The sequence below is a fragment of the Candoia aspera genome, chromosome 1 (genome assembly GCF_035149785.1).
Source record: "Candoia aspera isolate rCanAsp1 chromosome 1, rCanAsp1.hap2, whole genome shotgun sequence".
Taxonomy (NCBI): domain Eukaryota; kingdom Metazoa; phylum Chordata; class Lepidosauria; order Squamata; family Boidae; genus Candoia; species Candoia aspera.
Genome location: NC_086153.1, coordinates 268,410,216 through 268,554,394, shown reverse-complemented (window position 1 = coordinate 268,554,394; position 144,179 = coordinate 268,410,216). Strand labels below are relative to the sequence as shown.

The 144,179-nt window shown below is 38.9% G+C and overlaps 2 protein-coding genes across 2 annotated transcripts; both read right to left on the bottom strand.

Moving 5' to 3' along the window:
- Positions 1–12,074: 12,074 nt before the first annotated feature.
- Positions 12,075–34,380, bottom strand: ALKBH3 (alkB homolog 3, alpha-ketoglutarate dependent dioxygenase). Its single transcript, XM_063289634.1, has 9 exons — positions 34,223–34,380; positions 32,638–32,753; positions 32,084–32,118; positions 31,856–31,903; positions 29,149–29,252; positions 28,241–28,329; positions 24,768–24,977; positions 15,725–15,823; positions 12,075–15,235 (listed from the first exon to the last, which is right to left on the bottom strand). Exons 1-9 carry the CDS (start codon positions 34,299–34,301, stop codon positions 15,143–15,145), a joined length of 873 nt encoding a protein of 290 aa, XP_063145704.1. The 5' UTR covers positions 34,302–34,380; the 3' UTR covers positions 12,075–15,142.
- Positions 34,381–40,154: 5,774 nt separating this feature from the next.
- Positions 40,155–123,474, bottom strand: HSD17B12 (hydroxysteroid 17-beta dehydrogenase 12). Its single transcript, XM_063289633.1, has 11 exons — positions 123,246–123,474; positions 99,845–99,891; positions 88,815–88,890; positions 78,916–79,026; positions 73,059–73,123; positions 70,843–70,887; positions 60,504–60,538; positions 52,400–52,481; positions 46,819–46,884; positions 41,546–41,695; positions 40,155–41,418 (listed from the first exon to the last, which is right to left on the bottom strand). Exons 1-11 carry the CDS (start codon positions 123,415–123,417, stop codon positions 41,314–41,316), a joined length of 954 nt encoding a protein of 317 aa, XP_063145703.1. The 5' UTR covers positions 123,418–123,474; the 3' UTR covers positions 40,155–41,313.
- Positions 123,475–144,179: the final 20,705 nt, after the last annotated feature.

The window sequence follows — 144,179 nt, the reverse complement described above, 5'->3', positions numbered from 1 at the left end:
ACATATATGGGGTCCCCTTACCAACCTTTGCCCAGACTGAAGAAGCTGCTTGGATAAGCAGCGAAATGTTTCAACCAAAAAGAAAAATCCAGTTGCCATGACTCAACCTGCAGATAACTCCATCTGGATGACTAAGAATCTTCAGTGACATAGGTCATTTTTCATTTCTTGGGTTGACTGTTGGGTTTTACTTTTGGAATATACTTTGAATTTGTATTGTATTTTTTTGTACTCTTTCCAGAAAACAGTTGTTATTAGGCAACAGTAATATGTCTTTCTCATGTATTAAATAAATGATCCTATATGTCAAGGACTCATTATTCTGGGAAGGAATTACTTCCCTGAATGTCTCCTTTCCTTATAGATTGTCCCCAATTCTACACCTGGCTTACTCCCAGGCAGGCATGCAGAAGATTGTAGCCTTAAAGATTTACAGTTAAGCAAGAAAAGCTTTGAATCAAACAGTGAGGATCACCCATTTCCAATATTTTTCTAAGGATTATTTTATTAGCCACAGATACAAATTAAATCAATTACTTTGCTGAAGCTGTTTAGTCCTGAAATGAGATGTATAGTCAGATTAACACTTAATTAATTATTTTTGTTGGACAATGCCATTACATTTATGAGAGAACAACTCTCTATTATTTCCAAAATAAAATAATTCTATTTCCCTGAAAGCCAGTTCCATTGGATGTGAAATGAATTGGCAGTGTGGAGTAATGGAACCATGTGCCATTCCTGCAGCTGCTCCAATAACAGAACTGCGATTCCATGGCACAGTTGTGGGAAATTGGCAGTGCATTTCCCATTGTTTTTAGATGGAAAACACTGAGTCACTGCAATAAAAAGTGTGATATAAATGCAATAAATATGCAGATATCCGAATAAATAAATATATGGCAAAATTGTTGTGTTAGGCCTAGAATAGATTCAACACGTTAAAAGACAAAGAATATTCCTCAGAAAACCTACACATCTCACCTGTCTGAACTGGTCTCATCTTTGCCTTTCCAATTCTATATCATCAGCAGGTTCACTACATCCCTTTTATCTCCCCATCCACCAGAAGTGCTGATTTCTGGATTTAGAATAAATAATGTGCAAGTGGATCAGAAATTTATTCTATCAACTAAGGATAAAGACCACAAAAAAGACAAGAAGATGGCAGCTCTTATTTAAATTATGCATACATGCCTATGTCAGGATATAACTTTTTTTCTGTAAAATAACTATTTCATAATAGCCCTTATTACAGTTTTTTTAAAAAAAAGATATTTGTCCTTTTAAGAATTTGAGATACAAGTATTGATGGAAATAATTATTTTTGTCAACTTAGGGGCTTAGCAGATAGATAGATAGATAGATAGATAGATGATAGATGATAGATGATAGATAGATGATAGATAGATAGATGATAGATAGATAGATAGATAGATAGATAGATAGATAGATAGATAGATAGATAGATAGATAGATAGATCCCCTTTGAACTGTAGACCAGAGCATGTTACTGCTTTCAGTTTCAAAATATACTCTCTGTACAACAAGAAAAATTGCTATTCAAGAGATACAGCACATCATCCAAAGTCACTGAGAACACAGAAATAATCCCATGATGCAATTAACTATGTTTTCCAAACAAATTCATAAACAGAATATTCTTGTGAGCAGTACTGTATCCATTCTATATTTCTTCTTTCACCAGCCTACAGCCATTCAGGTGTGCTGGAGAAAATTGCTCACATCTGGCACTCAGACATCACTTCAAAAAAAGAATGTAGCTTCTTTGCAATCAAAGATAGTAGCTACCTTCTCAAATAACTTTGACATGATTAGATTAAAAAGCCAGAAGATCCTTATTGCACTGGTGAAATCAGCCATAATGAGCAAATCATATTTCATATATGTTATATATTTTCTTTGAAGGCAATATACAGTATTTGTATACTTTTCTGACTTTATTCTTTCCCATTTTTTTTCATTTTATTTTGCTATTTAATTCTGCTTAGAATTTCCACCACATTTGAAATAGGCTGCTGACATAGAGAAAAACCTTTTACATAAACAGATGTTTGACCTGCCTTAGCAACAACCTATCAGGAAAGAATCAAAGGCTCAGAACAAAGTATATTTGATCACTAACCTATAATTAAATACTAATCATGCTCATTCTTTTCCATCCTCTCCTCTCCCTTATGTTATGAACAGAATTCTGCATCAGAACCACTATTTTCCCTGCATCTGGAAAGAGTGTTTATACCATACCATTGTGATCATAAATGGCTTTGGATAATTTTCTGCTGAATCAATGTACCATTTAGCAGAGGATCTGTCTGCCAAGCATTGGGGCTACATAGCCCCTTTTTTTGTCAACATGACCCATGTTGGAATTCTTTCTTAGCCATACTGAAAAAAGACTATAAGATGCATAACAGGTGGGGAGAGTAGTTTTTGCCCAAGCAAGACTAAAATTTTAGGCGGCAATATTCACTGATGTAATTTTCTAACTTGGGCTTGGGCTTGCAAACTGCCTTAATGTCTATATTTGTTTCAGTGGCTTAAGTCATTGCTTTAATCTGGAATCCTCCTGGTATCTGAAATGTGACACTGACATATAGATGACTGATATTTCATGCCATGTGGTTGCTCTAAGTAAGCATATTCCTTGCGTACAGCAAATTCAATATAGCATATACATAAGGCATTCACCTTCTGACTATATCTGGTAACATTTGAACCTTTACAATACATGTTATTTAAACCAACACAAGATAACACAAGATTAAACCAACACAAGATAAAGGAAAGGCAATAAAACCACTGTGACTGACCATCACTCTGAATTATGCATTGTTTTAATTACGTGCCATCAAGTGACCAGATGGCTAGACCTTCTCCAGGATGAGAATTACACATTCTGCTGCAATTTTGGAATGGTTCCATTTGGTTGCAAAGCTAGAAGTCCAAAGGCTGCAAGCCCCATTTAGCTCAGGGACATAATTTTGAGTAGAATTGTATACGATTAACCTCTAAGCCTTTTTGTCTTGTCTTATTCATTTAATTTTTTTAGTAAGGTTAGTGGAACAGTTGTCAGAGATCTAAGAAAACAGCACTAAACACGGGTGAGTAAAGCTGTTTACGTCGAATGGAGAAAAGTTATTTGAAGCTATTTGTTAAGCTGGTATCTACTGCTAGGAGACAGGACTGTGCCAGACGTTTTGTTTTGTCTTGTTTTCAGTTGGAACTTTCTGTGTTCAAAATTGCTTCTGATAGAGTAAATATTCATCTTTTTCTCAGTCCTGTTCTGAGCCATTATTTCACAGTTTGGTACAATTTCAGCATCATTTCTTCCCTACAACTGCAGCATTTAAGGACCATCCTGAGGTCCTTGGACATCATCTGACGAGTCAGAGGATATATCTGATTCCTCTTGGATGTAAGAAATGGACTCTGAGCTTGGAAAAGGGAATCTGATATGTAGTGCTTTGTCCACTGGTCTCTAAGTCAGTCTCTTTCCAGGACAGGGAAATTACAAGCTTTGAAAGCCTTTGAAGAGGGTCTATCAGAGTGGGTGTTCAGAACCATGGACTTCTAAAATAAGCATTTCTTCATCCAAGCACATCATGTCTAAAGTTCTTTATAGATTGAATGATTCCAGATTTGGGGAATATAATTTAACAACATTTGACATTTTTAATCTTTAACAACTTAAAAAATCTCTGGTATTTCCAAGGCCACAAGGGCATCAGAGCTGAACAATGTAACACTTAAGTTAAAGTGTTTTAACTATATGTATTACCATTCAACCTTTCTAGGTAAATTATATTCCTTTTGTAGAATTTGGAAAGTTTTAAAAGTATTAGTACTTAATAGTTGATTGAAGGTAATAATTCCATTATGACTCAATATTTTCCAGAAAAATATGTTACCAGCCATTTTCAAATAAAAATTACTCCAGAGTATCAGTTTCTCATATGAAAAATCAAATTTAAATTTTCTATCCAATAAGGCTCAACTGTCTGTCTAAACATTTTCAATGCTGGAAAAGTAATCACATTCCTACTAAAATCAGTGCCCAGCACATGTCAAGACTGCAAAGCTACTAAAGAACAACTTTCAAGCTGAGCCCACAATGGTACACATTCAATATAATTGCCATTCCAGTACATGATTGAAGTTAACAAATAAGCTTTTAAATATTATTTAAAATCAGGAAAATTATACCACTATCATCATAAAAGAGATGCAACTTCATTAAAAACAGCAGCAGCAACAACAACATCCTGGGTATTTGTTCCTTCCATAAAAATTTAACTATTAATTTATCTATTTCAAATATTTAAGTGGAACCAACATAGGCATTGCTCTCAAAATACATACCAGTCTTGAAGCTAGATTCATTTTTACAGCATAATCCTTTCCCAATGACTTAAAGACATTCTCATCCACTTCCTCTTTCTCTGGGTAATATGTATTGAAATGTTTTTATCAACTAAACTGGATACAGTATTTACCTGGGGATAATACTCCCCAGATAACTTACAGCTTTAGGACAATAAACAAAATCTATCTTTTCCTATTTGGCATAATATTTGACTTTCTCAAATTAATTGTGGACTCAGAATATTTACCATACAACTTTACAACTTCCACAAATTTAGGTAAAGATTGTTGATAATCATAAAAAAAACAAAAATATGATTTGCATGTAACAGCAACTAGTCTTCAAATTCAGCTAAATGCATTCCTTTAATTTTCCAAGTTTGTCTTATTAGGCACTCCAAGGTTTCCAACATCAAAGTGAAAATTAAAGGTGATAAAGGACAACCTTGACAAGTTCCATGCTGCATTTTAATAACTGGTGAAATAATTTCATACTAACTACACAAGTAGAAAGGTTAAAATAATAAATTGTAATCCAAGAAATAAATTCTGTAGGAATCTAAATTTCATTATACTGTAATTGGTGTAAAATAAAGGTTTTATTTTACTTTGTTGCAAAATGTTTCAGTTGAGAAGCCAACAGTTTCACAGTTTTTTTTCCCCTTATTCTCAGTATATTTGTTTCATTTGTTTTAAGAAATATTCTTTGTCTGAAGCATACAATTGGCCTAACTTCATTTTAATAGCTCTAAAAGCATGATAAGCTTCCTGAGTCTGTTTTGTGCCATATTCTTTTAATGTATGCTTTACTTTTAATTCAAGTTTCCTTCTTGTGATTCATATATCTTTTTCTGCCATGAAATACAGGTATTATCTCATAATTTTCATTTTTCCATTAAAAATAATCAGTCTTGAAATCCAGCTTTGACAGATAGGATGACATTAGCCAGAAAAGTTAGCTCAGAAAGGTTTACTTGCAATTAGATACCATGTTACAGCAAAACCATTCAGAAATGTTTTGTTAGATGGAAATCCTTTGATATTTTAAGGTTATAAAAGACTTCTAATAAAATGCTTTCTCTCCCCCCACACCTCCAAAAAGAACCTTTTTTCCTGGTGTCTCTGTGAAAGACTGTTTCATGCAAGAAGCCTTTTATGGTGATAATGGCAGATTTTCAGCATCAAACCTGCCATAGATCCTTTATCAAATTTAACTAGGAAAAGTAAATGAATCTGGATGTGGTAAGATGAGAAGCACCTAATTCAAAGTTCTAGTCCTCATGATTACCTTATTTCTGTGGACATTATCAGTTTACCTAAATAGTTTTGCTTTAAGCCTCAGGCTTATCTTTGAATTTGGACATTGTCATGAGTAAGGATGGCGAGCCGGGGGCTCTCACCCAGACTGTCAAGCGCATGCGTAGCACTGAGGAACTGTTCAGCCATTCAAAGAGACACAGATCGGGACCGCCTTAACCTTTGGGGTTTATATGGCTGGGTTTTCCCACGCTTTCTCAGTTTGTTAGGATTCTTGTTAAGTACTACTAATAAATATTAGAGACCAAGTCCTCGCCTCAGTGTGTTTCCTGGTAATCAGGACAGACATGGTCCAGAACTACTAGTCAAAACTATTAGGGCTGTGTCATTTTTAAAACATGTCTCCATGCAATTTCATGTACTATGCATATGACTGTAGAATGCACATGAGGAAAATATTTTTGCTTCTCAAGACTTAGTACAGGCGCTATCTCATTCCCTCTTTAATTTTAGCATAATTCAGATCTCAACTGAATTTGAGCATCATCCAGAGTTATAGATTGAGATTTATTTGAGGCTTGGTAATAAGCTAAAGATGCATTGAAGTGTGTTTAAGCCAGAGCAATGGCTTCCTTCCAGCCATATGGTTCTATTACTAATACATTCTCCTGCCTCTGGATGGTGTTAATGGGCTACATCCATTGTTACAGCCTGGTGTGCAATGAGACTTCCTCTTCCTGCCCTCTCCCTCTCTATCCCCAAATCTATTCCACAGAATTTCCCAGCTTCCATGGAGGGAGGGGCAGGTAGAGAACGAAAGAAAACTTCGTTTTACTGGCAAAAAGTATCACCAGGTACAATTCTCTGCTTAATCAAAAAATTTAAGTGTCTAAGGTCTTTAAAAAACACCACCAAAGTAAAAGGGAAGGAAATACACAAGTATGCAAAGGATATAGCCACTTCGGTTCAGTACAGCTCAATGTAGAGACAAAGCAGAGATGGCTGATTCCAAACAATGGAAGTGAGATGCTCCAATATGGATTCTGCTACTGCAAGTGACTGATGTAGTTCAGTTGATTTTGCTGACAGATGCCAGGCTGAATAACAGCTTGTCGACTAAACCATCAGTGCCGAGGTACATTCTCATTAATTCAGTGAGTAGAGTACAAATGGTTTTCTGCCAAAGGTATACAACTGGAATGTTTGTAAGAATGGTATTTGTATGCATATAGCTTAAAACATGAAGTTAAAACTGAATGGCTACATGAAAGAGTTGTTGACAAGCCTTAATACACTTGTTTCCATCTTCTGTGCAGCCATGGACAAAAGCAGCACTTTGTATTTTTATCAGGGTTATTTTTAATAGTTGCTCCATTCACATGACGCTTCACAAACGGTTCTATCGCCACAATTTCCAGAGTCAACCTTTGTCAGAATCAAACCAATCCCCCAGAAACGTTGTATTAGTCCAAGCAGTTTTATACTTTGGAACCTATTTCAAGACTATTGGATAGCCACACATTTCTTATGCAAACAATGAAAGGTGAAAAGGAGGTCCAGGCGAATTGAGGAATTCTGACCGTTAGTTATCAAAATCCCTTAATCAACAGTGTGAAAACAGGTATGAAGGTAAAACACGTGTTGTATTTTAGCTTTAATCATCACAGATCTTACAATCCATGTTTGAGAGTTCCAGAAAAAAAAAAAACTTTCCTAACTGACCCAGTGTTAATTATGACAAATTACAGCTTTTGCACAGGAATGGGCTATGCATCAAACCAACAGTGGGGACCTGTGGCCATCCAAAGTTGTACTCTGAGATCCCATGAGCTTCATCCAGCATATCCAATAGTCACAGATGAAATGTCTTTCACATATGCTAAACCAAAATAACTTGCTTGGCTTATGGCTTGACAAATGTGATCAATGGTAGTTTATTCAATAAACGGGGGTTAAATCATAGCTTAGTGTTATATTTGAATCTAATTGTTGCTGTAGTTACAATCCAACATTTGCTTTTTCCCTAGTTCCCATTGAAACTCTTGCGTAGATTGGCCTATTGAGGCAGTCTGAACGGATGACAATATATGAAGTAGAAATTGTCCTTTGATCACTTTGCAGGCCATGATATTGTCACGCGGCAGGCTTCTATTGGCCTTTCTGCAAAGCTTGTCCAATAGAAAATGTTAAAGAAGTTGGGCTTGATGAAACCTAATCCCCTTGCTTTCCTTACTGTGCCTCTTTCATTGGAATCTATAGGAAAATCAGAACAGTGGTGCTAGATCATCCCAGACATGAGACTACCAATTATTACCTTTTAATAATATTTTAAATTTTAATAATGATTGTTCATATTTCTGTAATGATCATTTTTATAATGACTGTTTTATATCATTGTTTTATGTGATTGTTGTGCGCTGCCCAGGGTCACTTCTGGTGAGATGGATGGCTATATAAATTTGATAGATAGATAGATAGATAGATAGATAGATAGATAGATAGATAGATAGATAGATAGATAAAATGATGGCTACTGTAGTTATGGCAGCTAATCTATGGCATAACATCTCAAGAAAACGTCCCTAGCTTTCTGTGCTTTTCATCTTTTTAAATATAAATGAAATTAACTGTTTTCCAGTCCTGTCTTTCAAGGATGGTAGTATAATTTCAGCCCTGTTATAATCAACTTTAGCTTTTATAAATATTTAGAAAATTATGAAACAAGGAAGAAAGCCAGAGGTACTATGATAAAGCAAAGTTTAGAGGAGGAGTCCTCTGAAGAATCTCCTTCTTCCAAAGGTTGAATTTGACCCCCTGAAATATTACCTTTCAAAAGCACCAAGTAGTTCAGCCAAGCTCAGCACTTCCCTCTAGAACACTTTAAGGCAAGGCTAATGCCAGAAGCAGGAGAGACAAAAGCGAGCATAAATGCCACATTGAAAAAACCCCTTGCTCTCCCAGTGATCCTTGTAGCCAGACCAAAGGGCTATTGATTCCCACCTGATAGGCAGGACTCTGAGCACAGGCTGGCACTGGCAGTAGATATAAGAACACTGGGGCTCTTTTTAAGCAGTGCAAATGAGTGAGAAGAAAAACATATTAATCAAGATGTCATTGAGGGTCAGGATGCTTAGCCTGCACTTGTAAAACATAAACTATCCTGGCAGAGGGACAGCTTGCCCCTGCATTGAAACATTTTTCGACTGCCCTGCTGGCCTGTCAACTTGTTTGAGGAAAGAAGCAAGGATCCAAATAGAGGAGGTGGGTCTTGTTGATTTGGGGGTAAACACAGTCCCTCCTTAAATCAGGCATGCATACATCTGTCCGGTGCCTCTGTATTCACATGGGCTGCCTCCTCCTCCTCCCACTCCATCAGTGGGCAGGCACAGTTCACTCTGGTTGTACAGTGCTGGCAATCTAGATGGGCACAGTGCTTGTCCTTACCCCTCCCAATACACCACCAAATATGTTCTGCAAAAGATGCCAATCCAAACTGTACCTAAGCCATGGTTTGGGCTCTTATTAATACATGCCAAAACAGTGACGTAAAAATAAAGTTGTAACCATCCCTTATCACTGACAATGCTAATGTAGTTGAAGTACAAAACACCAAGGGCCCCAGATTGTCTAATCTTGAAAGGATCATGCACATTATTATTTAACTTCTCGGTGTTTCTCTCATGGCAAGAATAACATAGAGAACAACTTCTTATGAGAATGAAAAGAGTAACTTCACAAGAAATAATGGGTTACATTTAGAGGTGCTACTAAAGCAGAAGGTATGTGACACATATATTTTCTCACTGGGAGGCAAACTGCAACTTGAAGTAGACATACCATATCTGGACTGCCCAAATCCAGATGACTGCTAAATGGCAGCAATCTCTGCTACCAGCTTGTGCTCATTTGGATTTTTCCAGCCTATATAGGATACACTTACTTGAAGAAGACTTTTTTCCAAAGTATTCAAAAGTTGAACGCCCCCTTTCTAAGTGTTATTGCTCTAATTCAAATTGGGGATTCCTGTAGTGTAAAAAGATCTGGGAAAAAAACAGCCATTTTGTTTCATACTTCCCAGATGAAAGAGGTCAAATCTGAGTGGCAAAGTCTTTGCTGAAGCAGCAACATACCCAACAAAGCTTTCCCAGCTCTGATAAAGAAACCTGGAACACATTGACATTTATAGGAAAGATTTGGTCTTGGAAGGATATGCCACTGATCCCTAATTCAAGCAAATGAAAAAGGGTTGCTGTAGAAACAAGGTATTTAAAAGTTGAATACACATCATACACACATCTACAAAATCATTAATAAGCCATCTTCTACTTCCAAGTGGAAACATTATCTGCCCAGAAAAGGCAAACTAGGTAGATTGTGTTTAGTTAAGAAAATGTTGCCAGTACTTGATGCTGAGATATTTTGGGCTTCACAGACCTCCATCAAGACTTGCTTATATTGCCACTTGATGAAAAATGTCCCAGGCCACCCAAGATTCATTTCTCTTGGTTCCATGGCTACTTAAGCTCTTCCCTGTCATCAAATATCTGCAGCACTGAAAACTCAGACTAGGTATCAGGTGACTTGGCCACTGATCACTCAAGCAATCCTAACATAATGGATAGAATGGGGCCAACTTGTCAGTTTGATAAAAATGCAGGCATGATTTCAAAGGAAGACAGATTACAAAAGAAGTGCTTAAGCAAAAGAAAGAGAAGGTGAAGAATCCTTTTTTGTCTTTTAAAAAGCTTCCTACTTCCTGGTGGCCTTTGCTTTCATTTTTGCTACACAGAAACTACTGAATAATGAGGAAGAGATATGAAACAGGTCTCTTTACAGACAAAAATCCTGTTGACCAGCACCTACTTTTGTTTTAAGGCCTAAGGCAAATAGTAATTAGAAGATCCCAGCAGGTGGAACACTATAGATATGCAAAGTTTCTTCATTTGCTGGCTGGGGAATCCTGGGAGTTGGTCCACACATCTTCAAGTTGCCAAGGTTGGGAAACGCTGGGTTAGGCTGATGTAGGATTTAAATTGGGTTGAGTAGCAGTTGAAATGGGGTGGGGGTGGGGGAGGGAAAGATAGGTTGGCTATGCAGATACAGGGTATGTGTACAACAGATTACAATAAATCAACAATTATAATCAACAATTTTAAAGTGTTAAACACCCATTGCATTTGTTCAAACCTTCTGAGATTGGCTGAAACCTGTTGTAAGTTCAACAATTTCTTGCTCGATGGTGCTGTTAAAGTCCCACTTTTCTAAATGGTCACTTTGAGGTCTGCTATGGAGCATCCTGGGAGATTTAAATGCTTTCATATTATGTTGTCCTTGTTATGAGTTATAATGTCAAACTTGTCCATTAATTCTTTGGCATAAAGTTTGTCCTATGTAGAATCCAGAGGGGCATAGTTGGCATATATCATTTGGAGGAACAACATATGAAGATGCCTCTAATTTTGTCTGTGTATTTGTTGGGCCCTGTGATGGTGCTGTTGGTGTAAACATGGGAGCAAATTTTTGCCATTATAGACTAACATGGGTCTCCTCTTACAATGTCAGAAGCTGCTCAGGAAAGGGAGACCCATGCTAGAGATCAGAGGCAACACATCCACCTTACCCTGTCTTGATGTTATTTTGTCTGAAACCCAGAACACCCAAAGCATTCCCAAATTTCAGCTCTACTGAATTGTAACTGATCCGAAACGGTTTGGCAGAATCTCTGGAACATGAAATTTCGTTTTCATTTCATAAAAATCCTACAGAGAACCACTGTCTTACAATAAAGTTGTTTATTGCTCCACATTATCATCAAGTTCATGCATAGTGTTAAGCTGTAATATGACCTGTTTTGTTTTGATTTAGCATATCAAAAGCTATTATGCTTTGTATTTTAGCTCTGTGAAGCCAATACTTCATTGCTTATTCAAAATAGCAAGATATGCAAAATTAACTGTTGTAATTTATAGTTTATGGCTTAACCTGCCATGTGAACTAATCATGGCTTATTCAGTAATCATGATTAAACAATAGTTTAGCAAGTTTGATAAACTTTGAAAGGTTTGCATATAGGTTTGTTTGACAGATTTGAGAGATGTTGTTTGCCTGCTGCCTCTTCTATTACAGCAGTCAGAATCCTTGAAAGACACATTCCCTAAAAATAATTCTGCAGAAAGAAGCAACCTTCAGTTGCATAATTTTCACTTTCAGTGAAAGCTTGCCATGGACACAGCTGTAAACTGCATTTGAAACAAATTGCTACCATTTGTCCTGTGTTATACAGGTTAGATTTTCAATTATGACCAAATAGAACCACCAACTGATTGTACAGCTTCATGCCCAGCCATCACAGGCCAAAGGCATTACTGAACAGCGATCTTTTTTGATCCAGTTAAAGATACTAACATAGAAAAAAGGAGGGGGAATCATGCTTGTTGTCCAGCTACTCAATTTTTTTAATGTACAGAAAAGGTTGAATCACACATTCAGAATCAGAGCAGATAATGAACAAACTCTAAGTAAGGGGGAAGGAGGAAGAGAACCATTTACAGGAGAGCAGCAGACCACCCCAAGCATTGCCACTTATGTCTACCTAATCCAAGTATGAAATATTAACCCAGCGGTTAACAATTGGGGGTGGGGGGGTTCCCATCATTTCAGCTTAATTTTGACTTTTCTGGGGACATGGGGGCCATTTCCAGACGAAACACTCAGGTGCAACTCCTCACCATGTTTACTTTCTAAGAAAAACTGTAAGGCCTATGGAAGCCCAGAGACTCTCACATATAAAGGTTATATTGAAGGCAAATATTATAGGTATTGGCAAGCTAGCTTCTCCCTCATTTTTTCAGTTACAAAATCTAAATAAAAATCGTTGAGTACAGATCCTGGTGGGCATCCCCCTTCAGGCTTTTGCAGTTGTTCAGTTCAGTCATTCACAAAGCACCAGATCATCAGTTACTTTAGGCAGTTTTACTGCAAGCTTTTGGTAGAAATTCAAACTTCTAAGATATTTGGTATTGTTAAGGAAAACTTTTCTCCATGTGTTGAACTTTTCCCTTTCCATTTTTAAATACATGTGCAAAACTGTAGCGATGCATGCTGCTTGATCTCCTACCTTATGTTTATACACAAACCATTTCAAGATCATTACACACTAGCTGATTAGTTTGGACCCATGAATGGTAGAATCTAGTATTTATTTATTTAATTTATCCCCGCCCATCTCCTCCCGTCGGAGGCCTCTGGGCGGTTCAAAATCCATTTGAGAAAATTGCAAGATTCTTTACATAAGATTCAAGGCATTACTTTATTACCTTTACAACTTGGAAAGTAAATTCTACCCAGTTTACTTCAATAATTTGAGCACTCACACTTTACAGTTACTGCTAAAAGCAGAAATGTACAGCGATTTTTACAAGTCTCCTCTTCCAGCCCAAGTCACAGGAACAATGATAAAATTGTCACGTTCCAAAAGACTGGTAAATCCCTGTCCCAAAACAACCCAGCTAACAAGTTGGGAGGCAGGCGGCCAGTTGAGAGCTTCACTCCATCTCTCTCCTCTAACCAACTGACCTGTTGGCTGGACTATTTTGGGACACAGGTTTACAAACCTTCCAGAAGACAGATAAACTTGCATTCAGAAATATCCCCAGTGGAAGTTTACTCGTGTGGTGCACTTCCTCACCAGCAACCTGCCATTCCAGCAACTTGAGAGGTGTCTAAAGCCCCCATCCCAAACACCCAACCACACTTAACCAAGCCTACCCCACCCCACTGTAAAGAGAGTGACTGATGGATAGTTTCTCACCAGCAACTGACACTGGATGGACAGGGAAACAAAACAAAGGAATCCACCAATTACTGTTCTTAAAGTGGCCTACAGTAAATGTGTATGGACAGGATCACTCAAAGCCCCCTGAGATAGATTAGTTAGCAGGAGCACAAATTAGGTCATCATATATTTCTGCCAACTCCACAGCTACAGGAATACAGGTAGCCCTCATTTAGTTACCACAACTGGGACCAGCAACTCAGTCATTAAGTGAAGTGGTCACAAAGTGAAACCGTGTATGTGCTTATCATCTTACTTCAGCTTTCCTTTACTTTGCAGATCTGCGCAGGTCTTAAATGTGAGGACTGGTTGCAAAGTTACTTTATTGTCACAATCATAACTGCAAACAGTCACTAAATGAGGCAGTCTCTAAACAAGGACTACCTGTAAAGGTGGCCATGAGGAAGAGCTTTGAACATTTATAACCCTGGAAAAATTACAAGTGTATTATTTTCAAATAAGCTATGACTTTTTCTTTCTCTAAACATTGGATACCCCCTGCCAACTAAACTTGAAAAACAGCCAACGTAGTACTGTAACAGTCAGCTAACTGAACTTCAAAGTTTGATATTTAATGTATCTTTGTCAGGACTTTTTTGTCTGTACAGTAGTTCCAAATCATATACAATTACTGATAATATTTATCAGTAAGGGTATATATTATTCGCTTGTGTTGCCCATGTAGGAAGTAACTGGCTTTAACAATTGTTCCATAAGGTAAAACGCTAAAGAAATATTCACTGCCTGCTTTGACAGTAAAATGGGCAGATTTATTTATTACACTTGTTTGCATACCACCTACTCCATAGAGTCAAGGTGGTTTATCAAAATTTCACTTGATACACTTGATAATTATTTGTTCGTTTTGAAAAATTTGCTGATACCCAGAGATCACAGACATAGCACTGAGTCATTATTGTGCTACCTATATTCCAGTGCAGTGCTTCTCAACTGAAGATCCTGACCAATCATAATGAGGAATGTGGTCATTCCTTCCCATCTATTTACATGACTAACTAACTTGAGAAGGAATATGCTCCTGACCCTTGAAAAATGAGGCCAAGGCTCCTAGATTCATATTTTCGAACGTTACTGAAGTTCATCTAACACTACGGAATGCTAGAACTGTGTCATGAGCTATTTACAACTGCTTTGTTCTATGTTCAGTAATAATGCCTTTATTAGAAAAGGTCGAAGATCCTACTGAAATTATCCAAGCCACAGGATTACAGCTAATTATGCCAGACATTTCCTCCCCTCCAAAAAATTGCCCCAGTATTGCAGGAAATGGTCATGAATGTGGCAACTACAGTTACACGTTCTGAAAATGGAGATGTTTCTGAAGTCTACTATTAGTCTTTCTCCTCAAGAAAAATCCTTTCAGTTCTCTATTGAAGATGACATTTGCACTCTGAATGCATTTACCATTTTAACAAGTTTTAAACAATAACAAATAATTTTATCATCAGGCATTACCTATTAGCAAGCAGCCCAAGAAAGCGATACATTGCTCAATGGAAATATGCAAAAGTTCTCTTTGCAGCAATCTCTTTCTTTTCCCCTGAGATGATGGCAGTAAAATGCGAACCTGGCTGGGTCATTATATCCAAGCCAGCATTAACCTCTGGGCTCAGCAGCAAAAATACAGTTCTGCATTTCTTTCAGTCAAGTATGCATTGCCTCTGGTTCTGGATACATTGTCCTGAATGTCAAATTTATACGTGGTTCCCTGGAGTGATACTCCTTGGGAACACGATGCTGAAAAAGAACCAAAGCAGCCGATCAGTTATATAACACACACTGATTAGGGAAATACAAATATTTTGGGGTTTTGGCATGAACAATATTATCAAATTATACTTAAGATGAGTTTCTTTATAACGGTTACACTTGATTTTCTTCCAGAAATAAAGAAGCCAAATCTCATCTTCCTTTTGTTCTGTTTTTTTTTTAAAGTTTCATCATATTTTTTTTGTTAACAATAGAATATTATTTGCTTACTGCACCATGCAGCACTATTTCACAGGTGATAATCTCACTTCTTCTGGTTGTTCAGGAAAAAAAAAATCCTGTAAGGTTTTTGTGATCTATGAAAGACAAGCAGCTCAACCTCATAGGAAAGGACTTTTCAGTTCTCCCCACTTAAATGTGTTTCAGTGATGCATTAGCCTTAGGTTCCCAGCTCTATATATGTAGATATGTAGAGAAGGAAATAGCATTTGTACAATTTTTCTTTAGGCTTCTCACCTGCCAGTCTTCTTGAGTAGCTCCTTCCATCATTAGCAAAGTACCATGATCCAGTGGTATCTGAACTCTCTGCACATAAGTATAATCACTGTTATCTTCCTAAAAAAGATGTATTAAGTATAGTTAATTTATAGTCATAAGATTACAGAATTGCAATAGGTTACTTAGGCTATCTAATTCAACCATCTGCCTTACTGGGCAGATGTCTTAGCTTCTGCTTGAATACAATGAATGTAGTGGAATAAAATGTCCTTAAGTGTTCTCATCATGACATGACTTCTTAAAAGAATTAATTCGTGCAATCCCTCAAATTAATAAAACTAATAATTTCATTAGGTTTGGGGTGGGCAAAAAAAAAAAACCACTTTTATTAAAGTTTAATCAGATAAAATAATGATACATTTTGCAATTTTATAAATATAAAATCACTCAGAAACTGCAGCTGGTTCAGAACGTGGTGATGATATGCATCTTTGTGAGAAGGGACTCTCAATCCAGGAAGGAGAGCAACTGATATACCAAATGAATTCGGGTAAAAGCCCTGCTGGCCACAGCTGCCACACAGTCTTTGAGCAGAAGCTGCAAGTCCAGGAGGACCAAATTGTGCACTAGGTCTGCCTGGGGAAGTGCGACCTCATTCAGGATTGAAAATCTATGGTACTGTAAGAATCAGGAATATACAAGCATTCAGATTTGTTAGGGTAGTGCTTAAGCACACACCCCCACCCCTAGACTCTAACGGGCACTGAGACAAGACCTTGACAGCATCACTTGGTCAGCCTGGGGTCGAGATACAGTTGAGTATCATCCACGTAATGGTAGCAAACTCAGATGACTTCAACCACTGGCTTAATATAGATGTTAAACAGGAGAGGCAAAAAGATCAAACTGGCCATGGAGGAAAGAGGAAAACCACCAAAACACTGTCCCTCCCATGCTTAATCCATGCAATGGATTCAGATAGGTACCATATTCAATAACAAGCACAATCAATGTACTATGTCCTGGCCTGAAACCCATCTGAAATGGGTCTAGATAACCTACTTTCTCCAGGCTCCTCTGAATCTCCAACTCAAGCACCTTCTCAACAATCTTCTGCAAGAAGGGAAGGTTGGAGACTGGACAAAATGTGCTCAGAGTTGTTGGATCCACTGATGGCTTCTTGAAAAGGCACACTACCACCTCCTTCAAGGCAGGCAGAACCACCTCCTCATCCACAGATGCATTCACCACTACATATTATCTCTCAAAAAGAGAGATATTAGGGGTATGGATTTAAAAGGCAGGTAGTGGAGTTAATGGTCACACAAATCCTGTCCTCTTTCTCATGAGTTACAGAGTCAAATACTTCCCAGATAACAGGACAAGACAGTGCCTGTGTCAACTTGCACACACTTGCCCAGTCAGAGCCTAACTCCTAACAAATGACTTTATTCAGCAGGTGCCTAGAATAATGCAAATAGGCCTGTGACCCACCCCACCCCAGCAGAGAACATGACTGAACAGGGCTGCTGGCCAGCAACCTGCAAACAAACAAACATATTTTACCACTCTTACTGCTACAACTCAATCCCTAATTCAAGCTCTTACACGTGTTGGTTGAATTCATTCTTCATCTTCCTCCAATGGCATTCTAAGTGTCTCTTCTGTCATTTCAACTCCAGGAGCTCCTCAGAAGACCAGGAAGCTTTTCAGGATCAATGAACAGGGAGACATTGCAATCTGATCCAAGGCCCTTGACACATGCCCACTCCCAGGGGCAACCAAGGCCTTAGTTGAATTGCCCACATCCCTAAGCTCTCTGTGAAACCTATCAGGGTCTATTAGTTGCCTGAGTCAGGTTGATCTGATAGGTCCAAGCTCCCAGCAGGAGTGAGGGAAATGCCAGCAAGCCAAAACCAACCAGAGAATGATCTGATCATAATGAAGGACTGCTAATAATATCCTCCACCTTCAGATCACAATTGCCCCAAGACAAAATCCACGTCTAACATGTGATCACCAATATGAATCAGCCCCTCAAAAATCTGGGGTAGATTCATGACTGCCATGAGCTCCTTAATCAATCCATGCTCAATACTACATTGCTGGCTTGAACAAGCAGAATAACAGCAAGTTTTGTTGGTTTGTACATAAGGGATGCGGTGGCGCTGCGGGTTAAACCGCTGAGCTGCTGAGCTTGCCGATCAGAAGGTCGGTGGTTCGAATCCGCGTGACGGGGTGAGCTCCCGTTGCTAGTCCCAGCTCCTGCCAGCCTAGCAGTTCGAAAACATGCAAACATGAGTAGATTAATAGGTACCGCTTCGGCGGGCAGGTAATGGCGTTCCGTGACTGTCATGCTGGCCACATGACCACGGAAGTGTCTACGGACAAACGCCGGCTCTTCGGCTTTGAAATGGAGATGAGCACCGCCCCCTAGAGTCGGACACGACTGGACTTAATGTCAAGGGAAAGCTTTACCTTACAGGCAGAGTGCGTGTGAGTTCTGGCAGCTGCTGGCTTCCAAGCAAAGTGAAGAGAAAACCCAAACTGCATCTCCTCTCAATGATAAATATACCTTGTATCTGTACAGTTCCTGTTGAATTTCCCATTCACTGGTCATCTTAGCTGCCCTTCTCTGATATTTATACCCCATCTTTCCTCTAAGGAGCTCAAATGTTATAAATAGTTCTTCCGTTTCCAATCTTATTCTAATAATAATCCTGTAAGGATTAGGTCATGTCATAGCAATTGGCCCAAGCTGAGCCACCAAGCTTACTAAATAAGAGAATAATCTTGTGTCCGAGATCTCATTGTTCAGATCTCTAGCAACTCTTGGAATACCTCCAGATGAGGTTTATATTGTATTATCAGAGGTCAAGATATTGCCATCTTCTGTCCCGTATTTTTCCATTATAGGTGCAGTCCTTTCAGAGGAAAAGATGGAACACGTGCACAATGTATTGCAATTGGAAGAACCAGAAACCAGTAGAAGGAAGGATATGTTTCTGCAAGCAGTATTTCTGCTATCGAGAGAGAGTCCGGCAATGCTCTTTTCCTGAAAGAATGTATCTTTCTACAACTAGAATCATCTGCAGCTACTATGTGGAATGTAGATACATGTAACTGCCCTTGGCTAAATAGTATTAAGCCCTCAAACAACGAGCATCCAAATTCTTCCCACTTCCATGTTGAATTTCGACTCTTCCAGAAGTGTTGCTTTCAGAGTTAAAAAATCAACGACTCTAGCAATTAAGAAAAGCATCTATCCCAACCTCCTCATCTCAAAGCAAGGGGAGTTTGGTGAACTTTGTGTTCAGAAATTCCACTCCAGTGTATTAATTTTTTAAAATTATCCTTAGTATAAAATTATACTGTTATTGAATAAGCATCTCCAACAATTAAGGAGATAATTTTTTCAAGTCTGAAATGTTGACAGGATATTGGACAAGTGGATTAAAAAAAAAAATCCTTGATTGAGGAAGTTTCTGTGTACTATAGGACCCAGCCACAAGGTTCGACTTCAGAGACAAAATGCTAGCAGTTTTATTACAACAGCTATTGATATTCAAGATACCACAGTAAACGTGGCCTACAATTCTATTGTTGCTAGTTGCAGAATAATAACAGAGTGGCAGCTATCAATGGTGGGAGATTGAGTGGGAGAGAAAATAATGCCGCATGAAGAAGCATGGAAGTGTGCCTATTTTGTTGCTCTAGTCATACAGCCATTCCAGTCATATTCCAAGATTTTTAAAAAAATTTCAGGTCAACAGACTCTGCTGTTTGGGCTTCTGATTAACACAGAAGCCAACTATGATGCACAATGTGGCCCTGGAGGTGGCTGTTGAACTTGTGTGTAGGACTGACTTGGCTGGATTGAACAACTAAACGCCCAGATAGTTATGGCTGAATATTTTGTAAGGCATCAGTCACAGAGTGGGAGGGAGGTGAAGTAATGGTAACTTGAGATAGCACTTTTGCCAACACAGGAACCGAAACTGATCCAATAGGAATGTATTCCCATTAAAGATCTGGGATTTCACCAAGCTCTTCAAATCTACACTATAATTAATGCAGTGTTCTGACTTTTATTAATAGTTTTAGCATGACTACTTTGACATTTTATATACCATTCTGAAATCCTTGGCAGAAAAGCAGAACACATCACTGTCAAGAACTATCACTGTTACTATTATTTGGCTATGAATCTTTGCACCTATACAGTCCTTTCTTTCAAGCAGACGGCTATTATTTCTATACCAACACCCAAAGTACCCCTCTTCTCTGCTAGTTATCACAATTATTATTGTAGCTCCTTTTTCTTCCTCAAGGACCCTCTAATTCATGAATTCATGTCTCCTGCATCCTTACAAAAAAACACTGGTATTCTATTTATTTCAATGTTTTGCTTTTAAAATCAGTTTCCTATATTGGCTTCTTACGGAGAAATAGTTTCGTTTAGACATCAGGGCCAAGTAGAATCCTCCCATCATTATATGATCTCCTGCTAGAAATGTAGACATTCTACATCTCATTTACAACAGAGGGTGGGGGAACCTGTAGCCCTCCAGATATTGTACAACTTCCATCAGCCTCACCTGGAGTGGCAGAATGGAAATTCATAGGTTTGTCACTCCCAATTTACAGGGAATCTATTTTGTCATGATTTAAGCTATGCACACTTAATATTCACTCAACAGACACAGGAGAACTTGCTTCTGAACAACAACTCATATGCATAAACCATTATTACCTCCTTCCTTATCAATAAAACAAAAGGCCTTCTCTGCAGCTCTTGTTTTCTGATTTTCTTTCTTTTGTAAATAATTAAGGCACTTAATTCCATTCTTCAGTGGAGGGGATCAGACTTTGTTTAGTATCTCACTGGAAAAACAAAATTACCCAGAGGCTAATCAAGGATATCCATTATTATCTAATATATACACCCCAACTCCTCCCCCTGCTCCCAGGTACCTGTTTCCTTGGTTACAATCTTAGTAGCAGAGCTGCCGCCTGCCTACTATTAGAGTTTGGCTTCATAGCTTTACATTTACTTTGCAGTATAAGCTAGGAAGTTAACTGCAGTGAACTAATTCTTCAAGCAAATTCAGGGCTCTGCAGCAAAAAAGACAGCATATGGAAATTTTGCAGATCTGAACAGTCACCATTTATCTAAGATCTAAAGCATGCTGTAGTCTTTCTGAAACAAACAGGCAAATTGCATACTGAAAAATTAGAAACATTACATGTCATTTGTTTCAAACCCAATGCATATTACATTTAGGTATATCTGTGTATACTATATATACACATATCCTTCTTGCAAGAAATCAGAATTTGTTCAAGGTTCCAGAAAAATAGATGTACTGAATATATTGAGCAAAAAGGGACCTTCTATTAAAGATATCTCATGTATCTTTGTCAACAGTCTAAAAGTGTTTCAGCAAAGCACAAATCTTATAAGCATTTTTTCCACCTCTTCATCTGTCACTAATAAACATACTGAAGATCAGCATGCCCAGAACTGAACCCAGTGCCATCCCATTCAATACTTCCCTCCAACCTGATGAGGAACTGTTACTGAACACTCTTTGAGTACTATTTTCAAATCACCAATGTATCTTTTGTACTTGTCATAACATCCAGCCAACACTTAATTGGTGTGATAATTAGGATTATCATAGAGTATTTTCCAAATGCTTTCCTGAAATCAAGACATAATATGCTTACAGCATTTCCGTATCAAGGAAATTAGCTGCTCAAAACACGCAACAATATTAGTTGGCAAGACTTGTCCTTGACAAATCCATGCTGACTTTTTATTATTACATTATTTTTAAGGTGCTTACAAGTACCCACTTCTTTGTGATCTGCACTAGAATCATCCCAGGTACTGATACCAAACTGACTGGTCTGGTCCTCCTTTTTTCCCTTTCTGATGACAGGACTGGCACTTGCTCCTGTCATCTGGCACTTTCACTAGTTCTTCTAGAGGCAGTAGGCAGAGTGCATTGTCAGCTCAAATGGGTCCTAGTCCATGTTTCTTTATTCCAATTTAAAGTGCTGATTTTAAATTAAAAAAAAATTAAAGCTTGGGACTAGGTTAAATAAATAAATACGTTTATTTTAGACATCAAGTTTTTATTACCGCCCATCTCCCCTCCAAAGGAGGGACTCTCGGCGGTTTACAAAAACAGAATTAAAATTCAGTATCAATATAAATATAACAACTATATAATAAGAGTAAAATATAATAAAATATAGTAAAATCCGGATGGCTAAAAATTGTGTTTCAGTCCATGACTATAGAAGATCGTCCTAGGGTGCTAGCCATCCCCATGAATGGCTGTTCCCCATCCTGCTCCAGGCATGATGACAAAACCAAGTTTTTAGCTTTTTGCAGAAGTCCAGGAGTGAGGGGGCTTGTCTCACCTCTGGGGGAAGGATGTTCCATAGGGCAGGAGCTACTGCAGAGAAGGCCCATTTCCTGAACCCCGTCAGATGGAATTCCTTTATGGATGGGATCTGTAGCATGCCCTCTCTGCATGACCGGGTGGGACGGGTCAATGGCCCTTCCCACTAAAGGAATAACCTTCCTTTATACCCATTCAGGTTTTAGGATTTTCTTCAGAGATCCTACTCTATTCATGCCAAGATTGGCTACTAGGGAGACTTTCTCAGAGGTGACATCCTGGCCTCCCCAGATAATCTCATCATTTTGCCATCAGGGTTGAATACTGCCTTTGAAAGCAACTTTTGAAGGTAAATCATCATTGGGCCAGTAAATTTTTTTATTTTTCTTCTACTAGAAAGGAACATTTAAGGTATATCTTGTAGTTCCATGCTTAATAATTATGAGTCAAATTAAAATAAGTTTGAATAAATAAATATTGCAGTTTATCACTGTATTTTATTCTTTTTTTTGTTAATTACTCAGAAAATGTATGTTGACAGGAGATTAAATATACCAGAAATTGGAAGATATTTCAAGAGGAGATGGAGGAAAAGGGGAAATCTTTTTGTGTAAGTGGAAGTCTGCTCATAAATTCTGTATCTCATGTTATTTCAAATTATTCATCAACTAATATGTAAAAAGGTTTGTGATGGGCTGCTTTAATTCAGTGGGGGGGAAAACTCTTCATCTTGTAATCATTATTTTTACTACTAAGCTATCCTATTCCTCAGAAAAGGAAAATGAACCTTGGGGTTGGCAAAGAAAGAACATTAGCTACCTGGGGAGTAGAGAATGGCAATAGATAAAAGTTTTGTACATAAAGTTTTGGTTCTGAAGGAAAAACAAACAAATTAAAAGATGGTCTTAACACCAGTGGAAAAAGTTGTTTCAGATCATTATTCCATTTGTCTACAATTTGCATTTGCCATTTGTTGTAGTTCTCTACCTGCTTATCTGAATAGATTTAAAACAAAAGATTAGCCAACCACAGAAAACTTACAGCTGTTTCTTCCATTTTAGAATGGGAACATACAGTTTCTGGATTTACCAATCAGATACAGTATATGATTGGGCAAATGAGAATTGGAACTGAAATTCTTTGATGTGAAATGGACCAAGTTAACTTGAAAGTCTGCTGATAAATCAGTTTGAATTCTTTTTTTCTGATAATCAATTCCTTTGCCCTAAATACAATGAAACAGTGGCCAAGTCCAGGCGGCTTAGTCTCCTTGAAGGAGAGAATATATCTTGCATTAAATCAAACCCCACAGAGTTCCAATTTTGCAAAAGCATTTTTTTAAAATTAAAGTATTATTTAAAAATTATTTTTATCAGGACAATGAAAGAATCAAAAAATCAGTTCATATTTTTCTCTAATGTGTATAAAAGGTAAGAAGTTTCCTTGGAAAAGATAGGTGAATATTTGGAAAAACAAAAATTACCAAAACTTTCACAGTCACAGAAATTATTAATGAATAAGCCTATAATTAATAGGAAATAGTGGAAGCTATAAAAAGGACAAAATTGGGGAAAGCACCAAGTTCAGATGGTTAGCCAATTTTATACCAAAGATGTTTTGAAGATCAACTTCTCCAACCTTTTCAAAGATTGATGAATTTTATCTTGCAGGGCTCTGCAATGCCAGATTCTTGGAAAGAAGCTAATATTGCACTTTTACCAAAAGAGGGTCAAGATTCTACTTAAAATAAGAACTAAAGACTGATTTCATGGATGAATAATGACTATAAAATATTTGCCTCAGTATTGGCTGATAGAATGAAGAAGATTTTACAGGATTTTATACATGATGATCAATGTGAATTTTTACCCAAAGGACAACTAAGAGACAGTGTGAGAATAGTTTTGGACATTATAGAACATCTACAACACCACAATGAAAAAGCATGCAGCTCTCATTTTTTTAGATGCAGAGAAAGCCTTTGATAATTTGAACTGGTCCTTTAAGTTTAAAGTTTTGGAAAATATGGACTTTGTTGTTGAGCATCTGATGAAGAAACTGAAGGACTTTGGGTCGCTAGCTGGTCTTAAAGTAAATAAACAAACCACACCTAAGACAGAACTAGCACTCAGTCTCCTGGTTTCTAGCCTAGTGTTTTAACCACTACAAAAATAAATGACTGATAAATAAAATAAATAAATGACTGCGCCTCAATGAATTTTAGTTTGATAGCTAAATATTAACACAAGCTGTTTGTTGCTTCATACACCTCTCCAGTCAGCTGCTCCTGCCTCATCTGCTATTCCATATCCCTATCTTCCTCCTAATAGGAAATACCGCCTATCAGAATCACTACAATTAAAGCAGGTATCTTCCAGCCTCCTCCAGAAATGGAAGCAAAAAACCCTGCATTCAGACTATGCAACCTATCACTGAGCTATTGCCAATGCGTCCCACCCTATCCCAACACAGCTCATCAATGCTATTAGGACAATGAACTAGTTAGTAATGGCTTGGGAACTGGGTTTATGTGCTGCCCACCTGTGTTTTTAGGTATGTGGGACAGAAAGAGCTATATTGTATTATGCATTTAAAGTCTTTAAAACATGTTGTCTCATCTGGATTACATTCCAGCTTTATAAACTCACAGGCAGAGGCTTCTTCCTCATCTCAAACATCCGGGTGGCGCCAAAGCTGAGCGATGCAATTATGGGGTTTTTCCCCAGCGTAGGTTCATCATCACTATGCCAGTCAACACTGTCCTTTTCATTTCGGTAGAGGTTACAGAGTAGGGAGTTGAAGGTGTTCTTGGTGAAATCTTCTACAAGATCCTTCAACATGGCCAGGAGTGGGTGCCACTGAAATCGGAGGAAAAAAGAGGAGGTAAACATCACAAGTAGTACCAAACTCAATGCCCAGTAAATCAGATAGCTATATTATTAAGAAGTCTGTTTCCAACTCTGTTAGCACTAATTTGAAATGTAAGGAAAAAGATTTACTGTACCTGGAACCTAAACTTGTGTTCACGATTTAAGCACAGTGAAATAAGAATCTCTCATCTTATATATGTAGGAACAAGCAGTAGTTAAGAGGTTGCAAACCCTTAAGAAAGTGGGCAGTTTATCAATACTTCTCTAAGCTAGACTAGGAAGTAAAAAAAAAAATCTCAGAAGATATTTGAGTATCTGTATTACTGCCAAAAAAACCTATATGGACATATGCATGTAACTGGCAGGAATGATTCTGGGTGCAATTCAAGGTGCTGATGATCACATTTAAAATCCTACATGGACTAGAGCCAGGCCATCTTTGGGACCATTTAGAATTTGCCTCACCAAGATGTCCCTGTAGAAAGAAATCCCCACCACCTGCAAGATGGATGAGAGGGGACTCTGAGGCAAGCATCCTCTGTGGGAGCTCCCTCCTGTGGATTGCCCTCTCACCAGATATAAGAACTGCACCTTCACTTCTAACATTTAGGAAGCTCTTAATAACATCCCTTTGTCAATGTACATTTGGGGACTGTGGTGAGAAAGGGAAATGTCCCTGATGAATCCAGGTGTTGATGGTGTAAGATGTCATGGGATATTATGTCTCTATTAGATTTTAAGTGGACTGTATTTATTGATAATTTTAATAATGTGATTATCATTGTAACATGTCCTGTATTGCTGTAAGATAGTTAGAGTCAAATAACTGAAGTGGCATTTCTAATAAATAAGCCTTTACTTTTACACAGATGTATCTTCACAAACATACAGTATAAACACACATCTTCCATTTGATGTGCTAGACCCTTAGATTCCCAGACTCTAGAAAGGTACTGATAATGTATGAAATCCAGAAAGTTCATTAACATCTAATTACATAATGTAAGAGAGCCAGTTTGGTGTAGTGGTTAAGGCATCAGGCTAGATACTGGAAGGCTGTGAGTTCTAGTCCCACCTTAGGCACAAAGCCAGCTGAGTGACCTTGGGCCAGTTAGTTTCTCTCAGCCCTAGGAAAGAAGCAATGGCAAACCACTTCTGAAAAACCTTGCCAAGAAAACTGCAGGGACTTGTCCAGGCAGTCCCCGAGAATCAGACACAACTGAGTGGATTAAAAAAAAAATTTAAGAGCTACATGGCTAGCAATGTCCTTTCCTAGAGGGACACCGAAGCTTGTATGTTTTGCAATATCATAAAATGATTAATTGGTGCTTGCCTATAGCATTTTCTACTTTATGTACCATCTATATAAGGACTACAGGTAGTCCTCACTTAGCAACCACAATTGGGACTGGCAACTTGGTCGTTAAGCAAAATGATAACTAAGTGAAACTGTGACTGTGCTTCTGGCCTTACTTCAGCTTTCCTTTGCTTTACAGATCTGCGAAGGTTGTTAATGCGAGGATTGGTCACAAACTTAATTTTTCATCTTTGTTGTAATTGTGAACAATCGCTGTATGAGGCAGTTGCTAAGTGAGGACTACCTATAATTTGTTAAATGTTCACCTTGTTGCAGGTACATATTTGAATCACAAAAATTAAATCAGTTACAAATCTGCTTAACTGGCATGCTGCCTAATTAACTGTCCATGGGAGTTATAGTTATGTAAGTTCAACACTGCTAACAAAATTTCTAGAACTACCTCAATGGTTTAATATCCAGGGTTGTTGGGGGGTTTTCCCTTAGCAAACCATGGCATAAATCTGAACTGAAGTCACGATTAGCACTGCTATTGATAGGTAAACCAGTGTTAATTTCTTCCTTCAATTCTAATTGAACTATGGAAAAAATATTGTATAATTTGATTATGAGGCATTAAGAGTAACAGTGACTTTTACTCTGCTCTTTTCCAATACTGCCCTCCAGCGTTTGCTAAATGTGAGATTTTGTTTTTTTCTCTCACAGCAGAATTCTCCATCACTGAATAGAGATTCACACGAGGCAACAGGCATTTTTCTACATCCTTGAAGTAAGGGTAAGCCAGCTTGTTTTAGAAAAAGGTATAAGATCACCACATTTTGAAGTCCATATTAATTAGGTTTAACTCTTACAGAAAACTTGTAGGCTATGCCTGTGGAATCAAGGGTTGAGAAGCAATACCTAATTAAGGAAAGGAACAAGAGGAGGAAAGGCTGAAAACTGAAAATGAGGCTCAAGCAAATCACAGGAGATACTATGTGAGTGTAATCCACTGCCCAAACTATAGAGGCAGTTTTAGATGATGTTAATAAAATATTCATTTTCCATGCTCAATTCTCTAATCTGACCAAGAAGAATATTAGTTCAAAAGATTTTAGCTATGAAAGCAGCATAGCAGATGGAACAAACTATTAACTATTCTGTAATGCCCTTGACTTGAAAGCTCAATAAATGCATTCTCTAACCTCCTCCACAAGGCACAGTAAGAAGATATAATAATATTATTGCTGCCAAAACATCAGCTGCTTACTTGTTAACATACCCCCATCCTGTGGGGAGAAGAGAGAATGGCCTTGAGGGACAGGAGGAAGAGCTGCTACCAAGACAATGGTCAGATAAAAGAGGGCTAAGTCCCAGGCAGAAATGTACAAGACCCTCCCTAGTTGTCACAAAGAGGGAGGGAGGGAGGGGGGAGGGACATTCAGATTTGCAAGGTTCTGTTACTATAGATTTACAATAAAGGTAGTACCTACCTGAAACTGGATTCCTAGTCTGATCTACCTTGAAAGGATGACACATCTCCAGCCTCTTATGAGATCATGAAGTTTTTAATGGGCTGGGGAGCTGAACTGATGATCTACAGCACACCTTCTGTTTCAAAGGTAATACTGTGAAGACAGTTGAGCTGTGGTGCAGGGATTTTCCACTGAAAATCCTGCCTCAGGGGATTTACCTCATTCACAATTCTCCACAGTTGCACTAAGAGGTGGCTTTGCTGCTCTCCCTCACTCCCACCCCCCAGTATTCCGTGAGCTTTTAATTTTTCCCCTTGCCTGAAAAGAAATCACAATCAAGTGGGGGGGGGGGGCAGGGCACTGGCAAGCTATTTTTTGTACCCTTTCATTGGTGGAAGTGCACCACCACTATTGTTATTAGGCCTTTTTAATTTGATTTTATTTTTTCAACTTTAGAAAGGCTCAAGAGCCATACATACATCAGGGTTTGCCTGCATTTCAAGCCTGGAATAGGTGTAGGGTAGTTTTCCATACCATGCTGTGAGTCTGGGTTCATCGTAAGATCGATCTACAGAAAGAAAATTGGATGCAATAATTATGGCTTCTATGGGAACAATATTATATGGTTATAACGTTTCTTGGCATTTGAAGAATTAAATGGCTTGCTGATGACTCTTAACATTTTTTTTTGCCTTCTCTAAATAAAAAAGCTCAGCAAATGAAACTTTAAACTGGCAATTCATAAGTAATACAGCCAAGAGAAAATTATTCTAGGTTATTTAGACATCAACTACATCATCTTGCTTGAAATAGAAATTTATAGAAGTAAATGTGAGAAGTAACACAAATGCCATCAAGTAAGCCAAGCTCAGACAGCATATTCTGCCTACAATATTGGTCATTCATAGCTGTTTGTGCATTACAATATTTAAATACTTTGCTAAGGAAACCTATCAGATTTCACAAAGCTCAATATCATGGTACTTATATCCAAATCCAATAGTTAAAGAAAAAAACAAAACAAACAAAACAGTTTGTTCGGTGACCAACCAAAGATATGTCATTGGTAGAACCTGCTCTACCACATAATCATTCAGCAAAAATAATCACTCAGCAAAGAAAAATCACCAGCAGGTGCACAGACCCTTTCTGAACCTTCTTTAGAGCAGGAAAGAGCAAGTAATGGTTTGTTTTAGCTATCTCCTTACACTCAACAAGCACAAGTTAGCCCTAAATCCATGTGTTAAGTGGAGACTAGAGATGGTGGCAGAGGGCCAGGTATTTTGTTGGCTGCAATGGATTCTACTAGAGTGAGTATGCCAGGAGTTACTGCTGGACCTGGTGGAAACAGGAGTCAACAGTTAATGGAGATTGATAGCATAGCTACCGTGTCTAACATGTGTTCTTTGCCTCCATGGAATTTCATGGAAAAGCTGGTCAAACATCCAGTCTGCTTCACTCAAGGAAACGAAGCCAGGAATCAAATGAATCCTAGAATAAAGAAAAATCACACTACACATTGATATTTTCTGATCCAATTCAAAGTAAGACATTCCAGGCAGGTTCTGTGTCATTTCTTTCCCCCTAGCAAAGAAAACAAGTGGGCTACTAAGAAAGAGTAGCCCCCACTTCTTTGTACCCAGTACAAAAATATAGTGCATTGCTTTAGGACTTACCAAACTCTTTCACCCCCATTTGCTTATTTTTATAGTAATGTTGGTCAACCTTTTTTAGCCTACAGGCTTTGTTTTCTTCTTGTACCACTTGCGTGGAGGACAAAGGGGATGGTCTCATGTCATCAGAGCTGACTGAACTAAATTTTTTAGAATAATTTTACCCTGAGGTTAAAAGCATCTATTTTGCTCTTAACCATCATCCCTACCCCACTGCTGTTCTTCACCCATAGAGATGGAGGTTTGGGGGCTGCAAACAACATATGAAGGTTTGGGGCTGCCCATTCTTTAAGAATGTAAACAACTACAACATTAGATTTACAATGTAGCCAGTCTGAAATTCTACTCCCTTTCATCTCACCCATCTCAGTAACGTAAGGCCAACACCAGATAGTGACACACCTTTAAATACAGCCCTTATCCTCTGATATGTATCATCAAAGAAAAATGCAGAGGAAGACTAGAAGTGCCAAGGTGCACAAAACCACAGCTTGGCAAAGCATTTTACCATATGATCAGACTAAGATGCTGTGGGACAACAGCAGGCAGTGATTGTGGAAGATGTTTGTACACTAAAGAAGCAGTGGGCCCATTCATGAGAGAAACAAGCCCAGGAGGATTATATTCCCAAGTGCCTGCCATAGAGGCTAACTACAGAAGATTGCTCCCTCAGATAGGCATGAAGGTGGAATTATTCTCTTGCCAGAGACTAGTATCTTGAAATGATAGAGAAGAGGCAGTAAGGAGCAGATTGAGGTGAGACCAAGAGTTGAGAACTGAGTGAGACAATGTACTGAAAAGTCTGTTGTTCTTCAGGCTACCTCATAGGAGTGGAGATAGGAGTAGAGGCATGCCAAGTTTACAAATTTATAATGTTTTGAGTTTTAAATGGTCTGTTCTGACCTTACCAAAGTGTTCTAACACTATTCTGATCATTCTGAAAATCTTGTGAACTAACAAGGGCTTTGATTTAAAAACAGGTATGTTTTGGGTAAGTTCCACTTTGCTTCTGGTCTGTTGTTTGGCCGATTCAGTGGATGACTTATGCTGGAAAAATGATCGGGAAAATATTGTTAATTCTCCTAGACTTCTCAATTACCTTCAATATCATTGCCCATAGTATCACTGTGACTCAGTGATAGTGTCCAAAGCAGGATTGAAGGCATAATGTTACAGGGTTCTGGGTCATTCAGGAGAGACATATGCAAATGGTGGATTCTCTGAAGCAGACCAGAGATCAAGGATATATGAGTCTAAACGTGCTCACAGACTTACGTAGTTTGGATCTAGTAGTAGCACTAATTCATTTATCGTGAACTTTATCTATTTCTTAAATGCAGAACTGGAATCTCATGTAACATATTTTGAATCATTTTGGTTCTCACAGATAGCATGACCAAAAGCAATAAACTGAATACAGAGATTACTTTTTCTGAACACAAGTCCTCTTCTGTAAGTGGAAGGGGTTCCCTCTTCATTTAACACAAGTTTTTCTTCATTAGAAAGGAAAAACAAGTTCAATCCTGTCCTTTTATTAGCACAGAGTTTCTTGTACATCAAGGAGAAGGTGTGGTTTGGGGAAGGGATGAAGCTCAAGGCTCTCCAAACGGTCTGTGGCTAAGTCCCCAACCCCTGCAAGCAGAGATATTTCTTCCTCTGATAGCATTCTTTGGATCCACCAGAAAAAGATTAAATACGCAAGATACAAGATTTCGTAAGCAAGGCAGAAGAAATACTCAGGATAACTGTCAGTCTAAGAGAGCTACAGCTATTTCCCACATTAGAAAGAGCTGGCATGGTAGATAAGATGTTGGACTAGGACTGGGGAGACTCAGTTTCAAGTCTACCCTTTGCTATGGAAACTCACTGGATGACTTTGAGGCAATCTCTCTCTCTCTTAGCCTACATTACCTCCCAGGATTCCTGTTGTGGGTGTACAATAAAGGGAGATCCCCATGTAAGTTGCCTTCTGCTCTTGGAAGAAAGTTGGGATATAAATTTAACAAATACATTAAATTGTTGGAAGGTAATTGATAGGAATGGTCTTGATCCAATGATCCTTTTCAGCTGGAGGAAGATTTAGTAAAGACAGCTTTAAAAAAATAGTTAAGTTTCAACTATATAGTAGACTTACAAGGTATCTGTCAGAAAAGAAAGCTAATATGGATAATGTCATTAGAACAAGTGCCTGTGATTAAAGATAAAACAATGTTCATAGCTTGGGTGAAAGTTAAGATTATACATTTCTGTACAATACCATGGTCCTCTATGTCTGTTTGTCCTTTATAATAACATCTTTGCTATAGTTACTTAGTATCTTTGCTATAGTTACTTAATGATCAGATTGATTCAGATATTGGAATATAATCCTACTGCACTATCCTGCAAGAACACACACACAAAATGTGTTAAGATACTTACTTTGAAACTCCTGAGGGCAATGTGCTGATCTCATATAGACCCTGTTTCCTGCAGCAGAGGAGGAAAAATCCACAATGGTTGGGTAGACATAAAAGGTTCAAACTACTAATCAGGGTTAGGGAAAGAAAATTAACCAAATATATGGGATATGGGAATAAAAGCACATTAAGAGCAACAAAGCCTAATGGATCAAAAATATTAAAATGAACAAAGACTGGAAATACTTACTCTATCAATCTAGGTTCTGGGACTTTGCATACAACCTAAGGATTAAAAAAAACCTCACGTTTTTATAAAGTATGTATATTCAGGTTATTACAGCTAAAACGGGACAAAGAACTATTAATATTCTGAGCATGTTTAAGCTTCCCAGTGTTGCTTTGTATTACTAAATCATGTTTAAAATTGTATTTTTAATTATTTTTATATAACTACCCTGAGATGGGAAACACTATAGATCAGGATGCAAATTATCTAAAGGATAAACAAGTAGATTATCAGGTTTTGGCAACTAAACATAAAGTGTACTAATTTCTGGAGGTGGGGAGGGATGTTTAAAAATAAGTAAAAATCATTTAATTTGCAACCAAAGTGACAAATATTGCTGAAGATTCTAATGATAGTTTAGTTATGCTGTTCTATGATGCTGATAATGCATCTGAGTTGGAAGATAGTTTTAAAACAACACACACAAGAAACCATTAAAATAGGCTTGTTATGTTTTCAGACAGTTTTATATACATATATACAAAGCAACAACAATATAATACAATATTTTTTACCTCTTCAGGTGCTTTAAAAACAAATTGTCTTTTGGATGAAAGCTCTGCCTCTCTTTGGAACCTGGATGGTGCTGAATTGGCAAATGCTTGATTTCTAGCACTGGAATCTCTAAAAGCTAACATAAAAAAGAACTGTATCAACCAAACTAGAAAACAAGAAATTTTGTATTTTCAACGTTACTTAGTAATTTTATTTTCACTACTAAGAGTACATTCACACACACTAGTAACATTTTATCACTAGATGTCTCTACTTCAGGAACTGTGATTTTCATGAGAGGGCTCAGCAGTTTGGGAACACTTATTCTTTCATGCAGAGTAGTTTGAGAATCCAACATTAAAATTAATATAATCTAAAATCAAGTTTATTATTTTTTCATGCTATTCTTCCTAGAAAGCACATTAATGTATGCATGGAGGCTTTCAGACAGGCTCAAATAAGTACTGTATGTGAATCATTTCTAGTGGTTTCATTTCCTTTATGCTATTAATGAAGAATCTATACTTTTGAGTTGAAACTTAATTTTTTTATAGTTCTTCCAGTAAAACCTATCATAGGAAGCTCTATTTTTTTAATAGCACTTAAAAAGCTTAGACTACAATCCTATATTTTAACTAGCAGTAAACGTCAATGATAACTAGGATTTATTTATGAGTGAACATGCGTACAATTAGGCTGAAGTTGCCTTTACTGAGCTATTCAATTATTTGGGCCACTGGGGAAAATATAACATTAATGTGTCATATTTAGTAAACAAACATTTGAAAAATCCTAGATTAAATCTACTTAGAACTGTCAAAATTCTTCAGTTCAAAGGTTTCTAAGAACCCAGATCAATGACTGCTGAAGCTAAAAAGCTGTTTCTAGAGCCACCATTCTAAAGATTTTAGGGAGGCATGTACAGGCCTTGTTCTGCCAGCACCCCTTCAACTGAGGAGAGTTAATTGTTTAAGTATTATTTTATTTACAGAAATGGAAAGCTAGCATGTTTCAGACTAACCACCAGCCTCAGCCAAAACCTGCATTTCTAACTACCTCTGTGCCTTACAGACTCCAAAGGTATTCTTAGGAAATAAAATGGTAGGGGGGAATCAGGAAGTATACCCCTTTATACAGAAACAAAATAAAGTAAGGTGGTAAAGGCCATGCTGAGAAGTCGCGGGGGGAAGGGGGACACACACACCAGTCTACCTTGGATCCTTTGTGATAAAAGGCCATTTTCTGAGACTGACAGTGAACATTCCAATGTATCCATTAGTCTCTAAATTTGAGGTTATTTCTGCTCTAAGAATGTTTTTCACTAAATTATGTCAGATGCAATGTCAATGGAACATAATACAAGGTTTAGTTTAAATGCCAATCATTGTGAGGATTGAACTGAGGCCAAGAGTCTTGTACTCACACAAATCTTAAGGATCAAAAAGTAATATGCCTTGTGCCATTAGGACACATGTTCAAATAAAATTAAGATAATGCAATTCTTTAGGTAGGGGGGAGATCTCTGTGAATTGGCAGTAGTGTTTCTGCAAGGCAGCAAGTTTTCATTTAGTTGGTTTATATATATTAGAACAAAAGAGCACTTACCTGTACATGGGGTCATTCTGCTACTACCCTGGCTAGCCCAGCCACCCTGGACTCTGGCTCTCTGCCTTTTATCTTCCATTACTCTTCTTTACCGGCCTTTGCTGTAAAGGGTTTAACATTCCTAAATTAAAATATATATTAGCACACTGCTAAACAAGTTAGATAGTGCCTGATGCTTTTGGAGGAGTGTGTAACAGAGTATAATGTATGAACAGAAAACACAGAAGAAAGCCTTGCTACACAGTATTAGGAAACAAAGTCTCTAACACTGCTGTATTGATAACAATAGAAAGGTAAGAAACTGACTTCTGAAATGTAGCAGCACCCAGTTCAGCAATTTTGCACAGTTACATAGGAACAAGTCTTGTTAAGATCAGAATGCCTTATTTCAGTTTTCCCTAACCAGGGGACTTCAAGATGTGGAATAGAAACCTTAGAACAATGTTTCTCAACACTGGCAGCTTTTAAGATGCATGGACTTCAACTCCCAGAATCCCCCAGCCAGCCATGAGTTGGGAGTTGAAGTCCACACATCTTAAAGGCGCCACGGTGGAGAAATGCTGCCTTAGAGTGTCTGTCTGACAAGGCCAACAACCATTCTAGGCAAGGTAGGCCCAAGGACGTCCTGTTCGGGAAGCAGCCTCATGTCTACATTAGAGATAACATGCAGAGTGACATTCTAGACTATGCTCCATATATGCTGGACTACTCCCTGCTACCACACCAGCCAAGAGTTATGGGAACTGAGATTCAACATATCCTGAGGTCACTTACTTGAAAAAACGGGAGCGGGGAGAGGGAATAATAGAAAAGGCTTAGGTTTAAGGAATATCTTTCTCCCCTCCTCCCCACTCCCCCCCGCCAGACCTAAAATACAAGCACTAAAATTCTTCAGGCTACCGCAAAGCTTAACTCCAATTCTTAGGGTTTCTCCATGAAAATTGCCTCTTTCGTCCAATCCGTCCTCCCCACATTCTTTCCTCTCAGCGCTTGCGGACAAGAGAGCTACTCACCGAGGTACCCCACAAACTACACCCTCTGCCGTAGGCGACCTCCAACAAGGGGGGAAAGACCTCCTGCCGACCTGCGCGCGCACTTTCCGAAGGACACGCCCTTTTCTCTACGGCTCATGTTGAGCAGAACAGGCGGGTTCCTCGCGTGCTGTACGTTGGGCAACGTGACATTTTTCGCCCCGCCCAGCGCTGCGGCTCTTTTCCGCCCCGGTCTGCGGATCGCTGTGTTGGGAGCGGGTGGTGGGGCTGCGTCTCGTTCCCTAGAAAGTTTTTGGTTTGGGCTTCAGTGGAGTGGCCTTGCGATGCCCGTTCGAAGACTTTTCTGGATCGCCAGCCCGTTTTTCTCACTGGCCAACAGATGACTGGAATGGCCGCAGCAGGATTGAGTGGGGGCGTCTCCGCCGGCTGCTGTTTCTTAGCAACTGGCATTCTGAGACGAGGCGCTTTTGACAGGCTGCGTAGCTTTACGCCCAAGTTTTCATCAATTGTATTAGGCGGTTTTACACTTCTGGATTTAAAATTATAAAGATTTGGACTTTGATTTTAGCCGCTTTTACAGGTCTCTTAGAGATTAAGTGTGCGTGGAACTCTTGTCTTACCACCTGAACCCTTGTTTATTCAAAAGTTTGCTGGTCTATGACCGAATAAAAATTGATCTGATTTACTCAAAAGCAAGACTGGTGCTTACTACCGAGAGAGGGAAACTGGATAAATCTAAAGGACTTATTTCGATTATCTGATTTAAATCTTTCGCTTTTTACCCTTATGTTCACTTTCTTACAATTCATTTTGATGCACATTTACTCAAAAGTAAAACAGCAAAGAGAAACGCCTCTTTACAGTTGGCTAGTAGTCTTCTGGATTTTGGCAACCCAAACCTACCAACCAACCTTTGATGTTAAGGGGAGCAAAGGTGTGCGTGCCTGGGGCACTAACCTAAGAGACGAACTCCTTATTACAGTGACTGCTGCGTGTTTGGAGAAGACAAACCTTGGCGACATCTTTCTTTTGCCGCGTCTCTTTGAAGCTACCTTCATTTCAGACTCACTTCATGAGACTTAAATCGTCCTAAACTGGTTGATACAATCTGTCACGCTTTTAAATCAGGTGACTTGCAGAAGATCAGAGCAGTGCTTGTAGGCTGTTTCAAGATGATGTTAGCAAACCTCTCACCCTGTTTCGAGGTTCCACCTCATGGCCACCACGCAGTTTCCCTAAAGAGATGGAGACAGCAACACTGCCTGTGGTCTGGCAGAATTGCACAACAGCTAGCAGTACTGTGGTCCCTAATGATTTACTACAAGGTTGAAATAGCGTGTATCTGGAATGATGGAAATCCCCCCACCCCCCACCATGCTTCCCATAAAGAGTCCACAGGAGCATGGAAGTTGGTATTTGTGAGGATAGGAAAAAAAGGGAGGAGAAACCCTAAGTAAATGTGTTGTGATGCTAGGTAAAGGTTTCCTTTGACATTAAGTCCAGTTGTGTCCGACTCTAGGGAGCGGTGCTCATCTCCGTTTCAAAGCCGAAGAGCCGGCGTTTGTCCGTAGACACTTCCATGGTCATGTGGCCAGCATGACTACATGGAACGCGTTACCCGCCCGCTGAAGCAGTACCTATTAATCTACTCACATTTGCATGTTTTCGAACTGCTAGGTTGGCAGGAGCTGGGACTAGCAACAGGCGCTCACCCCATCACGCGGATTTGAACCACCGACCTTCCAATCGGCAAGCTCAGCAGCTCAGCGGTTTAACCCGCAGCACCACCGCGTCCCTTATTTGTGATGCTACTGGAAAGCAAATCATCTGTATGTCACAGGGTTCTAAAACTGTAGTATCATAACTGCCTATTGCAGGCAAAGCTGGGAGCTAGTTAAGATAATTCGACTTTGCCTGAGGTAGAGTTATGACACTTCTACTTTCCTTGCACAAACCCACAGTTGGCTTTGGCAGGCAAACTGGGGAACAAATCCAGTTGATAAGTGTTCCTATTTTGCATGCGCAACTCTGACCTGTTTTTTTTAAATAACTAAGATGCTTGTGACCTCTTACCAGGTTGAAACCAACAGTTTGAGAATGGCTGCACAAAACGAAACAATAAAGCCAGCCACTATGTTATCTATTTATCTATCTAATTTATCCCGCCCATCTCCTCCTGTCGGAGGACTCTGGGCGGTTTACAACAATCGATTAAAACCATATACTACCCTTATACTACCCGTTATACTACCCTTTCTCTCCAAGCACTAGAATTATACAGTCCAATCTCTTGTTGAAGCAGTCCTCCAGAGGATTGTGGGAGCGAAATATATAAAGAAATGTATTCCTTGTGTGTTAAAAGACACACTAGTCAGTAGCATGTGTCGTTTTCTGGTTCCCCATACTTGCAGGCAATGGCATTCCCACTGGATCCTCTATGCACTGATGTGTTGAGACTATTCTCACACATGGGCTGGGCCAGGATTTTAGGCATTTTCTTATGATGGAAGAAAAATGTTTTTTGCTTGTTTGGTAAAGTTGTGCTTATTTTTGATGAATAGAGGATTCTCATCATTCGTGGTAGTTTGGTTCTATAAAGTCACTGCAAACACTGAGTCAGCTATACCAAAACGGCTGGGGACGTGTGTCAGATGGCTCAAGTTTTCTGCCACTCTGCATGTCCACAAATGACAAAAGCGCTGTGAGTATTGATTTTGTGGTTATAAATAAATTTTAGTGAGTAGGCGAATTCGCAAATACAGAATCTGAATAATGAGGATTGTATATCCTGCCTCAGAATGGTGAGAAAGAGCCACCTATTGGGTCCCATTATAGGCAGAGGGAGTTTTAAGGGATGCAAAAAAAAGTTTTCATGGGGCCTGGATGTCCCAGGTTATCCATCCCTGCAAAAATCATTTTCCCTTCTTGTGTGTTGAACATCAAAGCCCATAATCCCCAGCCAGCATGACTACAGCAAAGGGATTCCTATTCCATCATAGAAATCTAGATATAGAGACCATATCCATCAGTTCTAACAGGAGTACATCAATGGAGCCAGTTTGATCTAGCGATTAAGGCAATGGGGTAGAATCCAGGAGTCTGTGAGTTCTAGTCCCGCCTTAGGCCTGAAAGCCAGCTGGGTGACCTTGGGCCAGTCGCTCTCTCTCAGCCCAACTCACCTCATAGGGTTGCTGTTGTGGGGAAAATAGGAGGAAGGAGTAATAGGGATGTTCCCCGCCTTGAGTTATTTATAAAAATAAAAAGGGATAGAAAATAAAAATAAAAAAATAGGAAAGTATAGCAATAAAATATCTCTTTCATATTGTATGAGATGCTTAAGTAAGTCTGACAATTCTTCCTTTACTCAAACGATGTTTGGTGCTCCTAGAGATGGTCATACATGAGGTGAATATTTACACCTTACCCTTCATCTAGCCAAATTTTAGAGATGCAAGACAGGCTGTGCATTTTTCCAGGATTCCAATAGATGCCCTGTTAATTTACCTGACATTCACAAAAAGAATGAGTTTGCACAGTGTGATTATAACAGCACCAAGAGAAATACTGAAACCGGAGATGAGCTAGGAGAGCTGGGATGAACGATCATGTTATTTTTCCTTTCGTTGCCTGCATCCTGTGTCATCCGTCCATCACCAGTTTTATAATAAATTCATTTCCCTTCTGAGATTTCATGACTATTCTCATCTAAATAGCCTTTTTTTAAAATTTTGAAAGACATTATCACTCCCCCAACTCCACAGCCAAGAATAAGCCACTGGGAGCCAAGAAGATGGGGAAGAAGAAAAAAAAAAAAACTCCGATCGGGCTAGGAAACCAAGATGTTGGTAATGAAGAGCCAAAGATCCCAGCAGTTGGTCCATTCCGAAAGAAGGTGGGGACCAAGCAGGCAAGTGGCAAGCTTATTGCCTGGCCGAAACTCCCTCAATTTTTACATAAAAAACCCTTATGGACAAAAAGGGAGGATATAAATCCCAAGTCTCAAGACACTCATTTTTGCCAAACAAAAGTCTAATCCCATTTTGTGTTCTATTATAATCAGCTCTTTCTTTTCAGATTCTTTATTGTTATATAATTTTCATGGACTGAAACTGACGATTTGCCTGGATTAAAATAAGTTTCTCTACTCTTTTATATACTACTTTATAATTTTGGTATATTTCTAAACACAGACCAATTCTTTCAAATGTTAACCATATTTATCAGTTAAAATAAAACTCACCTTCAATTCTAAAGAAAAACACAGAAAAAAACCCCCAATTCTAATTTTTCCATTTTTCTTCGAGTCCTTTAGATCTTTTTTGCAACCACTGTTATAATGTGAATCAATAACATAAAAACAGTTTTCTAAGTAAACAACAGAAAAGCCTTCAGAGAAATCTTTTATTTTAATTATAAAATTTTATAGATTTCATAATAAATATGTGTTGTTATACAGGCATGCCAGCAGATATTTCACTTACTTCCAAATATTCCATAAAGAATATATTGCCACAATGTGTCTTTCAACAACTCTCCACTAAAAAATACACCCATTCTGGAACAAAACTTATTTCTCATTCCCAATCAGCACCATTGCATCGGTTTTTCTTTATTTTCTATGTACAATCATGTTTAAACACATATTTACTTTCACACCAGTCTTAAATTATTCCTCAAAGGACAATATTCAGAATTGAGATTACAGGGTTTCTAGCATCTATAAAACATGCTCAAATTAATTTGCAAGAATGATTATTTGTATGCATACTGATAAAGGCAACTGCCCCCCAATAAAGCAAAGTAAATGGAATGAGTGTGCAATTCTTCCTTTCCCTGCTCAGGCAAAGGTTATGTTCCTTACCTACCACTAGCCTCCACTGAATATACTTGCCAGGCTCAGGATACAAATAAGTTTTCAATAAAGGAAGGAAGCCCATAAAAAGTTACAGCATTTTCATTTTATTTGTTCTGAAGGTACAAATAATAAGATTTAAGGAATTAAAAATTCAAATCTTAATTTTCATGTAAAGATAGATAGAACTATTTCTAATCTCAAGAAGGCAATTTTTCATTTCACTGAGTTACAATATAGGAATAACAAATCCCTGTTAACTGTATTATCAACATTTGCAAGGCCTTATTTTAATTCTGGAGCCAAGAATTCTTATGCAAGAGGACACATTGCCCAAACATGCTTACCTTCTTTCTCTCATTATCCTTTCTGTTGCAGCCTTCTGTACTACATCTCATATCACTCAAAGAGCTCCCTTACCTTGTTATATAATGGAGAATCCCATTGCATCAGTGGAATCTCACAAGCACTTCCTGGGTCCAAGCCACAGACATTTATATTAATAGAACATCAAGGTAAGGAATATCCTGTCTGTTGCTGTAATCCTTATTTTTTAATATTTGATATAACACCCCCCACAAAGTACCATTTTACTTAAAGTATTGTCATTAGTAAAAAAAAAAACAACCCAAACATTGTGAACATATGAAATCTGTGTCACCGTTATTTTAAGCCATATTTTTAAAGCTTTGTTAAGGAATAAAGATTATTATGATGCCTGAAACTGACTGCCACATAATGAATGTTCACATTGACAAGACAAAGATCCTACAGCCAATCTGTTGTAGTTTTTAAAATCTCAACACATTTCAAAAAGGGGTATTTCTTGAAATAGCAAAATTGAGGAAATAACAGTAGATTTTTAGTTTAAAATCGAGTAAGTTATGTGACTTGATTATGGGTAGTGATATGTTACAAATTCCAAATTGTTCTATGTCAATTTCTACCACTTTTCTAAAAATGAACCTTTCTGAAATGCTACTGATGCACTTCAGTAAAACTATTAATTGAAAATATTGTTTAATACTTAATTATGTATCACACATTTTAATAGAATGGTTTCAGAGCAGCAGATACTCTAGAAGTTGTCATTGATTTTTCTACACCTCATATATTTTTTTCTTTCTTCATGCCAGTCTCTGGTTTCCATCAAAATATCCCATACAAAGACTATAACACGTGACAAAGTATTTGATACTTGAATGTAGATTTTAAAAATACCAAGGATCTTGTCAAGGCAATTCAGCTTAGTTTTTCTTTAGTTTCTTTAAATGGTAATCTCTTGATTTTATGGCTATATCTTTGATGTTTTTTCTTATATACCACTCAGGTAAATACTGGCCAATCCACTTCTAAGAAACAGAGGAAGAAAAAGACATGTTACTAAGTTGTTAAAGACCAAAGTATCAAATGTATTGATAAATGAAAGCAAGCTATAGACACTCCTGGAAATTCTAATCTCTCTTTGAATATACATACCACCAAAGCATGAGATGGATATCCACAAGTTACCGCTTCGAGGCCAAGGGTATTGAGGGAATATTTTACATATTGTTCAGGAGTGGGTCTAAAGAAGTTTGATCTACGAAGTTTAGACATTTTTGTCACCACAAAATATGGTTGAACAGTCTGAAAAGGAAAGAACATGGTTTTCTCATTCATAGAAATTAGTCACTTGGATATTTAATATATCAAGACATAAAAGTCAGGCCAAATATTATGATCAAACAGTTATAGATATTAATGATTCATCACCATGGGTGATTAATTTTGAAAATCTCCATTGATTGTCATGTATATACTGGGTATTTATTTATTTTATTTATCAATCAATCAATCAATCACATTTCATCACCGTCCCTCTCCCCCAAAAGAGGGACTCTTTTTAGGAAGATGACAAAGCAATTCGGAAAAGGCTGGAAGATATGAAATAGTAATTGTTTTCAAATCAGTTCTGGTACGTCAGTTTCCAATTCTTAAATCTGTGCAGGCTTAAGATGTAAAAGATCCCATCTTCCAATCAAGAGAACTCAATAATTTAGGTAATTAAAGATTACTATCATTATAGATTTCTAGAAAAATCACTTATAACTATATAATCTATAATGATAGTAGCCTTTCAGACATTTTGATATTATTCATAGGGTTTAACAGGTCTTTTCAATATTAAATTTATTTAATTTATGTCTAGTGGGTTGGACCTGTATATTGCCTTAAAGTCTTATTTAATATCTACAACAGATTAATACATGTGCTACTAACCAATTTAAGAATGCAAACTTATAGTGACAGCATGTTATGGTAAGAACCACATGGTTAAATGTATAGGTAGTCCTCGCTTACCAACGGCCTCATTCAGCAACCGTTTGAAGTTACGACGGAGCTGAAAAAATAACTTTACGACCAATGCCCACATTTATGACCTTCGCAGCATTCCTCAATCATGTGATCGCCATTACAATCAGTCTGTGTTGTCATGTGCCTGACCTGTTGTTCCCCCTACCCCTTGCAGAGTGGAGAGATTGGAGAGGAAAGGATTACAAGAGAGCAGGGTATCTCAACCAGAGTTCCATGAGTGGTCACTAGGGGTTCCCTGGGGGAATCACAATTTATTAAAAAAATTATTTCAAATTCAGGCAACTTCATATTAAAGAGGTAAGTTTCATTCTTTATTTTTAGTTTAGGAATTCTGTTTATGCATATAGAGAGGCCTAAACATGAAACAAATATAATTTTGTAACTTCTGGCTTATATTTGAGCCTGAATGTGCAAGGGTTCTCCAAGGCCTGCCTGAAAAATATTTCAAGGGTTCCTCCAGCATCCAAAGGCTGAGAAAGGCTGCAAGAGAGTAAGCAGGCACACAATGGGGAATACACACTGAAAGCAATGCACTGGTGCCAGCAGCCCCTAGTGTGTTTGGGACTGGGAGCTGCAAGTACATTACACAAACAGCCCAGGGTATTCCCCACTGTGTGCCTGCTTACTCTCTTGCAATCCCTTCCACTCCAATGAAGATAAACATTAATTCCCTTCTTGGTAATTATCCCAGCACCCAGCCAGGATGTGCTTTCCAAAGGGCAGGGGAGTGGGGACAAGGAAACCACAGTCCCAATCATGTGATTTTCCACTTAACTGCTTCACTTAACGACAGAGCTGCCAGTCCCAATTGTGGTCACCAAATGAGGACTACCTCTAGTTATTTATTTATATTAAGAATTTTGATATAATAAAAGACAAATCAAAAGAAAAACAAAAGAAAAACAGAAAAGTGCAAGAAAAGAAAAACTAAAATTAAGAAATATATGACTTCCGATCTTCTTTTCAACGGATAATTACATTCTTATTGTCCTTCCTCCCTCTTAAATATTTTACATATCCCTTTACCCCCTCATTTAGTCTGCATCTTTCTTAATCTTCAAATCTATAAATCATCAATTCATTTTTTTACTTCTTTCAGTAAAAAGTCCATAAAAGGTTTCCAGTCTTTCAAGAACTGTTTTTGTTGTTTGTTCTCTGACCAAACAAGTCCGTTTTGCCATTTCTGCAAATTCTGACATTTTCAACAATCCATTCGTCCACTGTGGGAATTTCATTATTTTTCAATTGTTGTGCGAGGACTACCTATAGCTTGATATGGGCACCAATCTGCTCTTAACTGTTCAAAACTGTGTTTTAAACTGTTTAAAACAGATGTATTTCTACATAATTCAAGAATTCTGGTTTATTAAACACAATGTTTACAACCTGCATACTTCTGCATATAGTCCACGATTTCTCAACCAGGATTCCGTGGAACCCTAGGATTCCACAAGAGATCATTAGGGGTTCCCTGGGAGATCACAATTCATTTAAAAATTATTTCAAATTCAGGCAACTTCACATTAAAGAGGTAAGTTTCATTCTTTATTTTTAGTTTAAGAACACTGTTAGTGCATATATAGAGGCCTACATATGAAACAAATATAGTAATTTTGTAACTTCTGGCCTATATTTCAGCCTGAATGTGCAGGGGTTCCCCAAGGCCTGAAAAATATTTCAAGGGTTCCTCCAGCATCAAAAGGTTGAGAAAGGCTGATATAATCTGTTGTACTTCCCATTAGTGTGAGCAAGTAAAACAATCAAATAAGATAACCTGGGGTTATATACAAACCTGAGATTATACTTTATTATACCCAATTTGGACTTTTAAGCTGACCAACTCCAGCTCATTGGCTTATTTGGGCACAATAAATCATTATGATTTAGAAGCAACATTAAATCACCTATGCCTCCTTTGTTCCTACACAGCTGAGATCAGTTTATCTGATATTAAGTGCACATAACTTATATACCATGTATTAATTAACTACGATCACTGTATTAAGATATATTGAAATGCAGCTTTAGTCTTCAAACTGCATTGTTCAGTCACTGCACTGGGTGGCACCAAAGGATAAAATATTAAATACTATAATACTGCTACAAGAGGTATCATCATACAGTTTTTCACATAGAAACTGGTCTTCAGGATGCTACTTTAAACAAGATTCCATATTAGCAGATATTCTTCAAAAATAAAACAGTTTTAGAGTTTGATAAATTAACCTAAGTGCAATTTTTTATAGTTCTATATATAATCGAAGTTATCTCTTATAGCCACTCCTTATTTAGTGGCTACCTCATTTAGCGACCAGCCGCAAATACAACGGTAATTAAAAAATAATAATTTTCCGACCAATGCATGCATTTAGGACCAGATTTATGTGCCTGACAATCAAAGCCTTCAGTGTGAAACTGATTACGGTCTGGTCAGTTTCAGTCAGCAGGGCAAGCCTGAGGGTTCTAATCAACTAATTAAGGTCACAGAGCTAAGCTTGTTAATTTGTGGTTAGCACTTTTTAGGGAAGCACTGCACTGTGGAGAAAAACAGCTCAGGAAGAAAGAGCTTGTTTAAGCAATCTCTCCGCCCTGTAAGAAGGCAAAAAAAAAAAAGGAAAAAAAACAGATTAGGCACAAGACACTGTAGGGGAGATCTTTATCTGAATGAGACAGCAGCAACCAGTGATCTTTGCAGCATCTCTCTCTGTGTCACATGTTTGCTTAGTGACCATTTTGCTTAACAAACATTTTGCTTCTGATTTAAGGAACGGATTACACTCGCTAAATGAGGAGAGGATGTATTTCAATATAGTAAGGCTCTGGAGAGATTGTGATAGAGAACTGAGAACTGCAAGCTTTAATGCCAAGGGTCATGGCAAGAAACAGGTAAATGCACAAACAGTTTTCAACTAGTTTTGTAGCATTTGTCCTGTTTCAGTTTCTGAAGTCACATCAGAACCAAAAAAAAATACCCATTTTAAAATGCTGTTCAGTAATTCAAGAACAGGTCATCACTGTATTATAAACATTACTTTTGGATCCTTATTTTCTGCAATATAGTGAACTGTGTGTTGCAGTATAAATAATGAATTACAGTAACCTTCATAGAACCCACATCAAGACCAGAGCCCAACTTAGAGAGGATTCGATCAACTTTATCCTCCAGATGCCTAGCATATTCTTCACAGCAACCTGTAGGTGAACCATAGAATCACTCCCACCAAGGAGTGACTGGGTTACCCAAAACAGACTGCCAGGCAGGTATCTGTGGATGCAATAAAGGCGGAGAAATAATTATGCTTTGCCACCCTTACCGCCCAAGGTAGGCCCTAATAGCAGCTCTAGCTAATGTTTGATTGAGTTTGTTCCTTGTCACCCTCTAGGCGTTTCTTCTCCTGTTTCATCTCCATTAGCTCCTCCATATATTGGGGGAGTTCTGGGGCCGCTCAAACACAATCCGATCCAAAGCCCCAGCTGCCCTCTCATTTCAGGTGACCACCAGGGCCTCGGTCAGGCCGAGAAGCAACCCCTCCAGAACAACCCCAAGCTCCTTCTGAAACCCAAGGTCCACTGGTCACCTGGGCAGGCCAATCTAATAGGTCCAGCCTCTCTGCGGTAGGGGGTGGTGCCAGAGAACTGTAGAGTTACCAGAGAGTGGTCTGACCACAACAGAGGATAATATTCTGTTTTCTTAACCAACACTTTCAATGTAGCTTGTGTCCCAGCCACAGTGATCCTCCTCTGGATGTTTTTAAAGACATCTTCCTGCATGCAGTGGAAAATAATTTATTTAGAAGAGTTAAATAATTGCTCTAAAATTTTGTCAAACTTGGGGATGTCTTCAGAGCCTTTGCCTCCAATGCTGTTTTGACTCTTCCAAATCTTCACTACACTCTCTTTTGGAGGTTTCTGATGTTAAAAAATCCTGAAAATGGAAACAGCCTACCATGGAGGCTGGCAAAGGAGAGGGGACTAGATTTTAACCTCATTTTCCAAGATGCAAGATCAGTTTCTAGCCAAAACAGGAGGGACCAACTGACCTACAACTCTCACTCAAAGGACATTTGCAACTGCAAATGAAGTAACAGATTTCAAAAATGGTCACAGAACACTAGCAATAAAAGCAAATAAATAAAAAACTCCAAATTAACTAAAAGCTCTCTATCAGCCAGATGGTTAACAGAATAAAGTTTTAAAGATGGCATTTCATAAAGTCAGCACTACAATGAAAATACTTTGATTCAAGGAACTGCCTACTAAAATGCTTTTGGCAATGGTACGTACAATTGTATTTAAGATAAGGCAGAATTTTGGAGTGGATTTTAGTCACTAGGATCCCACGCTATCAGGTTAATTACACAAAAATAGTATTAAAATAGATCAATTACACTAACCTGCACAAGGATACCTTTGTCTCTGTATTCCATACTGAGAGCTTGAGAGAAGACATTCGTAAAAGCCTAAATATATGTAAAGAAACATGACAATGCACAATACGTAAGTGCAAATAAATCATATACTGAAAATTTTGCATATTTTGCCAGAAATGGTAAACCATTTAGTGTGAAAAATAGCACTCCAAAGTAAGAACTTTGTGCATTGTAAGGAAATGATCCAATTTAAGTGATACTAGTACACTGAGGCAAACCTATTAAATGCGTGTCAAAGGTGACACACCACAATGTTTTGAGTGACATGCCAGTGTTCCCCAACACCCAACAACAACTGTTCTCCCTGTCTGAGTTACCAAAGAAACTGAACAAAAGGAACTGCAACCTCCTCACCCGCCTATCTGACCCCCCATCTCTGCTCTTTTGGCCGCCCTGCACCCCGCCTCTGCAGCCCAGCTCACCTGGCCATCTTCTTGCTCCCTCTTGGGCAAAGCCAGTTCCTGCAGGAATTGACTTTGTGCGAGGGAGTAATACTACTACTACTACTAATTATTATTACTGTTATTGCCCCTTCGTGCAAACCTGGTTCCTAGAGAAGTCACTTGCAAATAACAATAATTTTTTAAAAACAAATGAATATGTAAAGAATTATTTCTCTTTTGTTCAGGGTGTGTGTGTGTGTGTGTGTGATGCCAGCAGAGTCAAGTTAGGCATTTTCCGAACTTTTGACACACTGAGCCCAAAAGGTTCACCATCACTGTACTAGTGTATCTATCTTGTATTACATGGGCAGCTAAATACATTCATAATCAACAGTATATTGTTCATATACATTAAATAGAAGAGGAAGATATACTCCAAAAAAGTCATAAAGCTCAAGGTTGTATTTGTGCTGCAATACTTTAGATTACCTGGAACTGGTCTGAGTGATCACCTGTACAGTCAACACAGGAGTTTTTTGGGGCGTGCAGCTCACATTTTGGCAGTACATTTGCTTCACTTTGCATGTTCGGAAGCTTGCCTCCTGTTTTTCCCTCAGTTCTTCTATCAATATAGCACTCAGCAAAGCCTAGAGCAGCTAACAGGGTAGGTACCAACAGAGAGCAAGGGGAATCTTGCATAAAAGCACAGATGATCATATGAAGAAATAGGCAACTAGCAAGCCTACTTCTTATGGTTTCTGTGCCTCACTAGCAAGCCTCCTAAATGGTAGTACCTACTTTAGGAAGAAAGAAAATCAGGTTTGAAAACACACAGTATCTACCTGAAACTGAATATAAAGTGGATTGGCCTGAGAACAGAGCTTTCCTGTTCAAGTTCCTGAGGTCACTGCAGCTAAGAAAACTACTTTACAAGCTAGAAGCTAAATGTTTGCAGTGGCCAAGGGCTCAAAGAGTTGATTTCTTCATTATGAGAGTGCAATCAATATTCATCAAAGTTGGTTGATACAGACTGGAGAGGTCTTTCATAAATTGTTTTATCAATGGGTATGAATACATTGATAAACAATACAATACAGAATAGTAGTATTTTTTGCTGAAATCCCAGCAAAGTATATGCACAAAGACAAAAATGTGGATCCCTGAGTATTCAACAAAAGGACAAAATCACAAACCATCTACTGTATATTGAACACATCTACCAATCCAAATGGGGGAAACAACATGCATGATAAAAACGGTGTCCACTTCATCTCATACCACAAAGCTTTGAATGTTGTCTTGAGATTGTTTTGCAAAAGGTTACTTTGCTTCACCAAACACAGAATCGTTATTGCCTCAATCATCAAGGAATGATTAAGAATGAATTTCATAACCATATGATCCAGACAATGCAGTGCCCTGGTTATGAGCAGTAATGATGGAACGTATACAGCACTGTTTTTCCCTATCTGTATGAGAATACATCCCTCAATATTCTGGGGTTGAGACCTCGTTTGCTGTAAAACTAAGGGCAACGATTGTTGTATTTCACAGCAAAAACATCTGAGGCCAGTGTCTCCAGAGTCAGAATAGTGCAGAATCTCAGGATGGAGCTTCCATTGCCATGTCATTGTTAAGTGACTGAGTCAGTAATATTGCTTTTCAAGCCAACAAATTATAATGGCAATGTTGGACTTAGTACACCTTTCCCATGTTCTTAGTAAAATAATCATCAGGCATTCTATGTATGAATGTTCTCTTGATTGTGGATTGTAGCATGTACTACTAAGCTTAAAAATACAGGCTCAAAGGCACAAAATGCTTTCTCTACTTCTAACAATTCTAGACAGAACTGCTGGTACTACCCTATGCCTTCCTTCCTTCATTTTGAATCCAGCTTGCATCCTTTTTCATCCAATAATCTTGAATGTATTTTGCCTTTGGGTGAATTCTGGGGTGCTTTCACGAATTGATGTTGGATGTTTGAATAAGAGCTTACATTGCTCCTTTTCAGTTTTATTGAAAGACTGCAGATGCTTAGTTATAAAACATACAGGTAGTCCTCCTTTAGCGACTCCCTCATTTAGCAACCAGTCGCAGTTACAACAGTGATGAAAAAGTAACTTTACGACCAATTCTTGCATTTACGACCTTTGCAGGTCTGTAAAACAAATGAAAGCTAAGCAAGATCATCAGCACAGTCATGGTTTCACTTAGTGACTGCTTTATTTAATGACCAAGTTGCCTGTCCCGATTGTGGTTGCTAAACGAGGATTACCTGTAATAAAACTGTTTTTTGCCATGTCTGCTTGGCAGACTTTAAAACTGCCTCTAGAGCTGATACAACTAAAGGGGTTGTATTGGGAAAGAATGCACTAATCTACAAAATGTCCTCCTTAAACTCCTGCAAGTTTAACAAGCAGAATGACAATTCATCTGGGAGTGGCAACTTTATTGCCACATTTGAAGCATTTGCAGAATGGAGATCCAGTGATTAAAACCATTCGGGTGGGAGAAGAAAGCTTTCTAACCAAGTCGGTATCTTGTATCTGATTTCTTCTTAAATTATATAAACATGCAAATCAACCCAACAACAAAAACAGTTAAGAGTATAAGAATAGATACAATACATTAAATTAAGTAATAGTATGGATCCTCAGTATCACTTTTCAACAAAGCATGGAATGGTTTCATAACAAAAGAGCTGTTATAGCAGTTGCAGAATTGAGGGAAAAGCAAGAGAAACGCTTCTGAGCACACCACCAAAAATCACACCTATTACAGAAGGTTCCCAACAAGGGTTCTGTGCAGACTGAGAAGCCATATATATAATGGAGAGATACTATGGTGAACATGACTGCGGTTGTTGTTTATTTATGAAAAATATTTCTATCCTATCACAATCAAGATTCTTGGTGGCTATTGTTGTTATTATTTAGTTATTATTTACCAGGAGCTCAAGGTGATATATAAAATGGGGATTAGTTTATTGTATGAAATCTCTTAAACATTTGGGAATAATTCCAAGATAAATATCTTTATTGATAAATGTGAATACAGTAAACTATGTAACTCAGATTAATACTCATGTTAATGGATGGTTAAAAATTCAGATGGTAGAAGAATAAATCTGAATATGAACTTTACTTCAACACTGGCATATGTTTTAAGAATGATACCTATGTTAATCCCACTTAGATATTTCAGACAAATTGGTAAGTTAGTTATTCAGTTTATGGGATAGTCAGGTGTCAAGGTTCCCTCTTTGTAAAATGTGATTCCCATATGAAAACAGGGATCCTTTTTGGCAGGGGGGATGAAAATGATTTTGAGTATGAACCTCTACTGAAACAACCACAACATCGTTATCTGGCTCCTCTGAATCAGCAGGTACTGAACTCTGATTTTAGTCTGAATTGAACTGCATTCCCAGCACCACTGACTCTCTGGGTTAATTATTATTTGCAAATGGTGGTAAAATGGTTTTTTGTTTTTAAACTTGGACTGAACAAGGGGTTAATACCCTAGAGCTGCTCATTGCTAATTATACTTTTACGAGAATCTACAAAAACTGCTGAATAGCAATATATTCATTTAAACTTTATTATTCTCCCAATTTGGAGCTGATGCTTTGGTGACCTTGGAAACCCCTATAATTTTGAATACATTAGAAGAAGTATTTTTAGAGGCTGACCCCACAATTTATCTACATCAACAACTGAATAACTTTACTAAGATAAATAACTGCTTATTTACAGAAAACATGGAACAAAGAATTGGAGTATCCCATTTTAATAGGTCTCCAGTTTTTAAGAATATTAAATACGTTGCTTATGAACTTTTTTTCAGGCTTGTCACCTCAGTGAATGTTTAACAAGGGTTTGTTATCTACCTTTTTATGTAGGGGACGTAATAAATTTGAAGGAACATTAACACACTGATTTGAATATGCCCTCTAATTGTTCCACATTAATTTAACATGCTTAATGTTGTCAGCAAGGTTTCAGCAAAGGAGATAACATTTAAAGATGTTAATGTATTGTTGTATTATATTCTTAAAATTCAGAATATTTTTATTTATGAACAACTCTGGGTCTATTGCACCTAGAATGTTGCAAAAAGGATTATAATGTGTTCTTAGAAAGCTAGTAAAACAGATGCCAGAAGTTGGTTGGAAGAAATGTGCACTCTCAGCCTTTGAAATGGTTGTCTACTGATGTAATGGAAAGACTGGACAATATGATTTTGTGTGGTCGAGGTTTAACTTGTTACTTAAAAATTGAGCTCTATTTTTTAAAAAAAATTATACAACTCTAAGTTTACTAAGGTAGTTTTGTAATGGTTCCATATTTGTTGGTTGCAGTTTTTCTAAAAAAATATTATTTAATGCTACTTTAGCATTTTATGACTTTATGTCTTTTAAGCAAGAATACCAGTTAAGAAACAAAGCACTTCCTCCTCCAATTTTTTCTCGCAATAATCCTGTGAAGTAGGTTCAATAGAGAGATAATGACTGAGCCAATGTTACCCAGTGAGCTTCCATGGCTGAGAATGGATTATATAATCATTACACCAGGCTCAAATGTTCACCTGCCCTTTCCTCTAATGTGGCTGCTAGAATAGCAGAAGTGTTGGTTTTAGAATAACTGCAGTTTAGGCTGTTGCCTGAAGTGTAAATTATTATTAATCTTCATTACGATTACGTGAAAGAAGCCAGGCTTCTGGAACCATAACTGGCCTATAAGTAGTAAAAATGATAAACATACTTAATGTACATCAAAATCTATACATTAATGCAGAATACAATAGAAATCAATTGGAAGGTTTTAAGAACTGGGCTCACATCAAAATACTTCCTTAAAATAGTGGCATTCAAGCCAACCCAAATTTGTAAAGACTCCTTGCAAAAAGCTGACGAAGGCAACTATATTTTGAAATATAATATAATGCTTTCCCACATCAACAAAGTTACAGGCACATTTCTTTTTAAAAATCTGAATTAAACAGAGCCAGTTCCAAAGACCCTGTACCCACTTCTGTGAAATAATGAAGTCTTTTATTCCCTTAAAAGGACTACTGTAAATATTACATTCACCAGTCCATCCACTTCAGTTGAAGAATGAAAAAAATCACAGACAATTGTGTTTTCCCCATATATGTACCTTGCTTCCTGAATAAAGACTCAAAAATGGAGTTGACATTAATGCAGACATAGAACTGATATTAACTATTATTCCCTTGGACCTGAAAAAGTAGATAGAATATAAATTATAACAATTGTTGAAACAAAATAAAACACTAAAAATATACAGATGTTAACTATTCTTACGGCATGCAATGCAGCAAAGGATCTAAATATAGAGTTTCTGTGGGACCCTGTGGCATTCTGGGGAATAAAGGTGGAAGGTAACTTAAAGCTAGTGTTTCATTATGAAGTGTGCATAGTCATATACTTTTAAAAAGTGTGTGTGTGTATACACATACATACATACATACATACATACATACATACATAGATATACACAGAGAATCACACAAACACACAAAAATGTATATTCACAGATACCAACAAGGGACTCCACAGGCACAGAGGAAATGCCCATTGTATGGTGAGCAGCTGTTTCATCTGTTACAGCAACAACATAAACCATACAATCCCTACTAAAATGTATTATCTTCATAATTAGCTATTGGGTAATGGATTTGTAACTGCCAGTCAAAGGTAAATTGTTTTCCCAGGGAAGTTTAAAATAAAAAGTTCTGTAAAACAACATTAAAATATGAAATCAGATACACAAACCCAATTAAAAACAAACACCAAACAGTAGCAGGTAAATATACAGCATAACAAATAATTCAAGGGCAAATAAGAAAGGAGCCAAGAATATTTTTAGAGATAGGAAAAAACATTTGGTTTATACATATCAGCCTAATACTCTCAGTGACTGACAATATTATGGGACTCCATCTTCTAATCTTAAAGGCTCAGGAAGATACATGCAAACACAGGGGGTCCCAGATAACATGATCGGAAATAATTTCAGACTTACATATTTGGTTATTTCAGACAGCTTAACTCCTTTCATGATCAGTTTATATCACTAGCCAGTCAGTATCCATTCCCATCTTGCCTGGATGAATTTTCATCCTTTTCACTCTCATTTGCCTCTAACGTCTGCATGATAGAAGATCCTAGACTGAAATCCAGTGCCTAAGAGAACATCTACGTAATGAACTATTGCCAACTTTGTTGGGAAGTTTCAGGTTTGACTTACTCTTCCAGTTCCTAAGATGCAAATATGCACATGATTTTATGGGGAGGCAGAGTGGAGAGATTGGAGAGGAAGGGATAGGAAGGGATTACAAGAGAACTTTCTTCTTGTCAATCTCAAATGTTACAGCCTGCCTTGAAAAATCCAAATGTTCTTCAGAAACCTTCCAGCCTTTGAAGCCTAATTTTCTTTCTTGGTCATGATATTATGGCAGCATAGCCTTTCCCATCCCTCTATCTTCAACTTTCCACAACTCAGTTTTCTTCCCTTGACTATTTAAGTCCGTCACCAATTCTCATCTTCTTCTTTGGGGAGGCCACTTTATTCTTAGGATAATTTTCAATCTTGTCAGCTTCTCTCAATTTTTGGGACAATTTGGATTCCACAAGTTCTGAGAGACAATCCAGAACTTGAATAACTGCATTATAAAAATCTTTAAAAATCATTTTAATTTCCTCCATAATTCTCCCCAGTAGATTATGTTACCCTCTAGTGCCTCAGGAAGGTAAAATCCATTAAGACTGTAATTGGCAACTCTCTCCAGCTCCTTTATCTTCAGTGTAACCAATCAGGAAAATAGAAAGTGATAACAAAAAATGTTCCCACAGAAAAGTGAAAGCAAATAGGTCAGGATTCCAATCTGCAGATTCAGCAAAGAAGAAAAACTATTTTATACTCCTCAAAGCTCACTTTGGTAAAAAAAAAAAGGAACAATAAAAAAACAAAATTCTTAAATCTCAATGTTACAAATTGTATATAAAAAAGCCAAATCACCAAATTAATAAATTCCAGAAATAATGAAAGTCACCAAGAGATTCCGCATTTCTTTGCTGTAAAAAGCCTCCTTTGTTAAAAATTAAACAAAAAACCTTGGTGTTATACAAATGGGGTGGGCAGCTTTAGAGTCCATTTTTGGCTTCAGCGCGGCTTAGGAAAAGATGACAGCCCTGCCTCCCAGCTGATCATTCACCAGTCAATCATGAAACGCCATTTTGCCGTCTTCTGGCTGCAACCAGCCATCCGGAGAGCACATGGGATGATTCCTGGAGTTCTCCTTACTCTGGAGAACACTTCTGGGCTCTAAGGAAGCCTGCCTGAGCCTGGAAAAATTGTCACACTGACTGGTCTACTGTGAAGATCGCGAAAGACACAGTTCAAGCTGCCATGGAAGTCTCAGTCCTCGCATTTACGACTGTCACAGGAACCTGCACTCATATGATTAGCATTCAGGCTCTTCACAATCGGCATGAATTTACAAATGTCACAGCATCCCACAGTCACATGATTGTTATTTGCATGCTTCCCAACCAGCTCGCAACATGCAGTGTTAATGGAGAACATGGAAGTAAAATCGTAGGTCGCGGTCATGTGATATTTCACTTAATGACCATGGTGACTTGTTTAATGACCAAAGGGGAAGTGATGTCGTAAGTCTGTCATGGTCACGTGATTTTCCACTTAGCGACTGTGGCGCTTAGCAATGGAGTTGCCAGTCCCAATTGTGGTACCTAAGCAAGAACTACCTGTATTATCCTGGTCCAATCCTGATTAGCTTTTTCAAGATTAGCTGCCATCTGCCTTAACATAATTCCTTTTAAGCATGTCACCAATGAAACAAATGTTTTATGACTTTCAGACAATTGAGTGATCAATTCATAAAATCAGTATAATAAGCATAATCAGTACATAGGAAAAATAAAAACTGAATTGCTTTCAATCTACAACAAAAAGAAAAAAGGCAACAAGCAAGTACAAAATTAGTCATAATACAAAAAAAAATAAAAAAAATAAATCAAAAAGTAACAAAAGCGTGTTTGTAGTATTTTGGTAGCATCATTTTTTTTTCCTCTCATAGAATAGGGGAAGTTTTTTCTTGGTTGGTATTACCCTTTTACAAGTGTTAGAATAAAAGCATAGCTCTAGTGCCCATTTAACTGAGAATACAGTTTATTCATTTAAAAAGTTAGTTTGATTAAATATTATATCCCCAATGACTATTAAGATTTCCCAAGAATGTAGGATTTTGTAGGATTTAATTTGTTGTTGTAACAAATGATAAAGTGGGGCATTACAGCAGGATCCAATTCAATGCCAAAAGTCAAAAGAGCAGCATTTCCTCTGTAACCAGGGATGCATTCAGGACAACATACAGCCATATGCAATTTTATCACATTTTTACTAGATTTCTCCAACATGAATACATTAAGTGAGAAACTAGATATATCCTATTTATCAATGGTTTTTTCTTGGGCCCAATATTCACAAAATATACTGTGGACAGGGTGGGTGGGGGAATATATGGCATAAATTCACTAATCTTTGCTATTAAAAAAATCCACCAGTAGGCAGGGAGAAAAATGCCACTCACAGACAAAATATAATACACTTATTCAGAACAACAGAGTTACTGACAATGAATCACAGTAAATGTAAAACTAAGGCCCAATTCTCTTCTTCTTTGTAGAACTGTTAAATAGGGAGGATCTGCTTTCAGAACCTAAAGTTCTTCGGTGTGGTGAGCAAAAGTAATTGCAACAAAGAACAGTACCTTCAAAATGGGGAGTTAGAAGTTTATTGAGGATGTAGATTCAAACTGTTTGGAGAGTGGCAAGAATGATGAAGTTTCAAGTTGGGATTGGATTCTGAACAGGTGGATAAATACTGAGAAGACTTTTCAAGAAATATTTCATGACTGGATGAAAAGAAATTGACCATCATTGTTGCTGAAATTTTAGCAAGATAAACTCTGCTAGATAGTGATAGTTTCAAAAAATCCTAAAGATGATGACACGCAATAAAAAGGCATTTGCTACCTGGAGAAAATGTTGTGGCAGATCTAGACAAAATACTAAAGTATTGTTGTCACACTGACAACAAAAGCATGTATTTCGAAAATCATGAAAGCTGACCCATCCAAAAGGATGAACAAAGAAAAACAGATGCCTTTGAACTGTAGTGTTGGGGGGGGAAAAAGCTGGAAATACTTTGAAGTGGAAGCACCAGTAGCAAAGCTAAAGCTTAAATATTTTGGACACATAATGTGAAGGCAAGAGTCATTGGAAAAGATTCTGATCCTTGGAAAAAGAGAAGGCAACTGGAAAACAAACAAACAAAAAGCTAAAAGCAGCTAGATACTATTATTGATGTCATAAGCAGGAACTCACAGAACTCAAACAAAGTAGTTTCTGACAGACAATCCTGGCAAAATGAGGTCCATGGGTCATGTAGACTCAGAAGTGATAGAATGAATGAACACCAACAAACTCAGAATGCAAGAGGAAGGCCCCGAGCTTTATATCAATGTAGATTTTAAAAAATCTGCAGTGGTCAGGTAAATGGATCAAAACTGAGTTAGCAAAAAAAAAAAAAAAGGAAAATGTTTACACTTAGAGAACATCCAATAAATGGTTTATCAGAATTGATAATACCTATATAGAGAAGGATGAGGTTGAATGAACTGTGACATTGGATACAAAATTTTGAAACTGGGATGGTTAGACATAAGGAGGAAAAAGAACCATGCTTGTCCAAACCAACATGGTGCTATCAAGATAGTGGGAGACTGAATGTGATTGATCGTATCATCAGAACTCTGCTGATAAGCCAGTAAAGGGAAACACATACAGAAATAGTTCTATCCATTCATAGAAAAAGGCATCCCTCAGAGAATCCTGGTTTTAGCTTGCTTTGCTACATACCCAGGAGCAAGGAATTTTGGACTGAGTAGTGAAGTGATTGATTAAAAAAAATGCCCATTCCCCAGCAAATGAAAGAGGTTGAAAATAATGTCCTAAAGCAGGCCTGCACAACATGCAATCTGCCAACCAGCCCTGTGCAGCTTCCTGGCATTTTTAAAAAGCCCAATAAATTCACCACTGCCAAATGATGTTGCTGCTCCGAAAGACATGTTGCTGGCTGAGGGCTTCCAATGCCTCATCTACACTGTCAGCTCCATTGCTGCTGCTGCTCCGCTAGCTGCCAAACAGCTGATCATCACACCAGGTATTACTTTGAGTCTAGTGATTATTTTTAATTTATCAGTGTGGCCCTTCCCCTTTACATTGAGACGGCCTGTTCTAAAGATTCCTATTAGGTAGAATTCATCCACAATTAATCTGGCAGTCCAATTCCTTCTACCCTCTAAGATAAATTTATGAGAGCTGAAATTTTTGATTAAAAAGTAACTCCTCTTTGTCTGAGATTAAATAATGAGGAGGGAATTTGTTGGAGGCTTTTGTTGTTTGATTTTCCCCTGGAAGCAGTAGCTGGCTGTGAGAATGAGAAGGAAGTATCTAAAACCTCAACCCCCAATTTTGGTATTAAATCTTACAGGATATAGGAATCTACTTCACACACAATTCTAAGTACAGTAACTAGGCAGAGTGGCATTAGTGTTTGGTTTTATTTTTAAAATGCTCAAGGAAAGCATCCAGTTCTCTTCAAAGCTGATTTTTCTCTGAGGCCTGATTGCAATCTTAGTTAGTCCTTATCTGTTGTTCTTTGTTCATACTTCATCTTTTGAAGCACAAACCTTTTCCTTAAGTCTAACTCCTATCCATGCTTTTCCCTGCTGCTGTGAGTTCATAATAAACTCTAAATATGATTTTAAAATGCTATTTTTGGCATCAGTTTGTGACTGGGAGAACTGCCACTGGAATAATAAAAGGGAAAAAGGAAAAAAACCCTAAGCCAACAACAAAAATATTATATATAAAAGGGCTTCTCATACACATATATATGTATACAAACTTGCATACAAGAGTTTCAGTAAAAGATGACCATATTTCATTATAATCACTCATGGATAATCTACGTCCATAAGCAATGCATTCATAAGCTACATCAGGTCTTCAGTTCACTGAGTAATTGCAATTTTAAATGTATCTTTTCAATGCTGAAGGAAAATGTTTTTAACAATAAGAAGAGTGTGGAGAATTCAGTTCCATCATCCAGCCATCAGACTGTAGAAAGGGAAAGGCATTTCCCTTTTTTGACCGTGCTTTTATTATTATTTTTGAGGAGAGGAAAATAAAGTAGTGGCAGCAAATACTAAACAGTTACTGCTGCACAATCTGGGGCTGTCCTGGTTGTAAAGACATTCTTTATAGCTTCTCAACCAAGACTTGAGATGCCTGTCATTACTGTGACTGATGGGAAAGGTAGAATAAATATGGTAAAAGCATTCACCATAAAAGGATTGGAGGACTATTATAGGTAAGAAGAGGTGAAGGTAAACTAGATCTAAATAAGGGTGGAAGGCTAAGAGAAAACAGTGCTGACAAAATTCTATGGGAGGTCTAGCAAATGGCATCAATGCCATGGTTACTGCCAAAGATCTCAATAAAATCTGAAACTGCCTTACAGCAGCACAACCCAGTGATGCATTTCAGGTGCCAAGTTTGCAAGGAAGAGATCTGTCCTCCAGTATACAGGAGTGTGTGTGTGTGTGTGTGTGTGCACACGGGTACTAATAAAAAACATAAGATAGATGTAGATGATTTGTCTAGATTAGGACAAATACTATCTGTTGGCAATGTTCTTATATTTCAAGCACTTTCAAAACAATGCTCCTACTGCTGTAAGTCCAAAGGCTTTTCATGAAAACGCAAGTGGTACTTCACAGGATTGCAGAAGGTAGAAGAGAAAACAAAACAAAACAAAATTAATATGATACAAGGAGCATTGGAAAAAAACAAATTAGACAAGGACAAAACAAAATCTCTTAGCTTTTTACCAGAGAAATGCAGAGGAAGAACTTAATGGTGCTATAGGTGCAACAGTTGAAAAGGAATTGAGCCTCAGCTGTGGGCACATGCGTACCTTTCACCACAATCTCAGCAACTGGAAGTTCCTGACAATGATTCTTGTACAGGTGAATGGATTACACATTGGAATTACACATTATGCAAAACTAGCAATAATGTGTTAAATAGTAAATATGAAAAGCTCAATGGGGAGTAAGTTTAGTTCTGATGAAAGAAAATGAGGATGTGACAAATTTCAACTCAGCACTCGTGAAACTGCTATGGGGTTACCGCTATTCTCAGGCTCACTTATCAAAGCCAGGAGACTGCACCAAGAAAAGAAGACTTCAGCACTGATTTTAATTTCGGTAAGGGCTTATATGACAGCAAGGAACGTCTTGCTCAGTCAATCAATACTTTAAACACTGAGCAAAGAAAAATACTTTTAATGGCCGAAGTCTCTTAGGTTTTTGGCATTGTCCCACCATGAAGAGATCTGAACAGATGAGCTTGGATGGAAAAATGGACCACTTAACTCATCAAAAGAGGAAATAATCTGCAAGGGAGCAGAAGACACTTTAATGCAGAACCAAATATTGTGCTTCAAAAACAAGTATATCAAACTGAAGGAAGAAGAGAGAGACTAACGGTAGCATGGTTTTCTGTGCCCATTTTTGGGGAATATAACCTGGAAGGGACCAAGCAAATGATAATGTTTAGTTTTCAGAAGAACTATCTAGCTCATGTAACAATGGCGTAAATGGAGAAATGTCAAAAGGACGATCTACACTAATACTGAAAGGCTGCCATCTCTTATTATTCCAGAGTCTTTTCCTTTTGGGCATACATTTTCTGTACCTGCCATATAAGTACAGCTTGTTCTCTCTATCTGTTTTTCCTCCAGTGACACTCAGGAATGACTTTAAGGTTATTCCCAGGAAAAGCCCAAAATCATAGCCACCCCCACAGAATAGCTTGTTGTTGAATTCTCACTGATGAGTCATTCAGGCTCTTTAATTCCATTTTAAAAAGAAATCACCAAACAGTGGAAAGAAAATAAAAAAGGGAATCAAGTAGAGATAGGCTTTCATGGTCTGATGATTCATGCACCCAATCCCATGACTCACACAGCATTACACTGCCAATAAAATATGGAGGCCAGGCTGATTAGTCACAGTAATGAATTTTTCAAAGAAAGGATTTTCCCCTATAAATAATGATGGCTGTCTGGATGTGTTTATGTGACTCACCTTTCTACCATGCGAGGAAGCACCAACTGTGTCATCTGAAAAAAAAAAAACAAGGAAAACGATCAAGTAATATGTAGAAACCAGATTGAGGAAAGCCCTCTCATAAAACAGCTGACCCCTCTTCACCTCAAAGAACTATAGAAGGATTGAAGGCTGTCATTTGTGGAGGCAGTGTATTTTTATTCTACTTATGCAGTTTGGTTCTTTGATAAAACATGTTGAGGAAATCAGATGAACTAATCTGCATGTATAACACCTTTATCAGTCTGTCTGATTCTGCGCTGTTACAGAATGGTTTCAGAGCTTCTGTATGTCACATTGGTGAGATTGATCAAATATCTAGTGCTCATGCCAGATCATACAAGAATTCAAGTTTAATTAATATCAAAGCATGGAAAACAATAGTGGTTGAACAGTGCAAACTGTATGAAGGGGATCAGAAACAGCAAGCTAAACTATTTAAAAGAATATGAAATAGAAGTCAACTGGTCACGGATTCCATTTCTCGTAAATCTCAGCCAGCATGATTAAGTGGGAGGTTGTACCAGGCACTTCCCATAATCCATTCCATTTCAGGTGAGCAGCATAAACAGGCAACCACGAATAACATTTTGTAGGCTACTGAACATGGAACGAAATGTAAGGCTTTGGCTTTGTGATTTTTAAAGGTAAAAATTTCCATTATCTGGAAAACCAAGGCACTAAAAGGGCTAGAATTATTTCACTTTGCCACAGTTCACCTAGTGCTGCCTTCTATCTTATGCAACAGATTGTTTTAGCCAGCTATTAACATAAAAAGTGATTCTAAAAGAATTTCGCTTTCTTGTGAAATAAATTGTCATAATATCAGAAAAACTGGTTCTCCAGCCAAAGCTATGAAGTGCCTAATCTGTATTTTAATATACCAAATCTAAGGAGTCTATACTATAGCAATCAGTTACCATTAAAAAAAAACAAGAATGTATTTTATCAAAAAATACATTTTGCTGTTTTTCACAGCACAAACACCATCATGAGAACATTACATTAATTCAATCTACAACTTCCATCTTGAGTCTAATTCAAATTGCAAGCTTTGTGGCTACAACATCTGCCCTAATCTTCGGCTTCACTCCTTTTGCCCCCACCTCCCACCCCCCCTACATAGTCTGACAGAGAACTCTACAAAATATAAACCATGCACAATTTTCTGTGGCATTTTCATTGTTAATCATTTTTTTAAAAATCATGTTAATTGTTTATGATAAATCCAAGAAATTAGCATGCAATTACTTGAATTAGATAAATTAAAAGATTATACTAGTGACAGATGATTATATTTTAGATACAAACTGTAATGGAGTATATTAGGGAGCAATTTAGTGAGAGAATTCAGCATTTTAAAGAACTGAAACAAATTCAGAATGAATGCTGGATCTTATAGGATAGAAAAGGGAAAAAAATAAGGAAACACTAGCATCTTTCCAGACTGTCACAGTGTTGTCCTACATACTTCACAGTATATGAATTATTAAGGCTTACTAAATATTAGTATATATTAAGTATATTATAACCTCAGTTGCTGATGTAAAATAGATAAATTTTAAAAATTAATCTCTATTTCCAGTCTTCGCAAGTGAGTCAGAAATGGAACAAATGGGAAATAAAAGTTTTCACAATGCAAATATGGGGGCGGGGGGGAATCCGGGGGGACAGGTGGGGGAAGAAAACAGATGGGATGGAGAAACTGTCCTAACAAGCAGGAACCACGCTGAGGCGAGGAATAGGTCTCTAAATGTTTTATTACTGCTACCGTAGACAGAAAATCCTACCAAACTGAAGAAGCGTGAGAAAACCCATACAGATAAACCCCAAAAGTCAAGGCGGGTCTGTTTTGTGTCTCTTTGAATGACAGCTCAAATTCTCACTACTACACATGCGTTTTCCCCCCTGGATAGGGACCCCTCCTGCTCACCATCAGTGCTCATGACATCACCCTCCCCTCCAGATTCACATTCCATTTCAGCCCCCTCTTCTCCAGAGTTCCCTCCTCCCTCCAAAGTCTCATGAGAGTCCATCTCCCCTTCCAAGCTCCCATGGGAACTGGGCAATGGTGGAATAATAATAAAACTGGGCAATAATACACTTTCCAGTGTATTAAATATTGGATCCCCTCCTCCTAGAGTCCAGAATTTCCTTGACTTCGTACTCCTCCTCCCCACCCACAATTACTGGAGGTGGGGGGGGGGCATTTGCGATTGTAAGGCACTTGGGGGAGGGTCTTTGGCTAGCAATGATCTGTGAAACATAGGATGGACTTTCATGGATGCTGGCAGCTGTAAACGATAAGCCACTGGATTTATCTGTTGCACCACAGTGAAAGGGCCCACAAACTTAGAGTCCAACTTCTTGGAAGGCCTGGTAGAAGTCAAAAACTTGGTAGAGAGCCACACTTTGTCTCCTACAGCAATCGCTGGCCCCTCTTGTCTGTCAGCATCTGCAGCTCTCTTGTAAGCATTTTTTGCTCTGTTCAGATGCTTCTTTAACAACTCCTGTGCAGCGTGAGGAGGTGGGCAACACCTGAGGGCTAACCCTGTAGAGTGCTTGGAAAGGAGACATCTTGGTAGAGGATTGCACAGAGTTGTTATAAGTAAATTCTGCCATGGGGAGCAGGGCTGGCCAATTGTCTTGCCGATAAGTGGTGTAACACCTAAGATACTGTTGTAACCATTGGTTAATTTTCTCAGCTTGTCCATTACTAGAAGGATGATGCAATGATGACAGGTGGATCTGGACACCTAATGACTGGAAAAGGGCCCTCCAGAACCTGGAAGTGAACTGTGGGCCTCTGTCACTCACCAAGTGATTTATCATGCCTCTATACCTAAAAACATGGTCCATAAACAACTGTGCTGTGGCTTGCGCAGATGGGAGGTCCTTGCAAGGAATAAAATGTGCCATTTTAGTGAAAAGGTCCACCACCACTAGTATGGAAGTCAGCCCCTGGACTGGGGGTAAATCAGTGATGAAATCCATGGAAACTGTATCCCAAGGCCCACTGGGGGTGGGGAGGGGTTGCAAGAGTCCTGCGGGCCTCCCGGCTCGTCTACAGGTATGACAAGAAGCTACGTAACCCTTTATGTCTGCAGTCAACTTAGGCCACCAGTAGTCTCTCAGAGCTCTATGGAGTATTGGAAACACCTCCGTGCCCGGCCGTTTGATGGTCATGGCAGTCTCAGTACTTCTTCCCTCAATGAGGGGGGAATGTATAATCTCCCACTATGCCAGAGGATTCCTGCTTCCGCATTAAATGGGGATGCGGTGTCTTGTAGACCCCTCTGGAGGTCATCCATCCTGGCCCTGGCATACAGGTCCTGTTGCTGCTGAGCTTTGACCATTGCAAAGAGGTCCTCTGCTTGTCTGTCTGCTGCTAAAATCTCTGTCTGGTTCACTCTCATAGACTGATCAAAGTTGTGAGATTGTAATATAGTAGCCTGGACCTCCTGGTGAGTAGCAGGGGTTGCCTGAAAGGATCAAGACAAGGCATCCTGCGCTCCAGGAACATAAGAAATAACAAAATTGAAATGGGAGAAAAACTGGCTCCATCTGATTTGGTGTGGGGTGAGCGATCTGGTGTTTTGTAGAAGCTGTAAATTCTTGTGATCAGTGCAAACCTTCACAGGAAAGGTCACACCCTCCAGCCAGTGCCTCCACTCTTGAAATGCTGCTTTAATTGCCAGCAACTCCTTGTTAAAAACATCACAGTTTCTCTCTGCCGGCGAGAGCGTGTGAGAGAAAAAGGCACAAGGAAGCAACGTCTTCCTTACTTTGTGAGTATATTGCAATAAAACAGCAGCAATAGCAAAATCTGAAGCATCTGAAAGTATTATGAATTGCTTCATGGTATCAGGATGCTTTAAAAGCGGCTGGGATGCAAAGAGTTGCTTAAATTCTTGGAAGGCTGCTTGCTCCCTCTCCCCACAAAGGAATTTGGATCCTTTCTTCAAAAGCTGTGTGAGGGGCTTGGCCCTGTCACTAAATTTATGTACAAATCTTCTATAGAAATCGGCAAATCCTAGGAATTTTTGTACATCTTTCACATTGCCGGGGGGGGGGGGGGGGGGTTGCCAAGAAAGAATTGCCTGGACCTTTGAAGGATCCATGGATATGCCTTCTGTTGATATTCTATAGCCCAGGAAATGTAATTCTGTTAAATCTTGGCAAACAGCTTGTTCCCTCTAAGTCTTTGTAAGACATTATGTACATGGGTTACATGAGTTGTAGCATCCTCAGAGAATATTACTAAGTCATCTAGATAAATGACCAGATACTTATCTAGTAAATCAGAGAAAATCTGATTCATAGATCAGGAAAATATGGTGGCCGCATTCACTAATCCAAAAGGGACCACAAGGTACTCAAATTTTCCATACCTGGTATCGAAGGCAGTCAGATATTCATGCCCCTCTTTCATCTGGATCAGATTGTACGCATTCCTGGGGTCCAACCTAGTAAAAATGCATGCTTTCTGTAAGCAATCCAGCAGGTCAGCTATTAGGAGAAGCGGGTAATTTTCCCTGAACGTGACCTTACTGAGGGAGCTGAAATCATGAACAACTCTCAAGGGTGCCTCCTGAGCTGCCGGTGCCAACGGGTCAGGCTTCTTTGGTATGAAGAATGTAGGAGCAGATGCTGGGGAAGTAGAAGGTTGGATGAAACCCATTTGGAGATTAGAATCCAAGTAATCTTTCAAGGTGGCTAGTTCCTTGGGGGACATGGGATATTGTTTCCTTGCTGGAATCTTGGCTCCTGGTATCAACTCAATGGTGCAATCACAGTCCCTATGGGGGGGGGGTAGTGCTGTGGCCTCTTGTTCGCTGAAAACATCTGCGAAATCTGCATACTTGGCTGGCAACTGGACCCCCCTGCTTCTGTGACTGCGTTGGTTGCTGGAGAGAGAAGAGCGGCTTGAATCTTGTGGTGCTGGCATTCCTTAGCTGGGAAGGAGATTGCTCCCATAGTCCAGTTCAGCAATGGGTTGTGGATCTTCAGCCAAGGACTATAGGCACATTAAGTGATGCAGTAACATAAAGTTGGATCCACTCAGTGTGGTCTCCCGTTGTTAGTTGCAAAGGTTCTGTGAATCTTCGAATCTGCCCTGCCTTGAGGGGCTGGCCGTCAATGGTCTCAACTTCTATGGGACGTGGCAATTCCATGGTCGGGATGTTCAGGTCTTGTACAGTCTGTACATCAATAAAATTGGTGGAAGCTCCAGAATCCACGAGAGCCTCTAATTTGACCTGGTGCTCTGGGGTTATGTGCATTATGACTGGTAAGTAGTAAAAGGATTGCCTGGAATCCTCGGAATGAGCCCTTCTTGATTGATGGTCTCCCTGCTGAGCTCTGCGGAGGGAGACCAATGGAGTTTCCCTGTTTGGAAGTCAAGGTGGAGGTGGCTCTTGGTTCTGCTGCTTGTCCTGGGGCTCTTACGGAATTTGCTTGGCTTCTCGCTGGGCAAGCTCTCACCATGTGCCCCTGGACTCTGCAGTAGAAACAGAGGGCTCTCTCTCTCTCCTTCTCTGTCTCTCAGCCTCAGAAGTAAGTGTCCTGCTTGGCCCGATCTGCATCGCCTCCTCTGGTCCTGAGTAGAAAGATGCTGCAGAGAGAGCTGGAAATCCTGGAAGTGCTCTGAAGACCCTGCCTCTCCCCGGCTGCATCTGTCTGAGCTCTTCTAGCCTGGCGTCTATGACCACAGACAGCTGATATAAACCTTTTAAAGTAGCTGGTGTTCCCTGGCGCACTAATTCGTTTTTTATTTCCTCATCCAGCCCGTTTGAATTGGTCTTTCAAGGCACTCTCATTCCAGTCCAGATATCCTGCTAACAGCTTGAAATCAGCAATGTAGATTCCCACCCTCTTGTTGCCTTGCTTGAGCTTCCGAAGTTCCTGGCTGGCAGTGACCTCTCTGATCGGGTTGTCAATGTGTGCTTGGAACCCTGCCAGAAAATTCTGGTAGTTATTGAGAATTGGGTCGTTGTTCTCTACCATGGGAATAGCCCATTTGGCTGCTGGACCCTTTAGCAGACTTAAAATAAAAGTGACTCTGGTTCGGTCTGTTGGGAACTCTGCCGGTCTGCTGTCGAAAAACATTGTGCACTGTGTGAGAAAGGTTCTCAACTGTCCTGCTTCTTCTCCAAACTTCTCTGGTAAACTGCCCTGGGATCAAAAGACTACTGGTGGGGCTGCTGCTGCTGGCACCGGTTGTGGGATGATCGGAGCTGGTTGTTGTAACTGCTGTAGCATAGCCGCTTGTAATGTGTTGACCTGGAGATCTTCTTGTTGCTGGTGTTGTTGCAAGGCTGCTGCCAGTTGGTGAATGGCTTGCTGAATTTCCTGGTTTTCCGAAGACATTTTCCCAAAAAGAATTTTTTCTTTTCTTTCCTCCCTCTTTCAATGGGAGTAGGAGTTTGTTAGGATTGATGTCCTGACAAGCAGGAACCACACCAAAATGAGGAATAGGTCTCTAGTGTTTTATTACTGCTACCGTAGACAGAAAATCCTTACAAACTGAAGAAGTGTGAGAAAACCCATAGAGATAAACCCCCAAAGTCAAGGCGGGTCTGTTCTGGTTCTCTTTGAATGACGGCTCAAATTCTCTCTACTACGCATGTGTTTTCCCCCCTGGATAGGGGCCCCCTCCTGCTCACCATCAGTGCTCATGACAGAAACCTTGCATAACGATCAGCAATGGCTACAGAATGCTTGCAAAGTATAAGAAGAGGACAAATGACTTCGGTGGACATGAGTCCTGGACAATTCTCATTCTCATATACTGCATGATATGGATGCAATACTTGATTTCCTCAAGCATGTAAGGTCTAAGTAAATAATCTGTGATAACGGAAAACAGTTCAACAGGAAGAGATAGTCAGACTCTATATCCTACACAATTCCTTTACTGCTATTTTTATATTATTTATTCATACTCTGCTCTTAGCCTGAAAGTATCCCAGAGTGAATTTATAGAATACAAACAAGACAAACCCTGCCCTCAGATTAGCACTGTAAAACTCTATGGTGTAAAAGAAAAAAGGGGATGTATAAGGACAACAGTAAAATTCAAGTACCACTCCTTAATGTTTTATGGGTCATATAAAAGCCAGAAGTGATATTAAATGGGTTGCTTACAGAGGCACAGATATCACAATCACCCACAGAGCAGATGGTCCTATAGCTCTTCCTCCTTGATCATTGGTATCAATGGTCTCTGGGAGGAAGGAGGAGGGGAACACAGTCTGTTGCATCAGCAATGATCAGAGATGGTAATTCCTCATTCTTATGAAGTATTTTGCTTTCTTAAACATCTAACAATGTATTTCAGTATAGTCTGCCTATGTACTTAAGGTCAGCTGTCTCTTATAATCATTTCTGCAAAGTACAGTAATGGTGTCAAATTACCATACCATCATGACCCAACAGATGGACTTGGGCTGGAAATAACAGCTGTCTTCTGTGGAATAACCAAGTGGCTTTTTAACAAATCACATCTAATAGCATATTTGTAAAATGAGAATTAAAACAATTTGAGCTAGAGAAGGTTAATCAAAGAACAAATCTGACTAGCCACTGACAATCAGAAGTTCTTTTCTAATGCCACCTTTTCTAGCTACTACAAGCAACTTTTTAAAAGGTCTAATTTCCATTCTGAAGAATATGAACATTTTAGGTAATTTTAGGTATTCTGAAGGAATACAGGACTATGTATAGAGGGTAGGACAATAATTTTTAGATAGATTAAATATGGCAAATAAAACACTTCCTATTTTACTGATTACTATTTACAGCATTTCAACTAAGCATTTTCATGCAGTAATAGCCTATAGCAATCAAGGAGTCATTTATTTCTGAGCTTCCTGAAAGGCTCAGGAACGTCATATACTGCATCTAAGTGGGGATTCTGACATTTTCTCTGGATACAGGTACAATCATTTGCCATCATCATATATACAGTATCATCATATATACGGCACTAAATAAATACAATGTGAATCAATAGGATTCTTAAGCATAGTTCTTTTGATAAGGAAGTATTTTTTGGAATGCAAGCATATATAGATTTTACAGATAGTCCTCAGGTTACGACGGCAATTGGAACTGGGAATGCCGTCGTTAAACGATAGGGTATAAAAAGTAATGTCACATGACCGGATTGCTTAGTGACAACAATCCAGGCAGTCCTGGTTGCTGTCGTAACCCGAAGATGTGTGGGCCATTAAGTTGGAAGCAGAGGGAGTCCCAGATAAGGAGTGCGGGGGTGCCGCAGGGGGGTGGGGGAGGCCCCGGGAGAGCCAGCACAGGCCACACACTAATTGGGGGAGGCCAGGTGTGGTGGATTTTGGCAGTGCTGCTGGTTCTTGGGAAGGAGGGAGCTCATTCCAAGAAGGGGAAGGAGATAAGAGGAATCATAGTCCAGGAGGCAGTTGTGGGAAAACGAAGAGGTTCAGAATAGCCCCACCTAGAGCTTTCCCAGGGTATTTCCCCTTAGGTTAGGTAGAGTTGCTTTAGCCTGGCAAAATTCTGTCTGTATGGCCTTAGCAAATAAAGAACTGAAGTTTGGCTGGACTGATTCTTGGTCGTTCTTGGGCTGGGCCTGACACCAGGGGAGGGCTTGGGAGGCCTGGTGCAGGCCATGCATGGGTGCAGGAAGGCCAGGGAATGGATAGCGCAGCAGGACACAAGCACAGGAAGGCCAGGGGGACTTACCAGAGCAACTTCCTACCTTCCGTGCTGGCTTCCCCATTGACTTTGCTTGCGGGAAGCTGACAGGGAAGGTCGCAAATGATGATCATGCGACTGCAGGACGCTGCAACGGTCTGAAGTGCGAGCCAGTTGTCAAGCGCCTGAATCGTGATCATGTGACCGTGGGGGTGTGGTGATGGCCGGAACTTCAAGGACCGGTCATAAGTACCACTCATTCAGTGCCATCACAACTTCGAATGGTCACTGAAAAAGTGGTCGGTAAGCAAGGACTACCTGTTAATAAAAAGGTATGTTTAAAAGACAGCTGAAGTGTGGCTTTTCAGCAGGCCATACTTCAGGTTCAAGGGTGTCTTAGCACAATACCACTCCCCGCCTACATACCCTGGTGAGTACTCCTACTAGCAGAAGACAAAATTAGTAGTGCTCCCTAACCAGAGGACAATTTACACTCCCACTTATTAATTTAAAAGGGGGAAAATTCATGTAAGAATACAGTAATAAAAATAAAAGTTTATATGGCATGATATATACAGTACATCATACTCCAGTAGAGGCCTACAACATTACTGTTTCTAGAAAGTGATTATATTTAAACTCAGATGAAATAGAAAGCTATAAATAGAAGTATTAGCATACCACATAGAAATAATAAGTTAGGAATACTGGTTGTTTCCTTTATATCAGCATCTTTTTAGTAGTTAAGATTTATGTGTTCTTTTGACCTCAACTTTGTGACATCAGAGATATGTTTAATTTCAAAAGACAGAGAAGCATTGCTTTGAGATTTTGGAAAGTAGGGGAAAGATTTGTTCTCGAAATGAGAATGCCTGACAATATTGTTTGGGAAAATGGCAACAATATGTCATTCTCTCAAGCAGAGGAAATAGCAGTCTTTCTCTATCAAGGCGGAAATGCCATGCTTCCAAATGAAACACTTGTAAAATGGTGTCCAGAGGAAAGGCAGAAGAGATGCCTGAAGCCTGTAATGTAACTGAAAAAAATTAAATGGAACATGGAATAAAAGGAAATGAACGAATAAAACTAGCTAGAAAAAATATTCAGGGAATTACTTGTGGAACTACTCAGATTTAATTTGCAGTATGGAAAAGAACAATTGGAAAAAAGGGTGTAAAATGTTTTGGCCTCTGAGTTTTCAATATAATTTTCCAAATGCCCTTTCTCTATTTTTTGCCTGGAATATGATTCCTTAGAAAGGGTTGCAAGTTCTTCTGCTATTTCTGATGTTACTTTCTACACATCTCTTTTCCAGAGTAAGAAAACTTTTTTTATATAGAAATACCAAAAAGGCTTGGCAGGCTGAGGTATGAACAACTTCAAGAACATTTCACCCTTTCTTCTACAGGAAAGTATTGTGCTAGTAACATATGCCGAAAAACTTCAAGAAGTTGGTACAGAAAGATAGACTTATGGAGAAACTCTACAGGGAAGCCATTTTAATGCATAAAATGGCCATGTATAATTGCACCTGCTTTACAGAGACTAAAGTGCACCAAAATCGTTTTTAAGACAAATACTTTATTATTTTATATCTGCAAAATAATGTCCCTGAATTATCAAAAATTCCCAAAATGGCACTTACCTTGCACATGGATATGACATTAACATTTATCATACTGTCAATATTCTGTAATGGGGAAAAAAAAGTATAACATTATTATGAACTCTTGATTTAAAGGTGTACAGCAACTAAGATGACTAGAGTATACTATGCAAAAACCATTTGATTAAACTTGGGAGCCCAACTGGGACCCTGGTAATGCATTGATCTGATTTGATTTCTGGATCCAGAATTCAAAGAATCAGATCTCTATTCTCCTAGAGTTACAGGAGAATCAGAAATGTTAATAAACTTTTCTTAGCAGAGTTGACACGAGCATGCTGTATCAGTGTATCATCTCAAAGTAAGTTTGTTTTCTTAAAAAAATATTTTAAGGTTACCATTTTAGGACAGATTGTGATAAAATGGTAATCTCTACAATGTGGTAATCTCTACAATGATTACTGACGGTCAGGGGTTTTTTTCTGCAGAAGAAAAGGATGATGTCCCTTCCTGAATGCAGAGGAGATGATTATTGGGAGCTGAGCTGGAAATATAAGGGATTAATTCACACGTCTTTATTCTTGCTAAATGTAGCACTCTGAAAACTACAGATTATGTCCCCAGAATTTCTGAATTTGACTAGCTTCCAGATCAGATAGCATATGGACTGAATGAAAAAATAAAAATATTATCACACAGCCACTCAGGATGAGTTATTAGGAACAATGGAGCACAGCCGTGGGGAGCAAATGGTAAAATTAAGGCGCTCCCACTGTATGATCTCTTCACCCTGCAAGACACTGTAACTGGAGTGAGCCTAATTGCAAGGACTGTTCTGCTTTGAGAATGGACTTATGCGTGACATGTATACCAATTATTAATGCTTCTCCTCCTTTTCTACAGCATTGCAAAGCACCAGAAAAAGGGATTAGGACTGGACTTAACTGATACCCAACATTAGAATGGAGTGGGCTCAGGCTGATCTGCTCTACTTTGGGAATGAAAATCTGGTTCAAATGATTCCCTTTCCTGTTGGCATTTCCCCAAATTACACTGGCATTCATCAAGTGTCTGGTGTGCCCATTTTGAACTGAGAATCAGTAATATTGGTTTTAAATGTTTTTATTTTACTGGAGATAGATATTGTTTTATTTCTGGGTTGTGAGCTGCCCAGAGTTTGGGTCAAGATGGGTGGCTGAATGAATGAATGAATGAATGAATGAATGAATGAATGAATGAATGAATGCACTGAGGAGCCAAGTTTCAGTCTTGAGGCGAGAAAGGTTACAAATGCAACTTCTAAATGAGCTGAGAGACAAGGTCTTCTTAAAAAGAAACCTCAGACAAGGTCACTGAGGAAGCAGTAAAGAAAAAGAAGATATAAAAGGTAGGTAAGGTAAAGAATGAAAGGAAAGCATATCACAATTTGAAACAATATCTGTATGCTTTCTTGGCTCCAAATTACAATGCTTGTATCATTAAGGGGCAAGTACAACTATCTATTGTTTTTCTATCTTGCATTTTAATGAACTTAAAGAACTCGGTCATAACGATCTACTTTCCGATCTTGAATCCTTGTTTGAAGGTGTGACATAAATCAATTGAATGCTAGTTGGCAACAAATCAGTATTTTCTTTAGGTATTAACTTGGGAGGCTGGGGTGGAATTTTCATCATCACAGCTTTCCACATATCAGAACATAATAATATAAAGTACATTGTAATTAATTTATTTAAAGACCTCATTTTGCTATGTTTTATTTGATATTGCTTAACTATGTGTGTAATACATCTTGTATGCATTTTACCAAGTTAAGGTGGAGGTCAGACAATCAGGATATGTTAAGCACAAAGCAATTCCTGCTCTTAAAGGCCAGTATAGTAGCCTCAATTATTTTTCTTGCATGTGAAACAAAACCGAAAGAAAGACTTCTACAAACCTGAGAAACAAAAGTGTAAATACAACATTAATTCAAACAAGACTAATGCACTTAATATTGTGGGAGGCAGGATGAGGGTATGGAAGCATCCTGAATCCTTGGATTAGGATTAGTCATTACACATCTTAATTTATTTTAAGTTAATGAACCGCTTAGCGAACTCTCTCTAAATCTATGTGGGGTTGCTACTCCAGTAAGTTCTTATTCATATTTTTTCAGCTATGATTATATAAAGAAATCAAATAAAACCAGTGTCACACTTTAACAAATATCACTTAAATTTATAAGATAGGTGAGGGAGGAAAAGAATACTTACTTTATCTAAATCTGGGACCTCAAGGAAATATTCAGGATAATCATAGGAAGCGCCCACGTTGTTCACTGAAACATACATAATTTTTTTAAATTTACACCTTGAATGTATGATGTTCTGAAATTAACTTTTGGATAGCACTGTGTTTAGCTATTAGTTAAACAGCATGTCACTGACATCCCCAGTTCCTTTAAGCATTGATGCCTGAGATTATGAATGTATTAAAGTTTCTTAAATTGTTATTAATCAAGTCACCAAATAACAGTGAACACAAAAGAAAGACAATGCAACCACTTCTGTTAAAGTCAGCTCCATAAAGCACCAGAAAGACTAATGTGACTGGATCTAGACTTAGCCATACTTACCACAGATTCCTGGTTGTTTTCACGCATGACACTAAACCAGGATCGTCTACCATGATTAGTTTAACAAGCCATAATGTTCTGGCTCACACACAGCACTAAATAATCCATACATTAAGCTAAACCAAATAGCTCAATGGTTTTGTTTGATTTGTGAATTTTGCCACTGAAATCAATGACTTCACTTACCATGATTTCAATATGTCTGTTTTAAGAAGCTCTCTGCATTTAATCTATGTTTACATTTCAATCCATCAATTACAGTCTAAATTCACAGTTTAATCCTGACCTCCAATTAGGATCTGACTATGATGTATCATTAGAAATTAAATAACAGATTAAAATACAGCTTCTTGGTTTAGCTATAGCGAGAAAGCTTTCTGTTCCATTATGCAGAAACAATCCCATTTTCTGTGTACTAAGATACGGTTCATTGGACTGAGTTACGTTTGGATCAGGTCAATGAAAAGCATGACTTTAAAAGTATGCAAATGCTAACATATGTAACTGATTTTATGATTGGTACATACAGCTAAGGAAATGTCATCAGCTAAATCAGTGTAAGATACAACAGTTCTTATGAAGAGTACTTTGTATGTCAATGCAGTCTAGTTACTTTTACAATCTAGTTACTTTAAATGACATACAGTACTCCAGTTGGGATTAAACTTTAAAAGAATACAAACAGCAGCATTCTAGCAAACATGTTAATATGTAGTTTAACATTAAACTCAATTACATGCCAATATACAACTGAGTTCGTATTTTTCAGGCAATTTACACAATTATGAATTGAAATTTCATTATCTCTTAAAGAAACATAATGTGTTGCCTTTCTGTCAATAAAACACAGTTCTGTGAAAAAGAATTCATCTTCTTTTGGATTATCTGATTTTTCTGACTGAACATTATCAGTTTCATGTGGTATATAAATGGACCTTGGGTGAATGATTAATTCATAAACAAATAACCCAGGATACAACTAGACTCTATGAAAAAGCATTCACCCCTGTAGTTCAATCAATTAAGCTAAAAACATAATTATGGCCAGTTTCATGAGTACTTTACTGAATCATCACCAATAATTTGGGCTAATCCCGCCCTATGTAAATCTCATAAACTTTGGCACCCTTTATATCAGTGAAATTCTCATCTCACTGATTCTAGAGGTATGTCATGCCCCCATTAAAAGAAATTTCTGAAGGTTTCCATCTGAGGAAGGTTACAAATCCATTTCTAAAGCTCTGGGGCACAACCAACCCTCAAAGACAGAGTTTTGAAATGGAGAAGACTTGGGCCAACAATGAGTCTTTCCAAGAGTGGTTATCCTGCAAAAATAATTAAAAGAAAACAGCATAAAATGATCCAGGAAGTCATGAAGAACCCAAGAACAACATCCAGAGATCTGCAGGCTTCTCTCACCTTGGTTTAACCATCAGAAAAGTACCAGGTATAAATGGAATTCATGGAAGAGGAACAAAACCATCTCAAGTTTGGAAAAACAAAACAAAACAAACATCCCCCAAAACAAAATTCAACACCTGGATGATAGACTGATGAATCAAAAGTGGAACTTTCTGGGCTACATGAATATCATTATGTACAGCAGAAACCATATGCTGCATTCCACAATAAGAATCTCATACCACTGTCTAGCCTGGAGGTGATTGTGTCATGGCTTGAGGATGCTTTACTGTCTCAGGATCTGGACAACTTGCCCTTATTCTGCTTTGTATCAGAGAAATCTACAGGAGAATACAGATCTCTTCATTAGCTGAATACAGATCTCTTCCTTAGCTGAAGCTGAAGCATAATGGGGGAAAGGCAACAAGATAGTGATTTTCAACAAATTAAGTCTAGAAGAGAATAGATGAAGAACAAATGTAATGTTTTGAAACAGCCAAGCAAAATATGATGGCAGGCCTTGAAACAAGCAGTTCATGCTAGAAAATCTTCCAGTGTTTTTGAGCTAAAGCAGTATGACATAGAAGAATGGGCCAAAATTCCTATATAGTGATGTAAGAGACTGATCATCAATTACAGGAAGCATTTGGTTGCAGGTACTGCAGCTAAAGGTACTGTAACTACTTATTGAATCTAATGGAGTGATTACTTTCTCATACTGGCTCACTGCATGCTGGGCGATTTTATTAACTGAGTTAAACAAGAACCAAACTTTGATCTTATTTGTTCACTCATATTCACTTTATATATTAATAGGCCCTACATGAAGCTTAATAATATTCAGCAGCAAAGACACGCAGCAATTCAGAATAACCAAAAGGAGGCAAATACTTTTGCACAGAACTGAATATGATATAAATAAAATCCAGAAAATAATTGGGTAAAGTTTATTAATCATCACCCCAGCCCTCTTTTCTTCACTCAGATGCAAAATCCTGTAATATTACTGAGAGAGCCAGTTTGGTGTAATAGTTAAAGGCACCAGGCTAGAAGATTATGAGTCTATTCCTGCCTTAGGCATGAAGCCAGCTGGGTGACTTTGGGCCACTCGCTCTCTCACCCCTAGGAAGAAAGCAATGGCAAACTCCTTCAGAAAACCTTGCCAAGAAAACCACATGAATTTGTCCAGGCAGTCATCAGGATTCAAGATTCCCTTGAATTTCTCCCTGAGAAATAATTTACTGTACGTTTTTAAATTCTTTCACAGCTGATGCATGCAAAACTACTGTATGATTATTTGCCCTAATATGCCAAATTGCTGACCATGAGCTGCACATCAATATCATTTATAGCCCTGTTTATTAACAACGTTCTTCAACTGGTCCTGAATCAGACTATAGAACATTAGATGGCAGTGTAAGCCAACACATGGTGTATGAAATCTTGGAAATTACTCAATGAAGAATATTTGAGTGAAGTGAGGAAGACAAAGAAAACAGGAGTGTAAGAATAACACAGAACAGTATCGTTAATAACAGTTTTATTACATTAAGCATTTTCTTTCTTTAATAACCATTAAACCATTTCTTGTTTTTAAGATGTTTTCTGTTTTGTTTCCATGCTGCTAGGAAGTCCATTTTTTACAGATTAGCCAAATATAAGTGTTCTGAAAAACTCTTTTCACATACTTCAAATCTATGTAAGTGTTCTGGTCATCCCCAATCAATTGACAGAATTTTCATTCAACAATTTCAACCTATGTTTTTCATGAAGTATTTTTTATCAGAGTTACCACTCATTTTAAGTGAGTCTTTTTCAGAAAAAAAAGATAGTATCAATCTGAGGGTGGTAAATAGTTTTGTTTTCTTGGGCTCAAGAACAGAGATAGACAGAATGCTGAAGCAGTGAAGAGATTACTCCTATAGAAGAAGGCAATGACAACACTTAACAAGTTCATAAAGAATAAGCGTACTGAAATGACAAACGAAATGAAAATAGCTTATGGTAGTAATATATGGATGTGAAAACTTATCACTGTTAAAAAGAAAGGCAGATGCCCACAATTAGGGATTGAGAAACAATTACTAAGAGTACCATGAGCCTCAAGAAGAATAAATCAACCAGTTCTAGATTAAATACAGGCTGTGCCTTTGGTCAGCAAGCAAAAGTGTACATCCTTTGGACATGTGATGTGAGTAGATGGTAGACTAGAAAAAATGATTGTTTAACAATGTTGAAAAGAAATAGAACACAGTTCTTCACACTTTTTCATGACACAGGATGTTTGTTAAATAATAATGATGATGGTTTATGGATTTGTTTATAGATAAGAGATGGGATATGGGATAAAGAGATAAATGTACCTTTAGAGAGGGTGAACAGTTACTAAATTTGTTTATACTTTTGATTAAGATTGGAAATCACTTCTTTATATATTTCTTTTCTCTTTATTCTTACTTTTCTCTTTCTCTTTTTTCTTTTTCCTTGCACTTTTTCCTCCTCTCTATCCTCTTTTCTTTAAGTTTGGTTTGTATTAGATTTTATTATAAACAAAATTCTTAATAAAATCATATAATGAATGAATGAATGAATTCCCAGAGCCCTTAATCAAAAGGCAAAGATTTATTGATAGAAAATAGGTTGTGTTTGAGCCAACCTTTTTTTGTCCTTAGTCTCTCATAGAACCCCCTCAAGTTCTCATGAAAGCCTACAGTTCCAGAGAACACAGTGTGAAAAACTCTGAGGTAAAAGTGGGGGACAACAAGTTGAATGGGACTATAGACTTAACTGGAATGTCCTCACAGGAGCTATTATTAATGACTGGAAAAATTGTATTTGTACAGTTAACGGAAGTTACCCAACTCAACTGGTAGCTAATTGACAATTCATTTAATTCACACTTTTTACTACTGATAGTGAAACCTCTAATCACCACTTTAAAAGGTGGGAAGCAGAGAGAGCGCATGCAAGATATTAATTAATCCTAACCGCTAGGATAATTTTCCCTTCTAGAACATGCCATGGCCAACAATATTAAAGAGTACTTTAAACTTTAAGCTCTACTGTGTAAACCAGGGATCAACCTCAGTTTGGCAGAAGCAAAACCCTTTCCTTCCTTACTTTCAGTTGTTGCCACATCAATGTCCCAGTTTGACATACCCCACCAACCTTCAACCTTCTTAGTGCCTTTCCTTTCCTTATTCCCCTCGGTCACCACTACCAATATCTACATACTGTATATCATCAGCAGTCTTGGCTTTTTGCTTCTCTTTTATGAAAAGAGCTTGGCTTTGGTTCTCTTCTATGAAAGCACATCTGATATAATCTGAGGATTCTTTCTTCACTTCAAGAATGTCAGGGTAGAAGGAGAGAAATAGACTGCTTCCTGTTCAAGGAAAGAAACTTTTTTTTTTAACTCTTCATCTTCAAATTGTTGAACAATGTATACTAGTGCTTAGTAAAATGATTTCAGTACTTGCAGACTCTAATACAAGACATTATTTCTGAGTCACTTGCTTTTCTTTTTCCTTTTGCAATACTGTCAAAATATGTAGTTCTAAAGAGGGAACTGTAGCCTGTAATAGGAATATATGGAGATTGTGATTTTATTTTGTATAACCCACATAGAATTCTGCCCAGCAAAAAGAGTTTGTAGGGTTTAAAATGTATGTAAATTTCCCCCCAAAATGGCTGATATTAAAGTGTACTCGATAAGAGCAACCTGGATATTTTAAGGAGAAAGGTAAGTTATTTCTTTTAAAACATAAATAATTAAAACATCTAGGCCGCTTGTTGACACCATTTACACCTAGTCGGAATAGGGCAGAACTTTGTACATTTACTAGATACACATAATGGGGTAATGGTATCTCTAAAGATATGTAAAGTAAGAAAGATATGGGGTAAATGACATTACATTAAATTATCTTTGGAAGAAAATGTTCTATTTTTTGTGTTCAACGTGTCAAGCTTTGTTCCACAGAGAACAAATGCAATTAAAAAGTGCATTTTATCTGCTTGTTGCAAGGCTAGGGTTTCCTCCCACCCCACCCCCTTTAAAAAACCCCCAAAGAAGATGAATTTAAGATACAAACCTAAAATACCAATTTCAAGGCCTTCCAAGCCTGCTTTTATATTGCTGTAAATATTTTCTCGGTTTGAAAAGTCAGCAACAATTGTTTTTGTTTCCACCTTGAATTTGCTCTCTGAAATAAAGAACACAAACATAACAGGTAACCATAGAGCACTGTGTCTCATTTCTATTATATGCTAAGGTGAAATGGTAAAACAGCCAGCTATTGAAATATACCATTGTAACAAACCTTCATTTTGACCAGATTGTTTTTGTATTTGATTTGAAAGCTTTTAAGAAATTTTAACTTTCTTATTTTGCAATAAAGAAAAGATTTCCAAAAATAATATTTAGTTATTATTCTGCAGTACACAAGCCTCTTCTGTTAGGTCTAACAGGTCACTTATTTAATAGTCATTTAAAATTATTCTTGTCTAGGCATTCATCACTGACCAGTTTTAAGCAACTCACCTTTCATACTGGATCAGGTATTTTCCAGTATAAATAACTATGAATGGAGGAATATAGTTCATAGTTTTATTCATTACTTAACACTATCAAATGACAACCTGGGAGCAAAATAATCAGTCTGACAGTTCAAAGTTGCTTCCTGATATTTTTTAGCCAAAAGTAACAGCAATAAAAGTATATACCACACAGAATTCAAAGTTCCTTTACACAACACTATTTAGCCCCCGCATAACAATCTAGCTTAATACATGATGAAGGATGCCTATCACACTTATAACTCAATAATTAAATACTTAATTTATTTTCTAGTATGTTTCTTCCTACTATATATTTTTCACAAGTGGTGCTGTTTTATGTCTGATACTTACTTGACTTATATTTTGTCCGTTATCAAGCTGAATGTCATGCCTCTACAAGCACTACAAAAATATATGCCTGACTCAATTACAGTGGCAATGGGTACATCGTTGGAAGACCAGATGGGGGACAGATCATCCTGGAAGAAATCCATCTATGTGGCTGCTAAGAGTCAACTTGATGGCTTATCATCATCACCATTGCATAGCTTGATCAAACATTTCATACTCTGGTTGAATCTAGACATTAGATTTTCAGGTGCCATATTTTCTTTGTTTCTGTTGTTCTAATAAGTTAACAAGCTCTTGCAAAACTTTTGTGGACACAGCATACCCTATCAAGCAATTTATGTTGGCTATCTCCTAATCTAAGCATTGCAACCTCCAGCAAGAAGGAGATTCAGCAAAACTCCTACTGGGCATTCAGGCATCTGCTAGCATAGCACTGGATTCTACAATATGTATGATATTCTATTAACAAGCTACTGATAACACATGGATTAATAAAGAGTATAAATATTTATGGTAGTTCATCTTTGTCAATATACTTCAAAATCTTGGATTATTTTTACTAGCAGTAAAAAAAAAAAGCTATGAGTCTTTATAATAAAGAGATGTGATCTGGAAATAGTGCCCACTGATAGCTTTCTGTTAAAACTCTGACCATAGGATTTCAAAGCGGAACAGATGTAGCTAAAAATAGCAGCACTCCACCTCACTCTAGAGATGTTGAACATGGTTTTTTTTTTTTCCTGATGTGATCACAAGATTGCTGCTGCAGTAGGAACTTAATGCTATTTACGTCGTTATTTTGCATAGCAGCATGTCCCTGGGGATTTTAAAATAATGCACTTGTTTCCAAAAGATGAATTATAAAGTGAATATTTGTATCTTGCTGTAAGGGCTATTTAATCTGAGGGGGGAGAAGGGAATGAAGGAAAAAGTAACTGAAAACAACTGACAATTCTCCATGAGTAGACAAACAGTAGAAAAGCAAAGTAAGTGTGTACCATATGGTTTGGTCCCAAGGTACAAGTTGACTAATTGGGAAAATGTGGAAATCCGCAAACACTTGCAATGACAGAAGGGAAAGGCAAAATTAAGCTCTGCCCTCCTAAAATACAGTATTTACCAATCTAACAAGGACACAATCAAGACATATAAATCTGCATACCACTTCACATTTTTCTTTTAAATAAATGAACACAGAAGATGGTTTTAATTACAGAGATACAATTTAGTGTCCAACTATGATTCAGTGGGTTAAATGCTATCTGCATAATGCACTTATCTGCTATTTATGGAACAGAAATGAAGACTGAACATTTCTTCTATTTCTTATATCAATACTAATTTGTTTCCAGCCTTTCTGCTTGATTTGTCCTATCAAGGTGGATTACAACAAATAAAAAGCAAAATAAAAAAATAAAAATAAAAAGACAAGTTAAAGCCAGTACAGACATCTGTTACTAATTTAAACTGTAATCTGGGACAGCAAGTAAGCCTGTATTTTTATCAAGAAATCAACAAGCTATATTACTATATTATATTATTCCTTAGTTTAGCAGTCCTATGGCAAGACAAACATCTTACCAATTTATTGTCATCAGGGATGTGCAAGGGTCTTATATAAAAGTCATGCTATAACATTGTGCAAGTGCAGTTAAAACTTTCCGATTTATGTAACTTAATGTTTTTAGCTCACTGTTCAGACAAAAAGTTTCCTATACTGGTTGACACAAGGTGATTTATGTATTTATTTGACTAATATGACCACCCATCTTAAAAAACACAACTCTGGGTATCTTACAGAAACAATAAACATCTTACCCTCTTGGGTTTTAGCTTTTTACTTATCTATTTTATAATATTTACATATTTTTAGAGTTTTGTTATATTGTATATTTATATTTTATAATGTTTTTAATTGATATGCATTGTTGTTTTAATGTATTGTAAGCCACCCAGAGTCGTGTTTGAGATGGGTGGTGGAAAAATGTTCTAGAATGAATGAATGAATGAATGCCAAAAAAAACAATAGAACCAAAACCTGGCATCTCAACCAACCTTCTCCAACACATCCAGCAAAACCACCCCTGAGCTTGAATGTCACCCTAACACTGCGCTTGGGGGAAGAGCCAACTCTTTACGGCCTTCTGGAAGGCTAAGAGGGTGGGGGCCTGCTGGATCGCAGTTCCACAAAGTAGGGACTGCCATGGAAAAGTCACAATTTCTAGGTCCTGCTAGGTAGCAACATTTAAGGCAAGGGATCTGGAGCATCCCTATCCTATCTGACCTGGTGGAATGGGCAGATACCCTCAGGGAGAGGCACTCTGGCAAATAACCTGCCCCTTGCCAGGTTAGCAAGTCATTAAACAGTAAACCACTTGAAGAGGTAGTAATGATGACAGTGATTATTCTTCTCTTCACATAGCAATCTCTGAGGAGAGCAGCAGCAATATGCGACAATGATTGACTAATTATTCTTAGTTAAGAACCATAAACTAATTTTGTATTTCTCATGTTATCTGCAATTAAATGACCAAACTACTGCCATTTTTAATAAGCTGTCTTTTACATGCTGTATTTTATATGTATACATGTGTATTTTTATATGGCCTGTTAACACTGGCAAAGCGTTGATGCATTTTGCCTTACATTCACTCATAGCTGAATTTGTGGGTCGATTTTTAATCATTAATAAGAATCCTAGCAAAAGATACTACTCATTATATGTAAAAGGTATGAACAGGTAGTTTTCTACCCCTTTTGTTTACATCTTTGTTGTTAAACATTACTACAAAAACCAGGAAGCAGTTTGCCTGCTACCTATTTCCTCCAGCAGGAAGTCTCCACTAGATCCCTATTTCTTCCACAAATGGAAAGCAACTTAATTTATGTAAGGGTAAATCTCAATCCCATCAAGTATGCATAAGCCCCATCCTGCTGTATTCAATTATCTATCTACTTATATTTGATCATCTGTTTATATCAGGAAAGCATTATCCACTATGTATTTGCTGTGGAGAATATTTTCTTCCAAATTAGTGCAGTATGGAATGCTACCTTACTTTTAGGTAGTCTTAGTGTCTTTAGGTAGTTTTAGGGTCTTTGTCAATCATATCCAAAAAGGCATGAATATCCAAAAGGCACGAATCATTCATTCATTCATTCATTCATTCATTCATTCATTCATTCAGCTTGTATGACACCTCAATTACAAAGGCAATCCTAAGCAGCTACACAGAAGATGACGGATAAGTGGACACAAAAGCATAGAGCCATAAGGTACTGGAATCCAACAGCCTGCTTGTCTTTTGGGGAACAAAAAGACAGGAAACATAATATTGAAGATCGTTCAGTTCTTCAATGTTCTTCTATTAAAGGTCTAATTTAGCTGGATAGTTTACCAATCTGAATTCCTCAGTACAAAACTCTTTGTTGAGCAACCTTTAACAATTGTATACTATTCTTGCATATACACATACTTTACCTTATATATATATGTAGGAGCCACATTATAGTATCAATACTACACATTTGGTTTCTTGCTTGAAATATAAAAAATTACTCCAATTTCTACAAGTAATACTGTACCCAAATTCTGCAGTTTAAACATTACAAATGCACAAAAACTACTGAACGTATCTTGCAGCAAAACCACTGGAGCATCTTATGAACACCTTAGACCAGGGTTTCTCAACCAGGGTTCCGTGGAACCCTAGGGTTCTGTGACAGGTCACTAGGGGTTCCCTGGGAGATGATTTATTTAAAAAATTATTTCAAATTCGGGCAGCTTCACATTAAAGAGGTAAGCTTCATTCTTTATTTCTAGTTTAAGAACACTGTTAATGCACACAGTATATAGAGGCCTACACATGAAACAAATATAATAATTTCGTAACGTCTGGCCTATATTTGAGCCTGTATATGCAGGGGTTCCCTGAGGCCTGAAAAATATTTTCAAGAGTTCCTCCAGGGTCAAAAGGTTGAGAAAGGCTGCCTTAGACAATCACATTTATTACTGCACTGGAAAGACAGACCACAGATGTTTTTTTTTGTTTAGTTTTTTTAATTGAGCTCTTCCATGTCACGTGTTTGTCTTTCCTTAGGGAACCATCAAGCTTAATTAACCTTTTGCTCCCTTGAGGGATTTTTCCTCCTGGCATTTTATACCATTGGTATATTTTTCTTATGTAAGCAGAAACTGGATTTCAGGAACTGTTAATATATACCACAGATAATACATTGCCCATGATATGATACAGTTGAAAAGTAGGGAACCATGATTAATTACTGATATTACAATATAATGTCTAATTTATAGCACTAGACTGTGTAGCATTAATCTTATCTGTGGTTTGTTCAGAATTGTTCTACCCTTTCAAATCACTGGAGGTAACCAGAGGGCTGGGGAGTTTTGTTCTGTCACTAGAATGGCATCAAGTATGTTCAATGACACCAAAGATTTAGTTATTTATTTATCATATTTTTATTACCGCCCATCTCCCCCACTTGGGGGACCCTGGGCGGTTCACAATAAAACAGTATAAAATACAATAAAATCAGAATAATATCAATAAATATACGTATAAAATATAATTAAATCCAAGTGATGGCAGATCTAATTCACCCCAAAGGGGACCGGAAATGGTCCTGGCAGGACTAGGGAACCAACCTGCCCCAAGAGTGGCTCTTCCTCTCCCCACTCCAGGCATGGTGACAAAACCAGGTCTTCAGGTGTTTCCTGAAGTCCAGAAGCGAGGAGGCCAACCTCACTTCTGGGGGAAGGATGTTCCAAAGGGCGGGAGCTGCTGCAGAGAAGGCCCGCCTCCTGGACCCCGCCAGATGGAATTCTCTTACAGATGGTATCCATAGCATGCCCTCTCTGCATGACCGGGTGGGACGGGTTGATGTAACGGGGATGAGACGGTCCCTCAGGTAACCTGGCCCCATGCCACGTAGGGCTTTAAAGGTGATAACCAACACCTTGAATTGGACCCAGAAGCAAACTGGCACCCAATCCACACAGGGAATAATGTGTGCTGATCTTGAGGCACCAAAAACTGTCCGCGCGGCTGCATTTTGGACCAGCTGTAGCTTCCGGATACTCTTCAAGGGTAGCCCCATGTAGAGCGCATTACAGTAGTCTATATGGAAGATGACCAGGGCATGACCGTTCAAAGGGCCTCTCGCTCCAGGAAGAGACGTAACTGGTGCACAACACAAAGTTGCACAAAGGCCCTCCTGGCCACGACTGCCACCTGCTCTTCGAGCAGGAGTCGTGAGTCCAAAAGGACCCCCAAGTTAAGCACCGGGTCTGTCTGGGGCAGTGCAATCCCATCCAGAACCAAAGATGGCAAATTCCTAGGAGCTGAGGGGCCATTAACCCACAGCCACTCCGTCTTACCAGGGTTCAGTTGAAGCCTGTTGTTCCCCATCCAGACCCAAACAGCCCCCAGACACCTGGAAAGGGCAGTCACAGCATCACTTACTTCCCCCGGGATGGAGATGTATAGTTGTATCATCAGCATATTGATGATACCTCATTCCATGGAGACGGATGATCTCACTCAGCAGTTTCATGTAGATGTTAAAAAAGAGAGGGGAGAGTACAAATCTCTGCAGCACCCCACAAAGGAGGGGCCGTGGGGCCGATCTTTCCTCCCCTATTAACACCAACTGGGACCGGCCCTGGAGGAAGGAGGTGAACCAACTCAACACTACGCCACCCGCTCCCAACTCCCTGAGCCGCCCAAAAAGGATACCATGGTCAATGGTATCAAAAGCCACTGAGAGGTCAAGGAGAGCAAGGATGGATGCACTGCTCCCAGCAGAGATCATCCATAAGTGCGAGCAATGCTGTTTCTGTCCCATATCCGGGCCTGAAACCTGACTGAAAGGGGTCTAGATAATCCGCTTCCTCCAGGATCCTCTGGAGCTGCAGTGCCACCACCTTCTCAACCACCTTCCCCATAAAAGGGAGGTGGGAGACTGGATGAAAATTATCCAGCACGGTAGGATCCAGTGATGGTTTCTTGAGGAGGGGGAGCACCAGCGCCTCCTTAAAGGCCGCCGGAAACACCCCCTCCCGCAAGGATGTATTTACCATCAATGACCCAACCACACATCACCTCCCAAGCTGTCTTCACCAGCCAGGAGGGGCATGGATCTAATTGACAGGTGGTGGCATTTACAGTCCAGAGGATCTTGTCCACTTCCTCAGGTCCAACAGGATCAAACTGTTCCCAGATAACTGGATAAGTACGTTCCCTAGGCATCTCCCCAGACCTTGTTTCACGCTTGGAGTCCAACTGAGAGCGAATCCAAGCGATTTTAGCCTGCAGATGCTTCGAAAACTCCTCAGCACAGCCCTGTAGATGATTTTCCGGGACCCCTTTCCCTAACAGGGATCGTGTGATCCTAAACAGGGCTGCTGGGCAGCATTCTGCAGATGCAATAAGAGCGGAGAAACACTGACGTTTCGCTACTCTTACCGCCACACGGTAGGCCTTAATTGCGGCTCTAGCTTGTGTTCCGTCGGGTTCAGTCTTTGTCTTCCTCCAGCGGTGCTCTAGACGTCTCTTAAGCCTCTTCAAAACCCTCAACTCCTCTGTAAACCAAGGGGAGTGTCGGGTTGAATGAGGCAAGAGAGGCCGCATAGGCGCGATCCTATCCAGGGCCCTGGCCGCCTCCCTATTCCAGGCTGCAGCCAGGGACTCTACTGCACTGTGCAGCAGGTCCTCAGGTATAACCCCCAGCTCCCTCTGAAACCACATTGGGTCCATCAGTTGCTGGGGGCGGACCGATCGAATAGGTCCTGCCTCCCTGCAGAGGGGGTGGCATATGAGAATCTCAAGGTCACCAGGGCGTGATCTGACCATGACAAAGGGTAAAGATGTAACTCTCCCCTCAGATCACATTGCCACTGCTCCAACAAGAAAACCAAGTCTGGACTGAGGCCACTATCTTGAGTCAGGTCCCGAATAATCTGAGTCAGGCCCATGGCCACCATGGTGGCCATGAACTCCTGGGCTGCCTCCGAGGCCCACCCCAGGGACAGCAAGTTGAAGTCCCCCAGAACCATAAGCCTGGGGAACTCCACCACCAACCCCAAGACAGCCAGCAGCTCAGGCAGAGAGGTTGCTACGCAGCAGGGAGGCTGGTACAGCAGCAACACTCCCAACTGCTCTCGGGCACGCAACTTGAAAAATAGGGTCTCACAACCAGCTACTTGTGGAGCAGGGCCCCTGAAGGCCACTAGAGACTCTCTGATGATAACTGCCACCCCTCCTCCCCTGCCCTGGCATCTCGGCTGGTGCCAACTGGGCACATCTCTGACAAAGCCACTCCTCCTTCCGGGCCCAGCCAGGTTTCAGTAATACACACCAGGTCTGCCCCCTCCTCTGTGAACAAATCACATATGAGGGGGGCCTTGTTAACTGACCTGGCGTTAAGCAGCAGGGCCAGGGCCCCCACAAGTCTGCTGTCCAGGGCCTGGGTTTAAGCCCGGAGGGTTGGAACACACTACAGGTAACAAACACCTGGGGCGTCTTCCTCTATGATGACTCACCCTCCGGCTTCCGTCGTAACATCCCCTGCCGGCACCACCTCGATGAAATGTCCCGCCCTATATCCCCCAGGCTCCACCAGTCCAGCTGCCTCCAGTTCTGGACCTCCAGAATTCCTGGCTTGAAGTAAGGATCCCTCCATCTTCTCATACAATCATACACACTTCCCACAACCACAAGGGGATGGTGGGCCCCCCAGAGCACCAGCTCTTGCTCTCAGCGCTGATAGGCCCAAAGATGATCTGCTAAAGAAAGGGAGCATTCTGCTTGATAAACAGTTTTAATAAATAAATGTTTTATCAATTCAAAGGGGTGATCCCCTATCTTTTCATCCTCTGCAAAAGAACTACAGGGAAAAATAATTTCACTATAGATACTATCTATACTATAGAACATTTCATCAGTTTGAATGATTTAGAACAGGAAAGGTTATATTTGTTTTAAACTTCTTCGACAAGGTTGTCATGATGCTGCTCATGTCTAAGTGTGTTTCTCATACTTATGATAATGAGTACTATTTTTAGCCTTGTTGAAAGGCAGACACTTGCCCAGAGGTTCCTGCATGGATTGTATCACATATGCAGTCTCACAGATTGTGAAGCTTTGTTTGAAAGCTTGGATGCATACGGTGGTTTTAGTAATGTATTTAAAAAAAATTTTTTTGTAGTAACAGCTTTGAAAATGTTGATTCAGAATGAGACAAGTTCTCTTTAAAATAAAATTTCAAAATACTATTCTTGAAGTAAAGTATGAGACAAATGATTATCCATCCATCCATCCATCCATCTAAGGCTACTTTGAAAGGATTTTAAAGGGTGTCTATACACCCTTTTAACAAATGAAAGTGAGAAGGAGCTGCCAATACAATAGCCTGAATGACTGCTTTTTCCAATCCATGATATTGTATGCATAGAAATGCCATTCTCATTTTCCACAAACGTGCAAAACATAAAGGCCAGGCAAACAGTCTGATTCCTTCCACTGCTCCCATGCTGGCTGAACTTCTGGATGGAATATAAGAAAATATGTATCTAATATATCTAACCAGTATCTAATGCTCAGCAAATTGGACATGACAAATTTAATGAATTATAGATATTCAGAGCCTTCATTATTTTACAGAAGATATTTCCAATTATATACAGAATTTAACACAGCACTGAAATCTCACCATAAAGAAAAAAATCTAATCAAGAACTTCAGCTCATCCACCACATCAGTTCAAATACCTCTGATCCTTGGTAAAACTTAAATTGTAAAATGCATGTGCATTTTAATTTATTAGTAAGTAAAAGTGGAACATGCTAATCAAGATTTCAAAATAAGGAAAATATAGGATTCTCATTCAGGCATCTCTGAAAATCCACATTATTACATTGCAAGAATAAGAAGAATGCAATGGATAGGCAGATAGTCTCAAATGTAAATTCTAGAAGCTTAAAGCTTCCACACACAGCCCAAGTCCTCCTGTGCTTCCTCATCATGGCAGGTGTGTGTGAAGAAAAGACAAGGAAGTTACTCACTTATTTCACTGGCAATCTTATCCAGTTTTTCTTGAGATCTACTGATAAGAACCACCTTCATTCCATGCTTTGCCAACTGAGAAAAGAAAAAAATTCAAAAAGATTAACTCCAATTCTGTACAAGATCAGCATAATTATTACGGATTGCAATTGTGGGATTGAATCCACAGATTCTGCCAGAAGGAAGCTTTAGTACCTCCCTAATTTCAAATAATTGTCTCAAATAGGAAAAAAAGGCATTTTATATAGCATCTAAGTGAATAAACCAAATTTAGCTAAGATGGTAACTGATCAATTATGATCTAACAAAAAATTTCATTTGTAGATGGAGTATCTAGGCTGTTGGGGATATACTCTCCTGACCAGCCAACAGGCTCAGACATCTCCCCAAACATCCCAATGAACAGATGTTCTTTGTCAAGTACACCCGAAGTTAAATTTCCCCATACCCACCCCCTTTGTCAGAGAAAGGAAAAATCTGTTTAAGAGCAAACCACAGCTGAACTGGGGAGAAGCCAAAAGCAACGTCTTATTAAAATGGATTCTCCTAAAAAAACTGAAAGAAGTTCAGGTAATGAAACAGGAACTTCTGTTTTGGAAAATTGCTATTTACTATGTTGTTGTTTATTCGTTCAGTCGCTTCCGACTCTTCGTGACTTCATGGACCAGCCCATGCCAGAGCTTCCTGTCGGTCATCAACACCCCCAGCTCCCCCAGGGACGAGTCCGTCACCTCTAGAATATCATCCATTCAACTTGCCCTTGGTCGGCCCCTCTTCCTTTTGTCCTCCACTCTCCCTAGCATCAGCATCTTCTCCAGGGTGTCCTGTCTTCTCATTATGTGGCCAAAGTATTTCAGTTTTGCCTTTAATATCATTCCCTTCAGTGAGCAGTCTGGCTTTATTTCCTGGAGTATGGACTGGTTTGATCTTCTTGCAGTCCAAGGCACTCTCAGAATTTTCCTCCAACACCACAGTTCAAAAGCATCTATCTTCCTTCTCTCAGCCTTCCTTATGGTCCAGCTCTCGCAGCCATATGTTACTACGGGGAACACCATTGCTTTAACTATGCTATTTACTATAGAAGTAGGTAAAAGTCTAGCTAGAAAATTGTGTCAAGATTTTAGATTTCTTTTTACACTGAGTGGAGCTGAGACAAATCTAATGTTCTTACTTCTCCATATAACCTAAAAAATAGGGTTTCATCTCAGCTTTTTGTTTAGGCTTATTGTTCAAATCTAAACACAACTCTCAACCCCTCAGCAAAGTTCAGAACTCCAGGTTCATCAAAAGAAAACTGCTGGGTCAGGAATATGTCCATTAGAACAGAGAAAGGGGGCCTTGGACATTTTGTTATGCCTAGCAAGTTCCATAACCACATCTAAATGGACACATGAACTGGGTAGAACCAAAGAGTAAAACATTTTTACTGGATTGGATATGGCAGGGATGTGATGGAATATGTAAAATCTCAAAATGTTTGCCAGAGAATACAAAACAGCAAGGACACAGTAAAGGCACCTTTGCAGCTCTTGCCTGTCCAGAGAGTGGCAGCAGATGTCCTGGGGCCTATAAACCTCAGTAACCTTAGAGAAAGCAATATGTTGTGGATTATGCCATCACCCTACAGGTAATCCTCGAGTTATGACCATTCATTCAGCGACTGTTCAAAGTTACAGCAGTGTTGAATGGAGGAACTTACAACTGGTCCCTGAATTTATGGCTGTGCAGCATCCCTGCAGTCACGTACTCAAAATTCAGGCACTTGACAGGCTGCCCATACTAATAGGTAAGGGACTGCCTCCAACTCCCCCCACCTGCCTATCTCCCCCACCATCTATGCCCTTTGGGTCGCCTGCACTCTGCGGCCCCTGCTGCCCTAGCTGACCTTTGCCACCTTCTTGCTGTCACTGCTGATCAAGCATGCCTGGCCTGGCCCTTCACGAGGCAGCTGCTGGCTGCATGAGGCTTTCTTCCCAAGGTTGCACATGGCGGTTTCCTTGTGAGATCTGGGAAAGATGGCCTCACATGGCCAGAAGCTGCCTTGCCAAAGGCCAGGGAAGGCACACCTTGTCAGCAGAGGGAGCAAGAAAATGGCAAAGGTCAGCTGGGGCGGTGGAGGGCAACTGTGGCTGGGACTGGGCTGGGGCGGCTGAGGCATCCAGTGGGTCTGTGGCTTCATGCTGCTCTGCAGCTCAGGGGCTTCTCGCAGCCTCAGAGCTGTGGTGCCCCAAGAAGCCCCTGAGCTGCAGCATGGCAAGCAGCCCCAGAGCCGTGCAGTTCTGGGGCTGCTTGCTGCCCTGCAAGGCAGGGTGCAGGGTGGCCAAAAGGGCAGAGGTGGGGGTAAAAGATAGGCAGGCAGAGCGAGTTGGAGGCGGTCCCTTACCTTACCAAGGCTCAGGGCTTGGAGGGACCAAGCCCAGAACGGCTTGGACTGGGGTGGGTCCTCAGCTAACAACCGGTGGAATTTGGTTAATGGCGGCAACGGGGAGTGTCAGGATTGCCTTCACTAAGCAATGCAGCCACGTGACATTGCACTTTACAACCACATTGCTTAGTGATGGAAATTCTGGTCCTAATTACCATAGTAATCGAGGACTACCTGTATTTTTAAAAAGTCTCCGAAAACCTGACTTTTCTTCAGGTCTTGGGTTAGGGTGAGTGGGAAGCACCTTTTACAATTTTATATGTTAGCATGTTTTCTTCCAGGCCACACAGTTCTTTCCCCTTCTTTGGTTTCTATTGCTTTTAACGTTTTACACAGTCCAGACTCATTTGGAGTTAGGCAGCCTTCTAGATTAAATAGATAAATGGATGGAGGTAGTGGCTTTAAGATGGATTAACACTAAGAGTGTTAAGTCAAGCCTTGATTTATCTGTTTGCCAGGATAGGATAGCTGCTGGAATCATGAAAGATACAGCAATTACTTCCTTGTAAAGGGCAATGGAAAAGTTATGGGCCACCTATGGCATGGAATATTCTCATGTCAGTCCCTGACCATCACTAAACAATTGGCTCAGTGGAGAAATTCAGTGGAATGTTGGGCACCATGACTAAACAGTTCATCCACGAAAACTCCAATAATTGGGATTTGGAAATTTCTTGTTTTACTTTGTTGTTTATTCGTTTAGTCGCTTCCGACTCTTCGTGACTTCATGGACCAGCCCACGCCAGAGCTTCCTGTCGGTCGTCAACACCCCCAGCTCCCCCAGGGATGAGTCCGTCACCTCTAGAATATCATCCATCCATCTTGCCCTTGGTCGGCCCCTCTTCCTTTTGCCTTCCACTCTCCCTAGCATCAGCATCTTCTCCAGGGTGTCCTGTCTTCTCATTATGTGGCCAAAGTATTTCAGTTTTGCCTTTAATATCATTCCCTCAAGTGAGCAGTCTGGCTTTATTTCCTGGAGGATGGACTGGTTGGATCTTCTTGCAGTCCAAGGCACTCTCAGAATTTTCCTCCAACACCACAGTTCAAAAGCATCGATCTTCCTTCACTCAGCCTTCCTTATGGTCCAGCTCTCGCAGCCATATGTTACTACAGGGAACACCATTGCTTTAACTATGCGGGCCTTTGTTGTCAGTGTGATGTCTCTGCTCTTAACTATTTTATCAAGATTGGTCATTGCTCTTCTTCCAAGGATTAAGCGTCTTCTGATTTCCTGACTGCAGTCAGCATCTGCAGTAATCTTTGCACCTAGGAATACAAAGTCTTTCACTGCTTCTACATTTTCTCCCTCTATTTGCCAGTTATCAATCAAGCTGGTTGCCATAATCTTGGTTTTTTTGAGGTTTAGTTGCAAACCAGCTTTTGCACTTTCTTCTTTCACCTTCATCATAAGGCTCCTCAGTTCCTCTTCACTTTCAGCCATCAAAGTGGTATCATCTGCATATCTGAGATTGTTAATGTTTCTTCCAGAGATTTTAACTCCAGCCTTGGATTCCTCAAGGCCAGCTTGTCGCATGATGTGTTCTGCATACAAGTTGAATAGGTAGGGTGAGAGTATACAGCCCTGCCGTACTCCTTTCCCAATCTTAAACCAGTCTGTTGTTCCGTGGTCTGTTCTTACTGTTGCTACTTGGTCGTTATACAGATTCTTCAGGAGGCATACAAGATGACTTGGTATCCCCATACCACTAAGAACTTGCCACAATTTGTTATGGTCCACACAGTCAAAGGCTTTAGAATAGTCAATAAAACAGAAATAGATGTTTTTCTGAAACTCCCTGGCTTTTTCCATTATCCAGCGGATATTGGCAATTTGGTCTCTAGTTCCTCTGCCTTTTCTAAACCCAGCTTGTACGTCTGGCAATTCTCGCTCCATGAACTGCTGAAGTCTACCTTGCAGGATCTTGAGCATTACCTTACTGGCATGTGAAATGAGTGCCACTGTTCGATAGTTTGAACATTCTTTAGTGTTTCCCTTTTTTGGTATGGGGATATAAGTTGATTTTTTCCAGTCTGATGGCCATTCTTGTGTTTTCCAAATTTGCTGGCATATAGCATGCATTACCTTGACAGCATCATCTTGCAAGATTTTGAACAGTTCAGCTGGGATGCCGTCGTCTCCTGTTGCCTTGTTATTAGCAATGCTTCTTAAGGCCCACTCAACCTCACTCTTCAGGATGTCTGGCTCTAGCTCACCGACCACACCGTCAAAGCTATCCCCGATATTGTTATCCTTCCTATACAGGTTTTCTGTATATTCTTGCCACCTTTTCTTGATCTCTTCTTCTTCTGTTCGGTCCTTGCCATCTTTGTTTTTGATTATGCCCATTTTTGCCTGGAATTTACCTCCAATGTTTCTAATTTTCTGGAAGAGGTCTCTTGTCCTTCCTATTCTATTGTCTTCTTCCACTTCCGCGCATTGCTTGTTTAAAAATAATTCCTTATCTCTTCTGGCTAACCTCTGGAATTTTGCATTTAATTGGGCATATCTCCCCCTATCACTGTTGCCTTTTGCTTTCCTTCTTTCTTGGGCTACTTCTAGTGTCTCAGCAGACAGCCATTTTGCCTTCTTGGTTTTCTCTTTCTTTGGGATGTATTTTGTTGCCGCCTTCTGAACAATGCTGCCAACTTCTGTCCAGAGTTCTTCCGGGACCCTATCTACTAAGTCCAGTCCCTTAAATCTATTCTTCATCTCCACTGCATATTCCTTAGGAATATTAGTGAGCTCATATCTAGCTGATCTGTGGGTCTTCCCTAATCTCTTTAGTCTGATCCTAAATTGTGCAAGAAGAAGTTCGTGATCTGAACTACAGTCAGCTCCAGGCCTTGTTTTTACCGACTGTACAGATGTCCGCCACCTTTGGCTGCAAAGGATGTAATCAATCTGATTTCGGTGTTGTCCATCTGGTGAAGTCCATGTATAAAGCCGTCTCTTAGGTTGTTGGAAGAGAGTGTTTGTTATGCAGAGTGAATTGTCTTGGCAAAATTCTATCAGCCTGTGTCCTGCTTCGTTTTGTTCTCCCAGGCCATACTTACCTGTAATTCCAGGTGTCATTTGACTGCCCACCTTAGCATTCCAGTCTCCTGTGATGAAAATAACATCTCTTTTAGGCGTGTTGTCCAGTAGGTGCTGCAGATCCTCATAGAACTGCTCTACTTCAGCTTCTTCAGCATTTGTGGTTGGGGCATATATTTGGATCACTGTGATGTTAGATGGCTTGCCCTGAATTCGAATTGAGATCATTCTATCATTTTTTGGGTTGTATCCAAGCACTGCTTTAGCCACTTTACTATTAATTATGAAGGCTACTATTAATTATGAAGGCTTGTTTTACTTTAGTTGGGATTTATCTTGCAAATGTGGAAAACTTCACAACCCCAATGGAGAATTTACTCTCTGTATTTTAGATAATGAGCTTAGTTACAGGTATACAATAAGTTAGTATTATTATTACTGAATTACCACTCAAGTATCAGTGTCAAAATGTGGTCTGATTAGCATATCTTATTGCTATATTTATTCAAATGCAGTATAAAATGGCAGAATACTGGGCAAATACAAACACAAAAGACCCTTTATGACATAATTTATTTCAAAACTGCCACATTGAAGAATATAAAACTCATTTAAGTAAAATTATTATAATTAAAAATTCCTCCATGGTGACCTATTGTAACTCAGAATGTAGTCAACTCCCGTATACCACTCTTATGATATATTCTTACTGCCACATTGGTGGTGGTGGGAGGCTGTTCCTTGGAGGGGTGAGTGGAGAATGTCAGGAGTATATGCCAAGAGTATATATTCCCAGCAGAGTCACCTACAGCGTGAAAATCATCCCAGCTGCTCAGCTAAAGCAAGCAGGCACCTATACTGGGCAGCAGCTATATATAAAGCACCTGCCTCCATGATCACTTTAGTGATGATGGCAAAGGCATCATTTCACACTGTGCAGGAGAAGGCAATTGTAAACCACCCCTGTACTTTTACCAATAAAACTGCATGGGTAGAAAATATAAAATGATTGACGATATAGCACTGGATAATAAGCTCCTCAGGTCAGATGGCATTCAACAAGCTACTGAGGAAGAGATGAGGATCTTTCAGAGTACTAATGGTGTTTATGACGTGGCTAAATTAAAGCTTTGGGACATTTAGTTGCTGATGCTGCCATACAGGAAAAGAAAATCTGAAGCTGCAAAGATAGAATTATAGTGGGAACATGGAACCATGAATATGAGACAGCTCAACACAGTGGAAGATGAAACAATTACAAATTGACATCTTAGGCATCAGTGAATTGAGATGGACCCAGACTGGACACTTTCAGTCAGAAGGTCACACAGTTTATTACTCAGGACATGAAAAACAAGGAACAACGTTGCTTTTAGTTAGGAAGGGTATAGCAAGAACAGTACTTGGCTATAATGCAATCAATGACTGAATAATATCAATTAGACTTGGTGGACAAGAAGAGGTTGATGAGTTTTATGATCAAGTTAAATTTGAAATCAACAAAACATGCAAGCAAGCTGTGCTGCTTGTGATTGGAGATTGGAATGCCAAAGTTAAAAATATTAAGGAGAAAAATGTACGTAGTTGGATGATATAGCTTAGGAAACAAAATGAAGCTGGATTTATTAATTTCTGCCCCTTCAATGAATTCTTCATAGCTAACACAGTCTTCAAATAACCAAAACAAAACAAGCCAACCAGCTTCCACAATATGATCATAAGCATATTCCCACTATTTTCTAGGAGAACATCAGGAATTGCTTTGAAGTCCTGAATCTGATTTACAGAGAATCAGAGGTACTGCAGAATGACTTTAACTGTGGAACAAACTTAACAAAGTTCTTAACAATGAATATGAAAAGAGACTTGCAAAGGTGAAGAAACAGTAAAAAGGAAACTGGGTGGCAGAACAAACTGCGGAAATTACCAAAAAGAGAAGGGAAGCCATATCCAACAAAGACATAAATCTCAGGAAGAAACTTAACAAAGAGTTTCAGAGAGCTGTTGACAAGAAGCAGTATTATAACAACATCTGTAAAGACCCTGAAGATGGAAACAGACATGGAAAAATAAGGAAAGTCTTCCAAAAGACCTCTGAATTCAGAAGGAGGTTCCAACCTTCAATTGGTAAGCTAAAGGACACCAATAGACAAATAGTAACTGATTCAAAGATCAAACAAAAATATTGCACAGCAGAGATGTCAACATCTGATACCTTAGAAGGTATGTCCTACTTACATGAACCTCTAGTACTAGAAGATGAAGTTAGATCAGCTCTCTGGTCATTACCAAATTGGAAAGCTGTCAGAACTGATGTAATACCCACAGAAATATGGCAAGCTATGGCAAATTCTAACCAACCTATGCCAGCAAATCTGGAGAACAACACAGTGTCCAACAGATTGGGAGAAGTCATTCTACATACCAGGGTGTTCAAAGAATTGTACAATGCCCTTAATTTCACATGCTACCAAATAATGCTTAGGATTATGCAATGCAGATTAGAGCCCTAAATGGAAAAGGAGATGCCAGATGTTTGGGCTGGGTTTAGAAAAGGCTGAGAAACATGAAACATTAATGCTGATGCATGCTGGATAATTGAGAAAGCCAAAGAATACCAAAAAGAAGTCAGAATGTGGTTCATTGATTACAGAAAGGCCTTTGATTGTGTTGATCATGTCAAGCTATCAGTTACTTAGAAAAATGGGAATCCCAGAATATCTCATTGTCCTCATGCGAAAGCTATATACAATCAGAAAGCAATAGTAAGGGCAGAATATGGCAAAACAGGCTGGCTGCAGGCTGCCGAAAAAGTGGGACAAGGTTGTATACTCTCTCCTTATTTATTCAACTCTTATGCTGAATATATACATTTCGGGAAGCTGGATTGGAAGAAGATTAGTGTGGTTTTAAAAATGGAGGAAGAAACATCAATAACCTGTGCTATGCTGATGACGCTACTCTGCATAGCAAAAAATGCAAGGGATCTGCAAGCAGTGAAAAAAAATGGGACTAAAATTAAATATAAAGACCAAACTGATGACAACAGATAGAACCACCAGCCTTAGAAATGACAAGATAGCTTCTGTCTTATAGGATCAACCATCAATGATAAATGAACAAGCAATCCAGAAATATGCCACAGACTAGCACTTGGTAGAGCACCATGAAGTCCTTGGGAAAAGATTTTCAGATGCTAGGATGTGTCTATATCTACAAAGATCAGAATCGTGCAAGCCATGATATTCCCTGTGACATCCTATAGAAGTGAAAGTTGGACTTTGAAAAAGCAGGATAGGATGACTACTGACACTTTTGAACTTTGGCATTGGAGAATATGCCTGAGATATTCACCTAATAAAACAAACAAATGGATCATTGAACAAATCAACTCAGAGTTCTTACACAAGGCACAAATGTCCTGGCTCAAATTATTCTACTTCAGACATATTATGCAATGACTTAGCTCTCTGGAGAAGGCTCAATGCTGGGTCAGGTAGAAGGAAAGAGCAGAGAATGACCAACAGCAAGGTAGACAGACTCAGTTACAGTGGTGACAGGTGCACCACTGGAAGACCTGAACGACCAGTTGTCATAGTGAGATCCAACTCAGAGAAGTGTGCTCTGGAAGAACTGGGTGGATTTCAGCCTGAGGAAGCTTTGAGCACTCAATCACCTGAGGCTGATCCACCCAGCAATCATCAAGGAGCAGCTTTCCCCGTTGTTTGAGGATGAGGAACTGGAGCTGGAAAGATCACAGAGCCCCAGAGCACGCCATGTGCAATGAAGAGCAAAGCAATGGTGTTTGGTATGTCCACTTGCATGCCAGGGACCTTCTCATCCTTGATTAAGATCACTGGCTTGAGTTCTATTTAGGAGTAGGTAAAGGTAAAGGTTTCCCTTGACATTAAGTCCAGTCGTGTCCGACTCTAGGGGGCGGTGCTCATCTCCGTTTCAAAGCCGAAGAGCCGGCGTTTGTCTGTAGACACTTCTGTGGTCATGTGGCCGGCATGACTAAACAGAACGCCGTTGCCTGCCCGCCAAAGCGGTACCTATTAATCTACTCACATTGGCATGTTTTCGAACTGCTAGGTTGGCAGGAGCTGGGACTAGCAACGGGCGCTCACCCCGTCACGCGGATTCGAACCGCTGACCTTCCAAACAGCAAGCTCAGCAGCTCAGTGGTTTAACCCGCAGCGCCACCGCATCCCTCTATTTAAGAGTAACCACCCTGCTATTCAGAACTCTGTTTGCAATCTGACCTCTTGCCTTTCTTTGGACCTGGACTGTCTGACAACCTACCCCGATGCTGGGACCCCTGGACTGTGCCCAACAATTCTTTTGCCTGTTGCTCTGGACTCTGGTCAGTGGAAACTCTTTACAGATAAAAAGTTTCCAAAGGATTTTGGAACTGCTCAAAACTGAGCATGTGATCTTACACACATCCTGCCTGCTACTGCCTGTATTTGTACCATATACAGCAAAGCCTTGCAACCAAACTCCTGTGTGTGCACGAGACAGGACACCAGATTAGAGAGAGACAGTCATGGAAAAAATCTACATGGTCATTAAGAGTCAACACCATCTTGATGGTGCATAATCAATTAAAAAAATTAATTTTGATCAGATGAGAATACAATGAGTAAGAATATCATTTTCAAAAATTATATGCAAAGCAGATTCAAGATATTAATAAATTATTAACTGAAAAGATTTCAATTCTGTCCAGACTTGAGGTGACCAGAGGCAATACAGAACACGGTGCATATATCTTTCATATTTATACAGAGTGCAAATTTCTGTGTACAGTTAGTCTCCTGTTTATACACGACCTGACTTATGTAACCTAAGTTTACACAAGGGATGCAAAAAGGGCAGCTGGCTTCTTGCACATGCACACAGCACACAATCTAACATACAGAACAAATACAGTACATAAGAATTCCTGGAACTGAATACTGGTGTGATCAGGGGACTGCCTATATATAGCTCACATTGCGAGAGTTTGCTTTTCACACTCTATATGGGTGTACAAACACATGTACCGTACATATTACCATATACAATAGGAACGTGCAAAATACTTTGAATATGAATTGTTTCATGTTCAAAACAGAATGCTTCAATTATTCTAGAAATTTCTGAGCTTGAAACTGGTGCATAAAATGTATTAAAATAACTCACAGTGACTCACAACTAATGTACATGAAGGGAATTTTAAAAAGGAACGTCCAATTCTATGATATGGAATAATTAACTTGATTATGTTTGATATTATGAGCATAACCAAAATACAATGTACACATCTTCCAGCAGCAAAACCTAAGCTGACCATAATCACAGCAACTCCTCTTTTGCATAGTGGACTTCATCCTTCCCATTCTAATCCAAAATGAATTTACTTGTGACTTTTAAACATAGTTTGGGGCACCTCAATTTATATGAAATAATACATTTATCCTCGAATTACTGTTTATAATGGGAAATAGTTCCAAAACAGACCAGCACTACCCAGAATGCACAGAACCACTGTTTGGGGCAGGGCTGACAAATAAAACCTTAAGGCTTACCGCTTCCGCATAGGCCTTTCCAATTCCATCTGTAGCTCCTGTGATAACTATAAAACAGAGAGGGCAGGGGAGAGAATAGAATTGTGAAAGTGAATTAAGATTTCCAAAGTACAGAATACCATAAATAAACAAACACTAGATACTAATATTCTCATTACAAGAGGGCTTTAAGGATGTCTTCTGTGTTTTTTTTCCCCTCTAACTGAAGCATTGTAATGCTCAGCATTACTTTATCATCTCCCTCTAAATTAGAATTCAAGACTGCTGTGAATGAATTAACAATATATGGATGCAAATGATTCCATTACAGGCTAACATCAAATAGCAAGCTCCTGTATAGCCCTAATGCAAATTGCCAGTCAGCACTGCTTCAGAGTAGGAGAGGTAACCTGGCTTGTCTGACCTGGGTTTTTTGAGGAGGATTGGAATGTAGAGCACAGGTGGACTGTTTTGACTGGGGCTTAGACCATGGGATGGAAGCTGAAACAGAACCAGCTTTCATGATATTTTTGGACTCTGCAGCTCCAATATCTGTTCTAAAGACTCTGAACCTTAAACAGCATTATTTATATATCACTATTGAACAAAGAAACAGAGATTGTAATGGCGAAGGAAGGCCAGACTGCAGGATCGGATTCCTGGAAGAAATAGTCCCATTCCCCTGCCCCTGCTCCTTTCCAAGAATCAGAATCATAAACACATCACTTGGGAAAAGCTGAATACTGAGAACTTTTTAAGGTTAGTTGAGAAGGTTGCTCTGGACAGCATTAATTTCAGCACACTTTGCATAGAACATTTGCAACTTTGAGTTATTTTATTGAATATCCCAACCTCTGCCTGAATCAGGAGTACTCTTCTAGCCACACCTATCTCATATAAGATATACAGCGTTATTTCTTGGTTTTGGAACCAGATATTAGCTTAGATACTCCTTTGGCTTCTAGGATTTCTGCAGAACTGATTTACAACAGTGAAGTGGGACAGCATAGGAATCTTTAGTATAGCAGCATGAGGTCAGAGCGAAACCTCTACAAGCTTGTGAGGAAAATGTCCACTCTACCTAGAATTCTGCATAACTCCCAGCAGCCCAGTTTTTGCCCCATCAACATCAACAGTGTTTGAAAGACAAACAAATACTTATGCACCAATGTCACAAAAAATAAGATCAAAGTGGGATCTTATGAGAAATACCCATTAAGTTCATTAAAACTTAGTACAGTAGTAGTTAACAGCCAAGATATGGGGCTTTTCTAAGAAAAGTATTTCACAGTCAGTTTTGCACTGACCAGGGAATTGTTGCAAAGTTATGCAGGGGAAGAGTGCTGGGCTCATTACCAGGAATGTACTGTGGTTCAGATCTGAAACTGAAAAGATCTCTGGAGCAAGGGTGGGCATGCACACTGCACATGTTTAAAGAAGCCTTTAAATAAGCACTCCCTTTTCTTGGGCTCTCATGGAGCTGCATGATTCCAGAAGAATACACGTTTGGTAAGAGGGTGCTGACAGGCTGCAACAAGGTGCTTCAGAGTAGACACAGACATACCATCAGCACCTCATTAACTTAACTGTCTACTTTTCTGGGATTACCCAGCTACGGTGTGACCCCAGGGAAAGATGAAACTTCTTTAAGGAGGTACTGACAGGTGCACTGTGTGTGCCTACTTTGAGGCACTATTTAGCATTGAGCCTCAAGCACAGCATATCCCTACACAGAACCCGAAGATCAATGGATTGTGTTAGTGCTCTGCACATACCTCCTAGCTGGTGGCATGTGAGCAACAGTACGTTTGCTTGTATAAGAATCATTAAATTAGAGATTGTGGCTTGCATCAAACAGCATCAGCATGTTTGGAGCAATCTTTGTTTTGTTTTATTTTGGTTTGATCTGTTTTAGTTTGTTTTTATTTGCTCTTCTGGCCTGTTGTGTTCTTTTTAGTTGCAGACTGCCCAGAGTCAACCAGCTGCCCAGATGCTGGTTGTTACATTTAAAGCCCTTCATGGCAGAAGGCCTGGTTATCTGAGCGACCGCCTCTCTCCCATTTTTCTGTCTGCCTGGTACATTCTGGTACAGTGGTTGCACTCCCATTCCCCTTTATTAAATACTGCCATCTTGTGGGACCTAGGAAGTGTGCCTTCCCTGTCATAGCTCCCACCCTTGGAACAGAACCCCCCAAAGATATGGATGGTACCCACTCTCCTGGGGTTCCAAAAAGCCCTTAAAACCTGGATTTAGTTGTAGGCCCGTGTTTAATAAGTTTGAGCGAGAGGTGGGGAGGGGGGTTGCACTGTGTTTTAATGGCTGTTTTTAGTCTGGGCTGTTTTGTTTTGTTTTTAATTGTTTTAACTTAGTATTAGATTCTGTAAGCTGCCCAGAGTCTGTTGGAGTGGCTTACAGCTGTTATAATAAATTTAATGAAATAATAACAAGAAATACCCCAAAGTTCCTACCACAAATCATCATTAAAGTTAAACTGAAGTTCTTCACTTGAAAGGAAAAAAAAATGCAGGAATGCAGCACTTAATATAAATTAACATTGGCACTTAACCAGTATTTTCTGCAAGATTCTCTGCAGTCATAAATGAATTTTTAAAAAATAACTTGTGCTGGTTAAAATATTATGTGTGGCTTTAGCCTACTAGATTTATTTTTATTAAGTCTGATCACTCTTATCAAAATCAAGAAATTGAAAGCACATTATAGGAACCCTTGAAGCCAAAATGTTTCCCTCTACCTATTACCTGCCCTTACCCACTGTACAAAGTGCTTAGTTATTTGAAAGTAGTTTAGTTCATGGTTTTTTGCCCCTTGAACACTTAAATGCACAAACGATTGATTAAAGATTAATACTGCAGTAAGCTTTGACAGCTGTCTTTTGTCTGTGTGCTTTTGGGGAGTGGAAATATATGCAATGACAGAGAGCTTGCATCAATATTCCTCTTGGGATCTATTACATGGAAAGAAAATTGCTATTTCAATCCTCCTTTCTTGCTAAAAATAGCAGCCCCGATTGATTCAAGCAAACACAGCACCAGCTTAGCAGTGCCAAATTTAGAAGCCACTGAAGTCCCTAGAAGTGGAAGCTAATGCAGTCTAATACATGCCAACTCATATTTTTGTAAGAACAAAGAAGGTAAGTATGCAGACCTGCAAGTTAGTAGTTCAGTACCAATACATTTCATTTAGAGAACCACCTCCAAAAAAACCTGTTACAAAAATGACACAAATGTGGATTTTTAAAATGTCATCTTTTTCATTCATAGCGCAACAGTACACCTTCAGACTCTGCACATTATCTTCTTCTGTTCATTATGCTTCCCACAGATAAATTATGCAAAAATAGCACATCAGATTTGTGCAAAAGAACCACGACATCTTGGATTTTATCTAAAAAGAACACAAGTACGTAAGTTTATGTAGCTGGACCATCAGAAATGCAATCAAAATGATACTTGTACAAGGGAATATTTCTCATAGCTGTACCCTGCCTCCCAATTCCCGCTTGAAGCTACTGATGCAAGTTTTGGATGAACCATAGAGGTTGAAATAGACTTAAGACTCTAAAGTACCTTGGAACCCAAAAATAAAAAACAGATGTCAGGGCATTATAGAGGGATGGGAAAGATCAAGATTAGTTGGTTAATTTAACTGGAAATTTTAAAAGCAATTTTAAATAGCCCTGTTCCATGTTCATAACTACACATGCCATGAGTTCAGAACTGGCAATTATTACTTCTGCTTTGCAGTATTTTTCAGTAGGTTTTCAAGCCAAATCAAACTAGTTGCTTACCTTTTATTTTCTCAGCTAAGGACAAATGCCCACATGAAGATCTTAAATCTTCATGGAAGGCTGCCTTAAGCTGGCCTCACTAATAAAGATAGGGTCTTCTTGATGGCAATACCCCAGTTACAGATCACTTTTCAGTACAGAGAAGAGTGTTATTTTGATGTCAGGACATTATCTTATTTTTTCAAGTATGTATGGTGTAATTTTAATGCTTTAATAGTTATGTCCTTTAGACTGTATATTTGTACTGATTTCATAATTATAATGTAACAGCTCCATTCTTCTGGTATTGAAATATGCCTGCAGGATACCTGACAAATATATTAAATACACCACCCTTCCTTGCCCTAATAAAATTTATATAATTAAAGTTCTGCAGGATCAGGAAATCTATCCAGGAAAGCAAAATGCAAACATAATGCTCTTCCCTTTGAACCTGAGAGCTTGACAGAAGAAAGCTCATTTGCTATATCTCTTTGTTGCTAATGATTGTCTTTGATTTTTTGCAGCAAAAAAAGTAGAAAAATCTAGCTGTGCTCACTCTGGGAGGTTCTACAGATGCTAGGGGCAACATACAGCCAATGGGGTACTCGCTTTTAAATTTTGTTGTTGTTTATTCGTTTAGTCGCTTCCGACTCTTCGTGACTTCATGGACCAGCCCACGCCAGAGCTTCCTGTCGGTCGTCAACACCCCCAGCTCCCCCAGGGACGAGTCCGTCACCTCTAGAATATCATCCATCCATCTTGCCCTTGGTTGGCCCCTTTTGCCTTCAACTCTCCCTAGCATCAGCATCTTCTCCAGGGTGTCCTGTCTTCTCATTATGTGGCCAAAGTATTTCAGTTTTGTCTTTAATATCATTCCCTCAAGTGAGCAGTCTGGCTTTATTTCCTGGAGGATGGACTGGTTTGATCTTCTTGCAGTCCAAGGCACTCTCAGAATTTTCCTCCAACACCACAGTTCAAAAGCATCGATCTTCCTTCGCTCAGCCTTCCTTATGGTCCAGCTCTCGCAGCCATATGTTACTACAGGGAACACCATTGCTTTAACTATGCGGGCCTTTGTTGTCAGTGTGATGTCTCTGCTCTTAACTATTTTATCGAGATTTGTCATTGCTCTTCTTCCAAGGATTAAGCATCTTCTGATTTCCTGACTGCAGTCAGCATCTGCAGTAATCTTTGCACCTAGGAATACAAAGTCTTTCACTGCTTCTACATTTTCTCCCTCTATTTGCCAGTTATCAATCAAGCTGGTTGCCATAATCTTGGTTTTTTTTGAGGTTTAGCTGCAAACCAGCTTTTGCACTTTCTTCTTTCATCTTCATCATAAGGCTCCTCAGTTCCTCTTCACTTTCAGCCATCAAAGTGGTATCATCTGCATATCTGAGATTGTTAATGTTTCTTCCAGAGATTTTAACTCCAGCCTTGGATTCCTCAAGGCCAGCTTGTCGCATGATGTGTTCTGCATACAAGTTGAATAGGTAGGGTGAGAGTATACAGCCCTGCCGTACTCCTTTCCCAACCTTAAACCAGTCTGTTGTTCCGTGGTCTGTTCTTACTGTTGCTACTTGGTCGTTATACAGATTCTTCAGGAGGCATACAAGATGACTTGGTATCCCCATACCACTAAGAACTTGCCACAATTTGTTATGGTCCACACAGTCAAAGGCTTTAGAATAGTCAATAAAACAGAAATATATGTTTTTCTGAAACTCCCTGGCTTTTTCCATTATCCAGCAGATATTGGCAATTTGGTCTCTAGTTCCTCTGCCTTTTCTAAACCCAGCTTGTACATCTGGCAATTCTCGCTCCATGAACTGCTGAAGTCTACCTTGCGGGATCTTGAGCATTACCTTACTGGCATGTGAAATGAGTGCCACTCTTCGATAGTTTGAACATTCTTTAGTGTTTCCCTTTTTTGGTATGGGGATATAAGTTGATTTTTTCCAATCTGATGGCCATTCTTGTGTTTTCCAAATTTGCTGGCATATAGCATACATTACCTTGACAGCATCATCTTGCAAGATTTTGAACAGTTCAGCTGGGATGCCATCATCTCTTGCTGCCTTGTTATTAGCAATGCTTCTTAAGGCCCATTCAACCTCACTCTTCAGGATGTCTGGCTCTAGCTCACTAACCACACCATCAAAGCTATCCCCGATATTGTTATCCTTCCTATACAGGTCTTCTGTATATTCTTGCCACCTTTTCTTGATCTCTTCTCCTTCTGTTAGGTCCTTGCCATCTTTGTTTTTGATCATACCCATTTTGGCCTGGAATTTACCTCCGATGTTTCTAATTTTCTGGAAGAGGTCTCTTGTCCTTCCTATTCTATTGTCTTCTTCCACTTCCACGCATTGCTTGTTTAAAAATAATTCCTTATCTCTTCTGGCTAACCTCTGGAATTTTGCATTTAATCTGGCATATCTCCCCCTATCACTGTTGCCTTTTGCTTTCCTTCTTTCTTGGGCTACTTCTAGTGTCTCAGCAGACAGCCATTTTGCCTTCTTGGTTTTCTCTTTCTTTGGGATGTATTTTGTTGCCGCCTCCTGAACAATGCTGCCAACTTCTGTCCAGAGTTCTTCCGGGACCCTATCTACTAAGTCCAGTCCCTTAAATCTATTCTTCACCTCCACTGCATATTCCTTAGGAATATTAGTGAGCTCATATCTAGCTGCTCTGTGGGTCTTCCCTAATCTCTTTAGTCTGATCCTAAATTGTGCAAGAAGAAGTTCGTGATCTGAACTACAGTCAGCTCCAGGCCTTGTTTTTACCGACTGTACAGATGTCCGCCACCTTTGGCTGCAAAGGATGTAATCAATCTGATTTCGGTGTTGTTCATCTGGGGAAGTCCATGTATAAAGCCGTCTCTTAGGTTGTTGGAAGAGAGTGTTTGTTATGCAGAGTGAATTGTCTTGGCAAAATTCTATCAGCCTATGTCCTGCTTCATTTTGTTCTCCCAGGCCATACTTACCTGTAATTCGAGGTGTCATTTGACTGCCCACCTTAGCATTCCAGTCTCCTGTGATGAAAATAACATCTCTTTTAGGCGTGTTGTCCAGTAGGTGCTGCAGATCCTCATAGAACTGCTCTACTTCAGCTTCTTCAGCATTTGTGGTTGGGGCATATATTTGGATCACTGTGATGTTAGATGGCTTGCCCTGAATTCGAATTGAGATCATTCTGTTGTTTTTTGGGTTGTATCCAAGCACTGCTTTAGCCACTTTACTATTAATTATGAAGGCTACTCCATTTCTTCTGTGGTCCTCTTGTCCGCAGCAGTAGATCTGGTGGTCATTTGATGTGAAGTGGCCTATTCCAGTCCATTTCAGTTCACTGACGCCCAGAATGTCTATCTTTAATCTTGACATCTCACCAATAACCACATCCAATTTGCCCTGGCTCATAGATCTTACATTCCAGGTTCCAATGGTGTGTTGATCCTTAGAACATCGGATTCGCCGTTCACCACCAGCACCGTCGGCCGCTAGCCGTCCTTTCGGCTTTGAGCTAGCTGCGTCATCACGTCTGGGGCTAGTTGAGCTCATCCTCTGTTCCTCCCCAGTAGCATTTTGACCATCTTCCGACCTGGGGGTCTCATCTTCTGATGGTATACCGACATATCTCTGGTTGTACTGATCCATTTAGTTTTCACGGCAAGAATACTGAGGTGGGTTGCCATTACCTTCCCCAGGGATCGCATTTAGTCTGACCTCTCTGTCATGACCTTCCCGTCTTGGGTGGCCCTTCACGGTTTAGCTCATGGCATCATTGAGGTGCTCAAGCTCCAGCACCATGACAAGGTAACGATCCTTTGCTGAAGCGCTTTTAAATTATCGCAGTGAAAAAGAGATTATAAATAACTATGAAGTAAAGTTAGAATGAGACAAAGTAATGCCATTATAAAATGTATATGCTTATGATATCCCTGATCTCCTAACAGCTTTCCTTTATGAATGTGACCTTACCCTTAATGTAGCCATAGGTATAGCATACAAGGGACAAACTGCTTCACTTCCTTACTTAGGAGACAAAAGATATCTCTTTCATTCTGTTTCTGTAGCTCCCAATGGTCTTAGCTTCTTAATCAGCTTAACTCTAATCACTGGCACTGCTAAATTGTTTGGTCCACCACCAGAGAATTCAGAATATGTATGATCACTGCTTGGCTTGTATAACAATGACTCAAACAGTAATCAAATCTTTCTCACTGCTTTAGGTCTAATCTGTACCATCTGCACTTATTTGCTAAATTTGAGCCAATCCCTTATCATATAGTGGTCTAAATCTCAAGTAAATCATTTGACCATTTTTAAAATTCTTTTGTTTTAACTAAATCAATTTTCTTTTAAAGGAAGTAGCAGAACTGTCACTTTGTCAAGGTGCTCTACTGCCAATGTTAAAGGAATATGGTTTAAGTTAAAACATATGTCCTGAATGTCAGTGTGGAAATACATGGCTGAGACATTTGATTTGTAACACCATCTATTAGTGTTTCAATGCTAACGCTACAAGTCAACAAACCAAGGTGGGAAGTTGGACTACTTTTTAAAGACATGTACTTGTATATATTAGGCATTACAGAACTTGGTAAAACGGAGAAAACCCAGTGCAGCACACTAATATCTGGATGCTAGCTCTACAGGAAAAATGGCATGAGCCTAAATGGAATTCAATGCAGCATATGCATACCATCTTCCAACAAATGAACCATGTAGTCACTCAAAGGGTACATACAGCTTGTGACAAAACAGAACATTGTATGTAGAAAAAACTAACATGCCAGAACACCCAGCAACATATAGGTGGCTTTGGGACATAACAAAGAAAGTATTCCATTTTAAGGGAGAGTGGGGGCAAACGGTACTAGATATAACATTATCAAAGCAGAAAAAGGGAAATTGGCATCCAGACATTATTGAATTATAATTCTCTGCAAACATGGTCGATAATGAGAGATGCTGGGAATTAGATTCACATCTGGAGGCCAGAAATTCCCCATTCCTGTCCTAAATATTTCATTTCATTTGCAGGCCATCAGTTACTGAATGTTACACTAAATCAGGATTTTTCAAAGTACATTCTGCAGACCCCTAAGATTTCGTGAGAACTTGATGGGATTCTGTGAAAGACTATAGTAAGAGAAAAAAAAAAGTTCATTTAAAAGCAGCCAATTTTCTATCACTAGAGCTTTGCCTTTTAATCAGGGGTTCTATCTTTTTTTCAAAAAGATTAACAAGTTCAACTGCCTGAAAAACGTAAAACCTGCTGCTCCAAATCACAAATAAAATCTCCAGATTCTGAACCCTAATTCTCATGAGCCCAAACCACTACCACCAGTCATAGAGAATGCAGTCTAAGACCTTTGGACTACCCACCCCTGTTCTAAATGACCTCAAACGCACTCCAGACATCTGTTCAGCTCCTCGAAGAGCTCAAGGCTGCTCTTCCCCTCCCTTGCTGTACATCCCCAGTGTTTGCAAGCGCTCCTTCACACAGGAGGTGACTGGCTGTTTTTCCCTCACCATAAGCCCACACACAAAACCCAAGTCCTTGCCTGTTTCCAAACTCCGAGAAACATTTTTAACTCATGGTGAGTCCCTCCCTTCCTCTTTACTTTCCATACTGCAGACAGTGTTTGTATTATGGTATGTGCATGCCATGAAGAGATCTACTTAATAATCAAAATGGCATCCTGTGCACATCCACTTAGAAATGAGCCCCACTGAGTTGTGTGGGAATTAATTTTATTTATTTATATTTCGAATTTTGTCCCCGCCCATCTCACTCACTTAGGATTGCGCTGCTCAGCTGCAGTGCATGTGCGCCTCAAGTCCCTTTGGAGTGCGACCTCTTCTGGAGTAAACATACACGAGGACTGTGTTTAAATGGCGGACAAGCAAGAGAAAAATGAGAGTTTAAGTGGCTTCAGCCATGCATTCCCAATGGAAAAAAAGCCATGCCATCAATACCTATCCTAGATATATACTCCTGAGTATATGCATATTATTTTTATTTTGTTTCTTGATTAGGCTTAATAAATATTTTCCCAGATATGGATCATTGGCTACAAACTGGTAGAATTGCAGATGGTACTGAAAAAAAGCAGAAACAAAAAGGTGAAACAAATTCCAGGGCTGCTAGTATTGCTACTGCTTCTTATGGCACACATTTTGATAATTAGGCTCAAGCCCAAGTAAGAAATGGAAATATGAAAAGAGCTTTATCAACTTTAGTTTTGCATGGACTAGCAAAAAGATGAACCAAATGAACTATACACTGAACATGAGCAAGTATTAGGTAAGAGTAATCTGAATCTTGCAAAATTATGAAGACCTCTGGAAACCAAGCATTTCAACCTGTAAAATAAGCCCTGAATATTCCAAAAGAAAATGTGCAGAACTCCATGAGAAAAAAAATGCCATTTCGTACATTTTTGTGAAACAAGAAAAATGTCCAAAGTAATTATTTATTTGATTAAAATTTTAACTTCTCAAATAATTGCAGAATTAATGTTTTATTTTTTGTACATTGGAAATGCTAATTTTGCATTTAAAACAGTTTACTTTTCATTTTATTACCAATTTTCTATCACTAGAGCTTTGCCTCTTGATTGGGGGGGTTCCAGAATTCTTTTTTTTAAGCTAACGGGTTCTTTAGCCTGAAGAAAACTGAAAACTCCTGGCTAGTCAATTTTCATCTTATTTGAGAGATTCAAGAGGACTGCATTAAACATTTGACTAGGTAACTACTATTGCTATGGATCAATCTATAGTTAACCACATATCAAGTACAGAAATATGACTATGTCATGGCTCAGTAATGGTAATTTGTATTCAAGTTAAGTTTAACCCCAATATATACATATCTAAGAATTCCTGTTAATATATATGCACACATTAGAGAGTAATTCCATTATTTGATCTTAATATCCTATGTTTTATATATAGAAACATCAAAGCAATACATTTAGCATGCAAAAAGGTGCCACAGGCATTCACTAAATTAACCTGTATTATGGTTAATTTATCACTACCACAGTCAGTAAGAAACCATGGCTGTGATTTGCTCAGGGCTATCTTGAAACATCATTCCCAAGCAGAAATATGAACCTAGTCTCACAGGTAAAGCCCAACTAGTTCAACTTAAACAGTTGCACATACAGTACCTACCATTCAAATACACTTCGGGGCAAAAGCAAAACCCCTTATTTACAGACATTGACACAGATTTAACTTCAGCATATTTTGTGGCTGTGTTGATGCATGTGTGGAAAGAAATTCAATTGCGAATTATAGCAGAGGCATCTAAATTGATTAATTTGCCCCTCCCATGCCTTTAGTGCTTGAGCAGTAGAACAATTCAACCATTATAGACAATAAGCAGAGATGCGTAAACAGCTGTGAATAGAAAAAGATGAATGAAACGCATGACGTTAGAGAACTGTGAATTGGGGAGTTTAGTGCATGAATTGAAATCTAAAGTAATCTGCCCCTCTACCTTGAGCTGAACACTGCAAAGCAAAATAGAAAGATAGGAAGAAAGATGAAAAAAAGTGGTTTCTGACACATTTACAGAAACTGATAGCCTGTCACCTAGACACTGATGAGTATTTTCACTGGATAAAAATGGCAAGCCACAGTCTAAAAATAGACTAGTGTGCTGCAGACCTGTCTGGCTTAGCTACACTGCCAGAATACCAATGTAATTCCTTGCTAATATGCTTGTCCCATACTTGTACAGTGAAGGTGAGAGAGAAAAAAGGTTATTGTATACTTTTATTTGCCACTGGAAAGAATATACAATAAGTTAAAATACCAATACATTAGGCATATGTTTAGTTTAAATTTTACCAGAGAAATAATCTGTAAATAATGCCAATATTATAAAGAACATGATCCACATTTCAGCCCATCAATCCAGAACTATGCTTAAATTCTAGAATCTGGAATTCTATCACTTTTTAAACCTGAAAATGCAAAGTCTTCACTAAAATTATTTAAATCGATCATATTTATTCACGCTTTAAAAAGTCATTATTGCATGAATGAATGTGTAGGTTTATTGTAGCTCTGTTTTTAGATAAAATGAAGCAAGAGCTATAAGGTCTCTTCCAAAAGTAAAATTAAAAGTAGTTTATATAGTTATGCAATGTCTTCCTATGTGAAACAAGTTGTTTTTGTCATTTTCATACTGCATACTATGTTTTTAGAAAAATTAAAAGCTTCAGTACTGTATATAAACAGAGCCAGTTTGGTGTAGTGGTTAAAGGCATCAGGAGAGAAACCAGGAAACTGTGAGTTCTAGTCCCACCTTAGACACAAAGCAGCTGGGTGACCTTGGGCCAGTCACTCTCCCAGCCCTAGGAAGGAAGCAATGGCAAACCACTTCTGAAAAACCTTGCCAAGAAAACTGCAGGGAGTTGTCCAGGCAGTCTCAGAGAATTGGACATGACTGAATGGATTAAGAAAAAACTGTATATAAAGCAAAAATTATCATAGATGTTTTCCATGCTGAATTTCAATGTATGAATTCTGCGTCCATCCGAACAAATACTTTAGATTTATTTCACTTAAGAGAAAGATTTTGCACATCACACAGAGAACCATTTAAGAAGTAAGCTTCTCCTTAGTGAAATGTATCTAAACTATGTATGTGTTCAGTGTAGATGCAAAACAAGTTCAGAGGGTGCAATAATATAAATACCTTGGCTGTATTTTGATTGACAAACAGGATCACACATGGAAATAAGGACCAGAGTTGAACATACTTCGAAAAATAAGTAAACTTGCTTGTTTGCTGGTGACATTTAAGATTGAAAGTCCGTTGGTGGATTGCCTGCTATTATGACCATTTTTTTGTATGGAGCAAAGCATGGACAATGACTCAAACAACCATCAGAAGAACAGGTTTTGAAATGTGGATTTACAAATGATTACTTTAAAATATGATGGGCTGAATATGTACAAAATGAAATGGTCCTCCATAGAACAGGCAATGATACAGAACATGCGAAAGAATTTGGAATGCATAGGACACACGATACTCAATCAGGAATACCAACTATTTCAGTTAACTATACAAGGAAAGATTCAAGGGAAACACAGTAATAGAAGATGACATGTGTTTGAAAAATCTATGTATGCAGTTTGGCAAAAACAAAGTATCCATGTTTTAGATAGAAAACAAGAAAACAAATAGTATTGATGGTTGCCAACCTCTGGCAGGAGAAAGCACTAAAAGGGCAGCTGAAGATCAAGATACAGAATATATACTTTGTTTATATATAGTCTTTATTTGTACAAATTTCTAACCTACCCCATTCAATTATTTTATAAGTAGAAGTGCAAAAATTCATGCGTATTTTCTGTAAAAGTTATTGAAGGTGAAGTCCAAATAATTTGAAGCAGATGAAAATATCTGTTTCAGAAAACTGCTATTCCTGTAGAATTAGGTAAGTCTAGCAAGGAAGCTACATTACTTTAATTTCTGTTTTATGGTGCTTGTGCTTGAAACTCCTGTCTTTTCTTTCTCTGTACCACTTACAAATCTGTATGCATTCTCAGCCTTTCCGTTCTTCAGGCTGGGCATGAGGTGCTCTCTCTCCCTTAATGTGGAATCTTTTTTGATCTGCAATAAACCAGAAATCTCACCAGTATGTTTCCTTTGGTGCTCGCAGAACACTCATCTGCAGTAGAGCAGTGGCGTCTTGTGTCTGCTGGAGGTATTACATTTTCTTCTGTACTGTAAATTCCCTTTTTAAATCAAGTTGCTGTTTGCCTGAAATCTCAACAGCTCTGTAACTGATCTCCCTCACCACTGAACATTCACATTTTGGATATTTAAAGGTATATTTAAACAGGTTGGGTTTTTAAAAATACTTTTTAATAATGTTTCATTTTGCTTCTTTCATGAGACTGGATTGTCTTCTACTGTAAGTGTGCTGGAGAAGGGCTGAAACCTATAGCCATATGCCTTAACAATGAATGGCCAAAAGATGACACTATAGAATTATTTCAGTTTTTGCTTCTTAAATTTATCACCAGAAAAGCAGTCCAAGGCATGAAAACCCTACCCACATACCAGGTATATGCATTTAGTGATTCCTCATACAATAAACACTTGACTTGACAGACCTTGTTTTAGTAGACTCCAGATGCAGTGGAAAATACTTCTGGGGTCCTCGGTGCTCTCTGAGCTTGGTTATTTGCTTGCAGACATTTCATTACCGACTAGGTAACATCATCAGTACTAGTTGGGTGTGTGGTTTGCTCCCTATTTATACACAGGACCTTGCCCTGCCAGTGTTGGTGGGGGTATGGTTTTCTCCTTGGTAGCTCCTTGATGAGAGCATTGTTTTCTGCTTGTTTGGTGTTAATCCCTTCTTATCTGGGTGTTGGTTGATGTTTCCTTCTTAGCTTTTTTATTCTCCTTTGAATGGTGCATAAATGTGGCTTACCTCTATGTGTCTATTGATGACTGATTTCTCTGAATGCCAAGCTTCCAGGAATTCTCTAGCATTTTTGCATTTAGCTTAGTCTAGGATGCTCAAGAGTTTCCCAGTTGAAACTATAGTTGAGTCTGTCCATGAGTTGTGAGATTAAAGAGTTTTATTGTGTCTTCTGACTGCTAGTTGGTGTTTGTGGATGCGCTCTGCTAGTCTCCTGCCTGTCTGTCCTACATAGTGGCTGCTACAGTCCTTGCACTGTGTGTTGTAGATGACTCCTGGTTTTTCTTCTTGGGCTACTGGGTCTTTTGGGTTACTTAAGATGTTTTGGAGAGCTTTGGTTGGTTTATGTGCTATGGTGATGCTGCGTGGTTGTAACAGTCTGTTGGCTGTTTCTGAGATGTTTCTGATGTATGGCAGTGTTATCCTTTTCATGGCTTGTGTTGGTTGTGCTGTAGTGGGTTGAGTAGTCAAGCACTTTTTGATAAAGTTGCATGGGTATCCATTTTATTGGAAAACATTGTATAGGCAGTCTGTTTCCTTTTTCTGTTGTTCTGGGTTGCTGCAGTGCATTTGTACTCATCTGAATAACATTCCTGTGGGAGGTCGGGTTGTTGCTTTGGTAATGAAGCACTTGGTTAGTGTGAGAAAACCACACCCCCACCAACACTGGCAGGGCAAGCTACTGTATATAAACAGGGAGCAAACACCACACTCACTCACACTGATGATGTTTCCTAGTCTGGCAATGAAACATCTGCAAGCAAAAAACCAAGATCAGAGAGCACCACGGACTCCACAGTTCAACCCTGAGCTACATATATTCTCTTCTATTGCAAATACCTGTCCTTATGCTATGCTTTTGTGCATTCATGTCCAATACAATAAGATCTTGTTTCATTAATTAAGAAATTTAAGTACAAAAGTGCCAACAGAAAAGAAGTAAACAGAAAAATCGTAAAAGACGTTAGACACACATGGCAATACAAATATATACATGTACAGAGTATGTTATTTTGAGGAGATTAAGTGGGATGTTCCTTAAAACTCAGCTGTCCAGACCCAAAATGAGCTCTACATCTGTGGCAGTTAGAGCTGTCATCATTGCTAGATGATAAGTTAATAAATAATAATATATACCCTACCAACAATTTTGGTTATTAACTAAGCTTAAAAACAGTTATTGGCCAAAAGTGAGTTCCATGAATAAACTGTGATTTAAACCCGATGTCCCAAGTGCTAAGTCAAAATGCAGATCAGAATGCACTTTAGAAACATCATTTCTTCTTTAAGATGAGCCTTTTATAAGTCTCTATCAGGAAATTTTGCTTGTATCTCTGCTTATCACCAAAGCAGACATGAGATCTATCTGCAGAGCAAATTATTCCCTTGAATTTTCTTCCATATGGAGTAAAAAGTCTGTCAAAAAAATTGACTATTTCAAAAATAAAAAATATCAAAGCAAGTTGGCTAATTGGGGCTAATTAAGTGGGAAGCTATGAGAGAACACAAACTAGTTACAATATATTTTTTTATAATTCACACTGATTTTTTTTCAATATTGTTCAGAGGCAATTCCTAATTAGAGATATGTTATAAAATATCAGTTTTCTGTTCTGTTTGGTTGAAAATCTACACAGAAGGCAATAGTTTCTAAAGAACACTACTTCTGTATAGGTAGAAATTGTAAAGTCAGTTCACAAATTAGCCAGAAGAGGTAGCAATACACTCTAAAAGCATTTTTCTACAACAGGGTTAATAACCTTTTCAGATGTGAGATGCTATCATATGTTTTTGCACAGGTGAATCAAAAAATTGAAATAAAATTACTTTTAAGCATGACCAAATACTCTATTTCAGCATTTAAGCCTTGACATTTTACAAAATTCTGGTGTGTTTTTTTTCATGGGAAGTCTCAAAGATGCCATATGTGGGTATCATGAGTAATGCCCATGTGCACCAGGTTGCTGACCCCTGAACGTATATTCTTACAGGAATAATTAAATTCAAAACAAAATATTTTGCCATTGGACATACAATGGTTTCTTTATTACACTGGTCGTCTTCAAGTTTCCTCATAAAAACCGCCTAAGGGATTTAGAGGAACTGCTGGGTAACCAGCAAATGCACATTTCTTAGTTTATCTTCCACATGCATCACATTTGTAGTTCCCAGTATTAGAAAATCATTACCTCAAGACTGCTTCTAGTTAAATTTGTCCAAGGCGTTACTTAGGAGATCTACTAGAATACATCGAAAGAGGATGGATTTGTAACAAAAACATCAGGCAATAGCACTTTTCTTGTACATCTCTTTGGGGAACTTAACAACAGTTTAAAAAACCAGCTATCACAGCTGTCCATTTATTAAAGACATGTTCACAAATTATACTCTTAGAGCCATTGCTGATTCCTTTCATCCTATGTTTTTAAAGCCTAGTTACTAATTAGGAAATGCTGTCTAGTCAACAAGAACTGTACAGGAAGGAAAGATGCACCAAGATGCTGTGATGGTTAGCTATTGCTAATGGCCAAGAGAATTGCTCTTTGCTTTGAGGAATTATACCACTTTTAGTGGTTATTTTAATTAAGGCCATTAATTAATTTGGAAATCTGGAATTTCACATTTTGTCAATGCTTGAAACACCTGTGCATATCTCCCACTACCCAAGAAAAAAAATCAGCCTTTGCTTACCAGCTATGAGTTTTTGTTCACCCTAGATCAGCATACAAACATTTTATTGTTAAAAGGAAACTAACTATACATGTCACTATGGATAGATCTTCTGGTTAAGACTGAATGTGCACACTGGAAGTTGGTGAGCAAAAGGGGGATGGGGAGGGAAAGTTAAATACATACCTCTGCCTGCCTGAGACATAAGTTCAATATTGTTTTAAATCCGTTATTATAGAAATTAGAGTTCATAGTTGTGTGCTCCCCATTCTGTTTTCAATTAGACTGCCAAATGCAAAAGTGTGCACCTGCATTTCAGAATGTATTACCATGCTGTTGAACTTTCAGGTTAGCAAATGCACAAATTACTTCATTTGTTTGTTTGTTTGTTTGTTTGAGCTTGGCAAATGAGCTGCCAAATGCAAAAAAAAAAATCCACTGTGGATGCCCATTAAAAGTCTCAAGAAAATAACTAGAAAAGAGCCCAGAAAGCATTTGCTAGAAGAGAAAATGTGGGAGAAACGAAGTGGTTAAAATACAAAGATTTATTAAACCTATGTTTAAGACAAGAGAAAAATTAGAGACAGAAGGTCTTCCATGTCATGGATTTATTTATATGCAACCATTTGAATGTTTTAAGTTGGATAAAAGGATTATAGATTTGTAAATGAAATAACTTGCCTTGAGACTCAACTTTGTATGAATGATGAACGTATTATTACCAAATTGTATAAGATGCTGTTACAAATGCATTTGGAGGATGAACAAGTCAAAGAGTGTATGGTTAAATGGGCTAGAAATTTTGGGTTTAACATTATGATGGAACAATGGGAAAAATGTGGACAAAAGGTTTAAAATTTACATTAAATTATAATCTAAAGGAAATTTTTTATAAACTCATGTACTGCTGGTACTTAACACCAGAGTTTGTGTCTTTTTTCTTTTAATGCTATTCTTCTATCTTTACTGTATTTACTGTTTTGTATTTTAACTATATTCTGATGAAAATAAATAAGGCTTTAAAAGAAAATAACTAGAAAAAGCACAGCTATTCATCTACCTGCCTGCCTCTTTTATTTATATGGCCATCCAACTTGCAAAGCAACTATGAGCAGCTTACAGTGGTAGAGAAGCATGAAAACAAAAGAACTGAAAACAGCACACAGCAAAGATCAGGAACCAGGGAACAGAATAATAGAATAACAAAATGAAAGGAAACAGAATAGCCAAATCCAAACACAGTATCGCCCTTTCATTCTGGACAGGTTCATCCCAAGTTCTAGCCCAGTGCCTGGGGTAAGAATCATGTGCGCAGGGCCTTAGAGAGGTCCAGCGGGGCCAGAGCTATCCAAACATCAGGGGAGAATGTTGTCCATGGATGGTATTGAAATTAACCTGCTGCTATTATTTCATTGCTAAATTCAGTTTTATATTATTTGTGCAATTCTCTGGCTGTGTTCAGTTCTATAGTTACCCAGGCAGGTTAGATTTTTTTTTAAAAACGCTTCACTATTATTTCCATTGTTTATCATGGGCACTTTAAAAATGTGTAACTTTTAAAAAAAAATCTCCATGACTAATTTTTTCCCCACATTTGGTATATGTAGCTCTCAATATTCTCTCAATTAGGAAGTGACTAAGGCATGAGTGACCATGAGGAGGGCCTCCCAGTCTAGGGATGGGTGCAACTGGGTCACAAGACATTGTGCAAAAGCCCCGCTAGCCACAGCTTCTGCTCTTTGAGCAGAAGCTGTGAGTCCAGAAGACCCCCCAGCTTGCATACCAAGCCTGAATGGGGTAGTGCCACCTCATCCAGAACCAAAGATGGAAACACTCCAACTCCCTGAAATTTAGATCTAAGGAACCCAAAACCCATAAACACAGTCTTGGCAAGGTTAAGCTGCAACCTGTTTTTCCCAACTCAGACACTGGGACAGAATCTCAAAAGCTTCACTTGGACAGCCAGTGACAGAGATGTATAACTGCGTATCATCTGCATATTGATGATACCTCACCCTTCATCCAGTGGCTTCATGTAGATATTAAAAAGAAGCAGGGAGAGAGTAGAGCCCTGAGGCAGCCCTCAAAGCAGGGATATGGACTAGCGATATGATGATGACACTCAACAATTCATTAAAATTATGTATTTTATTAGATTTAGAGGCTGCCTGAACCCAAACAACTCTGAGTTGCTTACATATTAAAAATCACAAACAATTAAAAACAAAAGAAAAATATCACAAACATCTGGAATACAATACCCACCCAAAATTAACAGAGGCTCAGCAACCATCCTACTCCCAAGTCTGGGAGCAAGTTTTCAAGGACTTACAGAACACCCTCAGGATAGGAGTCATATGGATGTCGGCAGGGATGCTGTTATGCTGGTAAATATTATTTACAAAAACTTAAATAAAAAGATACATAGTAGTACAATAATAAAATAAAATCTCATTTGAGTAGAGCTTGACTACTGGTGACTACATGAGCATGTAGTTTTCTTTACATCAGTACAGAAGTGATTAGTCATTGCCTTCTTCTGGGACTTTTTTTTTATTATTCCCATTCTAATCTACTACCTTGGTATTTTCCAGTAATCTCCTATTGAACTATTAATCAGATCCCATCCAGTTTTGGGAAAATACTTCTATATGTTAAAATTGTAAATAATTTGAATTGCAGGAGAATTATCACCAAACACAGCAGACATTTTATCAAAAGTCTTAGCTAAGAAATATACTTTGAGCTGACCAAGGAGGAAATTCCATAACTGGGGTGCTTGTACCAAGAATGTTATCTCTCAAATCACAGCAAATTGCTGACAAATATAGACACCTCAAAAGGGCATCCCCGCTATATTTTAATTTACCGGCTGGCAGAGATGGAACCATTAATTCAGATAAATGATTGATTTCACTCTGCACTGCTCATCTAGAACACGCAACCATGAGATTACATACACAGCTTAAGGCACAAAACACAATTCATATTCTTTGACTAAAAACAACATGGTTTGCCAATTTCAAATTCCCTTAACTGGAAACCAAATATGTAAAGCATCTGTTGAGCACATCACCAAAATGATAAATTTCTGTGAATGTTCACATTCATCCATTTTGGTTCTGCACTGTGTAACTTCTAGGTAGAACTTATCAAGGAGGCCCAGACATGCATGAGCTTCACTTAAAAAAAACAGATACTGCACATTAATGAAAAGAACAGGTCACTGCTGAGAAAACAGAGCTATTTTTTTTGTTTTTAATAATGTACCCTTAACAATATCCACAAATCACTGATGCAAGTAGTTCCTACAGAGTGTATATTTTGAAACTTTATAAATCTTTTGTAGAAGCACCAAGTTATTTTAACATGTGCTGTGCCATTTTCTTCTTCCAAATGCATCCATTAAAATTTTGCATAACAAAGGCACTTTTGTATGGAGGTCTTGCCCCTACTCTTTTTGGGCTAAATATTATATATTTTACTCTAGATTCTCACTACTGAAGGCTAGCCATCTCTCTGAATCCAAGACTCTGTATTGCTATGACAGAGGAAGAAGAAAAACAAAGATAAGAAAGAAATGGAAAAAGAGCAAATGAATACTGAATATTGAAAGAAAAACGCTACGGCTCAGATGTAGAGATGTCCAGCGATGGACAAAGACAAACATGAATACTATAGAACGGGGGAGGGAAAGAAAACTAATTTATAATGATCTGGATAGAGGAAGGATAAAAAAATGAGAGACACTCATTTTGTGGAAGCCATCCTGGTGTTCATGGTACCTCACAAAGATTTTTTTAAAAATTATTAAAAACATAGAAGATAAAAATTTAAATTTAAAATGCATACCCATCAAGAAAATCTAGTTCACAAAACTAGATATGACCTGCAGTTCTTGAATTTATTTTAGATTCATATAAAAATATAAAAATACGAAATGACAGTTAAATGGGCAAACATCATTTTAGAAAATTAATTGAAAGTACAGCAAAATATAACTGGTATATAAGTTTAACATACAGCCATAACTGAAATACTGCCTAAAATTCTTGTCACCTTATTCCAACAAAAGATATTCCAAAACTAGAAAAATACAGAAAAGGACAACTAATATGAATATTTGGAAGGCTTAAAGGGGAGAATAGGACAGAGACTTATAAAAATAATGAATTACTTAGATGTAATCTCTATGGTTGAAAAGCAGTACACCTCTCAATATCATGTATCAGGAAAATATTGCAAGGAAGTGTTACTGAGAGTAATTTTGAACAATGCTGGGAAACAAATTCTGTTTTTGTTTATCTTTTTGATTTCACAGACCAAGACTTTTGATGTATTTATTCGTGTCAGAAGCATCACAATTAAAATAAGGCATACTGTAAAACATAGAATTTAAAATATAAAAGTTAAAATATATAAAAGTTAAACAGATCTTGCCCAGAAACTGGCAACATTAATTGCATTCTGTCGTGCTGTCATGAGGTTCTCAAACATGCACTGATCAAGGCACAAAGGACAAGTGTACATATGTACTGTTGTCTGCATGTCTCCACAGTCAGAAAGGGCAGAGGCTACCGGATAGCCCCGTTCATTCACAGTATCTCTGGATCTTGTTATGGGGGACATGAAAGGAGCTTCCTCAAAGAATGTGCTGTTAACACATTTGGGCATCCCCTGGGCAACAGCTTATAGCTGGCCAATGCTTTCATTCCAGAAGGATCCAAAATTTAGTGAGGTGCTTAATCTCACCTCTGTGAGACTTTTGATATGTTCAGGAAGAACTGACAGATAGAGTAAAAACCAGTGGAGAAAGGAAAACTGTGTCATAGGTGAAAAAAAATGTGCTAAATTATGTAGATAAAGAAGAAACAGGGTAGTACCAGTTTGGTCTAGTGGTTAAGGCACCAGGCTAGAAACCAGGAGTCTGTGAGTTCTAGTCCTGCCTTAGGCATGAAAGTCAGCTGGGTGGCCTTGGGCCAGTCCCTCTCTCTCAGCCCAACTCACCTTACAGGGTTGTTGCTGTGGGGAAAATAGGAGGAGGAGGGAGTATTAGGTATGTTCCCCACCTTGAGTTATTTATAAAAGTAATAAAAGCGGGATATAAAAATCTAAATAAAAATGTGTTTAAGATGGAGTACAATGCTTTTTCCATGATTAACATGATAGTGTTCCTCCAGAGTGTTAACAAAAATATAGGCAAGTGGAGTTTCCCTGTAATATATAACAATTCACATCACTCTCTTATTTAAAGAATTTAAACTTGTGCAACATAGTTTACCAACTTTGCAAATTATTTTCAGTCATGACAAGTACTCTCTTATTAAAGCAAAATTACTTTAAAGATGAAAAAGATCCCATGTAACAATACATTTTGTAAATATATTTATGTATTTAGGTGTAGGAGTTACACCTCAACTCATACACTATGAGTGGTTAAAAGACAACCTCCTTTAAAGGAAAAGCCAACTGTGGGAAAGAGTAAAAGTTACACAATGCAGTCTGTACCTGTTCCATGACAATGTAACACTCAGCATTTGTTTTTGCTTACATTCCCATTATCGTACATACTATTTTTTTAAATAGAACATATACAATATTTTGAATGTATGTGAGTTATATTAAAGTAGGGCATAATATAGAGTTTTAACCTTGTCAAGGACTGTAAGAACAGGAAGGATTTAGCTCTGAGAATTCCAGTCTATCAGTAATAAAACTCCTAATGTAAGCTTAATTAACTATATCAGTGTTTCTCGACCTTGGCACTTTGAAGATGTGGACTTCAACTTCCAGTTTTCCCAGAGCTGAAGTCCACACATCTTCAGGCTGCCAAGGTTGAGAAACACTGAACTAGATCTAGAAAAGAGATTAAAAGAAAAGTGATAGCCAGCCCCGAATCCCTTTGATATGCAATTCAGAAAACGAGTGGATTTCTATTTCTTTCAATCAATACAATGGTACAGAATTTTAAGATTATGTTTTTAGCACTACAGCTATAGCTCCCATCCATAACCAATACTATTCAGAAAGATAGAGCCAAAAGCAGCCACTACACTAAAAAGGGTGAAAGCCGTTTTCAGATAAGACGCAGCCCTCTTTCTCCTCGTGTGCCACCAAATGCAAAGTCCAATAGAAAAGAACATGTGGAAGAACTAATGAACAATCAGTGACCTTGAGCGCACACCGTTCTCGATTCCTGTCAAACAGCAAGAGGAAGACGTATGAGCTCCAAACTGGGAACCCCAAGCATCACACAGGTGCGTTAGACAAGCCAAAGGCCCCTAGGGAGGAGAGGAAAGCTTAGGTGCGATTTAAAAAAGAAACAGGGCTCGATGACAAAACCGGCGATTAACTTAAAGCGGTGAAATAAAAAGGATCACAGAAAAGAAAAGGCGCCAGTTGCTCCGTGGGGCAGCCTTGCAAAATTAAAAGGCGCACAACAGCAACCCAGACCAGAAGCAGGGCGGGAAGCGTCGGGCAAAGAAGGGAATGGACTCACCTGCCCAGGTGCCCCGGTACGGGTCCAGGATCGCCGAGTTGTCCAGCAGCCACAGGCGGATGGTGCCTACTAACTTAAAAAGCATACTAAAGAAGTAGTAGCCGACGACCAGCACTCCGATCCAATAGAAGGGGCCGGCAGCGAAGGATAAAAAAGAAGCGGAAGCCTCCATAACGCTCCCAAAGCTGCGCCAACAAAAACTGTACTGGGCCCGGCAAGACTCAGCCTTCCCAGCTTCCGTCGGACCCACCCACACAACAGCCCCGCCCCGAGGAGCAGCTATTGGCTAATTAATACAACGTAGGATTGCTATTGGATGCTTCGTGGAACACATGGCGCTTGATCTCGCGTTGTTTTCTTTTCAAAAGAAGCGTAAGCCGAGGTAAATTCCCCCAACAGAGGAAGATAATGGTCATTAAATCGCTCCGTGCGCCCATGTGGCGAACGCCTCTTCCGGTGGAGTCTGCTTCTCTGGCTCCTATTGGCGGAGACTGATCTCATTCATGTCGAGCCTCGTTGTGATTAGAGAATATAATTCCGAGCAGGCCGCAGCGTGGAGAATTTATCGCGTGGAGGCTAAATTTTAGGGCTAGCGTGGGATGGGTGTCTCTTTCTTACGTTCTTTTCTAAATCGGTCCTCATGAGGTGTCTTTATAGCTAAAGTGTTACTATCTTATTGGTGTCTTGCTTTTATATTCAACCCACACTCGGTCGTCGTCCATTCATTCCTGACCTTCCCCTTGTTTTACTACATACAGTTAAGTGCCTACAGATATACATACAACTGCAAGTAGGAAAAGGGAAAAATATAAATGCAAGTGAGACAAAACAAGGTATTAAAAATGCAATTAGAACAAATGAACAGAAAAACAAGCTATATACAACAGTACACATACAACATACTTATACAGTCATTGCTGCAGCTCAGTTTTTAAAACAATGAATTGAACCTTCATCACACGGAACGATATTGTCCAGTCTTTCCTTGAGGCTGAAAAACAGCTGAGAATTGACCAATTCCATCAAACCAGCTTTGGTATTTGGCATATAAATGTCTTTCCAGGAAAACATCTTTTTGGCAACCGCAACCACAGTAAATCCAAAACTCTTCAAAAACAAATTCAAAATTCAAAACCCTTCAAAAATATTCCAAATTCTTGGAATAAATGAGACTTCTGGCAGTAAGATAGCTTGATCCAAGACATATCCATTCTCATTTCTAACTGAAAATCTAGTTGTACTTTGGTGAAAATCCCCCCCAATTCATTCTCTAGTTCTTAATTACATACAGAAGTAAAAACCAAATAGTTTTCTAAACAGATTTTTACTTTGAGGACTACTGGGATTTCCAACAAAAATAGGGTTTTAGCTAACATAATACAATTAAGAATTAAACTTTGGTGTTGGTGAAGACACCTGGGAATACCATGAATAGCCAAGAAAACAAACATATGGAACATTGAACAAATCAGCCCAAAGTTCTCACAATAAGGCACAAATGACCAGACTCAAATTATCATACTTTGGGCACACTGTGCAAAGACCTACCTCTCTATAATGCTAGGAAAGGTGGAAGGAAAGACAATAGGATGACCAGCAGCAAGGTGGATGGACTCAATTATAGCAGTGATGGGTGCACCACTGGAAGACCTGAAAGACCAGGTTGGGTATAGATTGTCATGGAAATAATCTATATGGTTGCTAAGAATCAACACTGACTTGATGGCACATAATCAAATTAAGAATTAATTAAGAAACTGGTGGCAGTTTCAGGATCATAATGTTTCCTTAATCCACTGTCCAAGGATAGGAAGAAAATTGCAGGATACAGGAAAAAGGTCTTATCCCTTGACTTGTAATATCTTAGATTTGATTAAATTACATGCTTTTTTACAACCCTAAAAGGAAGTTCAGGAAAGATCATTCATTCTTCCTGGCGTATTCCTAGATAGTTGTTTGCCTGGAAAGCTGCAAAATATTGTCATATTCATACATGTCATATTCATACATACTTACTGACTGACTGCCTCATTTAACAATTGTTTGAAGTTATGACGGTGTAAAAAAAAATAACTTTGTGACCAATCTTCATGTCCCACGGTCACTTGATTGACATTCAGGCACTTCACAACCAGGGTGCATTTATGACCATCACAGCATTCTGCAGTCACATGATCAACATCTGTCTGCTTCGCAATTGGCTTGTGACAAGCAGAGTTAATGGAGAATGCAGAAGTTAAATTGTAGGTCACAGTCATGTTATGTTTTGCTTAATGACTGTGATGATTTGCTTAACAACTGAAGGGGAAGTGAGGTCATAAGTCCGTTGCGGTCACATGATTTTCCACTTAGCAACTGCGGCACTTAGCGACAGAGTTGCCAATCCCAATTGGGGTTGCTAAGCAAGGGCTATCTGTATATCCAAACACCTCACCACTACCACCTGATTCAGACTATGATAAGATTAAAATCTTGTTTGAACTTGATACGCAGGTTCCAGAAATTCCCTGTGATCTACATTCCCACTGCATTCAACTTTCTTTCGTTTCTCCTGATACATTCAACTTTCTCTGGTGTATAATCAAGTAGGTAGAAAAAAACCCAGCTTAACCACACTATGAGGCTAATATCAGGAACCATTAAATTGATGCCTTCAGAATGGCTACTGGTACTATCCAACATACCACCCCCACATCTTAGAAGACAGCTTGTCTTAAAAAGGGAGTGGCAGAAATGCTAGGCAAATTGATTATTACCTATACACAAGGATTGCCACGGTCAAATATTTAGACTTAAATCTCGGAACCTGCTGTGGAAACTTGGACAGCAATTAGTTAGAAAAAACTTTGACATTGAGACAGCATGGCATCAGAAGTGGGCAACTTCTAACCCAGACATGTTTACTTTAGTGTCTGATCTAGCACAACGCCCTTATGGCTTTGATTTCCCAAGGAAAAATTGGACTGCGCTTAAACGGATTCGAACTAATCACAGGAGGTGCCGATATTGGAAACACAAATGGGGGCTGGTTGACAATCCTAACTGTGACTGTGGGAACATCCCGCAAACTTTACATCACGTTGCCATGGAATGTCCCCTCAGAAGGTTTCCTGGCTCCCTGCAAGAACTACATCATCTTGAGGGTACTGCTGTCCAATGGCTAAATGATCTAGATATCTGGCCATAGGCTTAGATACGTCAGTAACTGCTCCTACATAATTTAATTTATTCATAATTTTATTCATCAATTGTATTGCGTGTTTTTTAAATAATTTATTGTCCCAATGTCCTATATTTTATACATTTTTATATATTGTTTCTGTGATTTTTATGCAACAATGCTGCCTTCTGTTATGCCATATGAAATAAATAAATAAATAAATGGGTAGAAGTATGCTCTTATACATTTTACTCCTCTCTACAAACTCTAATTCCTTGCTATAGACAACATATTACCCACTGCATTATATCAGCAGTTACACATCTATATCTTTAGCATACATTCTACTAAGGCTCATAAATTCATTTACCAGCTTCAAATTTATGCCATTTATGTGTAACTCGCAAGAATTCATTCTTCCTGAGAAACACAACTTGGTTATTGATATTTTAATTTTCAGATCTACTAGTTGCAATATTCAGTCTTTCTAACACTTCTGAAAATTGTTTGTGTTTTCAGCCAATAATACTGCACAATGGCAAACCACCCACTATAGTCTGCCAAGAAAACGTCACGCAAGTGGTGTCCCTCCAAAGGGTCAGACATGACTCGGTGCTTGCACAGGGGACCTTTCACTCACTGCATAAAAAGTGCATGTTTTCTTTGTAAGCCACCCAGAGTCGTTGTGTACGAGATGGGTGGCAGAGAAATTTAATAATAAATAAATAAATAGTTTATTCAACACACTTCAAATGTTATCATAAGCATTCCTTATACATTTATTCCATAAATATTAAACATCCAACAGGACAACATACATCTTCATCTTGCTTTGTGCTCAGCATTGAAGCATTTGTTAAGTATTCCATTTATTCTCACCCATGCCTTATTTCCATCATAATACTGCTCTTACCACATTCAGAATCAACTTTCAATTCAAGCTTATTAATTTTGTCATAAGCTTTCTCTAAATCAAGAAACATGCACTAAACTTCCTTTTTGTATGATGCTCAGTAATCTATTAAAAAGCAAAAAATCTAGTCTGTGCACATCCCTGCCCATGGCATAAAGCTGGTCTGCACAGCCCCTGCTTAGCATTAATTATTTGTATGTCGTGAATATTGGTTAATTCATTTAATAAAAACAGCAACTTCTCAGAGACAATTGTACAGTTGCTGAGGGGAAGAGAACTTGTTAATACCTGTACAGAATAAGTATATGCAATGGTTATATGAATTGTCTGGGGCCTACCCAAACTGTTTTATTCATGAAACTGGTTATATGAGTTTCTCTGCCTGAATGAAAAATATTTCAGATCTAATGATCAACGTATTTGCATAGTCTTTTCAGAAAAAGATCTTCCTAGGCCTATTTCTTTAAACTGAAAGGTATCAGGAGTTGAATAGCCAAAAACATATTTATATTCCTATATGATTCCTTTTGAATGCATGTCATATGGTTTTAATTAGTAATTTACAATGTTTTAAAAGATGGAATATTAATTTGATAATATTTAAAAACACAAATGCAGGAGTAATTGGCGTTTTGGATTAGAATGAGTTTATATTGTCATTCAGTTGTAAAGTTTGCTTCATGAGCTTGGGCCTGTTACTTTCAGAGTTCCTCCCTCTCATAGGAATAAATGGGAGTAGAAACTTTCATAGGAAGGTGAGATGAAAATTCTGCTTACCAAGATTTCTATATTTTAAAAATCATTTGTTGCTGGGGTTGGCAATATATTCTGCATGAACACCTTATCTATCCAGTTGTTATTGGATGTATTCCATTTCTGCATTTATACTTTCGTTCAGCAGGATAAGAATAGGATGTGTCAGCCAGACTGCCTTTGGGGACATGGCAGACAGAACAGCTGTGCCTGCAGGTTCAGCAGGCAGAACTGACAACGCAACAGGTTTTTCGGGCTCAGGCAGGTTTTTCATGAAGCCCAGGAGCGTTTTTCTGGATAAGGAAAACACCTGGAATTACCCCATCTGTCCTCCAGATGGGTGCTTCCAGCTGGAAGATTGGAAACAGCATTCACGCTCGACTGGTAAGAGCAGCCAGGAGGCTGGGACATCACCATTTCCAAGCTGCGCTGTAGCCTTAAAAGGACACTAAGACTGGACACCCCATTTCTAAATCACCCAATTTATATTTCTTTTAAGTATGCGTACCTAAGAGAGGCTTTCTACAGCAAGGAGAAGCAGACTCTCCTGGTGCTTATCGTTATTTTGGGGATTAATTGTTTAAAAATTCTTTTTAAGTTTTGGACTTTGTTTTCCATCCAAATATTAAGGAGGATTGAGAGTAAATAATTGTCTCCCTGTTATTCTTTTTGTAATAAATTTGAAGATATTAGCATTTTCCTACACGTTGAATCAGCTGTTTTGAACTTTCAGTTTTCTGCTTCTACTTTCCCCGGGGAACTGTCTGTTATCTCACTTTCACTTGTGTAAACACATTCTGGAATTCTTTCATATCTTTGACTTTCACTGGTTAAGCTCCTAGGGGGCACCATAATCTACTGCCTGAGACATGGAAGAGTTTAAGCAGTCTTTCTCTGACTTCCAACAAGATTTTAAACAGATTCTTTCTGATTCCTGTCAAGTTTTTATGCAAGGCATTCAGGACATTGTGGAAAATATGAGGTCTAAAATGTGTCATCTGCTGGGGATGTTGTGGATGAAACTGAGGAATTTCACAGTGACAGAAATGTTTCTTCTAAGAGTGAGATCGGGACTTCTGTTGAAATGCTGGATGAAGATCGGATAGATGAGCTGACGAAATTAAAAGGAGGGATCAAGTTGCAAGCCATAAGTGAAATTGATTTTCTGATGGAACACTATGGAAAAGAAGGGGTTATTATGTATGGGAGGTCTCTTGAAGAGAAGGAGTTTTTGAAGGGGGCAGTTGGGCTGTTTGATTTTTTTAAGAAGAAAGCTCTGTGCGTATTATGGGGATATGTAAATGCTCTGGTTTATTTTGAAGTAGGATAAGGGTTTAAGAATATTTATCTGGATTGCTTTTAGGGTTTGGCTGATTTCACTTATCTTTAATGATTGGATTAAGATTACTAAGGTATAAAAATATATTATTTGGTTTTAAGTTGAACATGATTAAGAATATTAAAATTGTTGTATTATCAAGTATAATGGCAGACAATGTATATGTTTTTTCATTTGATCTTTATTATAGTAGACAGGAATGTATAGAATAGTAGTAGGAAGGAAATAATTAAATAAATGTTATCTTTGGGGGGAAAGTCGATTAGGAGGTGTATGTGTATATGTATATGTGTATAAGTGTGTGTGTGTCTGTGTGTGTGTGTATATATATATGTATATATGTGTATATATGTGTGTGTATATATATATGTATATATAGTATATATTTCTTTTAATATAAGGGGAGGGAGTAACTGTATTTAGTGATTTTTATAATGTGCCAGTGGAATGATTTATAGAAATAATGTGATTTTGGTTTAGTATAGAATAAGGGATTATGAAAAATTGTTGTACATCCTTGCTGTTAAAAGTCAGAAGTCACCTCTTTTTGTAATTTTGAAAAATTTTCTCTTGTGTTTCTACACTTTTTTAATTCTTATTTTTCTTTGTAGTTTGGTAGCTTTTATTTTTGCTTAAACTTAATAAAATTCTTATTAAAAAAAGAATAGGATGTGTCAGTCTGATTACTAGATTTTAAAAGTATTTCTGCATTTCTGGATGATTATGAATTAATTATATATATGGCTGCTTTGTTATTACATCTTACATACAGTATAAAGCTGCTTTGATCCTTTTTAAGTACTCTGTGTATATGTTTGTGTGTGTGTGGAATTATTTTAGTTATAAACTGTGGTATAATTAATAAACTGTTAATAGTGTATTTTATGTTTATTCTCATTTCTGTTTATTTTCAGTGTTTCTTGATAAAGGATACTTGTCTAAAATGTGTTGGGAATTAAACATACTATCTGAAAATAACTAGTGGCTGTTTCTCATATTGTGCCAAAATTATCTTTAAAAGATCAGAAAGTCTTCCCAAAGGGTAAGGCTTCAAATCTTATGGGAGCTACCATAAGACCTCGTTAGTCCCAGAATGTGCTAATTCCCTATCTGCTTGCTTGCCTTTGTTGAACCATTGATGCCCACTTACATACTGATCAGGTATGTGATTGGAAACAAACAAAAAGTTTGGTGGTAGCTCTATTATGGACTAAAAGAAATGTTAGGAGAAGTTGAATGAATTGGACTTGGAGAATAAAAAGAGTCCAGGATGACATGGTATGGTATAAAGAGGGAAGCATGAGATAGAATATGGCATCAAGAGAAAGGAAAAAGGAAAACTAGAGGAATATGCAGGTGGCACAAAAGAGTGAGAGTGAGAGAGAGAGAGAGAGATGAAGAAACTTGTCATGTGAGTTGACTGGTAAAAAAAGAAATTAGGTCAATTGACTTTAACCAGTTTGAGTTGGTAAAATTCAAACTAACCTGAGGCAAAGAGAGATTTGGAAGACATTAATTAGTTGGCATAGACATGGAAGAAAGAATGTATCTTCTGCAAATTTGGAATTTTGCTTTCTGTTAAATGGATGAACTTGTAGAGGACGATCAACAAACTTGGCAAACAAGATGCAAGAGCCATAAGCAGATAAAAGAGACAATAAATGACCTCTCAGTCCTGGGAAAGGATGGAGCATGAGAAAGAGACTCAAGATAATCCCACCTTGATTCTGTATAGTATAAGAGGTGGCACAGGGAAACTCTGGCAGGCTTTCAAGATTCTGTTATTATATTCTAGAACAATAAACTGGAGTTCCAGTAGTCCTCATGGTGTCTATTTCCTGACCTGATTACCTCGAAGGCGTGATATCAATCATGAAAGCCTCTAATTAGGCAGGCCTTGCCTTTGATCATGGAGATGGCATCAGATTTTCAAGTTTCTCTAATGTCTACAGAACAACTTGCTGAAGTTATTGTTACAACATTAATAGCAAGTGATATACAATAACAAACCTGTACAATGCCATGGTATAACTGACATAGCATTTGGAATGAGACTTGCCTAAGGCAGGAACAGCATAACAGCCTACAGTCCAATGATTATTAATTTGCTCTGATGGAAGCTTGCCAGAAAAGTTTGGAGGAGCCCAGGATCAATTTCTTACTTTCATTACCTAGTGTAAATTGATGATGGCAATTCAGCCAGCAGAATTTCCTACAAATTGCTCCAGGTTGACTTGGAGTTTTGAGTCTGCAGCAGCCAAATGGGCTTTGCTCCTCACTGAGGGTATGATCCATTGCTGGATAATTAGCAGAACATGCAAAGATATAGAGCTGCATTTGATGATTTGGCAAGAAAAAGCAACAGCAAATTGAGAGATTCACAAGCTGAAACAAAGCAATGACCGAGTTCATAAGTACTGTACTTATCAAATTTTCAATTACATGCCAGAGATGTGGGGGTGGAATGATCTTGTTCTAATTGACCAGTTTTGAGAAAGAGTTGCTGATGAACTGAGAGATGAGTTAGTGATACAGGATTGTTGTGGTTTATTCGTTCAGTCGCTTCCGACTCTTCGTGACTTCATGGACCAGCCCACGCCAGAGCTTCCTGTCGGTCGTCAACACCCCCAGCTCCCCAGGGACGAGTCCGTCACCTCTAGAATATCATCCATCGACCTTGCCCTTGGTCGGCCCCTCTTCCTTTTGCCCTCCCCTCTCCCTAGCATCAGCATCTTCTCCAGGGTGTCCTGTCTTCTCATTATGTGGGCAAAGTATTTCAGTTTTGCCTTTAATATCATTCCCTTAAGTGAGCAGTCTGGCTTTATTTCCTGGAGGATGGACTGGTTTGATCTTCTTGCAGTCCAAGGCACTCTCAGAATTTTCCTCCAACACCACAGTTCAAAAGCATCGATCTTCCTTCGCTCAGCCTTCCTTATGGTCCAGCCCTCGCAGCCATATGTTACTACTGGGAAAACCATTGCTTTAACAATGCGGACCTTTGTTCTCAGCGTGATGTCTCTGCTCTTAACTATTTTATCAAGATTTGTCATTGCTCTTCTCCCAAGGATTAAACGTCTTCTGATTTCCTGACTGCAGTCAGCATCTGCAGTAATCTTCACACCTAGAAATACAAAGTCTTTCACTGCTTCTACATTTTCTCCCTCTATTTGCCAGTTATCAATCAGGCTGGTTGCCATAATCTTGGTTTTTTTGAGGTTTAGCTGCAAGCCAGCTTTTGCACTTTCTTCTTTCACCTTCATCATAAGGCTCCTCAGTTCCTCTTCGCTTTCAACCATCAAAGTGGTATCATCTGCATATCTGAGATTGTTAATGTTTCTTCCAGAGATTTTAACTCCAGCCTTGGATTCCTCAAGCCCAGCATGTCGCATGATGTGTTCTGCATACAAGTTGAATAGGTAGGGTGAGAGTATACAGCCCTGCCGTACTCCTTTCCCAATCTTAAACCAGTCTGTTGTTCCGTGGTCTGTTCTTACTGTTGCTACTTGGTCGTTATACAGATTCTTCAGGAGGCAGACAAGATGACTTGGTATCCCCATACCGCTAAGAACTTGCCACAATTTGTTATGGTCCACACAGTCAAAGGCTTTAGAATAGTCAATAAAACAGAAATAGATGTTTTTCTGAAACTCCTTGGCTTTTTCCATTATCCAGCAGATATTGGCAATTTGGCCCCTAGTTCCTCTGCCTTTTCTAAACCCAGCTTGTACATCTGGCAATTCTCGCTCCATGAATTGCTGATGTCTACCTTGCAGGATCTTGAGCGTTACCTTACTGGCATGTGAAATGAGTGCCACTGTTCGATAGTTTGAACATTCTTTAGTGTTTCCCTTTTTTGGTATGGGGATATAAGTTGATTTTTTCCAATCTGATGGCCATTCTTGTGTTTTCCAAATTTGCTGGCATATAGCATGCATTACCTTGACAGCATCATCTTGCAAGATTTTGAACAGTTCAGCTGGGATGCCATCATCTCTTGCTGCCTTGTTATTAGCAATGCTTCTTAAGGCCCATTCAACCTCACTCTTCAGGATGTCTGGCTCTAGCTCACTGACCACACCATCAAAGCTATCCCCGATATTGTTATCCTTCCTATACAGATCTTCTGTATATTCTTGCCACCTTTTCTTGATCTTTTCTTCTTCTGTTAGGTCCTTGCCATCTTTGTTTTTGATCATGCCCATTTTTGCCTGGAATTTACCTCCAATGTTTCTAATTTTCTGGAAGAGGTATCTTGTCCTTCCTATTTTATTGCCTTCTTCCACTTCCATGCATTGCTTCTTTAAAAAATAATTCCTTATCTCTTCTGGCTAACCTCTGGAATTTTGCATTTAATTTGGCATATCTCCCCCTATCACTGTTGCCTTTTGCTTTCCATCTTTCTTGGGCTACTTCTAGTGTCTCAGCAGACAGCCATTTTGCCTTCTTGGTTTTCTCTTTCTTTGGGATGTATTTTGTTGCCGCCTCCTGAACAATGTTGCGAACGTCTGTCCATAGTACTTCCGGGACCCTATCTACTAAGTCCAGTCCCTTAAATCTATTCTTCACCTCCACTGCATATTCCTTAGGAATATTAGTGAGCTCATATCTAGCTGATCTGTAGGTCTTCCCTAATCTCTTTAGTCTGATCCTAAATTGTGCAAGAAGAAGTTCGTGATCTGAACTACAGTCAGCTCCAGGTCTTGTTTTTACCGACTGTATAGATGTCCGCCACCTTTGGCTGCAAAGGATGTAGTCAATCTGATTTCAGTGTTGTCCATCTGGTGAAGTCCATGTATAAAGCCGTCTCTTAGGTTGTTGGAAGAGAGTGTTTGTTATGCAGAGTGAGTTGTCTTGGCAAAATTCTATCAGCCTGTGTCCTGCTTCGTTTTGTTCTCCCAGGCCATGCTTACCTGTAATTCCAGGTGTCATTTGACTGCCCACCTTAACATTCCAGTCTCCCGTGACGAAAATAACATCTCTTTTAGGCGTGTTGTCCAGTAGGTGCTGCAGATCCTCATAGAACTGCTCTACTTCAGCTTCTTCAGCATCTGTGGTTGGAGTGTATATTTGGATCACTGTGATGTTAGATGGCTTGCCCTGAATTCGAATTGAGATCATTCTGTCATTTTTTGGATTGTATCCAAGCACTGCTTTAGCCACTTTACTATTAATTATGAAGGCTACTCCATTTCTTCTGTGGTCCTCTTGTCCACAGTAGTAGATCTGGTGGCCGTCTGATGTGAAGTGGCCCATTCCAGTCCATTTCAGTTCACTGACACCCAAAATGTCTATCTTTAATCTTGACATCTCACCAATAACCACATCCAATTTGCCCTGGCTCATAGATCTTACATTCCAGGTTCCAATGGTGTGTTGATCCATAGAACATTGGATTCGCCGTTCACCACCAGCACCGTCGGCCGCTAGCCGCCCTTTCGGCTTTGAGCTAGCTGCGTCATCACGTCTGGGGCTAGTTGAGCTCATCCTCTGTTCCTCCCCAGTAGCATTTTGACCATCTTCCGACCTGGGGGTCTCATCTTCCGATGGTATACCGACATATCTCTGGTTGTACTGATCCATTTAGTTTTCATGGCAAGAATACTGGGGTGGGTTGCCATTACCTTCCCCAGGGATCGTGTTTAGTCTGACCTCTCTGTCATGACCTTCCCGTCTTGGGTGGCCCTTCATGGTTTAGCTCATGGCATCATTGAGGTGCTCAAGCACCAGCACCACGACAAGGTAACGATCCTTTGCTGAAGGTGATACAGGATACACCAGAGAATTTGGAAGAACTGTTCCAATATTGTGTGTTAATTGATGGGTGATTGGAGGAGTTGAAGCTCAAAGGGTATAGTAAGGGGAGGAATTTTTACAGCCTCTCCTCATCCTTACCCGTCTCCACTCTCATGTGACCTCTTCAGACACTAGCACTGGAGAACCCATGCAAATAGGAGCAGTAAAACAATTCCTTTCCTCATAGAGAAGGAGAGACCTTGGTTTATGTTTCTACTGTGGGACCCCAGGACATTTAGCCAAGGCTTGCACCACTAAAGTACAGACCTCAGTTGCAAGGTGCTGTATTTGTAGCAAGCAAGTGCCCAAACTGCTCCAAAGCTTCACCTTCAGGAAACTGCAGGCTTCCCTCCCAAGAACTCAGCAGGGCTGCCCCCAGATAATTAAGAAGAGCTCAAGCAGCCAACAGATAAGTGTATTTTATTACCCCCATTACACTTTGTAAACCTTTAGATGTACAAATACAACTCTGCACTCCTGAAGATTCGGGAGCAACAGCCAATTTCATAGATGAGACCATGGTGCAACAGTTTATATTGCTGAAACAGTTATTAGAGAAACCTATGCTTGTGGAAAACAATTGATGGGCAAGTGCTTCAAGCTGGTCCTATTTTACAATGCACACTTTTGCAACTAACAATAAATGGCCATATAGAATTCTTGTCACTCTACATGACAGCTTCCTTACATGTTCCCATTGTGCTAGACATTGATTGGCTGCAAACCCATAATCTAGATTTTAACTGGGAGCAAGAGACTATTTCTTCTCTGTCTCAAAAATGTCAACAGCACCATTTACAGGCTTCCCAAGCTTATCATTCTTCCTTTTCTCAGCTCTCTGAGTCTCCTTCCTGGCCAGAAAAATATGCAGGGTTTGCTGATGTTTGGGGGGAGAAGGGAGCAACTACATTGCCTCTTCATCAGGCATGTGACTCTACTATCAACTTAAAGTCAGGAGCCAGATCCCAACAAAGTGGCAATACTCTGTGACTACTCAAGAGTCAGCCACATTGAAGGAGTTTCTGGATGAAAATTTGAAGATTTTATTTCTTCTTCTAAATCTCCAGTGTATGTACCCACATTTTCATTCCCAGGAGGGGATGCATTCTGAATTCTAGCTGCAGGAGGAGATATTTGGAATTTCTTACTCACTGGAAGGGCTACCCTGAATTGGAAAAGTTGTGGGACAGTGCAATCAATATTGATGCACACACCTTGTACATAAGTTCCATCTGAAATTCCCACACAAACCCTGTCCTAATCACCTACCATTGCTATCAACAGATAGTGAACCCCAGGACAAAGAAAATGCAGTGCTTCCCAACATGGTAGACTCTCCAGTACTAGTCGCCATGCAATAGGGAGAGGCAAGACTTAACCTTGGGAAACTGTCAAACAAGGGTGGGGGAAACGAGTGTCATTATTTGCCATTGCAACATGTCTGAGACATCATTGCCCACAGGAAAGGAGACTGGTGCTGAAAGGAGTGGTAGTGTAGAAGAGAACAGAGATAAAGTTGGCAAAGGTATGTAAGAGCCTTTAGCAGATAAAAGGTGCTCTGCCAGTGCCTGGAGGTGGTACAAGTCTAGATGGGGAAGAACCGGTTTCAGCTCAACCCTGACAAGATTGAGTGGCTGTGGGTTTTAAGATCCCCTGCATTTGATGAACTTTCATTGTTAGCTCTGCATGGGGTTACCCTCCCCTAGCAGAATTGGTGCTCAGTCTGGGGGTTCTCCTGGACTCGCAGCTCCTGTTCCAGGAGCAGGTGGCAGCCATGGCCAGGAGAACCTTCACAAAAGTATATCTCATGAATCTGTTGCACCCATTCCTAGCAGGAGGTTCTGCTAATGGTAGCTCACATCTTAATCACCTCCTGCTTGGGCTATTGCGACATGCTGTATGTGGGGCTGTCCTTGAAGAGCATTCAGAAGTTTCAGCAGTTCCAGAATACAGTGGCATATGCAGTTTTGGGTGCACAGCATGCCCAGGTAACACTGCTGCTATGTAAGCTGCACTGGTTCTTAGTAGGCCTCTGGCTGCAAATCAAGGTGCTGGTTGTCACCTTTAAAGCCCTATGTGGCATTGTGAGACCACCCATCCCTGCTGATTTCTCTCCATCCCACCAGACCTGGTAGAGTGGGCATGTTCCAGGTCCTCTCAGTGATGGGGTATCACCTGGTGGGCCCTAGAAATGGTTCCTTTTCTGTCATAGCACCTGCCTTATGGAACAGTCTACCTCCAGAAATGCACTCTATTGGTCTTACAAAGGCTGTGAAGTCCTGGCTCTTCCCCCAGGCACTGGGGCTAGGATGTTAATTTAGTGGAAGTCTGACTGTGTATGTAGGTTGCATGGGGAGAATTGATATTATTATGGGGGCCTTAACTTGGGTTTTGTTTGTTGTTTTTAATGTATTAGGATCTGTTTTATGTTTGCCACCCAGAATTTATTTGAAAAGATGGGGGGCATAGAAATTTGATTAATAAATAAATGAAATAAACAAAAATAAATAACTAAAAGAGACAATAAATGATCTCTCAGCCCTGGGAAAAGAGGGAGAAAAAGACTCAAGATAACCCCACCTTGATTCTGTAGGGTATAAGAGGGAGCTGAGGGAAACTCTGGCAGGATTTCAAGATTCCAGAAAGCTAGGAGGAGCCCAGGATCATATCCTCCAACAATTAGTTGGAGTATTCATTTTTTATCTTTGTAAGCGTAATTTTTAATAAAATTACTCTTTAAAGAAGAGAATGTGTTAGATAGGAAGTTTCCATTTTCTGAATTCCTCATGCTTGTATTTTAATCGTGATCTGGAATTATGTCTGGTCCTTATAAAATTACATATTTTATTTTTTAAAACTTTTTTTAAAAAATGACAGTGTTACTGGTATCATGGAATGTTAGCCAGTTAAGAAGTATATGCAAGAGAAGAAAATTTATATAAATTGAAATTGTTGACACCTAAAATTGAAATTTGCAATTTTTGCACTCCTATTTTCCTGATATTTTTTTTAAAAATATATATTTTGTCTAAAGCATAGATTGACCAGAACAGAAAGTTGCCAGAGGGGTAGCAATATTAATTAAGAGATCCTCAAGTTTTATAATTGAGAAATAAATTTTGGATATGTAATTTTGGTTATAAGTCATGGGAATAGATAGATTGCTTGGATAATTTTTTGTAGTCCAGCTAGGAATAAGCCTGGTTTACATGTGGATCAAATAATTGTACCTAGGGATATTAACTTAGTCTTGGATAATTGAATTGGAATATTTTTTTTTAAATCATCCCTGGAGTTGGAGTGCTCTTCATACAACACACAGGAATCTAATTTAGTTTACAGTATATATGAAGCCAATTACATTTAATTAATATAAATATACCTTTTTATCCAGCCCTTATGGCACATTTTCAAGACTGGATTGTGTTTAAATATCTCAGTCCATTGCTGAGAAGTGTTAAATTAGCACAAATACAATTTTTGTTCATGCTCACATGATAATGTCTTTGATTTTAGGTAAGAAAATTCAAGTTAGCAGGAGGTGGTATTTTAATACATTGTTACTGAATTGTCCTCAGTGTGTCAGCCACCACTACCAATGGCAAAAAAAAAAGTCTTCTCTGTGGCAACCCAGACACTTTGAAACTTCTAACCACTAGAGATCCAAAAAGTCCCACTACCAACACCTCATGGTTTTAAGACAGCATAGATTTTTAAAGACAGGTTTTCCACTTTAGTTAAGTTTTATTCAGGTCCATCCTGGAAGAAGATTAATATATTGTTAATTTATTACTGTCATTTTTATAATTTTATTTTACTGTTGCATTTAACGTATAACTTGCCCGGAATCTTTTGAGTTGGGCAGGCTATAAAAATATAGGCTGACCATACATCCCGTTTTGAATGGGACGGTCCCGTTTTTTTAACATTTCCAGACTGTCCCATCATTTTAATATAAATGTCCATTTTGTCCCGTTTTTTAAAAAACCTTACTTAAAAATTTGAAAGTTCCCATGAACCTGTCAGAGTGCAGTCTGACTTTAAGTGGAAGGAGGGGGAGCTCAGCAGAAATGGTGGGAAAAAAGCTGCAGAGCTCAACCTGGCAGGAAACCTAAAAAGAAAAAAACAGGATCAGCTGGTAGGTGGTGATCAAAGAGTGAGCTGATTGGCTCCTGCCTTGAAACGGCAGGAAGAAAAGAATGTAAAAGCACAGCCAGAGGAGGAATGGCTTGTCAGGGACAACCATTCACTAGACTCTACAGCCCAACCTTGACTCTCACAAACAAAGGAATCCAAAGATTCCCAGCCCGAGAAAACCGGAGAAGTTCCTGCCTGCTAATCCAGCCCGTCGTCAGCCCTGCCCTGTTTTGCTATCCCAATGTCCCATTTTTAACCCCATCCCATTTTGCCACCCCAATGTCCCGTTTTTGTCTCAAGGAAATATGGTCAGCCTATATAAAGCAGACAAAATAAATAAGCAAACAAGTAAAATAATTATACTATAGAAAGTTAGAAAAGGAAGTAAAGGAAGTTTTGAACATTTGTGCTAGAAATACTCTAGAATAATATGTCTTTATATCTGTTCAACTGGAGCTTGATGACTCATTAAAGTTTATTAAGCAGATCTATTGGGAACAGGTGGAACAATCTGGTAAACCTCTGGTTTCTTGTTGAAACAACTGAAACAAAAGTAACACAATACTGTACCTAAAATAACAGACTCTGCAAAGACAATTTACAGGGATTATAAAGCAATTAATTCTCGATTTATGGAGTTTTATTTTGGTTTATATTCAATAAATACAGAGATACTGTACATCTTTCCCAAAATTTTGGAACTATAGTCAAGGGACATAGCTGCAACTTTAACTTTGCAAGAGATCATGGATACTGTTGAAACAATATGGGGCAGACAGGGTTCCCACTGAGTAATATAAAAATATTAGGAGAGTTAATATGACAAATTGTATAGCCAATCTTTTGATAAGGGGACTCTTATCTTTATCATATTGTGAGGTCTCTATATAATGAGCCCCTTCCAAACATGAAAGGATGCTGCTATGGATTGTACAAGTTATGGTCTGATATCCTTGTTGCTATAAATGCTAACATTTTTGATACAAAAATGACACAAGGTAATTTCCTTTAATAATTTGTCCAACACTATCTACTTTTATCAATGGGCATCAAAACTTCAATAACATAGGATTATAATTATATCATAAGATACATTATCATTGGGTTTTGATCATAATGAAACAGTTGTGTTGGTTTTATTAGATGCAATAAAAGTCTTTGATATCATACAAACTAAAATTTTGATTAAAAATGGATTTCCAACAAAATTAACCTCAGACGAAAAAATATTTTTCTAATTATTGTGCTTGAGTGATTAATAATGGGATTCTAATTAAGATGAGATGTGGAATTTGTCAGGGATGCCATTATTTCTTTAATATTTAATTTGGCGTTGGATTAGTTCCCAGCTGGACACCAGTCTTGGTACAGGTCCTGTAGAGATGCCCAGGGTGAAGTCTTGCCACATTATCTGGGAGGAGATTTAATCTGTTGGGCCCAAGGAAGCAGACAGGTTTCTTATGACTATGAACTTGGCCACCTACTTATTAGGTCCATGCCCCTCCTGTTGGCAAAAGCTTCCAGGGAGGTGACATGTGGTTGGGTTTCAGTGGTAAATTCTTGAGAGAGGGATGATGCCAGCTCCCCTTAAAGAGGCATTCATCTGCCCTCTCCTCAGAAAGCCATTGCTAAACCCAACCATTCTGGACAATTTTCGTCCACTATCCAAATTCCCTATTTTTAGGGAACATTGTTGAGAAGGTAGTCGCGCAACAGCTTCAGAGGGTGCTGGATGAAGTGGATTATCTGGACCACTTTCAGTCGGGTTTCAGGCCTGGATATGGGATTGAGACAGCATTGGTCATGCTTTTTGATGCCCTCTGGTGAGAGTGGGATGTGGGTAGTGTGTCCATCCCTGCTCTTCTTGACCTCTCAGTGGCCTTCAATACCATCGACCATGGTATCTGGACCAGCTGTAGGGGTTGGGAGTGGGCAGCACTATATTTTGCTGGTTCTCTTCCTTCCTCAGTGGCCAGTTTCAGTTAGTGTTGACTGGGGGTGAGAGGTCCCACCCTTGGCCCCTAAATTTTGGGATGCCACAGTGTTCAGTACTCTCTTCACTTCTATTTAATATCTACATGAAGCTGCTGGGTGAGGTCATCCATAGCCATGGGGTGAGATATCCCCAGGTATCATCAGTATCCTGATGATACCCGGCTATATATCTCCGTACCTGATGAAGTAAGCAATGCTGCCAACCTTCTGTCTCGGTGTCTGGAGGCTTAGGGGTTTGGATGGGAACAACAGGCCAGCTCAACCCTAGCAAGACTGAGTGGGTTTGGGTTTTGGGGCCATCTGGATCTAGGAATTTACCACTTTTGGTTCTAAATAGGGTTGCACTTCCCTAGCAGACCCGGTGTACAGTCTGGGGGTCCTTCTGCTTGAAGATCAGGTGTAAGTCACAGCTAGGAGGGCCTTTGCACAGCTTTGAGTTGTGCTCCAGTTGCGCCTTTCCCTGGTCACCTCCCATATGGATTACTGTAATGGTCTCTACATGGGGCTGCCCTTGAAGAGTATTTGGAAGCTCCAGTTGGTGCAAAATACAGCAGCATGGGCAGTTACGTGCATACCTAGATCTGTGCACATTACACTCAGCTGTGTGAGCTACATTGGTTACCATTTTGCTTCCAGGTCCAATTCAAGGTGCTGGCGATAACGTATAAAGTCTTGCTGGCATGGGGCCAGGTTATTTGAGGGACCACCTCTCCCTAGTGACATCCACCCATCCCATCAGGTCCAGCAGAAGAGGCCTGTTGTAGGTTCCGTCCACTAGAGTGTCATCTGGTGAGACGGAAGGGCTTCTCTGCTGCTGCACCCACCTATGGAACATCATTCCCCCTGAGGCAAGACTGGCCTCAGCCTTGATGGCATCATGGTTACTGTTCCAACGTTCCTGGAAAACATCGTAACGGGTTCCCATGCCATGGGGCTGACACGAGTTGCTGTACGGGAGGGGCTGCTCCTGTTTCTTGTACCAGGCTGTGATGCGAGGAGTGAAGAATGAGGAATGCATGTTTGGGTTATCTCGCCTTGTCAAGGACTTTTCCCACAGACCGGCAGGAACCATTACAGATGGCCTTCTGGAAGAGCCTGAAGACCTGGCTTTGCCATCTGGTCTGGGGATCAGAGAGTAGTGGGGAGCCAATAAAATGGCTGTGCTCTCCCAGGAATTGTACTGTATGACATTAAGAATTTTTAGTTCTAATTCTACTAAATATCCGAGGATATTTATTCTAGCTGAATACGGCAGATAAAAGATATTAAGCAATAGATTACCTGTGAGTTTGTGAGGGAAAATAAATATATTCATTTAAAGTATCGGCTGCATTGTTTTGTTTGAATACTTTAACCACCCCTGAAACTCTAGTAGCTTTGGAAGTATTGGAAAAGGTTTTTACAGAAGCTAAACCAAGAGTCCAATATGATCAACAATTTAAACATTTCACACAAATAAGTGGATAATATGCAAGAAATTTAATCTAAATAGTAGCTTCCCAGGGTATCTAGAAATGACATCCACATCTCTCGGTACTAAAAACTACTCAGATATAAACAAGAATGCATTTTCTAATAATCATTATACAATCTTCCTAACTAATGAATAGTAATTTAAATAATTAAACTGGGTCTTCCTTACCAAAACATCTTGTTTAGAATTCTGGCTATCTATTACATCCAATAAAAGTCCAGAAATGACTGCTGAGAATATTGTGAGGACTCTCATATACTATAAAGCAGCCTTTGTCAACCTTTTGACTGTGGAGGAACCCCTGCAATATTTTTCAGGCCCCAGGGAACTCCTGCACATCCAGGCTCAAATATAGGCCACAAGTTACAGAATTATTATATTTGATTCATGTGTAGGTCTGTATATATGCATTAACAGTGTTCTTAAACTAAAAATAAACTTACCTCTTTAATGTGAAGTTGCTGAATTTGAAATAGTTTTTTAAATAAATTGTGATCTCCCAGGGAACCCTGAGTGACCTTTTGTGGAACCCTCGGGTTCCATGGAACCCTGGTTGAGAAACCCTGCTGTAGAGAGTAAGGAAGATTATCTTGATGGAGATATGCAGGATGCTAGGGCAACAAGGGGTATATTTTAAGCCCACAACAGATAGATAATATTCAGAAGCAGCTCAGACACCTAAGTCACTGAACTATAAGTAGGAGTTGCAGCATAATCAGACTTGCACAATTCTACTGTATTATTACAGCCAATCTCAACAAAATTAGTTTTAGCCTTCCTGTGGAATTGATTTCTTAGTCTGGTCTACCTAGTGGGGCTAACATACACACAATAAAAGTGGTGGTTTTGAGCAGCTTTTTCCATGTTTTGTCTATTTTTTTAGCAGCCAATATTGTCGATACACATTCAGAAAAGCCAGGTTCTACAAAGAACCATTTTAGATACAAGTATTGTGACATCATAATTAACTCCTATTGAACTGACTCATATGAAGATTAAATCATTGGGTGTCAGTTAAGAGCTGGAATGAATTAAGCTTCTTGGAATTAACTTACTAAGTGTGTATCTTTGGACTATTTTGGAGAAATTTCAAATAAAGTTTACTTAAGCAGAATCTAATGAGGAACATGCAGATTGTGAAATTTAGGAGAAAGTGAAGGAACACCCACACTACAATTGTGCCTCAAAGATCATCATTGTTTGCACATGCCTATGATTTGTACATGTTTTATATAAGCCATTCCTAATGCAATAATAGGTTCATCTTGATTTCAATGATGAATGATACAATTGTCTGTGATTACCAGATACTGTAAGCACTATTATTCTCCATAAGAATGGAAGGAAAAGTTGTTCAGTCACATTTATCT

Bases quoted from the DNA above. Each gene is read 5' to 3' on its own strand.
- HSD17B12 (XM_063289633.1), bottom strand. From the start codon at position 123,417: ATGGAGGCTTCCGCTTCTTTTTTATCCTTCGCTGCCGGCCCCTTCTAT. The intron at 99,892-123,245 runs GTGAGTCCATTC...TCTGTTTTATAG, and splicing joins GTACCGGGGCACCTGGGCAG to TTATCACAGGAGCTACAGAT. The intron at 79,027-88,814 runs GTGAGTAACTTC...TCTTTATTTCAG, and splicing joins TAAGATTGCCAGTGAAATAA to AGAGCAAATTCAAGGTGGAA.
- ALKBH3 (XM_063289634.1), bottom strand. From the start codon at position 34,301: ATGGAAGATAAAAGGCAGAGAGCCAGAGTCCAGGGTGGCTGGGCTAGC. The intron at 24,978-28,240 runs GTATGTATGGCT...CTCCGATTTCAG, and splicing joins AAATGCAGGCAAACCCTGAT to TGGCACCCACTCCTGGCCAT. The intron at 15,824-24,767 runs GTGAGTTTATAA...CATCTTTTTTAG, and splicing joins TGAGGAAGAAGCCTCTGCCT to GAAGATAACAGTGATTATAC.